General features: G+C 48.4%; 8 protein-coding genes and 1 long non-coding RNA gene across 17 annotated transcripts in view; 3 read left to right on the top strand and 6 right to left on the bottom strand.

Annotated features, from left to right (window-relative positions):
* The window catches only part of nherf4a (NHERF family PDZ scaffold protein 4a), a 6,290-nt gene extending 1,792 nt beyond the window's left edge, over positions 1-4,498 (bottom strand). For both annotated transcript variants that reach the window (XM_067246544.1, XM_067246545.1), the window contains exons 1-8: positions 4,466-4,498; positions 3,051-3,078; positions 2,819-2,880; positions 2,329-2,540; positions 2,045-2,249; positions 1,376-1,512; positions 806-1,010; positions 202-398 (exon numbers count right to left, since the gene is read on the bottom strand). In XM_067246544.1, the coding sequence (XP_067102645.1) occupies positions 202-398; positions 806-1,010; positions 1,376-1,512; positions 2,045-2,249; positions 2,329-2,540; positions 2,819-2,880; positions 3,051-3,078; positions 4,466-4,481 (1,062 nt within the window). In that variant the 5' untranslated portion in view covers positions 4,482-4,498. The remainder of the gene's footprint in view (positions 1-201; positions 399-805; positions 1,011-1,375; positions 1,513-2,044; positions 2,250-2,328; positions 2,541-2,818; positions 2,881-3,050; positions 3,079-4,465) is intronic.
* Positions 4,499-5,064: 566 nt separating this feature from the next.
* Positions 5,065-13,371, bottom strand: nlrx1 (NLR family member X1). 4 transcript variants are annotated; one of them, XM_067246855.1, is made up of 11 exons: positions 13,244-13,371; positions 12,782-12,926; positions 12,299-12,420; positions 11,922-12,078; positions 10,251-10,867; positions 8,895-10,045; positions 8,311-8,607; positions 7,314-7,400; positions 6,485-6,736; positions 6,112-6,319; positions 5,065-5,989 (listed from the first exon to the last, which is right to left on the bottom strand). In XM_067246855.1, exons 4-11 carry the CDS (start codon positions 12,037-12,039, stop codon positions 5,855-5,857), a joined length of 2,865 nt encoding a protein of 954 aa, XP_067102956.1. In that variant the 5' UTR covers positions 12,040-12,078; positions 12,299-12,420; positions 12,782-12,926; positions 13,244-13,371; the 3' UTR covers positions 5,065-5,854. The 4 variants fall into 4 exon arrangements, with proteins under 4 accessions (XP_067102956.1, XP_067102955.1, XP_067102954.1 ...); XM_067246854.1 differs by having other exon boundaries at positions 12,782-12,922; positions 13,244-13,338; XM_067246853.1 differs by lacking the exon at positions 12,782-12,926 and having other exon boundaries at positions 13,244-13,347.
* A 686-nt stretch (positions 13,372-14,057) lies between these two features.
* On the bottom strand, positions 14,058-22,975 carry abcg4b (ATP-binding cassette, sub-family G (WHITE), member 4b). Its single transcript, XM_067246640.1, has 14 exons — positions 22,513-22,975; positions 20,441-20,558; positions 19,753-19,885; positions 19,456-19,506; positions 19,116-19,261; positions 18,334-18,457; positions 18,059-18,173; positions 17,655-17,800; positions 17,375-17,473; positions 17,077-17,245; positions 16,842-16,942; positions 16,445-16,603; positions 15,943-16,061; positions 14,058-15,758 (listed from the first exon to the last, which is right to left on the bottom strand). Exons 1-14 carry the CDS (start codon positions 22,973-22,975, stop codon positions 15,533-15,535), a joined length of 2,169 nt encoding a protein of 722 aa, XP_067102741.1. The 3' UTR covers positions 14,058-15,532.
* An 8,536-nt stretch (positions 22,976-31,511) lies between these two features.
* LOC136952203 (uncharacterized) lies at positions 31,512-33,266 on the top strand. Its single transcript, XR_010877819.1, has 3 exons — positions 31,512-32,550; positions 32,793-33,043; positions 33,151-33,266. It is a non-coding gene; the product is annotated as an uncharacterized lncRNA (long non-coding RNA).
* A 3,398-nt stretch (positions 33,267-36,664) lies between these two features.
* hmbsb (hydroxymethylbilane synthase, b) lies at positions 36,665-43,206 on the bottom strand. Of its 2 annotated transcripts, none has more exons than XM_067246774.1 (14): positions 43,022-43,206; positions 41,855-41,908; positions 41,530-41,602; positions 41,255-41,304; positions 40,959-41,014; positions 39,625-39,702; positions 39,226-39,303; positions 39,059-39,134; positions 38,827-38,940; positions 38,643-38,681; positions 38,429-38,548; positions 38,206-38,259; positions 37,944-38,030; positions 36,665-37,375 (listed from the first exon to the last, which is right to left on the bottom strand). In XM_067246774.1, exons 1-14 carry the CDS (start codon positions 43,043-43,045, stop codon positions 37,202-37,204), a joined length of 1,077 nt encoding a protein of 358 aa, XP_067102875.1. In that variant the 5' UTR covers positions 43,046-43,206; the 3' UTR covers positions 36,665-37,201. The 2 variants fall into 2 exon arrangements, with proteins under 2 accessions (XP_067102875.1, XP_067102874.1); XM_067246773.1 differs by lacking the exon at positions 43,022-43,206 and adding an exon at positions 42,176-42,334.
* Positions 43,207-43,379: 173 nt separating this feature from the next.
* On the top strand, positions 43,380-49,498 carry LOC136952154 (coatomer subunit delta-like). The gene is made up of 10 exons (XM_067246859.1): positions 43,380-43,664; positions 44,591-44,854; positions 45,174-45,353; positions 45,816-46,021; positions 46,126-46,287; positions 46,469-46,634; positions 47,124-47,271; positions 47,426-47,534; positions 48,042-48,246; positions 48,483-49,498. Exons 1-10 carry the CDS (start codon positions 43,662-43,664, stop codon positions 48,570-48,572), a joined length of 1,533 nt encoding a protein of 510 aa, XP_067102960.1. The 5' UTR covers positions 43,380-43,661; the 3' UTR covers positions 48,573-49,498.
* Positions 49,499-60,618: 11,120 nt separating this feature from the next.
* On the top strand, positions 60,619-104,730 carry phldb1b (pleckstrin homology-like domain, family B, member 1b). Of its 3 annotated transcripts, XM_067246084.1 has the most exons (24): positions 60,619-60,859; positions 61,913-62,017; positions 64,266-64,389; positions 65,951-66,121; positions 75,087-75,212; positions 78,944-80,484; positions 89,392-89,727; positions 90,248-90,403; positions 90,738-90,875; positions 92,446-92,574; positions 94,079-94,234; positions 94,346-94,456; positions 94,627-94,716; positions 95,757-95,888; positions 96,276-96,437; positions 97,188-97,334; positions 97,945-98,064; positions 98,207-98,309; positions 98,534-98,819; positions 99,401-99,491; positions 99,603-99,749; positions 99,973-100,192; positions 101,058-101,143; positions 102,507-104,730. In XM_067246084.1, the coding sequence occupies exons 1-24, from the start codon at positions 60,824-60,826 to the stop codon at positions 102,645-102,647; spliced, it is 4,854 nt and encodes a 1,617-aa protein (XP_067102185.1). In that variant the 5' UTR covers positions 60,619-60,823; the 3' UTR covers positions 102,648-104,730. The 3 variants fall into 3 exon arrangements, with proteins under 3 accessions (XP_067102185.1, XP_067102186.1, XP_067102187.1); XM_067246085.1 differs by lacking the exon at positions 97,188-97,334; XM_067246086.1 differs by lacking the exons at positions 95,757-95,888; positions 96,276-96,437; positions 97,188-97,334.
* Positions 104,731-104,751: 21 nt separating this feature from the next.
* On the bottom strand, positions 104,752-116,343 carry LOC136951591 (alpha-2-macroglobulin-like). The gene is made up of 36 exons (XM_067246087.1): positions 116,255-116,343; positions 115,770-115,953; positions 115,296-115,452; positions 115,163-115,215; positions 114,843-114,863; positions 114,519-114,687; positions 114,259-114,343; positions 114,032-114,158; positions 113,710-113,824; positions 113,338-113,447; positions 112,989-113,153; positions 112,593-112,829; positions 112,381-112,444; positions 112,129-112,274; positions 111,867-112,016; positions 111,534-111,737; positions 111,159-111,261; positions 110,770-110,857; positions 110,345-110,570; positions 110,057-110,183; positions 109,598-109,719; positions 109,418-109,469; positions 109,237-109,320; positions 108,649-108,825; positions 108,412-108,493; positions 108,098-108,254; positions 107,886-107,960; positions 107,506-107,671; positions 107,165-107,361; positions 106,828-107,043; positions 106,583-106,701; positions 106,363-106,453; positions 106,182-106,250; positions 105,888-105,993; positions 105,730-105,771; positions 104,752-105,188 (listed from the first exon to the last, which is right to left on the bottom strand). Exons 1-36 carry the CDS (start codon positions 116,341-116,343, stop codon positions 105,166-105,168), a joined length of 4,398 nt encoding a protein of 1,465 aa, XP_067102188.1. The 3' UTR covers positions 104,752-105,165.
* A 752-nt stretch (positions 116,344-117,095) lies between these two features.
* On the bottom strand, positions 117,096-134,634 carry LOC136951592 (alpha-2-macroglobulin-like). Of its 2 annotated transcripts, XM_067246089.1 has the most exons (36): positions 134,488-134,634; positions 133,709-133,892; positions 132,317-132,473; positions 132,159-132,211; positions 131,786-131,806; positions 129,256-129,424; positions 129,022-129,106; positions 128,795-128,921; positions 128,555-128,669; positions 128,183-128,292; positions 127,831-127,995; positions 127,439-127,675; positions 127,200-127,263; positions 126,948-127,093; positions 126,686-126,835; positions 126,347-126,562; positions 126,036-126,135; positions 125,727-125,811; positions 125,302-125,527; positions 125,014-125,140; positions 124,456-124,577; positions 124,276-124,327; positions 124,095-124,178; positions 123,507-123,683; positions 123,270-123,351; positions 122,956-123,112; positions 122,744-122,818; positions 122,364-122,529; positions 122,023-122,219; positions 121,690-121,905; positions 121,316-121,434; positions 118,856-118,946; positions 118,689-118,757; positions 118,395-118,500; positions 118,237-118,278; positions 117,096-117,840 (listed from the first exon to the last, which is right to left on the bottom strand). In XM_067246089.1, exons 1-36 carry the CDS (start codon positions 134,574-134,576, stop codon positions 117,818-117,820), a joined length of 4,404 nt encoding a protein of 1,467 aa, XP_067102190.1. In that variant the 5' UTR covers positions 134,577-134,634; the 3' UTR covers positions 117,096-117,817. The 2 variants fall into 2 exon arrangements, with proteins under 2 accessions (XP_067102190.1, XP_067102189.1); XM_067246088.1 differs by lacking the exons at positions 132,317-132,473; positions 133,709-133,892; positions 134,488-134,634 and having other exon boundaries at positions 125,727-125,853; positions 132,159-132,206.
* Positions 134,635-138,909: the final 4,275 nt, after the last annotated feature.

Raw genomic sequence — 138,909 nt, 5'->3', positions numbered from 1 at the left:
GTGTGAAGGCACTACTGTACATGTAACTAACATGAACTTTTACTGTTCTGAACAGTCCTTGATTCTGCACTAATATTTGTATGTCGCTTTGGGTAGAAAGCCTCTGCTAAATGCCCCCCCCCCCCCCCCCCCCCCCCTCAGACACCAGAGTGTGAAGGTCTCTCCAGCCCTCACTTGATTGGAAGTATATTCAGCTCTCACCTGAGTGTAGAACTGTCGACCCTTCAGTGATATGGAGGTGAGGCTGACCCTCGGGCTACTCTTCCTGACCCTGCGGACGATGTCCTCGTGCTCCAGGCACTCTGATGGCGTTCCGTTGACCGCCAGCAGCAGCTCGCCGTCCTGCATTCCTGCCTCTTCTGCCGGGCTCCCTGCATCCACCTCACGCAGGAAATGGACTGTGGCCGGTTGACAACACACAGCCAACAGTTAGTTGTGTTTGTGTGTCTGAGTGTGCGTGTGTGAGTGAGCAACATAAATTATTTCTCATGGTATTACCACAATAAAAAAAGGTCACTTAGCATACCAGAGTTAATAGTAAACATTCTAGGTAAGACCGAGTGAAAGTCCATTGTAATCATTCACTCAGAGTGTGGGTTCTGGGAACCAAGATCAGGCTGTATGAGTGTGTGTGTGTGTGTGTGTGTGTGTGTATATGAGGAAGAGAGTGACTGTGTGTGAGAGAGAATGAGAATGAGAGTGGGTGTGAAGTGTGGAGTGTGTGGGCCTGCTTGTGTGTGTGCGGGCCAGTGTGTGTGTGGGCCAGTGTGTGTGTGTGAGCATATGTGTGTGTACAGACTCTCACCGATGCGTCCTGAAGGCAGCCTCTCCTGGCGCAGCAGGAAGCCGTAGCCGTCGGCCCCCATGGTCAGGTGGATGGTCCTGGGCCTGTGAGGCAGGTGGTGGGGCTCCGCCAGACAGGGCTGGACGGCCAGCTTCCGTCTGGCGTAGCTGGACTCACTCTCAGCATCAATCACCAGCAAGGTCACAGAGTCACTGCCTCTCTTCACCTGAAGGAGGAAAACATGGGGAAGAAGGAAATATGGGTGAACTCATCTGCAAGCATCAATAGTTTTACCCGCTTTACTGGTTAACCACTTGCGGAATAGACTGTTTTGTCATTTGTTGAATAGTAAAAGCATAATATACGTACAACAGGTTCTAAACACTATACCAGTCCTAAATCAGAAAGGTGTAAAACACGTACCAGTAGTTTAAATAGTAATGAGTAATCTAACATGGTGGGCATCATGACATAGCTGTGTCTGAACCCTTTCGTTTATTTATCCACCAATTCCTACTCTTGACACACTTAAGGTTGGAGGGACCAAATGCAAATAGCTCATGTATGATAGGTGAAGTCTGAGGCTCGTACCATTCTGTTGAGGGCGGAGTGTGTGAGGGTGGACACCATGGCGCCGTTGATCCACACCAGCCTGTCTCCGCTGCGGACACCCGCCCTCTCCGACGGTCCATCGTTCGTTGGGCTCAGCATATACCTGCCTCTCTGGCCTGCGACACACACAGGGTCAAGGGTCATACTGGGCCAGCCAGAACATCAGTGGTCTCCCACCCAGGGGGCTCATTTATAAAACTTTTGCGAAATACAGAAAGTGCGTCCGCACATAAATATTCTAATTTATAAAACAGTGTGCGGTTTCCCCTTTTCAAGTTTTGTGCATACGCATGGGTCAAAGTGTGTGTGGAGAATCGCATATTCTCAAATAATGTTTTCTTTTTTCGGAATCCCAAAGTTTGTGTTGGACATGGCGTGCACATTCTTTTGTGCGTTTATAAATGAGGACTCTGGTCCTCAGGGCCCACTGTCCTGAATATTGTGGATGTTTTCCTGCTCCAACACACCTGATTCAAATGAACTGTCGTTATCTGGCTTCTGCAGGATATGATAACTTGATCATATCTTAGCTTGATAACTACCCATTCGTTTGAATCAGGTGTGTGGGAGCAGGGAAACATCGAAAACATACAGGACAGTGGGACACTAGGATTTCTGTCAGAGTTCAAATGGAGAACCAGCTGTTACCTTCTATAGGGATGAGGCTGATGCCCAGGCCCAGGACAGGGTCTCTGGTGACGTGGCAGAGTCTGGGTCTGGAACAACCCCCCCCTCGGTGCTCCCTGGCCAGAGCCTGCAGGTCCAGCCCCCTGGACACAGCCTCTTCGTACTCCTCTTCCTTCAGAACAAGCAGGACCAGCTGCAAACCGCAAAACTCGACCTTCTGAATCACCTGGCAACCCAAACCAGAGGAGTGAGATCCAATCCGATTGTCACCTGTGGGAAGAACCACTTCTCATTCACATCCTCACCTTGAAGAACTCCATGTTTTCTACAAACTCCTCGTTGACCTCAAGTAGTCTGTCTCCATCCCTGAGGCCACTCATCCCTGCGGGGCTCCAGGGCCCCACCTGCCGGACTACATACCCCCTCCGGTCCCTCTCCACCCTCAGGCAGAAGCCAAAACTCTGGCCCTCCTGACGGCTCAGCTGGCATAACCGAGGCACCGGGGTCCGGTCCGGCTCTGAGGAGGAAGGAAAACATGGTCCGATACATTGGACTGGACCACTGGACAGGACTAGAGTAGACTAGACCGGACTGAACGGAAATGGACTAGACTAGACTTGACTAGACTACACTGAACAATTCTAGACTAGACTGTACTATTCTGGACTGAACTATTCTAGACTGGACTGGACTATTGTAGAATAGACTAGACTGGCTTGGTGGTGGAGACGCTATCAAAGACAAGCAGTCTATCCGTGGTCATCCTTGAGTCCTCGTCAGCCCAGTTCAGCATACCTGGATCATCAGATATGACCAGCGCTGGGTTGTCTATGCCCTCCTTAGGGTTAAAGGTGAATCTACACAGAGGAAAAGGTAAAACAGGAATTAGTTAGGCTTAGTTTCATGAATGACAACATTATGTTTGGCTTCACCTGAATAGATTAGATAGATCATGTTTGTTGTTATGTAAATAGTTTCTAGACCTCAGGGCCCATGGAAACAAGATGAGGATGTTGACAGAGCTTACCGTGGAAACTCCATGTCATTGTCCACACCTGTAAGGATGACAGATACAGTCAGACTTATATACTGGGCTTATAACCACATTCACCTTCCTCCCTCCGATTGTCTCTCCGAACTGGACGTGACCATCGCTTCCTGTTTTTCCCTCCTCCTCCTTCCCCTCCTCCTTCCCCTCCTCCTCCTTCTTTTTTTCCATAACCTCATCAGCAGGCTGACCTGGTCAGTCTGATCAATCATCTCTCTTTTTAGCAACCCTGTCAGGCTGCAAGGACGTCACAGGAGACCCTGCCGAGGGACCCGTTAGCCCCTCCTCCCCTCACCCTTCACCTTGCCCTGGTGTGCTAAGGTCAGTCTTGTATTTCCTGCTCCGCTCACTGTTGTGCACCGACGCACGGAATAGAACGCTGGCAGAGCACAGAACACCAATACAACTAGACTCCGAAGTAAAACACGAAACACTACCTGCAAAGATCCACGCTGCTACTGTTCCATGTGTTCCACATGTCACCCTCTGGTTGAGACACCGGGCTTCATGTGTTCTGTTGTAATATCCCATCAAACTAGGCTAAACTTTAGCTTGTAGCAGTGAAGGGACTCACAGCATGCCTGGAAGCTTCCAGGCATTTCTCATTTGTGTATAGAATTCCTCCCCTCCTTCCCAGCTCAACTGTTACACACACACACGCACACACCACACACAGACACAAATAACACCACACACACACACACCCTACAGGGCAGGAACAGGTCCGTAGAGAAGGCGAGGCTGTCATTCTGTAAAAGTAAATATCTTCCAGCTCATGTTTCCTGGTATCTGCTGACTGACGCTTTTCTGCAGGAACAGAAGCTTCTATCTCAGGTTCTAGATAGGTGGAGAAATCCACCCTGCTCAGCACTGATGGTACTGTGAGATTCGGAGACAGCGCGGGGATGGGTCCTGAGAGCTAAGTGGCACGAACGAGTCCAGAACTAGATCGTTCCAGTGAACATTTCATCACATCCACCTCTCATTATCAGCCTTTACCTCAGAGCAGCAGAGCCAGTGTTGACTCTTGATCTCCTGACCCCAGCCTCATGACGATGGCCACAGATGAAGGCTAAACTACATATTAGTCGTACCCTGATATTCAAACCCAACAACATGCTGTTTCCGACCATCCTCTGTCTAAAGTGTGAAACAACTCCCTTCTGAACCGAGATAACTCAGTCGTCTGTAGAAACAAATCAAATACTTGTCCTGCCTTTTTATGTCTTCAACCATTGCTGTTAACAGTGAGTATGTGGTCTCATTAAAAACACATGCACACCGTGAACACACACACATACCGTGAATACACACATACCGTGAACACACACACATACCGTGAACACACACACATACCGTGAACACACACACACTGGAGACATTGGGACCCTTACCTCCAATGTACTTCATGGTGCTGGTGCCCTGTCTGGCTGTCTGTCTGGTAATGGTTAGAAGAATGTTGTGTTGGGTTGTGCGAGGTGCAAGGTGCACAGGAGAGAAGGGGCATAAAGACTGTTAAGCAATGACCTGAGATGGTAGTAACTCTCTCTCTCTCTCTTTACTACCCTCCTAGTGGACTGGGCCTGGGTTTAATGTTTAATCTGGCCTAGCTGAGTGACGAAGACTAACTGAGACTAGGAGTGGGCGTGTGTTTGTGCTTGTTGCATGTGTGCTTACGTGTGTGTGTGTGGGCAGGTGTTTAGAATCCATCCCAACAATCCAGAGGCCGTCTTACGTAACTGTATGATCACAGCCAAGTTTTATGATGCTGGACAGCTGATGGGAGCTGGAACAGCAGCCCTCAGAGCTAGGCCATGTCTGTCCCTGTTATCAGCTGTTCATGCAGTTCATGAATGTTATACTGGAGGACAGACAATAGTTAGGACCTTATTAATACAGTCCTGTACATACACATCAGTCAGACCATCTGATTGGTTAGGTAGACAGAAGTAGGAAACGAATGAGGAGGAAGACGAGGGGAATCGATTTGGAAACTGGCTTTTAATTATTCATAGGTTCTTATGAAGAATCAATATATTCATTTCTCAGAACCTACACAAAGCCAGCATTTTGCTTGGGATGCTCATTAAACATCTACAGTACTAGTTAGTCAGGGGAAATACAGTTATGGCTTGATCTGGGCTGAGTTAAGCCTGAGCTGCCCTCCAGGAAGTAAAGGACTCCACATAGGAAGTATATTCTGAAGAACAACACAAAAGCATGATGAGGCAGTTTGATCCAATACCTTAATGTAATCTCTTCAATAAGTCTACCGAGAAAAATATAGTTTTTTGTTAAGTCCCTTATCAATATTAACATTTAATAAATGTTCAATTCACATAAAATCTGAGAAATCACATGTAAAAACATGCAAAGTTCATACATGACACTAACAATGTCTGCATATAATATCAACGTGCGTATTCACACATACAGAGACAGGACAAGGACTAAAAGGAGAGTAGGCACTTGCATTCTCAAACAATAACCTCTGCTACATTTGCATTGACATGGAAGCTTTCCTTGTTAGTCTGAATCCTATCACTACCTCATGCTTATGTCTGAACACTGGAAGACTAGGACCAAAAAGTTACTCACGAAACACTATAACATCTTTTCTTTTTAAGAGTCTGCAAAAAAAAACTCCATATTCTTAGCCTGGCTCTTTCCACACATATCAAAGTAACACATACACTGCTTTGTTGTGGTCTTTATAGTCAGCATACACTCTAAGAAACACAGGATTAGTCTGTTCCTTAGAAACACACACTTGTTCTTTTGCACTACTTGGCAGGGGGCATGTCCTTGTCCAGCATGCGCAGGGTCTGTCTAATGCCTCTCTCGACACGCAGGAAGTGCAGTCTCTTCAGGAAGCTGCTCTGCTGTCTTCGCCCCCATTCCAGATCCTTCAGGAACACCTGGGAGGAGCAAAGCATCGGCACGGCGTCACGTTTCGAACGTGGAGCCGTTAAGCAACCGTTACAGATATTACGACCCTGATTCGAGTCAAAATCTTATCTTGAAATCTAAGTGACATCACCTGCAGCTGATCCCGCACGCGGCCCCGATCCCACGACGACGCGTTCTCACGGATGACGGCCAGGATGGGGTGCCAGTCCTCAGAGAGGTCCGCTCCCTCTGTCACCGAGGCGAGGACCTTGACGTGGCGGGCGACGGCCCCGGCTGCGTCTCCGCCCCGGACGTACAGAGACTGCTTCCCTCCGTCACTCAGAGGGTTCAGGTACAGGCTGGGGGTGGAGGAGAGAGGCGGTACACACACTAAGGTTGAATCTCTCTCTCCCCCACACACACACTCAGCTGACTGTCTTTCACATACACAGCTGGCATCTCTCACACACACACACACACAAACTTACTGTACCGTGTGTAAGATGGGGTATGTCTATCCTTACTGTACTGTGTGAATGCTGGGGTGTTCTCTGCAGGCGTCCACCAGGGTGAGAGCAGCGTTGTCCCCTATGTTGTTGTAGGCCACGTTGAGCTCCTGCAGTCGGGTGTGTTTGGGCAGCATCCCAGCCAGCTCCAGAGCCCCCCGGTCCCCCAGGCCCGTGTGCATCAGGGACAGCTTCTGGAGGGAGCGGTTCCCCGACAGGGCCTCCAGGAGGCAGGAGGCCCCAGACTCCAGCAGCGGGTTATCACACAGCCTGGGAAGGAGAGCACGGGGCTGAGTCAACATCCAGACTGGAGGGAGGGAGGGAGAGAGGCACTGTCTCTCGGCTAGGCCCCTGTTCTACTTGGGTCTACTCTGGAAGATACTATTCTTGAGATGGGACTGTGTTGGCATGACCCTTCAACATTCAGTTGGATCCGTTGTGCTTCTGTCTTTTTCAGCAAGTTATCAATGATTAGTGCAGTTGAACTCAGCAAAATTAAAAGCATTGCTTTAATCTAAAATAAATTAGGGCCGTTTGATTGACAGCTCACTACTTACATGTCTGTGGGTTCAAATCATATCCTCTGACCAGTACTACAGTACCTCTTGGATGAAGACCAGTAGAGTAGAGGAGAACTTAGACCTGTAGGCCTACAGTACATGAGCCCTGTCCTACATCAGAGCAGGATCTATAGTAGGTCTACAATAGAAGCCTTACGCTGTATCAGAGAATCCCAAGAGTAGGCTTACATAGGAGGCCTGTCCTACATCTCACCACCACATCTGAACCTACCTGGGCCCTGTCGGTCAGGCAGGGGAGCAGAGGGGTTAGAGGAACAGAGTCTTACTGTAGTGATCTAACACAGCTGTCAGGGTCTAGTAGCAGATCCCTCAGTAGCACGCAGGAGTCAGGACCCAGGCTGTTAAACTGGAGACTGGGAGAAAGGCAAACACAGCTATCACACACACACTCATGCGTTATCTAGTCACGCATGGAACTCACAAACACAAATCGAAACACAACAAACAAAACATGATTAAAAACGGGGCTGTGTAAATGGGGAAGTCCATCTGGGCTGTCCCATCATGCTCATTCTCCACGGTGATGAGGGGGGGGTCGGTCAGGGTGACCTGACCAGAACCACAGAGGTTCCATAACAGAGCTCTGTGATCCTGAACCTGTTGTGTGTATGAAGTGGTACCGTTAGACCTCCCAACCACCACATCAATGTACTGGAAGGCAAATCAAATGCAGAGTTGTATGGTTGTCTTTAGTCTCTCAGACTTCAAGCTAGGACAGGTTTATACTGACAACAAACCTACTGTACCTGAGGGGAAAATGGAAGTCACCGGATGGATCAAGTTGAAAGATGGATCGAGTTAGGACTTGACACGATGGCTTGCAATTAATGGTTTTAGCACTCACTTGTTGGCTCGCAAACATTTATTAGCAACGCTGGCAAAGATGGCCGACGTCGCTGCATGTTTGGACCCCCCATTGGTCACATGGAGGGTCGGGTTTGGAAGGTTCTAGATGAGGGTTAGTTGTGTTACATTACCAGCTGTCTCCAAGAGATGATAAAGGTAAACACAAGCATACAGGATCCACACAAGACCCCTTCAAAAATGTGACGCTTAAACTGTGCCGTTTAGACTAATGACGGCTAACATGAGAAGGGAATGATGGTTGATGGTCAATTCATAAATATATAAGAACCAATCAAATGTTATGTAACTCCATTCCTAGAAAAGATGGAAATACTCCTCAAAGATTTACACGGATGAACAGTTAGCACCTCCACCAGCATCAATCCCAAAAACCATGTGTGTGTGGGTGTGTCTCACTTGAGGTGTTGAGTGTGTTTGAAGGCTGGCCAGAGCATCTTCAGCAGGTTGTGGGTCAGGTGACAGGAAGACAAGTCCAGGGTGTCCAGCAGGAAGCTGGGTGGGGCGCAGTCGAGCACAGAGTTCAGTACAAAGCACTTGAGGGGTGTCATGCGCACGTTGGACAGCCGGACGGTCCGTACGGAGGAGATGACCTCGGCCGTGAGCCGGGGGTTCTGGAACTCATACAGCAGCACCAGCAGGTCCATCAGCTCCTCGGGGGGCTGCTGTTTGGAGATCTCCCGGACCAGGTACTTCCTGAGATGAGATCACATTACATTAGATTAGACTAGACTACACCACATTAGATTAGACTCGATTCCATTAGATCGCATTAGATTCCATTAGATTAAATCACATTATACTAGATTAAATCTAAACACATTTAATTTGAATCATATTAGATTACTAAACATTGCCTATTTTAAAGCATACAGTAATTCGTATGAACCCGATAATAACCTATGGAGCTCAGTGCAACCCATGATGAGGTCATCTGAGGATGTGATCATCATGATGACCAGAGTGAGGGTTAGGGTTGTCACCTGAGTGTGTGCGTGATCTGTGACACTGTGGTGCTCTTGATGTTGCAACCCAGCTGCTGCAGCAGCACACGGTTTCCATAATGCAACAGCCCGCCCATGAAGATGGGGTAGAGCTCCAAGGCCTTCCTGTCGTCCCGGTGACGAGGCTGGGGGCCATGGACTCCCAGCAGGCTCTGCTCCACCTGGTCCAGCACGTCTTCGTTGAAGCTGTCCTCGGTACGGAACATCTCTTCGGCCAGCGTCCGAGCGATGTGGCCCTTGCTGAGGTTACTGACGCGCTCAAACAGCCGGGGGAAGAGCTTGAGCAGGTTGACGATGGCAAAGATGCGGAGCGGGATGAACTTGGACAGGATGTTGAACAGAGCGTTGACGTCCTCGCCGGCCTGGCTTATGGCCTCCGACACCTGCTTGGTCACCTTCTCCAGGGCGGTCTTGTTCTCCCCCAGGACCACATACAGAGCTGCCAGGTACTCCTGCATGGCCGGTACCGCAAACACGTAGCGTTTCTCCTCGCCCGGGTCCGCCGCGCCCGACGCCATGCAGGGAACGAGGAAGAAGTCCAGGACGTCGGTGCGGAACACGGCCAGCTGCTGCAGCTCCTCGTCCGTCTTGGTCTTGCCGCCCACCCACTGCTCCAGCTCCCCCTCCGAGAAGGACGTGCGTTTCTTGGACACGCCGTCGAACGCCATCTTGCCCACGGTGCGGACCACGTACAGCATCAAGGAGTCCTGCTGCTCCTGGGAGGACTCGCTCCCGCGGCCCACGTGCAGCACCTCCCCGCCGAAGTTCAGCCTGAGGAAGCTGGTGTAGATGCCGGTGAGCGTGCGGATGGGCGCACTGGCGTCCGTGAAGTGCAGGAAGTGGAGCGTGGCGCAGGTGAGCCAGCAGTAGGAGGGCAGGAAGCAGGCGGCTGCTAGCTGGCTCTCTCTCTGCAGGTTGAGGTACAGAAGCTGGATGAGGGCCTGTGCCTCCCTGTCCGGCCCTGGCCCATCGCCCTGGTTCGCCTCTTGGCTCTGCTGCAGCAGCCGGCTGGTGAAGTAGGCCCGCTGGCGCTCGGGGTCCCTGAAGCCGCAGATCTGGGCGTAGCGACTCACGTACTTCTTGGGGATGCGGTCCAGAGCAGACAGGCGGGTGGTCACCAAGACGCTGGCCTGAGAAGACAGAGAAGTGTGTTAAAAACACAGGAAGTATTGCAAAGTACACTCACTAGCACAGGACTCCTCACAACACCATCACTCTGCCATATCACCAGAGATACACCCACTGCCCCTCACCAGACCCTGACCCCTCCTCCCATGTACATACAGGGAGCATTACCCTCACAATAACCACTAGGGGGTGCTACTGGGCCCTCACCTCAGGCAGCAGGTACTTGCGCAGCAGGTTGACCACCACAGCCCCTGACGGCTGCGGCTCATTGGGGTCGCTGCACAGCTCGTTGGAACCGATCCGGAAGTCCAGCTTCATTTTCTCCATGCCGTTGAACAGGAAGAGGACATCTCGGGCCTGGCTCCCCTCTCCGCTCAGCAGGGGGGTCTTCTTCAGGTGCAGGTACTTCCTGCCCACCAGGTCCCTCAGAGAACATGCCCGGCCCACCTGAGACAGGTCCTCGCAGGAGAACGGCACCACCAGCCTGAATTGGGTCAGGCTGGTACCGGCGCACCAGTCCAGAACCAGCTTGCGGACCACGGTGCTCTTCCCGGTCCCCACCGCCCCATAGAGAAGCACGTTCAGCCCCCGTTCCTGGTCCCCTACCCCCTCGAACAGCTGCTCCACGGTGACAGAGGGGCTGGGGGGGGCCGCGGCCGGGCCGGGGAAGCTGAGGGGGGGTCGACGCTCCTCTGGGAGTCTCTCCAGGATCAGGGGGTCAACGTGCATGGTCTCTGGGGTGAAATAGCCCCCAAACTGCTTCTCCTCCTGGGGAAGGTGGCTGAACCATAACACCAGCTTCCTCTTATGGGTCTCTATGGGGTCTGGGGGAAGGATATAAGCATATTACTGAAGATGTACTGATATAACCTTACATATTATCTTGTGTTTATAACAGGTACATGGTTCACTGTAATAAAAACTTAAAGATCCTGTAAAGCAAATTCCATGATTTGCTTCTCAGTACATTAGATACGTGTGAAATGAGTTCCTGAAAGCATGTGCAAAGCACTAAAACTTTTTTTCGTACTGAAATATGGAGTTAGACCATTGAACAGTTTCTTTTCCATTTTCAGCTCAGGTTTTGTATAGGCGGAGCCAAACCTCAACCGATCTACATCACAGCGACCGATTTAAGTCAGATCACAGACGGTTGCATTCTGTTACACAGCTGGTACGATGCAAAGACAAAGTAATTAACACATAAAACACTCAGAGACTGCAGGTATGGCTGTTCTGATATCTGCAATTGATTTAGATAGTGTTGCTGTTGTTGCTAAATTCAATAAATTCGAGGCGGCGGAGCTTCAGCTCCTTCAGGCAACACACCCCCACAGTCTCAGGCAACACGCCCCCACAGTCTCAGGCAACACGCCCCCACAGTCTCAGGCAACACGCCCCCACAGTCTCAGGCAACACGCCCCCACAGTCTCAGGCAACACGCCCCCACAGTCTCAGGCAACACACCCCCACAGTCTCAGGCAACACGCCCCCACAGTCTCAGGCAACACGCCCCCACAGTCTCAGGCAACACGCCCCCACAGTCTCAGGCAACACGCCCCCCCAGTCTCAAGCAGAGAAGACTGCTAATTTTCTCATGATTTCAATTCCTAATTTTACATACTTGTCTGTTTTTTTCTCATTCGAATTTGGATGGGTAGTAAACAACACATTCTTCTGTAGTGTAATGAACTTAAAACTCATTTTCAATTCCACTTTACAGGATCTTTAAAGACAGTTCTCTAATGACGGCATGCAGCAGACTTTAAAATGTTGGCCCTGACCCGCGTGACTAAATGAGACAGCTCTTTGGTGAGACATCCCTTCCCCCCATCCAAAACATTACTTGCCATGATGAATTTGTCATGGCTCAGTTACCTGTCTCTGAGCTGCTGGAACAGAAGCACCTGGCGTGCTGGTTGGTCGGCTCTCTGACAGCTCTTAAGAGTCTCCATTGGGCCCTAAGCACACCTGAACCCCTCAGGTATAGCTCCATTGTCCTGGGTGGATAGGTGGGTGGGTGGAGGCTATCCTTCTACAATGGAAGATGGGGGTCAGAGGTATATAAAGAGGCGGTACCTGTGCTATTTCTTATTCTAGGGATTTCATAGTCTGAGAAACACTTGTCTATTCACTGTGTATGAACATCCAACAAGAGAACAAGCTGGAACTGGTTCACCAATAAGGGCGAAGGAGAATCGTTTATAAAACTTGGCATGCAAAAAAGCTGTCCTTTAACGGATAATATGACTTACCTTTACCCAGCTACCCACACATCCCTCAGAAACCTGTAAATCCTGTTGCTGTTGATCTTGGTCTGCTCGTGTCCTGCTCTTAGGGTGTCCACCCTACTGCAACACCATCTCCCTGCCACAGCCTGTAACATTATACAGTTAGTTACAGAAGTTAGAGCCTGCTCTGGATGGTATCACTGACTGAAAAAAAAAACAGGAAGCGTTTTAGGGGAGTCAGGTGGCTGAGCGGTTAGGGAATCGGGCTAGTAATCCGAAGGTTGCCAGTTCGATTCCCTGCCGTGCCAAATGACGTTGTGTCCTTGGGCAAGGCACTTCACCCTACTTGGCTCGGGGAGAATGTCCCTGTACTTACTGTAAGTCGCTCTGGATAAGAGCGTCTGCTAAATGACTAAATGTAATGTAAATGTTTTGCACCCAGAGAGCTACCCTAGAAAACCACAGACGGATGCAACTCAACAGATGTACAAAGATATGTTTACTCACATAGCACAGCAGAAGAAAACCAAATACACCAAAGTGGTTCACATCATTGTTTCCTCTCTTTCTTCCTCTCCTGTCTCTTATCTCATTTAATTGTTCTCTCGAGGGTGTGTCCAGACTTATCAGGTCTCCTGTGTTCAGCCACTGGCTAGCCACAGAACGGTCAATCAGATGGGCTGAGTCATCATTTACATGAGATCAGGTGACACCCAAAACACTGTTCAACACCTCCCTTTTCTCAGTCTACCTCTTCTTCACTCCACTTCAGGGAATCTTGCCATCCCATATTTGGCTTGTATTCCACAATAAGGCAAGCTGACTCAACAAGTGTGGCTAATTGCAGTGACAGCTTTAGAACCGTCACGATTGTTAACTATCCAGTGGCTTTGCTCAACGACATGAAATAGACAGACCAGTGTTTAACAACAGTAGACGAGTTCCACAACATTACAAGAACAAACTTACCCTGTTCACAGAACAATGTAGACGTGTACGGTATGCATTTCAATCCTTTCGAGATGATAGTTTGATGATTGTTTCAAAACATCTGCTTGCTTTCATAACTGGTCCTGTGCAGGTAAATTGCATGCGAGTACATGCCCACGACAAGCCACGGAGGACAAAGGAGCGTGGGACTAAAACGTGTAGAAAGTAACTGGAGGATATCTAGGCTACACGAGACGACATTTGTGTGTCTGGTGAACAGTTCAGCTGTATAGGCATGCTGTCCCGACTTCCGGGAGTCACGTCAAGAACATAACGTAACCTTTACAGTTAGACGCTCAATGTGACCTTTTCATTGCAGATATCCGTCCAGATTTGCGTAAGTAATTATAATACAAGTATGAGGAAGACAGATCCGGTAGTCTGTCATTTAACTAGTAACGTTATAGGTTTCAATGCAGCCGGTCTCACGACAGCCTGTATTGGTTTGTCTACCGTGCGTGCGTGCCTACGTCGCTGCGCACACTCACAATATTATGTAACACATCGTAGAAAAAAAGCCCTATAAGCGCAAATTTGCATTACAGTATGCTAAACTTTCTCGAAATGTTGGTGGACCGACCGGCAGAAAGAATCACAGAGCTGCAGTTGCTTGTAGCTATAAACTGGACATTCAGGTTGAAAAAATGTTGCTAGCTTGCTGAGGACAGAAAATAGCCTATAGATGACAAAACATGACACATGGTGTAGGTCTAAGTTATTGCTGCCAAATCTCTAGAATTGATGACGTTTTTACACATTACAACATTGTCCTAAGTTAGGTAAGTGACAAGGCTTTATTTTAACGGCATACATTTGCTTTGTACAGTTTAACTGAAAGATAATTTGTTTTTTCATAATTTAAACATCATAAGACTTGGCCACCAGTAGACCATTCAGGATTGTAACAATTAAGATGAAACAAGATGGTGAAAAAATCGCTATATTGTTTCTTCTTGATCCTCTTTGGTTATCTTCCCCCAACTGATCCCTTGTTTTCACAGTGCAAACACAGCTACCTGGCGGATGACCAACAAACCCAGACAGCTACTCAAGCCATCAATAAGATCAAGGTCAAACTGATATGGGCAGGGGTGTAGCTTTCATTACACACTTTGAAATCGGCAAATCGGTCACCCTCACTTTTATCAAGAACATTAGTTAATGGCTGCATCCTCAGTTATAACAAAAAGCTGTTCCACCCACATTTGGGTTGTTTGAGAAAGTCTGACCCGAATATCGGCAATAGAAGGCCACAGATATCAGGACTGTTTTGAGGGTTAAGGCTACACGTCAACTGCCTCTTTGAAATTAAACTAAACTCAACAATGTATTTTACACATACAGTACATATAATATGTAGCACAATATAAAAACATGTGGGATTAAAAATACGAATTTAAACTACGTTAATATCTTTATAGGTATAATAGCAACTGATCACAGTATGAGAAATTATTAATCGACACGAGAAAGACTACATCTCACAATATAAAAAAACATAAAAGATTTGACTTTCATGAGCAGAAAACAAAGATTGCTGTCGTGTCTTAGCTAGGCGACTGTCTTGTCAGTAACCAAACCTTAATGGACCTGAGAGGCAGGGTGAAAAGAGGCCTGAATAATGGTCACTTGATCGCTTCTGAATCACTCATTCAAACAGACACTCAATCACTGCAGTGCCACTCCAGAATGTCCATCGGGTCGGCTTAGATACAAACGACATGTAAACATTCTCTGTTTTTGGTTCTGTCTGCAGGCAGGGGTCCTTAGACCAGTCTGTGTGTGGTGCCCTCCACAGTACCTGAGGTCCAATGTGTCCACAGTAGTGAGGTTTTAAGTCCAGTCAATGTACAGTAGTTGAGGTATAAAACGTGAATGTGTGTTTGTGACAAGCCGTTGTCTTCTCTCTGCTACCACCATGTATAAGCACCAAACCATCATCTTACAGAAGGATCTTCTTCTGAGCAGCATTTTGTGGTTCTGAGATTTGAAGCCAAAACAGGAGTCCCTGGAAGTACAGAAAGTGGATCCCAGAAGGGACCGGAGTAGTTTGTGGGAAGGACAGAAAGTGGATCGCAAAAGATGTGCAGAATAGTTGCTGTGCACAGACCGACTAGACCAGACCAAACCCAATCAGACCGGAACAGACCCAATCAGACCGGATCAGACCGGACTAGACCCAATCAGACCGGAACAGACCCAATCAGACCGGACCAGACCCGATCAGACCGGACCAGACCAAGTAGCGAGGAAGGCCCGATCCAAGGTCTATCGCTCACACTTGATCTTGTATCGCAGGACCAGATACGTGGCCAGTCTGAAGACGATGAAGAAGATGCCCAGCACGATGAAGTCCATGTAGAGCTTGGCGTCCTCCACGTCCAGCAGCTGCAGCACCTCTTCTGGCCGCTGGAACTTGCACACCTTCCCCGGACACTCCAACTCCGAGCGGTTCATCCCATATATGGACAAGATCACACCCTCAAAGCCGTACCTGAGAGGGAGAGTTGGGGGGCACAGAACACAGGCTGTTACCCCAAGGATTCTAGAACCTAACAAACCGATTCCATGACTCGATTCATTCCAACTGTGGTCAACGTTCTGCAATATCTATACATTTTGTCTGTCATGCTTAAAAAAGCAGTTTGATGTGAGTGAGGACGTGGTGTGGAACAGACCGGACGTAGGACACATAGGAGCTCCACTGCAGGTAGCTGGGGATGGTGTCGAAGTTGACGAAGAAGCCGGAGAACAGCAGGACGGGGATGGCGGTGACGGGGCCCACGAACGTGGCCACCTGGGGAGGCAGACGTACCGTGGAGGAGGTGAGGTCAATCCCACGTCCTGAAGCAAACGCTGAGCCCAGGGTTCCATTCACTCTTTGTGTGAGTCATTTACTCCTGTTCCAGTCATTAACGCCACTCATTCATTCCCTCCTCATGTGATTCATTCGCTTATTCACCTCCATCCATTCACTCCTCATGTGATTGATTGTTTCAGTCATTAACTCCATTCATTTATTCCCTCCTCATGTGATTCATTCGCTTATTCACCTCCATCCATTCACTCCTCATGGGATTGATTCACTCATTAACTCCTCCATTCATCCATTCCCTCCTCGTGTGATTGTTCACTCTCCCCATGGGTCCTGTCCATCCCTCCTGGTCCCAGTAGGCCTACCTGTAGGGAGGGGCAGGCGGCCCCTACCAGCAGCCCCAGGGACTGGGCCACCAGGGCTGTGCAGGTGGACAGAGCCACGAAGAGCAGGTAGCGACAGGCCTCCGGAGGCTGCTCTGTCATCCAGTACACGATGCTGCAGTACATGATAGGGCACAGCACCTGGAGAGAGGCGCAGTACCTGGGATCAACACTGGGTGGCACTGTTGTTTCACCTACAAAACAGCACTGTTGGATATACTGTAGTAGGTGGATAGACAGACACACACACACCGTCCAACCAATGTATCTCTCTTTCTTAGTGTCTATGTGTGTCTCTCTCATACACATGCAAAGCAAAGAAACATACTAACTTGGCGAAGGACTCGACTTTTTGTCATACACACACACACACTCTCACCTGGAAGGGTATGTCTGCCATGGTCTTGGCCAGGTAGTAAGCCTTCAGACTGTACCAGTAGTTGAGATGCTCCCTCAGGAACACTGACATCTCCAGGGGAACTGCATCCATGCACAGAGGAGAGGTGGGGGTCAACTCAGTTGCCTAGCAGTCTCAGACTGATAACTGAAAATTATGGTTAACATGGAGTTTTCCTGAGTTTCGTAGATTCTGAGTTGAGTTGAGTCTGACTCACAGGTCAGCACGGTGGGCATGAGGGCTCCGAACATGATGAAGAGCATGGAGAAGAACAGGAAGCCCGTGTTGTTGAACACCTTGCTGGCGTCGTTACCAATGTTCAGGTAGAGCAGACCAATCAGAACGCCGATGGAGATGTGGGACATCAGTCTGAGGTGAGTCAGAACCTGACAGACACACACACACACAAACAGAAACACATGTTACACATCTCGGGGGTTCATATATAGGTCTGTTAGCACCATAACCCTGAGTGTGCCTGTAGCATGAAGAAGCATCTACAGCCGATCCCCTACCTGGTCTCTGCAGATGGTGATGAGCGCCCTCTTGAAGAGGATACAGAACTGTGTCAGGGTGCTGGTGGCAAACGTGTGGCTCTCTATGTGTCCTGAATCCTGGAGAAGAGGAGAACAACATCAGGGTCAAGGCTGGTCTACCAGACACTCTCTGATCTGTAGCAGCTAGGTATGCAGTGCCCCCTAGCAATGGCAGTACCACAACCTGTAGTTACAACCCCAGTGCCTCTGACCAAAGCACCCCCCCCCCCCCCAGCCTAGCGAGAGCCCCAGCACTCACATTGGGGCACTTTGTGGGGCAGACGGCTGCAGGGTCTTTCTTGTCTGACAGGGTCTTCTTCTCCTCTAAGGCACACATCCCCCCCTGAACAGCCTCGAACAGCACCGGGTTCAAGTCCCCGTACTCCCCTGACGCCACCTCGATGACTGAGGACACACCACATCACAGGACGGCATGAACGGGGGAAGGGATTCAACATGGATTGATGGATGGCTGAATGAATACATGAATGAGTCAATGTCTGAATGAATAAATAAAGTGATTACGTGAGTGAGAGAAAAATGGCGGTGATTGAGTGAATGAATGTCGGAATGCATGTGTGAGTGAGCAAACGAATGAATGAGCGAATGAGTAGATTCTAGTACTCTACTAGGTGTACTAGGTGCTCCTCTGTGTGAACTCACTGAAGTCGGCAGGGTTGTGGTAGGTGGGGCAGTGCAGGCCCAGGGTCTTCAGGTAGGGGATGAGGTGAGGGACACTCCCCTTGTAGATGCACTGTCCCTGGCTCAGGATATAAAGCTGGAGAAACCCAGAGACACACATCAGCTCTGCCACTGTCACAACACCGCACTGCAGAAACACCCTCTATGAGCCTTCTGTGTCTGTGGTTCTGATTGGAGGAGAGCTGGGGAGGGCCGCAGGCTCTGATAGGAGGAGAGCTGGCGAGAGTAGTGCTCACCTTGTCAAACATCTCAAAGAGCTTGGCACTGGGCTGGTGGATAGTGCATATGATGGTTCTTCCCCCCAGGGCCAGAGAACGCATCAGGGAGACCACCTGGTAGCATGAGGCACTGTCTAGACCGCTGGGGGGGGGGGGGGGGGGGTCAATTACACAAACACTGTCAGAGTTCAATTACACAAACACTGTCAAATAGCACAGGGTTATAGCAGTGTGCATGGTAGTTAAGTCATTGAGATGTTATTGTTGAACTGATCCTTGACTCTGACCATTGAAATACTGTTAGAACTATAACACTTCTGATCATAGATCTCCTGCAGTATTTTCTGCATGCAATATGTGTACGTCGTTTGGATAAAAGTGTCTGCTAAGTGAATAAAATGTCAAATGTATTGGAATGCGGTTGGGTTGGACAGTGAGGTGTGTGTGTGAGTCAGTTAGGTTGGACAGTGAGGTGTGTGTGAGGCAGTTAGGTTGGACAGTGAGGTGTGTGTGTGAGTCAGTTAGGTTGGACAGTGAGGTGTGTGTGAGGCAGTTAGGTTGGACAGTGAGGTGTGTGTGAGGCAGTTAGGTTGGACAGTGAGGTGTGTGTGAGGGAGTTAGGTTGGACAGTGAGGTGTGTGTGAGGCAGTTAGGTTGGACAGTGAGGTGTGTGTGAGGCAGTTAGGTTGGACAGTGAGGTGTGTGTGAGGCAGTTAGGTTGGACAGTGAGGTGTGTGTGAGGCAGTGGTAGTGTGACGGGGCCACGTATCTGCTGGAACGGCGAGGTGTGTGTGTCTCACCTGGTGGGCTCATCAAAGAACATGACAGGGGGGTTGTTGACCAGCTCTAGAGCGATGGCCAGCCGTTTGCACTGCCCCCCCGACAGGGAGCTGGTTCGGGTATGGGCACACTCCTGCAGACCCAGCGCGGTCAGGATCTCATTCACCTGGGTGGAGAAGCACACGGCATCTTTTGACTGTGCTGGGCAGGGCAGTACAGGGCAGTTACAGGGCAGAGAGCTGCAGGACTCACATCCTCCACACACAGAAGGGGAAGCACACACGCACAAGCATGCCACCACACACATACACACACAACACACACACACAAACCACATCTTCACTTTCCCATGTGACTCACCAGCTTCTTTTTCACTTCCATATTCTCACTCAGCTTCAAGTTGGCAGAGACCTGAAATGACACACCGTTCAAACAACTAGGAGCATATTTTGACAACTCTTATGAGAACTCCCACAATCCACCCTGGTCTACTTCTACAGAAAGTACATTTCTGCATGTGTGATTGGGTGTGTACCTACTTTGTGAGTGTGTATGTGTGTTTTGAATTGGGTGTGTGAGAGTGCGTTCGTGTGTGCATTGTTGTGTGTGTGTATGTGGGTGTATATATATCTTTGTGTTGTGTGTGTGTGTCGTCACCATCATGGCCTCCCTGGTGGTGAGGTGGGGCAGCAGCATGTCGTCCTGCATGATGTAGCAGGACATCTTCCTGAAGGTCCTCAACTCTCTGGGCTTCCCATTCACCAGGATCTGGCCCTTCATCCCTGTTTCCCTGGAGAACACACACACATATACATGCAGGTGCATACACACACATACATACACACTCACACATACACGTACATGCACACACATACATACATATACACAGTCAAAAACACACACACACACACATGCAGGCACCAGACATACACACTGCTGTCAGTGACAATTTTGTTATCAGCAGTAACTATAAGATAGTAATTAAGGAGTTGGGTCTAAACAGTGATACTGGCATCCAGGTGACTGGTCTCACCTGTACCCAGGCGACTGGTCTCACCTATACACAGGTGACTGGTCTCACCTGTACACAGGTGACTGGTCTCACCTATACACAGGTGACTGGTCTCACCTGTACTCAGGTGACTGGTCCCACCTATACACAGGTGACTGGTCTCACCTATACACAGGTGACTGGTCTCACCTGTACACAGGTGACTGGTCTCACCTGTACACAGGTGACTGGTCTCACCTATACACAGGTGACTGGTCTCACCTATACACAGGTGACTGGTCTCACCTGTACTCAGGTGACTGGTCTCACCTGTACTCAGGTGACTGGTCTCACCTGTACCCAGCCAGGATGTTCATCAGGGTGGACTTTCCAGCCCCCGAGGGCCCCATGATGCCGATGAGCTCCCTGCTGCAGAACCTTCCGGACAGGCACTTCAGCAAAGCTTTAAACCCTATAGAGACACAAGCACTTTGTTAAAGGACCACCTTGAATCCCTGTAAAGACACCTTCAAAAGAATCAGGTGTCTGACTCAGGTGTCTGATTTGCGTCTACACTGGCCTCCAGTCACAGACACACCCTACAGAGTCCCTTGTGCCTCTGGGTGTCACTGTGAGAGCACTGAATACAACCAGCCCTGTAGAATCAATCCTGTTTACTGTTGATGGTCCTGAAAACAGCTATCGATGAACAGGGTTAGAGAGAAAAAGATAGAGAGGAGGAGGGAGGGAGGGAGTCCACCTTGTGTGATGGATGGTCGATAGCAGCCTACGTGTGATGGATGACAGTCTGAAACACACACTTTAGGCTACAAAGCTTCAGAGATGCAACCCAAGCTTTAGATGGAAACTCGATAAAAACACACCCTGTAGTGATCTGACGCGTCACTGCTTTTTCCCCTGTGGAAACTCCAGTAGAAATCCTATAAATAACTAATGGGTTAATACGCTCATAGACAAACCGTTTACCAACACAGGGCCCAGGGGACCTCACAGGACTATTTGTTATTCTGTGGACTCCCTGCCGCTGGAGGGACCTTGTCAGGTATGTCAGTTGTGTCAGTCAGGCAGCCAGCCAGCCATGCAGCCAGTCAGTCAGTCAGTCAGGCAGGCAGGCAGGCAGGCAGGCAGGCAGGCAGGCAGGCAGGCAGGCAGGCAGGCAGGCAGTGAGTAATCCATCAGACAATCAGTCATGTTTGTCATGTAGGCATCTGAGAATAATTCAGACAGACAGCCAGTCTACCAGCCAGTCAGGTTACCAGTATTCGGGGAGTCAGGTGGCTGAGCGGTGAGGGAATCGGGCTAGTAATCCGAAGGTTGCCAGTTCGATTCCCGGTCAAGCCAACTGACGTTGTGTCCTTGGGCAAGGCACTTCACCCTACTTGCCTCGGGGGAATGTCCCTGTACTTACTGTAAGTCGCTCTGGATAAGAGCGTCTGCTAAATGTAAATGTAAATGTATTCGTATGCTGATGGTGTGGTATCCATTAAGTAGCAGAAATCCCCTGCCAGGCATGAAACCAGTCATGTGAGCACTAACCCCAACAACAAGCTTCTGTTTCCATGTCAAGTGTGCGTAACAGTGTGTGGAGACAGAAAATGTAAACGAGTGTGTATTGATCTGCCCTGTCCCATCACCCTGCCATGTGACTGCACCCTTCGGTCACCCTGCTGATGGACTGAAGTGAACGGAGCCGTTCAGATCCACGTTTGGATCTCCCCCCTCCCACACAAGCCAGCGGCCAGGCGAGCCTCTGACCACAGCAACAACACGTCCATCTGAGAAGGTTTCTGTTTCACAAGGAAGTTATCCAAACTGCGACGTTCTTACAGGAAGAACAGATCACTTTGATCTGTATTGATTGTCAACTAGCTGTGGATGGTTGTATTCACTCTCTTGGCCAGGGGAGCACTATAGCCTGACTCTGAATGGATCTGCCGTTTCCAGGCATCATTGACTGATCCCAAGGTCATCAGGTTATCAGGTCAGGGCAGGACACCTTTGTTTGTCTCCAAATAAATGCAAAATCTGGTCAAAACTAAAAAAGTTGAATACAAAACTATTCTCATCAAATTTAAAACAACAAATATGAAATATTTTTTGTTTGTGTATGTCCGATCCCTTGTTGTATCTACCACTGACCATACTAGACCGATGGGTCGGGTAGAGAATGATTTACTGACATGAACAGACAAAATAACATGGTTATTGTACACAGAGAAGAGCTGACTGATGTTCCTGTCCCCTTTCTGAAACATAATTTCTCTTCCTGCCCACTCTGTCACCAGGCTCATCATAGAAACTCAGACTTTGGCCTGTGGGGCTGTCTGCTTGTGTGTCAATGGGTTGTGTGTTTGTGTGTGAGAGTGTGTCTTCTGTGTGTATCTCCCTGTGTGTGTGTGTCTCACCCCTCCTCCTCCAGCAGGGCCCTTCCCGGATGGTGTAGGAGAGGTTGGTGAACTCCAGGTCCACGGTGGAGCGTTTGGGCAGGTGGGAGAAGCGCTGGGCTTCGGTGATCTGGTTCTCCACATTCTTCAGGTGCGTCAGCATGGAGGCGTCCTGAGGACCTCCGCTCCCGTTACACAGCCCCTCCCCGTTACACAGCCCCTCCCCGTTACACAGCCCCTCCCCGTTACACAGCCCCTCCCCGTTACACAGCCCCTCCCCGTTACACAGCCCCTCCCCGTTACACAGCCCCTCCCCGTTACACAGCCCCTCCCCGTTACACAGCCCCTCCCCGTTACACAGCGCTTTACCGTTGCACAGAGCGTCCCCATTGCTCAACGCTTGGCTGTTGTGCAGCCTCTCCTCCATGGGGATGCTCACGGACTCACCCAGCTCCCCAGGCCTCTCTGCTGTCTGATCCGCCATACCTACACTCTGGAGAGAGGAGAGAGAGAGAGATGGGAGAGAGAGATGGGAGAGAGAGAGAGAGAGAGGGAGATGGGAGAGAGAGAGAGATGGGAGAGAGAGAGAGATGGGAGAGAAGGGGGGGAGGAAGAAAAGGAGGGAGGGCAGAAAGGGCACAGCAAGAGAGAGAGAAGGAACCAAATGAGGGGGCACAAGAGAGGAACAGACAGGGAGAGAGAGAAAGACAGAAAGAGAGGGAAAGGAAGAAAGAGACAAAGACAGAGAGACCGGGTTGATCATGGGCTGGGTCAGGCACAGGGGCGAGGGGATTCGGGAGGGCGACACTACACACATGACTCTGTTCCGGCTCAGCTCCAGTTCAACATCAAAGGTCGACGTTGTGGTGTGGTCCAACAGGAAGGAGAGCTTACTGAATAACAAGCTTGTTACCTACAGTGCGTTAGACAGTATATACCTTAGCAGACAGAACAGACACAGGACACACTGTACCTGAGGCAGAGACAGAACAGGCTGTGGCAGTTCCAGGGTGCTCCGTGTCCTTATCTGTCCATACAGCATGAGCTACATTCTAGATAAAAACACTCCAGGGGATGACACATTGAAGGACGGTGTGCCTGGGAGCACAACAGGGACAAGACTGAGACAGAGACTGGGACTGGGTGTTTAAGGCTTTGATCAGGGCGATAGTCAACCTGGCCCTGGGACTAGGACTATGTTGGAGGGGTCCAGGCTAGAATGATCCTGGGACTGGGATGGAGGGTGTAGGGTCAGGGCTAGAGTGAGTTTTGAGGTGGAGGGTCTAGGGTCAAGGCTAGATTGAGCCTGGGGACTGAGATTTGGGGTGGGGGGGGGTCACATGTCTGGGGGGAGAGGTGCTGTAGTCTGGGAAGGTCGCCCTCATCCAGCCAACATGTCAGACACATCCAGCAGCAGTGTCTGCAATGATGCTAAGCGCCTGAAATATGCAGCCTTTTCTCTGATCATCAGGTGATTAATCCCTTATTATGATGATCATCAAAATAGAGATCTGTAATCTGGACTTTGTTCTCTGAAAACTTGGTGCTGGGTTCCCAGTGCTGTCCTGGTACTGTACTGTATTCCCTTGGAGACGGAAGTCACATTTAATCACTCATGGGGTACTAATCCCTCCAGGGGGATTAAAATCGACTTCTTTACGTCTCCTTGATGTGGAAGGGCTGGGGGAGCAGGCGGGGGCGGGGGGGCTAGTGGAGGTTTGGGGGTTCTCAGAGACTTCTGAAGAGCTGGGAGAGAGGGGTAATGGTGGGGAGAGCGGGTAGGGAGGAAGGGGGGGCAGTGGTGAGAGAGACGTGGGGCAGAAGTGAGAGCTGGTGGGGGCTCTCAGGGTTTGGGGAGGACCTGGGAGAGTTGGGGGTAGCTGGAGGGGGGGGGGGGGGGGGGGGGGGGCTTGGGAAAAAGCAGTCATCAGGTACAGCACAGTAGGCACATCACTGACCCAACCTGAGGTATGAGACTGGTCTGGCCCTCCGCTCACCCCCTTGTACAAGGCCTCGCACGTACACCTCACTTTGACAGAGGGGGGAGAGGTGGATACAGGAAAATGGGAGGAGGAAGGAGAGGGGGAAATAGGAGAGTGGAAGAAAAGTGGGAGTAGAGAAGAGGGGGAGCGTGGGGGGGGGGACCTTTGGGTGTCAAGGGCTGAAGTAGAATCAAAACCACGTGTGTGGTACATGCCAACATGTCACATCAGACAATACTGTACTTTTCTCTCTCTCTCTCTCTCTCTTTCTCTCCCCTCATTCCCACGCAGGTCAGACCCTCTCCTGGATGGGAGGAGGGGGAGAGGAGAGGACTCGCTGACCCCCAGCACTCCACTGGAGGTCCCTGTGTTTCTACAGCAAGATCTACTGTATCCCTCCAAGTCCTGCCACTACACATCTGCTACACGGCCAACAGACCAAAACCTGGTACCCGGTACACACCTGGTACACCACCCCCAGACCAGCACACCTGGTCCTGTTACTAGACACCTGGTACATCACCACCAGACGAACAGTCTTGGTCCTGCTTCCAAACAGCTGGAACAGAATCGAACATTCTGGTCCGAGTTATCAGTATTGTTACAGAGGTGCTGCCCCCAGTGAGAGCGGACTAATGAGCTCAACTAACTAGGTCAGGGAGCTGCTCACTCATGACTTGGAGTATAAGGTCGCCAATTCATAGAAGAGGCTTTGGAAGACTAAAGGCTTGCATTCTTGTTGAGGACCTACTACACTGTGTTCCTAGAGTCAGAACCTGCATATCCCTATCCTAACCCAGCCTTGGTACTGTACCCTGTCACGTGAATGAAGCGGAGGGGAAGAGCCCATGAGAAACGCAGAGGTAGAGCTAACTCCTTGACCTGGGCCTTTGGCGGTAGACACATTGACTAGTGACGCTGGCAAGACGTTTACTTTTGAAAATGATCAACTAGTCCATATTTAATTTGGCCTAACTGACAAATAATGGCAAGATAGAATGTAATAAATTAGAACGAGACAGAATAATGATTTGATAATCATAAAATAATAACTCACCTTTGCTCCACTCATAAGGTTTTCTTCGATTCCTTGTTCGGTAAAATCGAATCACAAGGATCACACTGATGTAAAAATGTAGCCTATTAAAGAAAATGTTTGTATAATATTATGGATAATGGTCTTCGTTGTATATAAAATATGTTAAGTATAAAGTTATAAATTGATGGGTGGGTACTGTCATTCAAAGCCATTCAGCATAAAAATTAATAAATGTTGCATTTATAACGGGACTACGGACGATCTGTTACCGAGTATCTAGCTAAATGCAGAAGTATCCTACAACAACAGATATTACAGTAGCCCATTCTGACACAAAACATGCAGAGAGAAAAACACTTATCTTAAATTACATGAGCCGCTGGCTGCTTTCTCTGTGACAAATAGGCTAAGTGACAAATAGACCTAATCAACAACACGTAGATTTGTTGACCTGATAACAAATTTGCCGACCTGATAATATTCCTTGGAATGTGCGTTATCCTTGTATTCAGTCAATCATCCCCCCAAGACTGACAGTTGTTTCCACTGGTACAGTCAGCTGTAGCCTACAGTGTCTGACGCTGCACGAGGGCAGTCTCAGGTAGGGCGTAACTGGAGGGCTAGAGCTCTTACCGCGCAACCGAGCAGGCAGCGTTAAAGAGCCAAGTATCGCTTTTTTCACATGGGAAGACTTCTATGTACACTTAGTTCATAAAAACACACCCGAAGTTAATCCTGATCAAACTTGACAAATGTTGGCTATTGCTAGAATGCAGTTTTTATGTAACTACATCGGAATTGGATGGCTGATGTTCACGATCACACAGTAGGCCACATGCGCTGCTGTGAAGCCAAGACTTACTTGGAAGTAGGCTATTTTACTCATCGGCCAGAAACCCGCTCCCTTGCTCAGAAAACTGAGTTGTCAGGAATGAGTGCTGGGTCTAGTTATCTCTATGTTTTTTTTTTTTTTTTACCACAATGCGCGTGTGTAAGCGTGTATCCATGTCAAAATGATGTCTCTTGTTTTCTGTCAATGATCATAATAGGCAGTGTTGTGCCTGAACGCGTTCATTGAACGAAAGTTCATGAACTCGTTCATAATTTTGGTGAACGTTAACTGAACGTACTGTATTACTGCCTGATGAACGATACTGTGAACGCGTTCATTCTGGTGTCTGTGAACGGCACGTTCACTCTTTTTAATTTTGTTCAATAAGGTGCCAGATTTCTAGAGACTTCCAAGCGAAAAACACACCGTTGACAGTACTGTATCCAGGGTTGCCCAATCAGTCAATCGCTGCGTGTGCTTTCTTCTACTGTCTATGCCTGGCAAGTGTGAGAGCGCCGAAGTTGCGTAGAGGCCGAGAGCGGTATTGCAGACATATAGAGATTTAAATCTGGCAACGGCAGCCACCAGTGTCGCACCGCCGCACCGTCTGTGGTTCAATATGGCCTGTGGAAATAATTTAGAAAAATTATAGCCCGCAACATATTGAAAAAAAGAACTGAACTAGTTATTTTTTTGGAGCTGTGAACTTAGTTCAATATTTTGAATTATGAACTATGAACTGAACCAGTTCATTTTAAAATGTGTGAACTATGAACTGAACCAGTTCATTTTAAAATGTGTGAACTATGAACTGAAATAGTTCATGTAGAAAGTGAACTTTCCCAACACTGATAATAGGTGCCTTCAGGTGTTTGACGAAGTACTAGATTCCTGGCGATCTTCGGGGATGAGAAGAGCTTGGCTGCGTGCTGGGGCTTGTCGCCAAAGGGGTTGCTTTACTCTGAGACGGAACTGACTTCCAAACACAGCCTGTCAAGCTCATACTTGAAACGCGAACATTGAATAAACAGCCACAATGCAAGTGACTCATTCAGGCCTATAAACCACCATAGGGCACACATTCTTTCTTTATTTTATTTAGCAAAGAAGCATGGTTGGAGGTAGGAGTATAACAGCACAGTTAAAGAACAAGAAGACTTCAACTGTCAAAAGATCTGTTTACGGCAAGTCTTACATTCTAAGATGATTTCTCCAAGATGCCTCTTTCCAAGTTCCAAATGACTGAAGACCAATTAGACACAAGGGAGTGAACAGACCTCAACTGCCATTGTGCTCCTAAAGCAAGGCACTGTAACCCAGTCTGACCTGGTGGGTTGCTCCGGGATCATTTCAAACAGGTGTTAGGCCCTAGTCATGCTGGTTGTTGATGTTATCTGGAATGTTACCTCGTGTTCAATTTCAAATTGATAACTTTAAGAAGGAGTTGTGTTCTGATCAGAATGTGTCCATCATGCCATGTTCTGAAAAACTCTGTCTTGTCTCAGACTTGTCTCAATCAGACAGTGTGGATTGGCTCTTAGGCCAATCCACACTGCCAGACTAGAGGTCCAGTGTCGACCCCAGGTGGACAGGAGTTGTAATGACACGTGTCAGTTATTGGACAACAACAATTACAGGAGTTATGTGTTTGTTTTTGTGATCATTATAAAGTACCTACATTGCACAGGATACCAGTCCTTATAATCCTTAAATGCATTTGAAATGGGAGTTTGTCTGTGTCAGCGATCATAGAAAAAGTTTATTTGATAGATGTACTGATACAGGATGGTATTAGGATGGACTGAGACCCTGTGAAGTGGGATCTCCTCCAGACTCTGTTTCAGCTCTGCACTGTGTCAGCTGCTGGAATTTAATATTTTTTGTATTTGAAGATGATTTCCTGGTTGGCTTCTGGGATGTAGCAGCCAATACCTGCAGAGGAGATCCAGAAAGAACTCTGTGTTAGTAGGTGCTCAGTACACAATCTAGCATATCGTATTGTACGATATGAACAGTCAAGGAAGTTGAAAGATAACAGTTGAGGACAAAAATAGCAACAAATACACAGACAGAAAGAGAATAAGAAGAGAGAGAGGAGAGTCCTACTCACCAACATCAGGTCTGATTACAGTCCCGTTCACCAACTTCACCAGCAGCTCCCAGTACGTCTGTTTGGCGTCTACTCCAGCGACCCCGTTGATGCTCTCCAGGTAGGGTCCATAATCATCGGTGTCGTAGTAGGAAAAGCTGACAGAGCACAACCACAAGCATGACTCAACTATATAACTGGACACATAGGTCAAATCACTCACCACACTCAGCCCAGCCCTCACCCATGGGGGTGTACGCAAATCCCATCCTCAGCACAACACAGTTGACTATGCATTTCCAATCGACAAATAAAACAACGATAAAGTTAAAAGAGTCGGAAGTGTGTAGGAATGTGTGTGGTTGCGTGTACTGACTTGAAGCCGGAGCTGGAGTCCTTCAGCCTCCTCATGGCCCCCAGCAGGATGCCTCCATACACCACCGAGGAGATGTAGGTCAGGTTGGAGCTGTTGGTCAGGCTGTTGTACACTAGCAGCTTTACAGCATAGTTCCCATAGCAGCCTGGAAGAATGGAAAAGTAACCACAGTTTAGATGAGTCATGTAGTAACAAAAGCTAACACGGCGAGGACACAAGCCAAAGATTGTAACCCTATCCCTTAGGGGTTAACTACATTGGACACAATGTGTGTGCGCATGTGTGTGTATGTGATAGGAGGTATGTGTGCATGTGTGTGTATGTGTGTGGGTGAGTGTGTAAGTGAGACAGAGATAATGTGTCTGTGTGTGTGAGAGAGAGAGATTGTATGTGTGTGTGTCATAGGAGATACGTGTGTTTGGGTAATGTGCGTGTAAGTGAGACTGAGAGATTGTGTGTGTGTGTGTGTGTGTGTTACCTTTCCCTGCCAGGAATCTTGGAACCAGCAGAGTAGCAATGAGAAAAACTGAAATTTTCTTATCCATCCTGTTTGCCTGTCCACCTTGTCTGTCAGCCAAGCTAACCTGCTGTTAGTTTAGAGTGGTCTCATGATCTCCCTCTGTCTCTTTTATACCTCCCCTCACCACCACACATGACCGAGCTATCACTGGGACACAGGGTTTGTTGTGAGAGAAAAAGAAAAGTCCCACTCGCCAACATCAGGTCTGATAATGGTCTTCAAAACAACATCATTTTGTGCGTACATTTTGAAATGACTAATAAGACAGTGATAAGGTTTGGGAATATGACTGTTCAGAAACGTGTAGTTCTGTATCCTGACTGACTGTGTTGGAATCCTGCGGTCTCCTAGACCACGGCCGAGGTCTGGATGGAGCTGTTCATCAGGGTGTCAGACACTGTCACATCAGTGTCACACAGCTGTCATCAGTTGTGAGGACCTCTCTCAAGCCAGAAGGTTATAACAGCCGTGATCTACTTTGTTTCAGTGATGTTGTAAATTGATGATGTAAACCATATTTTGTGCCATCAAATTTTCCCATAAGCCCTCAATTGGCCTCATAGTCTGTCATCAGGCAGATACTGTAGTTTTTATTAGAAATCTTTGGTAAGAGACTGCTCATGGTATTTCTCTGAAAGGCTGTAAATACTGTGTTTCCCAGTACCATTAGCGATGATCACACGGTTACTGGATTCCGGAAGGTATTTGGTGTTCAAACAATGACTAAATAACAGGTGTGTCCAGTCCTGAAGGTAGTACAAGCGGTCTATTGTAGACTCACGGAAGTTGGCTCAAAATGGATCCAAAATATATCTGATACACACAATAAATACTGCCATTGTGTTCCAGTGTTAACTTAGTGAGCTCAGATATGAGAGAAAGTGCCAAGCGAGGTATAAAACAGAGAGAGGAGGAGAGCTCTCCACAGAAGAAAGCAGCAGGTATACTGGCTGACCGAACACGCTGAACAAGCTGTGATGGATATGAAGATGGCCGCTCTTCTCTTCGCTGCTCTGCTGGTTCCAGGGCTTCTGGCCAAGGAAGGTAACACACACACACACACACACACACAGCTGAACTGACACAGGACATGAATATGAACTATTAGTAACTTCTCATTTGCTGGTCTACATAGCTGCATGTCTTATCTGGACTGTGTGGTTGTCTGTCTGTATATCCCGCAGACTTACAGGGCCGCTACCCCATAGGACTACAAGTGTATGACAGCCTGAACAACAGGTCCAACCTGACCTACACCACTAACATGGCCCCCAGGGGCATCCTTCTGGGGGGCATGAAGAATCTGCAGAAGACCAACTCAAACTTCAAGTCAGTTTCATAGAATTACAGAGCACGTATGGTTGTGGTTGTTCCCAGGTATTGCTGCCTGTGGGCAGAGGTTGGACTGGGTATGGTCTGGGCACATGTCTAGATGTTTGTGTTGTGTCAGGTTCACCTACCACGAGACCGATGATTATGGACCCTACCTGGAGAGCATCAACGGTGTCGCTGGAGTAGACGCCAAACAGACGTACTGGGAGCTGCTGGTGATGTTGGTGAATGGGACTGTAATCAGACCTGATGTTGGTGAGTGTGGCAGGACTCCTCTCTCTGTCTCGTGTTTTTGATCCTGATTTCTTTGATATTGATAATAATGATACATTTAGCAGCCTGCTACCACTGAGCTAGACCCACCCCTCCGCTTTACCAACTTATACCTTCTACCCTACTTGACTGTTTGTCATCTACTCGTATCTTACACACACACACACACACACACACACACACACACACACACACACACACACACACACACACACACACACACACACACACACACACACACACACACACACACACACTCTCCCTCTCTCTCTCCATTTTGTGTACTGAGCACATACTAACAGGATCTCTGGATCTCCTCTGCAGGTATTGGCTGCTACATCCCAGAAGCCAACCAAATGGTCATCTTCAAATACACCACATGGTCAAAGACCAGCGTGTAGGTTTGACACAGAGTCTGGAGGAGATCCCACATCACAGGCCCCCAGTCCATCTGATGCCATCCTGGATAAGCACAGCTATTAATCAAATAAAACACTGAATTGAAAAACTAAAGGATTTAAGGTCTTTCATTTAAAGTTTATTTCAAAAAAGTTTCTCAAAGATCAGTGACACAGAAAAACTCTACCTTCCCATATTGTATGAATGATAAATATAAAGTTGATTAAAATGGAATCCATGTGCTGACAGCAAATAATTATGATTATTCAAATATGAATACCGATATAATATCACAACAATTTCAAAAACATGGAGGAGAAAATAAGTGTTGGTAATGACTAAATGCATTGTGTTTGACCTGGAGTATTAGGACAGAAGTGGATGTAAGCATTCTGGAAGAGTTCTTATTGTGCTACAATACCACAGGCACACCCCTTCTTGTCCATACGTCCTTCAAGGGTATGATACCCAAAATGATGAAAGCATTGTTTTAGTATTAACCAGTATGAATCACTGCAATCTGTTATGTACTTTTCTATGTCTCTTTGGATAAAAGCTCCTTCTGAATGACTGAATGTAAATATAAAGGAAACTTAAATGCGACACAATAATGTCCAACCATCTTGTTTGGCAATCTGTATAGGCTTGAAAAGGTCATTGTGTTCTAGTTATGACCCTGAAAGGCCTGTTTATCTGACAATACACTGGTAGGGTATAAATAGAGAGACAAAAGAGAGAACTTCAAACTAGCATCTGGTAACCAGACAGGTGTACGGACCAACAAGCAGACATGATGTACATGAAGATTGCTTTTCTCTTAACTAATCTGCTGGTTGCAGGGCTCATGGCTGGGGATGGTAAGACACACACACACACACACACACTCTCTCACACAGTAACACACACACACACACTCTCTCACACACAATCTGTAGGTTTTTTCCTCTCTGTGTTAGCCTATGTTACTACATGGCTCATCTTGATTGTGGTTGTCTGTTGTTATGTCTCCAGGCTGCTATGGGAACTCTCCTGTAAAGCTGCTAGTGTACAACAGCCTGACCAACAGCCCCAACCTGACCTACATCTCCTCGGTGGTGTACAGGGGTTCCGTGTTTGGGGCCATGAAGAGGCTGCAGAACACCAGCCCTGACTTCAAGTCAGTACACGCAACCACACACACTCCTACACACTTCATCGTTGTCCTGTTTGTCATGTATGTTTGTATTATTATTATTTATTTTTTTATATTGTAATTTACGGCAACTTATATTTTATTTTATTGTATATTTAATTATATTCTAATCCCACTTAGTACTGCTAGTTTATGTACCCTTAGTATAGATAGTCCACATATTTAATTTTTAGGTATATGTTTATTGTATGCACCTTCCTGCCAAAGCAAATTCCTTGTCTGTGCAAACTTTCATGGCGAATAAATCCCATTCTGATTCTGATGTAGACAATCATAGGCAATCGTATTGTGTTGTGTGTGATTTTGATTGAGTGAGGGTTGGTGTAAAGTGATTTGGCCCGTGTGTCTAGTTTAATCATGCATGTGGTTGTACTGTTTCAGTTTCACCTACACAGTGAACTTTGACTACGGACCCTACCTGGAAAGCATCAACGGAGTTTCTGGGGACCAAATCAATCACACGTACTGGGAGCTGCTGGTGAAAATGGTCAATGGCACTATTTTCACCGCTAATGTTGGTGAGCAGGACTTTTCCTTTCTGTCAATTATCTCTCTCTCTCTAAATGTGCTGGGTTGTGTACTGAGCACCTACTACCACAGAGTTCTTTCTGGATCTCCTCTGCAGGTATTGGCTGCTACATCCCAGAAACCAACCAGGAAATCATCTTCAAATACAAAAAATATTAAACTCCAGCAGCTGACACAGTGCAGAGCGGAAACAGAGTCTGGAGGAGATCCCACGTCACAGGGTCTCAGTTCATCCTAACATTATCCTGTATCAGTACATCTATTAATCAAATAAAACCCTTTATTGAAAGATCCTTTCTTGACACTTTCTCTATCATCCGTGACACATACAAACTCCTCCTTCCCAGATTGAATAAATGTAATTTGCAGAATACAGATAAATATTTACATTTACATTTTACATTTAGTCATTTAGCAGACGCTCTTATCCAGAGCGACTTACAGTAAGTACAGGGACATTCTCCCCGAGGCAAGTAGGGTGAAGTGCCTTGCCCAAGGACACAACGTCATTGGCAGAGCCGGGGATCGAACCAGCAACCTTCTGATTACTAGCCTGATTCTTTAACCGCTCAGACACCTGACTCCACTAAACATGAATACAGAGGTATTTCACAACCATTTCAAAAACATTGAGGGAAAATAAGGATTGATCTTATGGGCCATCTACATAGATAATACTGATTAAAAAGAAAAACATAGGAACATTAATAAGGAAAAAGAAAAGAAAAAATAATTTGTTTGAAGCATTGCATGAGAATAGAAATCTATGAAAATCTTAAAGGATAAGCAGTGATATGACCCTTGTTGAGGCCTGAAGTTTATCTGAAGTATGACCTATACATAATAACGTAAACTAATCTTTACCAATGTAACCATCATCGACACACAAACATGACACAGTAATACAAAACCACCTGGTCATGAATCAGATGATCATAAGTAGTGCACCTCCAAACAGCATCACACAAGTTCTGATGCCCTGGACATCTTCAGCTTCGATATTTAAAGGAGTGCCCTGGAATTGTTAAGCATCTGGTCTTTAAACAACAATCAATCAATATCAACATCAGTCACATTCTCCGACACAATGGATGTCTTATCAGGAAAAAGTTATACAGTATCTACTCATTCCAAAAACGTGTTAACCCTTATGTCACCCAGAGTTCATGTGTCCAGATGAGCCCTGGTCAAACTAATCTCCATTGTATGAAGAATCTGAGATAGAAGGCCGTATAAGATGCTCAACCCATCCCCCAGGGTAAACTGTCACACAGAGTGGTCAGACTTTGGTCAAACAGATTCCTTCACCTTCTCTTGACCTAACAATGAACAAATGAGCTTACAGTTAAACCACTATTAAAAAACATTCATTGTCCATACATCTTAAAATTCTATTACACAAGCAATGTCACAGAGGGCTTCACATATGCCAATAGAACTGCATCTAAACCAACCTAAACCCTCAAAGAAGACAAGGAAAACCGTCATGGAAAACCCATGGAGAACCTTGAGAGGAGCAATTCAGTGAGGGATCTCCTCCTCCAGAGACAGTCAGTGACACAGAGAGGTGCAGACCAGAGGCTAAACATAGTCATGCTTAGTATTAACCAGTATGAATCACTGCAATCTGTTATGTACTTTTGTATGTCTCTTTGGTTAAAAGCTCCTGCTGAACTAATGAATGTAAATATAAAGGAAACTTAAATGCGACACAAGAATGTCCAACCATCTTGTTTGGCAATCTGTATGGGCTTGAAAAGGTCATTGTGTTCTAGTTATGACCCTGAAAGGCCTGTTTATCTGACAATACACTGGTAGGGTATAAATAGAGAGACAAAAGAGAGAACTTCAAACTAGCATCTGGTAACCAGACAGGTGTACGGACCAACAAGCAGACATGATGTACATGAAGATTGCTTTTCTCTTAACTAATCTGCTGGTTCCTGGGCTCATGGCTGAGGATGGTAAGACACACACACACACACACACTCTCTCACACAATCTGTAGTTTTTTTCCTCTCTGTGCTAGCCTATGTGACTACATGGCTCATCTTGATTGTGGTTGTCAGTCCATATGTCTCCAGGCTGCTATGGGAACTCTCCTGTAAAGCTGCTAGTGTACAACAGCCTGACCAACAGCCCCAACCTGACCTACATCTCCTCAGTGGTGTACAGGGGTTCCGTGTTTGGGGCCATGAAGAGGCTGCAGAACACCAGCGCTGGCTTCAAGTCAGTACACGCAACCACACACACTCCTACACACTTCATCGTTGTCCTGTTTGTCATGTAGACAATCATAGGCAATCGTGTTATGTTGTGTGTGATTTTGATTGAGTGAGGGTTGGTGTAAAGTGATTTGGCCCTTGTGTCTAGTTTAATCATGCATGTGGTTGTACTGTTTCAGTTTCACCTACACAGTGAACTTTGACTACGGACCCTACCTGGAAAGCATCAACGGAGTTTCTGGGGACCAAATCAAACAGACGTACTGGGAGCTGCTGGTGAAAATGGTCAATGGCACTATTTTCACTGCTAATTTTGGTGAGCAGGACTTTTCCTTTCTGTCAATTATCTCTCTCTCTCTAAATGTGCTGGGTTGTGTACTGAGCACCTACTAACACAGAGTTCTTTCTGGATCTCCTCTGCAGGCATTGGTTGCGAGATCCCAGAACCCAACCAGGAAATCATCTTCAAATACAAAAACTATTAAATTCCAGCAGCTGACACAGTGCAGAGCTGAAACAGAGTCTGGAGGAGATCCCACTTCACAGGGTCTCAGTTCATCCTAATACCATCCTGAAATCAGTACATCTATTAATCAAATAAAACCCTTTATTGAAAGATCCTTTCTCAACACTTTCTCTATGATCCGTGACACAGACAAACTCCTCCTTCCCAGATTGCATAAATGTAATTAGCAGAATACAGATAAATATTTAAACATGAATACAGAGGTATTTCACAACCATTTCAAAAACATCGAGGGGAAATAAGGATTGGTATTATGGGCCATCTACATAGATAATACTGATGAGAAAAACATAGGACCATTGATATGGAAAAAGAAAATTATTTGTTTGAGGCATTGCATTAGAATAATAGAAATCTATGAAAACCTTAAACCTTGTGCTGCCTTCGGGTCATTGTGACCCACCGTGTGATAAACAGTGATATGACCCTTGTTGAGGCCTGTTCTGAAGGCCATCTTCTTGCTCTGGGTACCTGGGGGTGAGAGGCCACTTGGGCAAGCCCTGGCTTTGGCGTTTTTTAAACTCGAAAAAGGCACAACATTACTGTGATCTACTGTACAGGTGTTGGGTAGGTTGGAAAATGACAAAATATATGTAAAAGGTACATTCTGTTCAATCTGTTGAACTCAACCCTTACTAGCCATATTATACAGAACATTAAAGGTTAGCTGGAGGCTGATTACCTATGGGGGAGTCCAAGCTTCATTGAAGATGGCTGGTAGAAAAAGGCTTAAGATGTAATTAGATATCACTCTAATTTTAAATTTGTCAAAGGTTGAGACATCTTTACAGTTCTGATCGAAGGTCTACCATCTGCACTGTCTTGTGTTACACGGAAGTCCTGACCCAGTCACACATAACATATCTTACCTCACACACACACACACACCCACACACCCACACACCCACACACCCACACACCCACACAACCCCATCCAAGTACCTCCAAGCTGGGTTAGGGTAACTCTACCACATCTACAACAACACAGTGCACAAGGCCACAAAGTGAGAACACCCTGGTCATTTTTGAACAAACTGTCTATAAAGATAAGCCGGCGCTAATGGATACTGCAGCCTCCTGGGTTGTGTAGTTGATATCAGGTCTATTTTTAGCTTTGCTTTAGATCCCTCGTGTTTAGGGGTCCGGTGTTCAGTGCTGAACAGGAGCTGAACATTCTCCCAGCATGTTTCCTGTGTTTGGTAAACAGGCTTTTCTCTTGTCAACTACACGTCCTTCAACTGAGAAGGCGTTTACATAATAGGTGTGGCCTGTGCAGCATAGTACTAAATGAAAGCAATAATATGACTAAGTGTAATAAAGAGTTAGAGTTACACTAGCACCTCTAACCACCCCCCCCCCCCCCCCCAAACACCCCACAGCTCTGCATCTCGGAGCTACTATGAGGCATCGTTGAGCTGCCTGGCTACAGTCAGGATCTCCTTGGCTCCCTTGCTCAGCAGTAGATTAGCCAGGTCTAGCCCCAGCTTCTCCGCTGCGTCCTGGGCGGAGGCCGAAATCTTGGTGGCCGTCACTCCCACGTGCTGCATGCGCTCGTCCACCTCCTCCAGCTCCTAGGAGACAAAGGGGGTGGGGGGGGCAGACAGTCAGAATGCTGACATACCATCTCACATCAGGACCACATCGCAAAGTAACCACATCTCAGCTACCAGGTGTAGTGGACAAAACTATTTACAGTCGCTAGCTGACATGTATGGGGAACGATAATAATATCATAGTGATCCAGGAGTTAGATACACTGTGATGAAAGCCTTGCAGGAGGTCATTTTTTATCCACTTTGATAAGTGTCAGTACAACATGGGCTGTGAAGACATAGTTGGACTGTGAGGTTCTGGTCTCTATGACCTTATGGGAGTCAGGTGGCTGAGCGGTGAGGAAGTCGGGCTTGTAATCAGAAGGTCGCTGGTTCGATTCACGGCCGTGTCAAATGACGTTGTGTCCTTGGGCAAGGCACTTCACCCTACTTGCTTCGGGGAGAATGTCCCTGTACTTACTGTAAGTCGCTCTGGATAAGAGCGTCTGCTAAATGACTAAATGTAAATGTATGACGACAGGATGGATGGGACTGTGCGGTTCTGGTCTCTATGACGACAGGATGGATGGGACTGAGAGGTTCTGACCTGCTTGTCGTCAGCCAGGCTGGTCTGCATGGTCTCCTTCAGACTGTCACTCCCATCCAGGCTGTACACTGCCCCCGTCAGGTATAGCTGGGGATTGCAGCACAACAGCAGGGTTACACAGGTTGCACGTACACACACACACACACACACACACACATACATACTGCAAACACACCAGCGGGCAGGTCAGGACACATGCACACACACTGCACACAAACAGCTATTGAGACAGAGGAGGAAGATGAATTTCAGGAAGTCTTACCTGAGAGTCCTTGACCTCGGTGTTGACAGCCACAGGAACACTGCAGCCTCCCTCCTACAAACAAGTCAACATCAGCTCCATCAGTTGTGTGTGTGATGGTATGTGTATTGTGTATTTATGTGTGTGTATTGTATAAGCGTGTTGTGTGGTGTGTTTGTGTGTGTGTGTGCAGTGTGTGTGTGCAGTGTGTGTGTGTGCAGTGTGTGTGTGTGCAGTGTCTCACCAGCTGTCTGAGGAAGGCCCTCTCAGCGATGCAGCGCAGCACGGTTTCAGAGTGGTGCAGCACAGACACCATCTCCAGGATGTCTGTGTCTCTGGCTCTCACCTCCACCGCCAGAGCACCCTGGCAGGACACACAGCAGGCAGGTCAGAACACACACACACACACACACAGGGAGCACATCAAGATACACACACAAAAACACACTACACCTTACCTGTCCAATGGCATACATGCAGTCTTCAGGACTCAATGTCTGCAAACAGAAACAAATAATCTGATATTAATCAGCAGATAATCATCTAAAATGATCTATACCCAGCCTGCCATATATGTTTGTATTATACTTATCAGTCAGTCTTCCATATACTGTGTGTATGTACATGTACGTGTTGGTCTACCTGGCTGATCCTGCTGTCCCAGCCCATACGGCGCAGTCCTGCTGCAGCCAGGATGATGGCAGCAAAGTCCTCCTTCTCATCCAGCTTCTTCAGACGAGTGTTCAGGTTCCCTCTCTGGAGGGACGGTTTAAGGACCAAATCAAATGCACTCTCAAGGGTCTTCTTCTAGAAGTAGATCTGTTCAGACGATCCTGTGTAGAGACCAGTCTTGTGTCTCTTCAGAAAAGGATACGATGTCTTTGAACTCCAGGTGGGGGAACCTTTTCTTCAGCTGGGCAGCCCTGCGTAGGGAACTGGTGCCGATCACACTGTGAAAGCAAACCACCCAGCAGCTTCAGCATAAGGAAACACAAACTTAGCTGCACATTGTGAACGGGCCGAGGTGAACTTGTCTCGTACCTCTTATTAGGAAGGGCATCCAGGGACTTGCCAGCGTTTTTGGGGTGCATCACTACTGCATCATGGGGGTCCTCCCGCCTTAAAAGAGCAGGAAGAGAAATCAAGCACACCACTGATAGGTTGTAAGACTAGTCTAACATGTATAAATCCCTAGACTGTATCATTTTTCCAACACGAAATGCTAGTTAAACCTGGTTAAACGAGAGGCTCGGTGACCAGTCTGCAGCAAAAGGTGCTTTGATAGTATAACCCACCAGAAAGGATGAGGTGAGGAAGAGGAATAGTAGGAGAAGGCAGAGGAGGGGGAGGAAGAGGAAAAGAGGAACTCTTTGAAGGTCCGTCAGATCAGGAGGGCAGCTGAGTGAGATAGAGTCAGGGAGGCAGCACGGCGGGCCTCACCTCAGCACAGCTCCGATGGTGAAGCCTGGAGGCAGGGTGGTGGGCAGGTCCTTCAGAGAGTGGACCACCAGGTCGACCCTGAGGGGCGCAGACACAGTCACTAGTGGCCTCCATATGCATCTACACAAGACGTTACACGTGCATTTGTACACACTGTGACTTCGTCCTTATTGCTACGTGCTACGTCCTTATTTTTAAAGATGCACTAGGAAGCAAAGGAAACATTCTGGCAATAACAGACCATGAAGATATCTAATGTAATCTATAGGTACACGGAGCAGCGGAGCTGGTTTCCTGTGTGAACACACAGCAGTGGTATGTCCTGTGTGGGTGAACTTCAGAGGCAGGGCCTCTACAGAGGCAGGGCCTCTACAGAGGCAGGGCCTCTACAAAGAGCCAGACAGGACAGAAGCACCTGCAGACATGAAAGCCTGGGAGCCATCTGAAGCAGGCAGACACACGCTAACAAAGACTGTACTTCAGCAGGGGGAGGCCTCCGTGTGAACTGGGGCCAGCACACTACAGCTAGTACTGGGGCTGGGACTAGGACACTGTAGAGAGATAGTACTGGGGCTGGGACTAGGACACTGTAGAGAGATAGTACTGGGGCTGGGACTAGGACACTGTAGAGAGATAGTACTGGGGCTGGGACTAGGACACTGTAGAGAGATAGTACTGGGTCTGGGACTAGGACACTGTAGAGAGATAGTACTGGGGCTGGGACTAGGACACTGTAGAGAGATAGTACTGGGGCTGGGACTAGGACACTGTAGAGAGATAGTACTGGGGCTGGGACTAGGACACTGTAGAGAGATAGTACTGGGTCTGGGACTAGGACACTGTAGAGAGATGGTACTGGGTCTGGGACTAGGACACTGTAGAGAGATAGTACTGGGTCTGGGACTAGGACACTGTAGAGAGATAGTACTGGGTCTGGGACTAGGACACTGTAGAGAGATGGTACTGGGTCTGGGACTAGGACACTGTAGAGAGATAGTACTGGGTCTGGGACTAGGACACTGTAGAGAGATGGTACTGGGTCTGGGACTAGGACACTGTAGAGAGATAGTACTGGGTCTGGGACTAGGACACTGTAGAGAGATGGTACTGGGTCTGGGACTAGGACACTGTAGAGAGATAGTACTGGGTCTGGGACTAGGACACTGTAGAGAGATAGTACTGGGTCTGGGACTAGGACTCTTTAGGGAGAAAGTACTGGTCCTGATAACATGATAGCTATGAGCTAAGAGGCAGTTAGCTTAGCTCCTCAGTGACCAAGGAGACCAGGAGTGACGTTTGTCAGCCCTAAGAAGTCAGATGCAGATGGAACTCACTCATTCTTCTCCAGAGCATTCTCCAGTTCTTTGGTGAAAAGACTCTTCTCTCCAATCTGCATTCAGAAAATGACATGGTTACCAACGCACTACAAACATGGTTATCAAACAACCATGACAGTGAACAGAGTTTACTTTAAAAGGAGACAAAATACTGTACCTACCTAGACATACAGTCTATAGTATTCTATACACTTTATACTGTAAGTAGGATGTCACCAGTGTAGTAGCTAGGGACTGGTAGTAACTTAACACATTTCCTATGACATTTCATGCTAATATGTAAGGGGATTCACCTTTGATAGTGCAGTATCTAGGATTTTGTCTCCAATAGTGGACATTCCAACTGAAACAAAGAGATTGCATGGTAAAAATCTATTACGTCTACCTCACATCTGACAGCATGTGATTCAATGTAATTATTACATAACACATTATAACACATGTAATAACAGGATGTCACTTGTCACAAAAGCACAAATGAACACATCATTTGAATGACAAATGATGATAATACGATGTCTGTTATCACGGGGACAGAATGTCATACAGAGCAACCCAGCCATCTCACCTATCTCCAAATGAACTTCTGGAAACAGCTCTTTCAGCTTCTCTGCAACGCTGTCTGTCTGGATACGAGCCAACTAGGGCGCAAAAACATACACAACTAAGCTCAAGATTACTCTATACCTGAAGACTAAATGAGTTGTAGATGTCACTTTGTTCTCCCTTGCTTTGTCTCTCCCTCTACCTCTACCCTCCTTCTAAAAAGACACCTTTTAAAGTCTTAACGCCCAATACACCAAATCAAGCAGACATCCAGAACACCACAGAGACAGCAGTGAAGGTCAACATCTCTTATGGGTTAACACATTCACCCTCAAGGTGTGTCTCACCTGGCTCTTCCTGGTCCCGATCCGTATGACCCGGCTGACCCTCCCGTTCCCATCCTGTCAGGGAGACAAACGCAAAAAGAAACAGCCGGTTATCTCACATAATACAGTATTATATATTGATGCTGATGCAGCCTTAACCCCAAACATATAGTTAGTCCACTCACTCACTCTCTCACTCACTCTCTCACTCTCTCACACTCTCTCTCTCTCACACTTTCTCTCTCTCACTCTCTCTCAGCATCTAACAACACCACATCTTATCATATCAAATTCTTTCAAACACATATAAACGCTGCGGTTGGTACAGTCTTGTTCTCTTACCATAACGTACTTGTAAGGTCCTTCCTCCATTCTCTCTGAGAGACTGTTCCCTGTCTACTCTTATTAACGGCTCTGACCACAGAAATACTGTTAGAACGATGCACTTCTCCTTAATCTTCTGCTGTACTTTATAATGTACGTTTCTGAAATGTCGCATGTAGTAGCAGCTGTGTGTGTTGTGCTCGCAGAGCGATGAATGGCTTTAAGTAAGAGAGGAGGGTGGAGGTCACTAGCTCCTAGTCTCCAGCCGGCCCTAACTCTGTACTCCTCCACCCCTATCATCTCTCTGGCCTAGTCTGATAACGGTGACAGTTACTAACAGAAGGGCGGGGTGACGAATTAAACTAAGGATTTGTCAGGATTCTCGAAAGCGCTTAAGACGGTGGTTGACTTGTGCGCCAGCTAACCTGAGTGTCTGTGACGAGGCACGATGAGTCAGGGAATTACATGTTTTTTCGGATAAATATATTTAATAGTAAGAAGTCACTCGTGGATGATAGGTGTGTGACATCGAAATGAAATCATGCCATTACTTCTACAGCTCAATAGCTAAAACTTTCTATGTGGTTTGGGGTTTAATGAACACTGATCAGCTCACTATGAGTGCAGGTTGAAAAACAAGCTGGTGAAGTGATTGTTTTATTGGACTTAACTTACTATCATGCCATTTTTACAGCGTTTGACAGTTCAGAATCACTATCCAATAACAACGTTAGAAGGCAAATGGAAATTCGTCGATAAGCCAATCAATGAGCTTAGTGGGTTGGCTGGGAAAATGGCGCATGCCTCTGAGCAAGGAATGTGCTCAAATTATCAATGATGTCCACGAGATCACGAGTTTCTTACCTGAGAACTGGCTTCTCCAGACATTTTTTAAAATCCGATGAATGCATCTGAAGGTTATCCGTGTCAGGAACAAACGTTGCCCAAGATGGACGCCATCAACATAACGTTAATTGTTAAATAAACTGCAAATTGTAGATTGCTCCGGTGACTGAAACGGCAGATGAACTTCCCCTGTACGCCCCCTGTTGACACTGCTCGTCATCGCATCTCGCTAGGTCACTTCCTCGTTTTATTGTGCTGCGTTCAAGAGCGTCTGAACACATATGTGTCCCTGCATCTCTTTCTACGTTATGATCAAAGTGATATGTGGCACACAGAAATTTCGCTGCGTACATTTATATTTGCCACTAAATAGTATACACTTTAAACTGGTATAGAATTTTAGATGCTGTCTGGAGCCATGCTTATTCCAGCTGTCAAGGAAACACCGTGCAACTCTTAAGTTTCTGAATATCCTAACTGCAATTCTTCCGGTTGGAGACGTGGCTCTGCCCCGTTGCCATATTGGAGCTACTAGCTAGTAGCGCTCATATCTGCTAGCCATCTACACATTCTTTATAAAGACAAAATAAAGGACAGCAATTCGAGTGAGCAAATAATATCGGGGACTGAAGATCGTTGACCAGAAGACAGACCCAAAATGGTAAACACAAATAGATAAACCCTGTTGCATTGCCCTCTTTTCCGCTTTTTCCGATGACAACATTAGCCGTCTGGCTAGTTAGCGTAGCTAAAGTTAGCATCTTTTGGTTGTGGTACTTAGGCTATCTAACTAGACTTTGTCTATCGAAATTAAAATAAAATTGAACTTTACCAACCCAACCGGAGGTTGGTTAGTTGGGTATAACCACAGTTTTACTTTGATCTCGCTAGCTTGGCTAAATATTCGAAAGTGTTGGTGCTTGTGACTCGGTCTAGGCTATATCTAGTGTTATTATGACACTAGTTTTACGAAGTTCACCCACTCTCATCTAATGCTAAAGTTAGCCAGTTATGACTTGGATAGTTATGACTGCCTAGGCAAAAACAATTGATTCGTTTCAGCCGTCAGTGTCAGTCAGACGGGGTCTTTGAGGACAACTACTGAACTGAAGATCTGTCTAATCAAAGTACTGTTAGACGTGCCCGCTGCAAAGGTTTCACATCTACATTAAACGTCAGCCTTCCTTGTCAATGTGGTATTTATTTCAGCCACATCAATACCTTAAAGCCTTAGCTGTATTCCAACTACCAGTTTTAAAGTCTTTACGACCACAGTGCAGTTGCATATGGAATTGCTCAATGCTCCGACTTCCCCATACCACTCCTAATCTGCGCCCGTTCTTTATCATTCCAACAATTGCCAAACGATGCAAAACCGTATCTAATGACACCACCTGTTTGCTTGACTGATCTTAATGGCGATGGTGTTCACCTACAGTATCTAAACGTGTCGGTGTCTATACAAACCACCCCCATTCTATCTGATCCTTGATCTTCTGATATACTTTCTACATGCACTGTTTATACACCGCCTTGGCTAAAAGCGTCTGCAAAGCGATTGAAATATCAAACGTAAATGTATCTCAGGTGCTGTTGGCCGCGGCGGTGTGCACCAAGGGGGGGAAGGCCATCGTGTCTCGTCAGTTTGTGGAGATGACGAGGACACGCATCGAGGGCCTGCTGGCGGCCTTCCCCAAGCTGATGAACACGGGCAAGCAGCACACCTTCGTGGAGACGGAGAGCGTGCGCTACGTGTACCAGCCCCTGGAGAAGCTATACATGGTCCTCATCACCACCAAGAACAGCAACATCCTGGAGGACCTGGAGACTCTCAGGCTCTTCTCCAGAGTGGTAGGGCACTGTCCAAAAACAAAACTCATATAACTTACTTCAGACTGACAGTACATTCAGGTTTCCAGTTTTTGACCTAGATATCAAGTACGGACATTAGAATTATTGTTCCTGATCCTTATCGCTGTTTCTTAGAGGTCCAGCCCCAATACAAAACTGGCTTTAATTAATCAACACACCTGTTCTCAGACTGCGTAGTGTCTTGTTTGTGTACGGATTAAAGTCGGTGTTGTTTTACGCTCAGACAAACACCTGTTGTGGATCGGTGTGAAGTGTGTGTGAGTGGGTAAATCCTGACATGACCCGTCCTGTCCATCAGATCCCAGAGTACTGTCGCGTCTTGGAGGAGAGCGAGATCTCCGACCACTGTTTCGACCTCATCTTTGCCTTCGATGAGATCGTGGCCCTGGGGTACAGAGAGAACGTCAACCTGGCCCAGATCAGGACCTTCACTGAGATGGACTCCCACGAGGAGAAGGTGTTCAGGGCCGTCAGAGAGGTATGGGGGAGGGGGACTTGGAGTTGATTAAATAAAAAGTGCTTGCTGTGATTTCTTTTTTTTTTTAAAGACCTTTTTTATGAGTCGTGCCTAATTCCCGCTATGATCCTACTGTTCTCAAAGGTATCATGTTATCCATAACAAATTAATTCGACACTGTTGAATGAACAAAAAGGCTTTCTGTAACGTATGGGAGGTTATGAGGGTGTGTTGCACCGTAGTATCATCATTGTTCACCATGCCTGGTAGCTGAGATGTGGTTACTGTGCGATGGGGCTTGTAAATACAGACCGCTCCTCGAACTCTGACTGCTGAAATACTGTCAGAACTATAACACTTCTGATCTTCGAGCTCCAGCTGTACTTTCTATATGCACTATTTCTACGCCGCTCTGGATAAAAAGCGTCCGCTGAAAGAATCAAATGCAAGCGTGTGAGTGACCCCTGTGCTGTGTGTCTTCAGACCCAGGAGCGTGAGGCGAAGGCCGAGATGAGGAGGAAGGCCAAGGAGCTGCAGCAGGCGCGACGGGACGCCGAGCGCTCCGGGAAGAAGATTCCGGCGTTCGGCGGGTTCGGCAGCGCCGGCATGACCAGCGTCAGCTCCGGGTCCATGATCAAAGACACCCTCGTAGACACAGAGAAACCCAAGATGGCCCCCGCACCTATCAGGTACTGTCTTCAGTCTCTGTTTCTGTCAGTTGCCGCTTCCTAGGTTCAGGTTGTGCGTGTTTGGGCCCAGGATAAGCTCTGATTGGATTGTGTTCTGCTACCAGGCCCAGCGGGCCCAGCAAGGCGCTGAAGCTGGGAGCCAGGGGGAAGGAGGTGGACAACTTCGTAGACAAGCTCAAGTTGGAGGGGGAGACCATCATGCCCACCATGGGGAAGAGACCTTCAGATGCCTCAAAAGCCCTACCTCCTCCCGTCAACGTAGAGAGGTGCAGACCTGCAACGGTTCAAGATTTGCAATATACGATTATATTCTCTATGCCGTTTATTTAATTATGTGTAATTTATAATGGAGTCAGTATACCCTTAAGTCTTTCAGACCCTCTGTAAAAATGTGTGGATTGTGTACGCCTGATCTAAAGTCCAAACCCTCCACCCCCCCTCCCCCAGTGTCCACCTGCGTGTGGAGGAGAAGATGTCCCTGACGTGTGGGCGTGACGGTGGGCTGCAGAGCATGGAGGTGCTGGGCATGATCACCCTGAGGGTCTCGGACGACAAGTACGGACGCATCCGCCTCATGGTCAGCAACAACGACAGCCGGGGGGTCCAGCTGCAGGTACAGCACACAGTGTGGACACAGTGTGGACTACGGACCTGAAACGATCATCTGCCTTCATCTCCTCTGCTCTCCTTCTCTCTCCTCTCCTATCCGCTCTCTTCCCTCCCCTCCTCTCTCCCCTCTTCCTCCTCCGCTCCCCTCTTCCTCCTCCTCGCTCCTTTCCTCCCCTCTTCCTCCTCTGTCCTCTCCCCTCTCCCTCCTCCTCTCCCCCTTCCTTCCTCCTCCCTCCTCCTCTCCCCTCTTCCTCCTCCCTCCTCCTCTCCCCTCTTCTTCCTCCCTCCTCCTCTCCCCTCTTCCTCCTCTCCCCTCTTCCTCCTCTTCCCTCCTCCTCCTCTCCCCTCTTCCTCCTCCCTCCTCCTCTCCCCTCTTCCTCCTCCCTCCTCCTCTCCCCTCTTCCTCCTCCCTCCTCCTCTCCCCTCTTCCTCCTCCTCTCCTCTCCCCTCTCCTCTCCTCTGCTGACTGCACCTTGTCTTCCTCTCCTCACAGACACATCCCAACGTGGATAAGAAGCTGTTCACGTGTGACTCAGTGATCGGCCTGAAGAACCCAGAGAAGTCCTTCCCTCTCAACAACGATGTGGGCGTTCTGAAGTGGAGGCTGCAGTCCACAGACGAGGCCCTCATACCTCTGACCAGTGAGATACCCTGTCTCTCTCTCTCTCCCTCTGTCTCTGTCTCTCTCTGGTTCTCTCTCTCTCCCTCTGTCTCTCTGTCTCTCTCCCCTTCTCTCTCTCTATCTGGCTCTCTCTGATGATGATGATGATGATGATGATGATGTTGTTGTTGTAGTTAACTGCTGGCCCTCTGAGAGTGGCTCTGGCTGTGACGTGAACATCGAGTACGAGCTGCAGGAGGAGAGTCTGGAGCTCAACGACGTGCTCATCTCCATCCCTGTACCGTGAGTACCTTCTGCTCACCTGTACTGTACCTTCTGCTCACCTGTACTGTACCTTCTGCTCACCTGTACTGGCCCTGGAAGACAAGCCATCTGTGCTCAGTGACAGCCTTCAACAAAAGGGGAGTCAGATGTCTGAGCGGTTAGGGTATCGGGCCAGTTCGATTCCTGGCCGTGCAAAATAACGTTGTGTCCTTGGGCAAGGCTCTTCACCCTACTTGCCTCGGGCTGAATGTCCCTGTGCTTACTGTAAGTCGCTTACAGTAAGCACAGGGACACAAAAAAACTAACTCATTAGTCAAACTAATTTGACTAATGAGTCAAATTAGTTTGGGTCTGACTCGAAGCTTATTGTTGAGTAAATGTATCTGTGGGAATTTGTAAATGTGTGTGGTCACACATGGCTTCTCTCCGCTGGGCTCTCCTGTGTGAGACCTATCCGGGCCACCTGTTGATGTGTGTGTGTGTGTGTGTGTGTGTGTGTGTGTATGTGTGTCTCTCCGTCTCCAGGTCTGGCGTGGGCACTCCCGTCATCGGCGACCTGGACGGGGAGTACAAGCACGACAGCAGACGGAACGTTCTGGAATGGTGCCTGCCCGTCATTGACGCCAACAACAAGACGGGCAGCCTGGAGTTCAGCGTGGCGGGCCAGCCCAACGACTTCTTCCCCGTCACCGTGTCCTTCGTCTCCAAACGCACCTACTCCGACATCCAGGTAACAGGAAGGGGGGGGGGGGTGGAAGTGTGGGTATGGCTCAGTGGTTAGAGACTGCAGATTGTGGGGCCGCAGGTTCGACTCCCCCCCACCCCCCCGTGTGTATGTTGCTTTGGATAAAAGCATCATAGTGGTTGGATGAGTGGTGGTTGTCTTTTCTCTTGCTATGCAGAACCCTCCATTCACCACCCCTGTCTACCTCACCTCCTCTCTGCCCCCCCCCCCCCGTCTCCCAGGTTACCAAAGTGGCTCATGTACAAGGCGACGCCCCTGTCAGATACTCCTCAGAAACGTCCTTCATGGTCGACAAATACGAGATCCTGTAGAGGAGGAGAGCAGAGAGGAGGCCATGCTCGGAGAGAGAGGAGAAGACCTGGCCGCCTGTCTGGGGCGGTCTCCGAGACTGTCTCAACACCTACAGGAAGTAGCCCCCTTACAACGCCTCCCTCTCTCTCTCTCTCTCTCTCTCTCTCTCTCGCACTCTCTCTCTCTCGCACTCTCTCTCTCTCGCAGTATCAATGTATTTATATGTTTGTGCGAGAGATGGAGAGTACCTAATATAGAGTTAATCCAACAGGAAGTGAAACGTGCTGCTGTTTCTTCTCAGGAGTGACAGCACACCAGACAGGAGGAGGAGGAGGGGGGAGGGGTGAGAGGGGGGCACTGTCACAACTGAGTATAGGCTCCTCCTTCCCCCAGAACCCCCACCCTTCTGGTCTTGGGTCTTGTGCACATCCAACATTAAGATCCAGTCTGGTCTCAGAGGACTGATATTTGCTATATTGTCATGTTGTAATTCATATGTCAATCATTCTGTCACCTTTTTCCATGCTTTACCATGATACTACCCCCCTTCCCCCTCCCACACCCAGGCGCTCTGGTGGAATATCACTATAGCAACCACTTGTTAGGGTGGTGTAGGTCTGTCGTCATCTTCTGCCCCCCCCCCCCCCCTTCCCTGTCATGTCACAACGGCAGGCAGTCACATGCTGCATCCGTGGCGATGTCACTCAGATATATGTTGTCATGACAACATCATAACGCTCTGGCGTCTTGTCATCTTTTTTTTTCTGTTTGTCATTATCTTTTGTTTTTGTTGTTTAATTTGCTACTTCCATTTCGATAATACAGTCATGGAGTTTGGGGAAACAGAACATTTTTAAAACTGTAAAATAAAATTACAAAAGGGGGAATCTTAACATTCCAGTGTAAAATTCAGAAGAAAAACAAACTTTAATTGAATAAAGTGTATTATTAAAGTTTGGTGTGGTGTCCTTCTGTGCTGCTCGCCTCACATGGGACATGGTGCTGCTGAGAGGAGACATGACCTGAGGAGAGAAGTAGAGGACGGGAGAGGACAGGAGAGGTAGAATACTGGGACATGGAGGAAGAAAGAGAAATGACAAATGGAAGAGATGGTGGAAAAAGTGACGGTGTGGATGGTAATAGAGAGTGTGGAAAGAGAGAGTTGGGGATGACATTTAGAAACAAAGGGATATTCGATTTGAAATAGAAAATGGAAACTGCCAGACTGGCACTGATACAGTTTCAGCCTTTGTGTTCAAACAGATGGGAGATGGGTATATAAGTAGCCGGGGGTGGGGGGTGAGGAAGGGTGTGTGTGGGGGGGGGGGGGGGTGAGGAGGTCAGATGGTGTGGCGGACGCGGGGCAAACAATGCCCTTATATGGGGTTAGGGTTGGGGGGGAGAAGGAGGAGGGGGGGGTAGGGAGGGGATGGGTGCTAATAGCTCTTCCAGTCATAAAGGAGGGAGTGTCTGCTTCATGGATGAATGAGCAGGCTGATAAGGCCAGAGCCAGAGCTTTGTGAGGGTCTCAGAGGGGAGAGAGGCCAAGCGGAGCGCAGGGACAAGCACAATAGAGCGCCACAGGACTGCATTAACACTGGTATGTTACACTCTGCAGCCTGTCAACCAGACACACAGGCAGCCTGTCAACCAAACAAACAGCCAGTAAATCAGTCAGTCATCCCTTCAGTCAGCCAGTTGGTCAGTCACCAGCATAGTACAAGTGTTGGAGCCAGAAGGTTTCTGGTGGAGTTGGAGGAGTCCTCTCGGCAGCTGGCTGTTGGATGAGGAGCTGTCCACAAGATGATGCTGAAGAAGGTACGCTTCAAGGTACGGTTCTGCTTTCATTAAAGACTAGTCATGGTGGACTGTGCTGCTGATGTTTCCAAACAGCTTCACACTAGAGTACTACAGCACACACTAGTACTAGTATGTAGTATGACAGTACATACTGGTAATATGTATTTGTTTAGTACACACTAGTACTAGTTTACAATGTTGTACTACAGCACACTAGTACTGGAGTACTCCTAGAGGAGTGAGTGTTGTTGAAATATGGTCCCCAGGCTTCGTATTGTCAACACTTTGTATTGCAAAGTTCTGTTTTTTTAAGGACGCACCTGTACTGAGGATCAGTAAGGTAATCTGTGTTCTCTACTCAAACTAGAGAGTTTAAAAACAAGCATTCAGGTGGGCTCTAAATGCCCCTCTGCAGCCCTGTGCCTGGGTCTAGTACACCCCCTCTGCAGCCCTGTGCCTGGGTCTAGTATACCCCCCTCTGCAGCCCTGTGCCTGGGTCTAGTATACCCTCCTCTGCAGCCCTGTGCCTGGGTCTAGTATACCCCCCTCTGCAGCCCTGTGCCTGGGTCTAGTATACCCTCCTCTGCAGCCCTGTGCCTGGGTCTAGTATACCCCCCCTCTGCAGCCCTGTGCCTGGGTCTAGTATACCCTCCTCTGCAGCCCTGTGCCTGGGTCTAGTATACCCCCCTCTGCAGCCCTGTGCCCGGGTCTAGTATACCCCCCTCTGCAGCCCTGTGCCTGGGTCTAGTACACCCCCCTCTGCAGCCCTGTGCCTGGGTCTAGTATACCCTCCTCTGCAGCCCTGTGCCTGGGTCTAGTATACCCCCCTCTGCAGCCCTGTGCCTGGGTCTAGTATACCCTCCTCTGCAGCCCTGTGCCTGGGTCTAGTATACCCCCCTCTGCAGCCCTGTGCCTGGGTCTAGTATACCCTCCTCTGCAGCCCTGTGCCTGGGTCTAGTATACCCCCCTCTGCAGCCCTGTGCCCGGGTCTAGTATACCCCCCTCTGCAGCCCTGTGCCTGGGTCTAGTACACCCCCCTCTGCAGCCCTGTGCCTGGGTCTAGTATACCCCCCTCTGCAGCCCTGTGCCTGGGTCTAGTATACCCCCCCTCTGCAGCCCTGTGCCTGGGTCTAGTATACCCCCCTCTGCAGCCCTGTGCCTGGGTCTAGTATACCCCCCTCTGCAGCCCTGTGCCTGGGTCTAGTACACCCCCCTCTGCAGCCCTGTGCCTGGGTCTAGTACACCCCCCTCTGCAGCCCTGTGCCTGGGTCTAGTATACCCCCCTCTGCAGCCCTGTGCCTGGGTCTAGTACACCCCCCCTCTGCAGCCCTGTGCCTGGGTCTAGTACACCCCTCTCTGTGACCTGATGGCTCCACTCTACTTAGCCTGGCTGTGCTTAATGAACTCTGTCCAAGACAGCGCTAACATGCACCATGCTAACATGCACCACGCTTCATTCAACCCCTCTGAAATGTCCCTCTCAGAGGGAATGTGCTGTTTACTCTGCAGATTAGAGCAGTGACTCTCTGACTACAAGCACACACCCACACCCACACAATTACACTGGGCCTGGGGGTGTTTAGAACAACAGGGAAACAGAGATAACTTTAGCCCCGTCATGCTTGACTTCTTATCCCTCTTAACTTATCTGTCTTGTAAACCATATGTTTCCTGAACAAGTTAGCAGGCTAACGGTGCTGTGGAGCCAGGGCTCTGTGCTGGGGGAGAGGGGGGAGTCCTAGGATAGGGGCGGGGGGGTGGAAGAGGGGGGGAGAGGAGGGAGTCCTGGTATAGGGGGGGTGGAGGGGGGGGTGGAAGGAGAGGGGGTTGGAGGGGGGGGTGGAGGGGGCCAACACATCACTGTGACTCAGCTGCAGTTCAAAGAGTCCCTCTGCTTTGGTGTCCGTGGTGACACTGATGTGAGAATTATTACAGAAGGCCTCTCTTCCTGGGAACCAGGGGAGGAAAACACAACACAACCCCCGAAGGAGAGAGGGGGGGTGTGGTTGGCCTCAGGGGGTTGGAGGGGAGTGGGGGGGGGTTGGGGGCGGTGGGTTAGGTGGTCTGTGTGATGAGTAGCTCTGTCACTGGAATCTTCTGGACTGCTGGTACATCTGTAGATATTTGGTTTCTCACGTGGAAGGACTAATTGTCTGGCCCACCTGGCAGTGGAGACTGATGAGGGTGGAAAGAGATGGAACGTGTGTGTGTGTGTTCATGCATGTGTTTATGTGTGTGTGCTTGGCTTGTGTGAGTGTGTGTGTGTGAATGTCTGTGTGTAAGTGTTGTTTTTGTGTGTGTGTTTACGTGGTGTGTTTGTGTGGGTATGTGTGTGTGTGTGTGTATAAGGTATCCAGGACTAGCCAGGCTCTGACAGCTTCATCATGGCCGTCACTCAGAGACAGAGCCCCCTGCCTGGGCTCCTCTTACCCCTCACCTGTCAGCCTGCTGCTCCCTGACCTTTCTCTCCCCCCCCCCCCCACTTCCCTCCCCTCTGGCCCTTCCCTCCTGTCACATCTGACATTTTCCCGGACGGAGCGAGAAAGAGAGAGAGAGAAAGAGAGAGAGAGAAAGAGAGAGAGGAAATTGGATGCATTCTGTATGAGCATGTGGAATTTCCTTTCTGCGAGCCGACAAACAGCAGTTGGACTGTTGTGCGTGACAACCATGTACACAGGCACACACACACTTTATGTATTTACTATTAATATCCATGAAATTACACAAGTCACATGATTGATCATCTTTTCATGGAACGATGTATTCACAGGATTATTTGATATTCCTCCTCTCACTTCTTCCCTGCAAAAAAAAACTAAAACCAGACCCTCTCCACTAGATGGCGCTGGTGTGACACCAGCTCGTGGATTTAGCTGAGACTGCTGAAATAAGTCCCGATATGATCAGCCTCAAACCAAATACTTTCCCTCTCAGATAAATCCTGACCCAGTTTCCTGGGGATGGCTGGGCTCTGTTCAGTACAGGGCCCACAGTACCCCGCTGGGTCCGAGCCGGATGGCTGTCAGGCAGACCTGGAACGAGGGTGTATTGTTCCCTGGTAAAGGTGCTGAGATCAGCTGAGAGGATCAGCCGGAGCCCATCGGAGTCTTTGATGTTCATAATGCGCGTTCCCCCCTCAGGCCAGTTCCACACGCCTCGGCTGGATCGACAGGGAGAGGGGGGGCGGAGCAGCGAAACCCAAATATGCTTTTCATTAAGATGAAGGAGAAGCAGGAGCTGGTTTCTACTGTCACACAACGTGTGTGCTTGTGTGAGTCTGTGTGTGTGAAAGAGAGAGAGAGATCAATAGTATCAGCGGTAACGACCACCTGTGGTCATGCTGGATAGGCCTCTCCTTCTCCCCCTCCATCTCCTCCTCTACCTTCTCATCCCCCTCCATCTCCTCCTGTACCTTCTCATCCTCCCCTCCACCTCATCTTTTACCTTCTCATCTTCCTCCTCCAACTCCCCTACCCCCTCATCCAACTCCTCCTTGTCTTCCATCTTCTCCTCATCCACCTCCTTCTCTTCCATCTTCTCCTCATCCACCTCCTTCTCCTCCATCTCCTGCTCCTTCGCCAGCCTCCCTCTGCCCAGACCATCCTCTGCCAAGCATCCTGCCATGGCAGGATGCTTGTCCAATGGAATGCTTCCGCTTGAGCCCAGTGTGTAGGCCACTGTTGTTTCTCAGCATGAGGGCCAGCCCAGGTGAGGCAGAGAGGGCCTGGCCTGGAGAACAAGTCAGGATTCATACACTCACACACTGAAGAATGACTGCCTTGTGTCCCACTAGGAAGGACTGACAGAGCAGGAAAACTGAGAGAGGCTGGAAGGGGAGAAAGAGAGAGAGTGTGTGTGAGAAAGACAGTGGGGGAGAGAAGAAGAGAGGGGGGTGGTAAGAGAGAGAGAGAAAGAGTTGATAGAGAGGGGGGTTGAGAGAGAGAGATAGGGTGTGAGAGAGTAAGAAAGTGAGGGGGGTTGAGAGAGAAAGAGAAGGTGAAAGAGAGGGGGGTTTAAGAAAGGTGGGTAAAGGGGGAGGAGAGAGAGAGCAAAAAAAAGTGAAAAGGGAGGAGAGGTGGAACTAGAGGAACACTGTGTCAACACAGTATGTGACACATGCCATTGTCCCTGAGAGAGAGAGAGGGTCGGGGGAAAAGTAGGGTCAAACTAAATGAGAACAGAGAGAGAGAGAGAGAGAAAAACTAAGAGGAATAGAGTTAAAGGAAAAGAGAGAGTGCAGGAGAGAGGGAGAGAGATTCCCCGGCACGGCAGCCAGTGACCACGGAGCGTGCAGCCCCCCCACCCCCCCTCGCTCTCTGTTCGTCCTCCAGCAGTCCCCCTCTCCTCTCCTGTCTGGCAGCGGCGTGTGCTGAAGACTGGAGTAGCGTTTCTCTGAGTTCTCCCTTTCTCCAGGCGTGGAATGCAGATCTAGCCTCAGGGTACTGTAAACCTCCATCGGGCATTGTTACCTGGATTAGTATGGGATTAAGGACTCTGATTGAGTGGTTGGTTGGCGGGCTGCCTGGCTGATTGACTAGTAAAATACTGGGGTGTGAATGAGGCCAGGTGTCAGACAATGCTGGCTGTGTTTGCTGTGTGGAGGATGTGTATCTGTCATCAGGAGTGTGGGCTTTGTGATCTCCTCTGTCGGCATGTCAGGAGTTGTTGTTGACTAGTTCCTGTCTTGTGTGGCTTTGGTTCAGTAAACAGAGAGGTGAGGTGAATGGAAGGATCAGGTCAGATTGAGACGTGTTGGTACATGTACTGTATAAGATCTACACAAAACGTCAGCTGTCACTTAGACATTCCAAATCTTCACAATGAAGGTTTCAATGTTGGAGTTGTTTTTTGTTTCTTGCAACACTGTGCTTATTATTGGACGTGGTGTGTCCTTGGACAATCAGACACACACAGAAAATACCCACACGACTGAAGACACAACAAGTGCAACAGACAAAGCAGACACATTTGACATTGGAAGCATGACATAGTGGAGAGGGTGAGAGGGAGAGAAAAAGAGGGAGAAAGGAAAGGATGTAGAGAAAGGGAGAGGGGGAGACAGAGGAGAGGGAGAAAGGCAGCGAGAGAGGAGAGGTAGGGAGAGAGAGAGAGAGAGAGAGAGAGAGAGAGAGAGAGAGAGAGAGAGAGAGAGAGAGAGAGAGAGAGAGAGAGAGAGAGAGAGAGAGAGAGAGAGAGAGAGAGAGAGAGAGAGAGAGAGAGAGAGAGAGAGAGAGAGAGAGAGAGAGAGAGAGAGAGAAAGGGAGGGAGAGACCGTTTAAAACAGGGAGTGAGGGCAGGAACAGACCTGTTACTGAGGCAGCAGTCTCTTATTGCCACGTTAGTTCCTTCCTCAACACTGGAGGCTATTCACTGCGCGCGTGTGTGTGTGAGGGTGTGTGTGTCTGTACATGTGCATAAAGAGAAGAGAATTAACACAATGTTTCATACATGTATGAGATATGTCAAATTATTTTGTATATGTGAGAAAGTGCACATACAGTATATGTGTGATTATGTGTCTGTGTCTGAGGAAGAAAGCCAGAGAGAAAGTGGGAGAGACTGCCAGCAGTTTGAGCCATGTGATCAGCCATATTGAGATCCTGGCTGAGAGAAGGCAGCTCCCAGACTTGAACAGTGATAATAAGTCCTTTGTTATGTGAGCTCATTCTGTTCTCACAGTAATCAGGCCAGAGTAGTACTCCTGCTGCACTCTCTCGATCACTCTGTATCTCTCCCTGCTGACGTCTAATATGATGATGGAACACCAGGGTCTGCTGTCCTGTCAAACAGCTCCTCAGACTGCAGACCTTCAACAGCTGCAACATCTGCTGAGCATACTGTCCTTCTGCCTGCCCGCCCGCCCGCCTGGCTGCCTGTCCGCCTGCCTGTCTGTCGGTCTGTCTGTCTGCTGTGTCTGTCTGCTGTGTCTGTCTGTCTGTCTGCTGTGTCTGTCTGCTGTGTCTTTCTGTCTGCCTGTCTGTCTGTCTGTCTGTCTCTCTGTCTGTTGGTTTGTCTGCCTGTCGGTCTGCCGGTCTTTCCAACAGTCTGTCTGTCAATCTGGTAGATGGATGAATAGATGGAGTGTGGCAAAAGGGAAGTAGATGGAAAGAGAGGGAAGGAGAGAGGAGGGCATGAAAGAGTAGATCTGAAGGAGGAGGACCTCTTAAGGTCTCTGGCTGTTTATCAATGTTTTTTTCCGTTCTTGTGTTCTTGCAAACTCGTTTGACGTCATCTTTCATTGCCCAAGTACGGTTCCAATCCAAAGAACACAAGTCACCAAGAACGGAAAAAGTACCCAGAAATGTTCTTGATCCGCCCCTTCTATCGAGGATGCATCGGATGGTGACTTGGTCAGCGAGAACACATCTGATTTCCAAGAAGTCATTGCAAGAACACAAGCATCTCAAATTGTTCTCCGTCTTAACGGTCTTGAAAGACCGTTCTTGCAAGACGCTTGGCAACACCGTTCTTCTCAAGAACGCAAGTACATTCTTAGCGTTCTTCGGATTGATAAACAGCCTGTGTTTCTGTCCCCCTCATTTCCTCCTTCCATCCTTCCATCCTTTCATCCTTCCATCCTCTCATCCTTCCATCCTTTCATCCTTCCATCCTTTTATTCCCTCTTTCATCTCCCGCCTGAAGGCGGAAGAAGTTCGTCCCAGACAAAGACATAATCATTCTCAGACCCCTTTCTACTTCCTCTGCAATCTGTTTCTCACTCCTTCCATCACAATCTGTTTGCTGTCTGGCAATAGTTGATGATGATGTTGAAGATGTTACCCACCCATCTATTGTTGCCCCTGGCGATGGTGCCATGTCAGATTGAGGAGGACTGTTGTCCTGCCTCATGTCGTCATAGTAACGGGCGTGTTCGACGGGCTGTTGTTGTGTTGTTGTTGCATGTACTATTAAAGACCAGCATGTACCAGCATAGGCCAGTATATGGTCTATCAAGGACCAGTACCACATCAGTTTGGACCAAACCAGTATGGACCAGCAAAACCAGTATGGCCTAGTATGAAGCCAGTATGGCCCAGTGCGGACCAGTCCAGCCCCTCCTCTCAGAGGGATTACCAGGCTGAAAGAAGCTCTTTGTTCCGGCCGAGCTGGAACGCCTCCCTTCTCCCTGTGTCTGGAAACAAACACACAGAGTCAACGGAACGACTGAGTAAAGGCCGCTCCGAATACCGTAGCGTTCCCATGTAGCCCCCCCCTCCTTACCCCCTCCATGTTTCAAGGACCGCTGGGGTCATGGAGAGAGACTGAGTCACTCCAGACCAGCAGTCAACCAAGTCTTGAGAGTGCTCCAGCTCTGCTCTGTATCTGTGCCTGGGCTGGGTTAAGCATCAGTGTGTGTGTGTGTGTGTGTGTGTGTGTGTGTGTGTGTGTGTGTGTGTGTGTGTGTGTGTGTGTGTGTGTGTGTGTGTGTGTGTGTGTGTGTGTGTGTAAAGGAGTCAGAGAGAGCAGGTGGTGTGTTTAGTTGGCTGCTGAGAATGGCGTTTTTCCAGCAGTCCTTGCTGTCGGCCAACATGAGTGTGTTTGTGTACGCGTGTATGTGTATGTGTGTGTCTATCTGTGTGTGAGTGTGTATGTGAGCCAGAGGATTTCTACTGCTGGACCATGTGGCACTTCCACACTCCAGAGGTCATTGGAGTGTCAGAGACCCCCCGTCTGTGTCCAGGCAGAAGGACCACAGAAATCAGATCAGCCAGGACAGGGATTCTAACCTCTGCCTTTAGGGACATGTTAATATGTCAGAGGTGGCATCCTTTCAGTCTGAAATGCAGACCCTTGAGTGAGGAAGCAACTCCAGACTATTGAGACACGTCCAGATCTTGTTCTCTTCTCGGGGGGGAATCAGCCTCTGGCCTTGGCCTCAGCCCACAGGAAGTGCTCTGGCCTGACAGGAAGTCCAGTTATAGTGACACTCAGGAACGGTGGTGTCGGCGGTGTCCTGGCTCTGTGTTTGTCATCTTCTTCCTGTCTCTGTCACGCGCTGCTTCCTGCCTCCACTCCTCCTGAGATTCCTGTCTTATCTGCAGGACAACAAACACACAACCACACACCCACACACACACCCACACACACTCACTCACACAGGCGCACACGCACACACACATTCACGCACACACACATGCTGGGAGGCAGAAGTGTCTGTTCTCTGTGACTTGTAATCAGGGGTCAAAGGTCAACTCCTAAGAGACAGAAGAGGAACAGAGGGAGGATGAGAAGAAAGAGAAGAGGAGGAGTGAGAGAGGGACGGAGGTGAAAGAGAATCCTTTGAAGCCCCATACATTCCATAACCCTCATTATGACCTGCAGTAAAAAATATAATTTCCATGATTCTAAAACAGATGTTTTGAATGAATGAAGAGGCATGCATACGTCATGACAAAAGCCCCCTTAGCAGAATGAGACCAGCTTTAAGAAGAGTTGAACAGTTTCTAGACCACTAGAGCAGCACTAGACCAGACCTCAGAGCCATCTCCAGGGCCCCTCGCTACAGACCTCACAGCTATAGTGTCTGAAAATATAAACACATACGTTGGCGGTTTCAGAGGATAACTATTCCATGGATGGGTGTTGCCAACTCGTGTCCTTTATATAAGCTGCTTCGTATACCACACTGAAATTGGCTTGCCTCTCCCTCCCTTCCCTCCCATCCACTCCCAATCCCACTCCCACTCATAAATTTGGTTGTTGCTTTGAGCTAAATTAACTTCTGGCTGTGTACTGCATTCCATGAAACAAACAGTTTAGATTGGTGTGTCTCTGTGGAGGTTCAGATGTATGACAACAGCCTGTTTTGGTCGCTGATGTTGTGTTCCTTCCAGATATTTCCTATCATGATGATGCTGGTAGCCGAGCAGTGTTTAAGCGTTGCTACAATGCTCAGCTCATAAAACCATTTCACCAGCGGCTTTAACCCTCCAACATTATTGCAACACCACACAGAAGATGCGGGTCATTCTTCATTTAGGTTCGGCCGTTTGGTTCATTGTCTCTTGTTTGTTCGTTCTCTCGTATCCGGGGCCTGGCCGGTTCATGACTTACTCCCACTGTGTCATTCTGCACATTTCTGTGGTCTGCTTCTAAAACAGAAGGTGTCATTTGACCTGCCACAGCCACATCATTCTGCACATTTCTGTGGTCTGCTTCTAAAACAGAAGGTGTCATTTGACCTGCCACAGCCACATTCAAACACTGAGGGACACAGCAGAATGGAACTACTGTATAACCATAACCATACACCTTCAATGCCTGTGTGTGTGTGTGTGTGTGTCAGTGAGTGAGTGTGTGTGTGTCAGTGAGTGTGTGAGTGAGTGTCTGAGGGAGTGTTTGTGTGTTAGTGAGAATAGATGTGTGTGTGTGTGTGTGTGTGCTCCACTGGTGCTCAGTGTGAGTTCCCAGAGACTGAAGACACAGAGGGGGTCACAGACGTTTCTAATGAAGAGAAACTGTAGTCTGGAGGAGTCTCCCATGTTACCAGGGCTGTGAGGAGAGGAGCAGTGACATCAGCTAGATAGATGGTTGCTTCTCCAGCTCCTAGCTCAAGAATAAACAGACTCAGCCATGACCTCACCAGGAAGACCATCCAATGATCTCATCAGCTCATCTTATCTGCCCTTCTCTGCTCCTCTGGAGTCTTAGATTCTGCAGAAACACTATGGAAACACTGTTGTGTCTGTGTGTGTGTGAGTGGGGAAAAGAGAGACAGAGTGAGAGAGACAGAGGGAGGTAGAGAGAGAAGAGAGGGAGAAAGAAAGAAAGACAGAGTTCCAGGCCTGTCCAGCAACAAGGCCTGTTGTTTGGAGAATGCCATCGCCTCTCTCTCTCTCCTCCAACGTGTTCTCTCCGCACACTCTCCTTCTGACCCCCATCCATTCTGCTTCTTTATTCACCCCCTCCATCTCTCCCTCTCCCTCTACCTCTACCTCTACCTCTAGCTCTCCCTCTTTCTCCTTCCATCCCTCCTCCCTCCCTTCCTTCCTCTCCCTTTCATTGTCCCTATTGTCTTCTTCAAGCTTCTCTCTTTTCATCTCTCCATCTGTGTGTGTGTCTGCTGTCGGCTCCTGCGGCCGCCCATCAGGCTGGTATGTGTATCTTGGTTCACCTGGACATGCTCAGACAGGCTCCGCCGCTCAAACGGGAGCAGGGAGAGAGACCGTCGACCGGGGGGGGGGGGGGGAACTACAGCACGGAGAGAGAAGAAAGGAAGAGGAAAGGAAAGAGAGAAGAGGCCAGTGAGAGAGGACAGCAGGTCGAGAGACATCGTCTTAGCAGCAGACGGTACAGGCGAGAGAGGAGAAAGGATAGGAAAGGAAGGAGAGAGAGAAAGAGGGGGAAGAACAGAAGAGTGAGGAAAGAGAAACTGGCTGGTCAGCTCAGCTAGTGGAGAGAGTGAGTGCTGCTGTGAGTGCTGCTCTCTGTGTGTTGAGCTCGTCTGGGAGAAGCTGACAGTGACTCTACTATGGAGGCTCTTTACCTACTGGACAACTGGAGACAGGTAACCACACCTGTCAGGGACTGGAAAGCACAGTTCCTCCAGACCCAGCGTCCAGTAGGTCTAGTTGAAACTCTTGCATAGGTTTTTGTGTTTGTGTCTTTCGTTCTATGGGGATCGTGTGGATGTTTCCTGAGGACCAGCAGGCAGGAGGATCTGCAACGTGAAGGCGGTCAGGGTGAATGTGATGAGGCAGAGCTTTGGGAGAGCTCCCTAAATCTGTTTTTCAGAAGAAGGGAACATCAGAAACATATTTTCCAACCCCGAAGATGTTTAATTACCCTGGAAACACTCAGAGTTACGGCTGTGGTTGTGTGTTTTGTCAAGGTTTTTGTGCCCTAATGTGCCCACAAGCTTCTCCTATCTCACATAATGCCTGTTAAGTGTTTTCTCACATGTCGGCCGGTGATCTGGTCACACATGGTCAAATATAGACATTTAGTCATTTATTTTTTATTTTTTTAGACATGGAACATTATTCACCAGCATCAACTTGTTGGCTGACATGGAGAGGAAAAACACCAAATCACTGAATAAGTGAAAAGGAATGTGTTGGATGCTGTGTGAGTGTGTGTGTGTGGAGAGAGATAGAGACAGGCTGACAGCCAGACTGCCGTGCAATGAATGTGTCAGACCTCCAGGGAAATCCACCCTATAATGAGTGTGTGTGTGTGTTTGTACGTGTGTGTGTCTGCATGCATGCATGTGAGTGTATGCATGCGGTCACATGTCTGCATGCATGCATTTGAGTTTGTGAGTTTGTGTGTTTGTGTGGTGTGTTTGGCGCAAGCTGAGAGGAGATTATCGGCTGTGTGTTTACAAAGCCTGTCTCCAACGTGTGTGTTCAGTGTGGTGGTGGTGTGTGTGTGGTGGTCCCAGTCAGGACTGCCTACGTCTGCGTCATTGTGAAATGTGTGTGTGTAGGTGTGTGTGTGTTACCATAAGCCCTGCGCATTTACATGTTTGTTTGCCATGTGGCCAGTCAGCAGAAGCTTCCAATGTTCTCTAGGTTCTCAGGCCAGAGTACAGACTCACAGGTGTGTGTGTTGTCAACAGGATATCCATGTGTCAGAGGGAGTGATTGATAACCCAGTGGACATGGACAGCCTGAACCGGAACATTCCACCAGAGTGTGTTCGTCAGAGCCACCAGGTCCTACAGGTGAGATGGTGCACAACACTGCTACAATTCTTTCTTTCCTTCCTTCTTTCTTTTCTTTCTATCTTTTTCTTTCTTTCCTTCTACTTTTCTGGGAAAAGTAGTTCCTTTTGTCCTTCCTTTTGTTTTCCCAGGCTGAGTGACCAGGTTTGATAAGAGGACAGTTCAAGGCCCCCTAAGACTGGATAACCAAAACAATAGGCTTGTTAACAACAAGTTCCAACTGCTGCATGTAAATCCCTGCAGTAGAACTTGTGTTTTCCTTTCTGACCCCAGACACTACATCAGTCTATGAGACAGCTGAATCATCACCTGTGACACTCACATACGATAAACCTAACCATGACCATAAGCAGGTGGTGAAAAGTGTTTAAACAGACAGTGTCAGCAAATTACACACACACACACACACATTCATACAAACACTTACATCTCCTGCAATGCTACAAATGTAGAGCTGGAGAAATGGATAGAGAGAGTACGAGAAAGAGAGAGAGGGAGAGACAGAGGGAGAGAGCAACATTGAGAAACAGGAAACAAAGAGAGAGAGAGACAGAGCAAAAGAGAGATGGTGGGACAGAGGGAGAGAGAGAGAAAAAAAGAAGGCGAGAGAGAGAGATAGAATTGGGCAGTCATGTCCCTGACAGCCACAGGGGAGCAGCATTATCCTGCAGATTATCACAAACTCCCTCTTCACTCATCTCTACAGTCTCTCATCTCTACAGTCTCTCATCTTTACAGTCTCTCATCTCTACAGTCTCTCATCTCTACAGTCTCTCATCTTTACAGTCTCTCATCTCTAAAGTCTCTCATCTCTACAGTCTCTCATCTCTACAGTCTCTCATCTCTAAAGTCTCTCATCTCTACAGTCTCTCATCTTTACAGTCTCTCATCTCTACAGTCTCTCATCTCTACAGTCTCTCATCTTTACAATTTCTCATCTCTAAAGTCTCTCAGCTCTACAGTCTCTCATCTCTACAGTCTCTCATCTCTAAAGTCTCTCATCTCTACAGTCTCTCATCTCTAAAGTCTCTCATCTCTACAGTCTCTCATCTCTAAAGTCTCTCATCTCTACAGTCTCTCATCTCTACAGTCTCTCATCTGTACAGTCTCTTATCTCTACATTCTCTCATCTCTACAGTCAATCTCGCAGCCTCCCAGTCTATCAACCTCCCAGGCTTCCAGCCTCTCATTCCCTCAGCCTCCCAGCCTTTCTACCTCTCTGCCCCTCTGCCCCTCTGCCCCCCCCCCCACACACACAAGTATATGTCTGGTATAGACTCTGGTATAGACTTGATAACCCAGGCCAAGCCACCATGCTCTACCACCCAGAGAAGCTGCCTTAGAGACTTGTCTGCCAACAATAGAGCCGGCGTCTCTACTCCCATTTAGACCAGAGAAGAGGAAACTGTGGACACTTCGGAGGGTTCTCCATGACGCTACATGCTCATCTACAGAGCTGATCTACAGAGCGCATCTCAGCGTGGGCTCCAACATCTGCAGAGTCTCTTAATTGCAGCCCTCAGTTTGTCTTCCCTTTTTTTTCTGGCGGGTGCCGTTACCATGACAACCCTCCTCTCTCGCTGTGCCGGCGGACCGTTATGGCGTTTCGCTCCATGGGGGGGGGGCGGGGGGGGGGGGGGGGGGGGGGGCGACACACACTCTCTCACTGTGTAACCAGCCATATGTAAACAGCACACGGGGCCAGCTGGGGTAATAACTGGGTGTAGTGACACAGAGAATACATTCATGGACTCCTTCAGCCTGCCTGATAATTTAGAGAGGAGAGAATTTAAAGAGGAGATTAAAAAAACTGATAAACTCAGGTTAACTGCCATTTTGTTAACAGCGCAAAATCTTGGCTAACTGCTCCTGAATAGCAGGGTTGGACAAACAAAGTTTTGTTTCGCAGATGCAATGTTACAGGTGGTAGGACAGGAGGGAAGTCTGTTGTAGATCTGACAGAGGTCTTCCTGAACACATTGTCTGAACTAAGAGAGGTCAGAGTTCAATGCTTCTCTACTGTCATGCTGAACTCATTAATACACTCTATAAACTGATGCACCCAATGAAAAATACACTCCTGAAAGGCAATCTGTTCTATGTAATTCCTAACATTTATAATGGGACTAATTGACTGTCTGTCTCTCTGTCTGTCTCTCTGTCTGTCTGCCTGTCACTCAATCTTTCTGTCTGTCTGCCCTTCCATCTTTCTGTGTGTCTGCCTGTCTGTCTGCTGTTCCATCTCTAGAGTACTCCTCTGGACCTGATTGAGACTGGGAAGGGGTTGAAGTTCCAGGCGGAGCGCCCCCATCTGGTGAGCCTGGGTAGTGGTCGCCTCAGCACAGCCATCACCTTGCTGCCCCTCCCTGAAGGTGACCACACTCCACCTCCCTCTCCCAGTGTGTGTGTTTGGGTGTGTGTGGGTGTCTGTGGGTGTGTGTGTGTACATGTGTGTGTGTGTGTGTGGGTGTGTGTGTCTGTGGGTACCTGTGTGTGTCTGTGGGTGTGGGTGTGTGTGTCTGTGGGTGTGTGCATAGATGTGTATGTGTGTGTGATGAGAAGTTAAGGCTAACTATTATTTTAACGTGAAGTGATCAAATGTTCTCCATTTCACTCTGCTTTCCTTCAGTTTTCTGCATTGAGGCATAATGTATGTGTGCATGTATGTGTGTGTGTATGTGTGTGTGTCATGATGAGTGCCCACAAACTAATATGTGTGTGTGTGTGAGAGAGAGAGAGAGAGAGAGAGAGAGAGAGAGAGAGAGAGAGAGAGAGAGAGAGAGAGAGAGAGAGAGAGTATGAGCGTGTTTGTGTGCGATGAGTTCACACTATCTAACATGCTCATGTGAAGTGAGTGTGTGTGATGGGTTCACACGTGGTGCTGGATACTTCCTGTCCTCGTCAACAAGGACAGCCCTGTCTGCACTGCTGCTCTGCCTCAGTAAATTCCACACACCAGCCCTTGGGGAACGCAGACAAAGGGGCAAAAAGCTGGGACACAGGCACACACACTGGGACACAGGCACACACACTGGGACCCAGGCACACACACTGGGACCCAGGCACACACACTGGGACCCAGGCACACACACTGGGACCCAGGCACACATACTGGGACACAGGCACACACAGTACTCTCCATCAGAAGGTGTGATATGACATGACCCTGTTGCCACCTCTATGTCTGACCGTGTGCTGTCATTGTGTAACTCCTGTCCGTCTGCCCATTTGTTTGTCCATCTGTCCGCCTCTGTGTCTCCATCCCTGTCCGTCTTGCCGATGGCCCACAGTGAGATTCATGTTCAGGGTCCTGTGTGTGTGTGTGTGTGTGTCTGTGTCCAAGGTAGATGGGGGAGGATCACACTCTGCCGTGACATTCTGTTGGCTTTTCTCTCCTCGTCTGCTGACTCAGAGCCGACGAGGGCTGACTGGTCCCCGGTGTGTGGTGTGTGTGTGTGTTGGGATTTTGTCTATGGTAGTGTTTTTGTGTCTGCATACTTGTACAGTATGTGCATGTGTCAGTGTTTGTGTTATGTTCAGAGTATGTGTGTGTGCTCAGATGTGTCTGTGTGTTGTGTGTGTGCATGTGCAGGCTCGTGGGTGTGTGTCGGTACTGAGGTATGGTCCCAGAGAGGTTTACCTTGGTTGCCAGATTCAACATGTTACTGTGACACAGGGGCCCGGGTAGGGGCAAGGGGCCTGGGCTGGGGGCTGGGGGCTGGGCTACTGGGGTCTAGAGGGCTGGGGGCTGAGGGGTAAGGGGTATCCATCCTCACCTTTTACAACTAACTTTCTAACTGAACTATCCCTATAATAGTTACTGTATATACACACAAATATACAATGCATATCTTGTCATAGCAGCAGTGTAAATGTAAAAGATAAGATGTTGGTGTTCATGTATTAAGGTGTGTTTGTGTTTGTACCCCCCAGGAAGAACCACGCTGGGTCATGGCCCCATGGACATCAGCATCCAGGGGCCAGGGTTGGCAGCCCAGCACTGCTACATAGAGAACCGAGGAGGGCTCATCACCCTCCACCCCTGTGGAAACACCTGCGCCATCGATGGCCTCTCAGTCACCCAGCCCACACGCCTGTCTCAAGGTAGGACAACACTGTCTCTGTGTCTGTGTCCTCCCTCCTCCCTCCCCTCCCCTCCTCGCCTCTCCTTTCCAAATTCTTAGTGACTCATTCCCAAGTTAGACTGTTTTGATTGGTCGTGGCTCACAAACTCGGAGGCTAATGTTTCACCGGGTCACAAAGAACAACAACCAGCCTTGTCTGTTTGTCGTGACCATGAGTGTATCAGTGGGAGATCAATAGCTGTTAGTGGCTGTCTAAGCAGCTTCTCCAGCCCCCAGAGAGATGGGGGAGGGAGCCCCAGGAAGGAAGGGTGTGTGTGTAGGATATCTACCCAGAGCCTGGAGCTTCTTACCCCACCTAGACCTGGCTCAGCTATCTGTTCCTGGAGGGGGTGCTGGTCTAATTAACTGTTAATGTGTTACCTCCACAGTCAGCCTAACTCGACCCACACAGGCACACACACACACACGCATGCACACAAATACAAACACACACACACACACACACACAACAGAGTCTGTGACTTATTGATGATCCCTTTAAAGCCTTCTAGCTCCAGGCTGGTTCACTGTTTGTGACTGAATTAATTAATAGATGAATGAATAGTTGAAAGAATGGATGGATGAATATATGAATGTAAATGAATGGATGTACAAACAAACAAACAAATGAATGAATCTCTAATTGAGTCAGAAGAGTTGGATAGCAGATAGCGTTTGTTTGTGTTGAAGATAACAACCAGCCTGAACCCTGGCCCTGAGAACTATCTTGCTAAGAAAAGTTGACAGTGTGTGTGTGTGTTATGCAAGTGTTGCAGATGTGAGCATGGTCTTGTGTGAGAGCTGCTGGTGTGTGACTTGAGCGTGTGATGTATGTGTGTGCGTGTGTGTGATTAGAGCTTGACACTAGTCATGATTCGTCATAGCTCTCACAGGAAGCTGCTGCTGCTCAGCTCATCCCTGGAATCCTGGAGTTACCCTGAAGTTGGGGGTTCTGGTCTCTGTCAGCCCTCTATCTACATTCCTGTCTGTCTGTTCTTTTGTCTTTGTCTTTCTAAACTGTATGTCTGTCTATCTGTCTGTTTATCTGTCTGCCTGTCCATCTGTCATGTGTATGTCTGTCAGTGTATATCTTTCTGTACATGTATTTGCCTGCCTCTCCATCTGTCAATATATCTGTTCATCTGTTTATCTGTTAGTCTGTACACCTGCCTGCCTGTCCATCTGTCTGTGTATGTGTCTACCTATCTGTTTAACTGCCTGCCTTCCTGTCCATCTGTCTGTGTATGTGTCTACCTATCTGTTTATGTCTGCCTGTCTGTCTGCTGCTGGCCTCCAAACCTGCATTCTGTACTGAGAAACCTGAGCGTGCAAACTGCTATAAATACCCCCCTCTCTTACCCCGGGGCAGGTCTCTCTATACCCCTGTTTAAAGCCAGAGTAACGGCTGTGAGGAAGAAGAGGGGGATCTTCATCAGGGTAACAGGGAGAGCTGTGGTCCAGTCTGGGAGGACAGGGTGTGTCAGTGATGGGGGAAGATGTTGGTATTCGGTGATAAGGAGGACGGGATCTCTCACTCAGTGGGTCCTCCTGAGGTTTCTTCCATTTTTCTCTTTGACAATTTTTGGGGAGTTTGTCTTTTTCTTCTCTGGGGGTCGAGGTTGGTTGTAGACAGGGGGGGTCGAGGTTGGTTGAAGACAGGGGCATTGGGGGTTTTTCACACTTGAAATCGACAAATGTGTCCCCGTCACTTTTGACTAAGAATAGAAACGGCTGCATCCTCAGAAAAAAAAAGCTGTAAAAACGGTCTGTACATATAAATGTGCTTTGATTATTGCATCCTTTCTCTCTGTTTACGTTGGCCCAGCAGATTTGACAGGGAAATGGAAAGCTGTATGGTACAGAGGGGAGGGGGTGAATCAGAGTGTGAATTATACAATGACAATCGGGGGGGGTTACGATTACAGGTAAGAACGATATATAAATGTATCGACCCCCCCCCCCCCCAACCTGTTGTATTACCTCTTTTGGGGGGGTCCAAGTCTTAATTAAGGGGGTCAACCCCCCCCAAACCCCCCCCGTAATTCGAACCCTGAGGTGAATGTGTCTGAATCATCAGAAGCAGAGCATGACTCCATGTCCCCAGGTGAAGGCTGGTTTAGTCAGTCAGTGTTGCACAATAAGGAAATTAGTGGAGAACATGACCGTCTTTAGGGAGAGAGACAGCTACTCGGCTCCCTGTGAAAGCACTGACTCAAGGCTCCTGCACCCCACCCCCCTCCCCCTTCACTCCCTCCTGCCGGCTCAACCCCCTTTCTCTCTTACTCTCCGGGGTGAGAAATTAGTTTGAGCCGGTGTCAGAGACAGCTGTTCAACTACCTTCCCCGCTGCCACGAGCCGCAGCAAACAGGCATGCGTGTTGTGGAGTTTAGTGAAGCTTCCGTAGAGAAAGAAGGACAAGGACAATGAGCTGCGCGGCAGAACACAATGGACACAAAAGACTACGTTGAACTGTAAAACTAATACAGCACTGATTATGCGGTGGGGGCTTTTTCACGGAATCTTGGATCAACTAAAACGTTGCGGCTGCGGTGTTCTTTGCAAGCTAGCGGACAACTCCTTTCAGAACTCATAACGTGACGAAAACCAGGGTAATATTATCATAACAAAAGGGATCGCGTCAGTGAAGACCAGCATCACCACCCTCTTGTTCTTGCAACAATAATTTGCCGTATAGGAAAAACACGTGGCTTGTTTTAAAGGAGCGGTTGCGATGATACCAGCGGAGAGAGAGTGGAGATTCATTCATCAGATTTAAAGTAAGTGTTTTTTTTTTAAATCATGAAATAATAATAAGCGCGTTTGAGAGGTTGAAAGACGGTTTCTAAATCCCCGCGTATCTTTTTTCTATGAATACACTGTGCGTGTAGACACAGCCTTAGCAGAATAGTCGTATTCATCATAAAAAAGCTGAATGAAACGTAGGCCTATTTAATTATATCAAATTTGATCAGATGCTGTACACATCCACACCTGAAAGTTTGATTCAAGGTGCACAACCTAAAAGGCTGCTCTACAACATGCACCAAAATACAGTACCAATGCCTTTAAAGACATGGGCTCAGCTTAAACACGGGTTCAGACAGGCACAACCACATCTCTCAACCACTTGAAGACGGCTTACGTTCCGCCCCTGAACTAAACTAGAGGATACTTGTTCTGAGGTGTCTTTCTGCACATGCGACAGCTAATCCATCCCAACTTCCTCCTTCTTCACGTGAGGTCTGTTTATAACATTTACACTGGTCTAGAATGCCCTGGCAAAGACCTCGTGATGACAGAGCAGAGATAGCCCCTCGGTCTCTCCCTCTCTAGTCCTCTTTCTCTCTAGCTTCTGTTTCACAGCTATTCCTGGTGATCAGTGTGACCTAAGCATAGCTGGTAACCATGTCTGAGACTGGATATAGCCTTGTCCCCCACTCATACAGGCTATCTACCCACGCCCTGCTCTGTCCTCACTCTGTCAGGGGTGTAGGTTTGACTTGAAAGGTGTGCATGTGTTTGAGTGTGAATGTGTGTGTGTGGTGGCAAATCTTTCCCCGATCACATACTGTGATTTAAAAAGTGAGTCAATAGTCAGACCAAAATATGAAAATACATTGGGGGCAGGGGCATAGCCAGGACATTATTTCTGGGGGGGCCAGCTCTGGCCAGTCTTTTATTTGGGGTGGCACTTGATTGTCAAAAACTGCTATTTTAAAACTCACACACTGCATCACTCAAAACAGCAGTTTTTTAAGTGGTTAGCTGCTAGTCTCCATTGAAGCGCTGTCAGAATGCAGGTACGTTGGTTTGTGTCTTGCGCTGTTGATGGCGGCGTGGCCCAACATGTTGCGAATATGGGGCTTGTAGCGTAAGTGACAAATGACAATATAAGACAACTTCAGAAAAAAAATACTAATGCATTTATTTCAGCTTTATACCGTTTCTGTTCAGGAGGGTTTAAAAAATATATATTAATTTTTTGTGAAGTTGGGGGGGGCTGGCAGGGTGGCCATTCTCTGACCAATGGTGGCCGTGGCCCCCCCCTGGCCACCACGTGACTACGCCCCTGATTGGGGGGACCCCCCCCCCCCCCCCCATTGGGTCGGTCAGCCAGGACACGTGGTATCGACCATATGTGTGTGTGTGTATGTGTAGGTTGGAGTGTGCTGGCATTTGTGTGTGTGTAGCACACCATACCACAGCATACTCTGGGGTCAGTTCAATAGGTCAGACTTAACAGAGGAGGGTTATGCAGGAGCAGTCTCTTTAGGGTGGGGTGAGGGGGTCCGTATTGTGCAGGCTCATTCATCTTGTGAGGTCAGAGATTGCATTGATAAACATAACCCACACGGCCATCTGCTGCTGGGCTGTACCCCCAGCAGGAGGGTCTGCTTGTAGTCGTTTTGACAATAGGAACAGAAGAGAGGAAGAGGAGAGGAGCAATGGAGGAGGAGAGGGGAAACATCTGTTGCCTCTAGCCAACCACCTACAAAACGGACATCTGACTTCACTGCTGCTCACTAAGACAGATGACCAGGGCAAGACAGTACATCTGGCGAGGGGAGGGAGGTGTGTGTGTGTGTTCAGGGATTGGAACAGCTTGTATATTGGTCATGGAGAGGAGGATGACATCACCCTCCAGCATGCTGACGATTCCTGACGTCCTCAGCTTGGACTTTCTGGCGGAAATAGACCACAGGGGGCTGCTAGGTTGTGTACTGAACCGCCCTCCTGCGTGCCTGTGAACCCCCTATCTCCTTCTGGTATGCAAGTCTGGCCAGGCTCGTCCCTGGCCCAGGCAGCAGTGATTGAGACTCCCCTCTCTGGCCTTTCCCTCGGTCGTAAAACACCGCCACGCCATGGAAACTGGCCCGCGGCGATCCGGGCATCCCTTTGTCCGGTGGCCCTCGTCAGCCCGCTGACGTACGACTGGCTGCTCTTACCGTCAGCCTTTTGTGTCTCCTCACGGAGAGAGTCAGGACTCTGGAACGGCCGGACCCTGGGAGCACGCATGGTAGTTAGCTAATGGTTAACCAGCAGTTAATGAATGGATTGACTGAGGGCTGATAGTGAGAGTTTTAGTGTGGGTTTTCTTCAGCAGACCAAAGTGTTGGGATGGATTCATCGTGACAGTTTGGAGTAATGGACCTCTTTATTCAACCAATGTAGTGAGGTTTTTACTGTAGGATAAGCTTGTTGTTTCTCACAAACAGAGGTTGGGATAGAAAACAGATGGTTTAGAGAGCAGAAAGGCGGGTTTTGTTGAAGCCAGCAGGGTCAGCTGATGTCTGTATTCTCCTGTGCGGCATGAGGATTCCAAGTATTCCCTCTCCTTCCCAGCCTCTCGACCTCCAATCCTCAGCCTCTCTTCCTCCTAGGCTCTCTGCCTCCTATCCTTAACCTCTTGGCCTCCAATACTCAGCTTCTTGGCCTCAAATCTTCAGCCCCCCTCCCTCCTCCTCTGTCCCCCCCCAGCATCTCTCCTTTCGCAGTGCCCGTTGGCTGGGAACGCTTGTATATTTATTTCTCGCGTAATTGGCTGAGGCTGATCATGGTAATAAATGGGATTGGCTGAGGCTGAGCGTGGTAATAAAGTCAGGGTTTAGCTACAGGTCTGTCCTGGCTGGAGACCAGCACTGATTACCTTGAGTGTCAGTTGGGGCTTTCAGGTGATTGTGTGGCGTCACCTAGGCTGGTGGTCACTGTGTCAGGGTGCCCTTGCAGTACAACAGCCTACTATATCCATCACAGACAAGCTTGCTCAGAAAGCTGCTGTTAAAATATGTATGTTTTGTACTGATTAAAATCTACAGGAACCTATTGTGTTAACTCTTTCCTGTTCCTCTCTTTGTGATGTTCTCCACGGTCTCTTGAAGGGTAGGCCTGGGGACTGACGCAGTCCTAAGTAGATGAAAGATTGAGTTCCTGGAGGGACGCCCACAATGCACTCTGTGTGATGAGGGCCACCGTGAGGTGGGCTGTGATTGGGTCGTTGGAGGAGAACGTGTCCCCTCTCTCTGAGTGCTACAGGAATCAATCTGTATGATTCAGTGGGAGGGTCCTGGACTACCCATCTGCACAAACATACACACATACATCTACACACACCCACACACACGGAGACACACACACACGTAAGGGCATACACAACAAACACAAGAAAACACTCACATAGCCTCGCACGCAGACATGGACGTACACACACACACATACACACAGGGAGTTTTGTTTTACTATTCTGGTGGGGACCAACAATTGACTCCTATTCAAAATTGCGTTATCCTTAACCCTTAATGTAATTCTAACCCTGAACTCCCTAACCTCCCCTAAAATTTGTGGGGCCCGATAAAATATATAATAAATAAAAATGTTCTTAGTTTACCTTGTTATACAAGAATACACACACAGCCCTGATGATTTATCTTGCTTTTATATACCATCGAAACCTGTTCTCATGAATTGTAATTACTGAAATGGGACATGCCATTTTTACTGTATTGCCGGTCCGGTCTGTAATGCTTAACAATCTTCTGTCTGGGGTTGTGAGTTATGAGACTTGGTTCTGGGATGTGGTTCTAGGACGTGGTTCTAAGCAGTTGATCTGAGGCCTGGTTCTCCGACATGGTTCCTCTCAAGTATGGTTCTGGAACCTTGGTTGGTTGATGAGCTAGATCAGGTGTGCTTATGTGGTAAAGGTCTTAGGGGGGTCAGTTTGCCCACCCAGAGTTCCAGAGAAACATGATCACTTTAGGTTAACCATGTCACCCTGGGTTCGTTCACCCCTGTGTGTGTGTGTGTGTGTGAGAGAGAGAGAGTGTGTGTGTGTGTGTGTGTGTGAGTGTGTGTGAGAGAGAGAGAGAGACCTCTGGGAGTGCTTCAGTAGAAGTGAATCAGTGGTTTCCAGTAGAAGGCCACAGGCGTGGTGGAGCTTGGCTAGATTAGACTTGTGTAGATGGATGGATGAGGTGTCTGAGTGGTCTGGTCTAGCTTGTCAGGACCTCAGTAGTTTTCTGTCTATGAGAGTCTAAGATAGCAGTCTATGTGTCTGGCCTGGTCTAACCTGGTCTATCCTCTGGGGGCTGATTAGATGGGAGATCCCCAGAAGCCTGGAGGAGACATGAGGGCCAGTACCACACTACCCCAGCACCTGAGAGACCAGACACAGAGAAGATATGGGAGTCTTAGGATATGAGTCACTCACAGAACATTCCTAGACTGGGGTATCAGAGGGGAGAGGTTAAGCTAGTATGATCTTGTTATCTGAAGGTTTTCATGACTGTGGGTTTTGAGGAGGGATTTATACACAAAGCCTCCAGTCTGATAAAAATTGACAACGCTAATGCCTCAACCAATGTCTGTACGGTATGTTGTTGACGTTGTTGTTGTCAGTGTTGACACACATTACAGGGCTCTCATTTGATCTATCATATCAGGAAGCTTGTCTCAACAGCCAGGTCTCTGTTGAGTTTGATTCCAAAGACGCAGCCCAGACATTCAGTTCTGACTGTTGATTCAGTGAATTAACACGGAAACACACATCTCAAGTCTCAGCGCGTTACCCTATGTGTCCTCTTCTCTGATTGGACCAGCGGTCGGGGCTGTATCAAGATCATAGGTATGGAATCTATGACTTCGGGCTAAGGATTTATGAAGCTTCAAAAGGAGCTCCTCCTTTCCCCTGAAGGGGCACCTACCACCTCTCTGTAGGCCCCTCCCTCATATACATAGGCCCCTCCCACCACTTCATAGGCCCCTCCCACCACCTCATAGGCTCCTCCCACCACTTCATAGGCTCCTGTCTTTTCTTCAGGAGCTGAGAGGAAACTTCCACCTGCCAGCCAAGATGGAGGAAAGGTAAACCTGGTAGAGAGCGAGAGGGAGCAAGACCAGAAAGACAGGGAGAGCGTAAGAAAGAAATGGAGAAAGAGCGAGCAAGAGAAAGACTAGAGAAAGCAAGACAGAGAAAAGAGAGGGAGAGATAAATTGCTTCTTTCTTTGCTGTTTGCTGACTTAACGTGAGGGTCTGGTCCCTTGCTGCTCAGCTGAGTGCTGCTGTATAGGAGGTAAACAGGCCTGTCTGACAGCTTGTTAGCTAGCTGCTGTCACACACACACACACACACACACTGAGTCCAGACAGTCCTTTTTCTAACTCCCTGGCTGTCTTTACCAACATGTTTCACTTCCAGTGAAACGTGAGAACAGCAACGATTAGCTCGTCTCTCATTGATCAGACAACCCTCAGTCTGCTGTGACGCATCCCTCCTCCCCCCGCACCCCCCCCCTTCCCCCCCACCTTCCAAGCTGCTGTGGAACACTCACGTCAACCTCCTTCCCCCCAGCAACCTGTTGTGATAACTGTGGTAACCACAGCGACCGTGGGCTTTTTGTGGGGTTCTAATCTCCGTCCGTCTGTCTGTTATGTGCCCCTGTGATGTCATCGGATGTTCTTACCGCGAACAGTGCTGCACGAGAGTGCATCTGGCCGGCCCTGTACACAACGTGCTGTTTCCACTGTTCCAATGGGAAAGTTTCCATGATGATGATAATGCGTAGAAAGAGCTCTCTGGATCTCTGGCTCCTGCTGTTGACATATATCAGTTAATCTGTGCTGTGGGCGGAGTACCTTCACTGTTCAACCTCAGGATGAGTGTGTGTTACCAGGCCTTATCTGCTCTTAATCACAGGCTCGCTTATCAGTGAGCCTGTGTCCAGTTAGCATAAGGCAGGGCTGAATCACAGAGTTGTATCACCTGGCTGTGAAAGCGCCCAGCAAGCTTGGGTTTGAGAAGAGTTCCTGAGACACACAGCTTCTCTCATAGTGAGCCTCCACATACACCTCTCACCTGGGTTCCTCGTGGTTTTAACCATGTGTGTTTATTCTGAGCTTTGGTATATTGTGTGTTTCTTAACTCTTCCTTTCTCTCTCTCTGCTGGATTCAGGTTGTATGCTGTGTTTCGGCCAGTCGGCCTTCTTCCGTTTCAACCACCCAGAGGAGGCGTACAGGATGAAGAGCATGATGCCTGAAGGAGGGAGGGGCTCCACAGGAGGCTACAGGCTCCTCACAGGTAGGGAGATTTGTCAATCATACTCTCAACCAACAGGTACTTATCAACTGCACACTCATAACCTGGTTGGTTTGTACTAGTAACTAGTAATCCTACAGTAAACATGCTACAGTAAAACACATTCCCAGAGGGGCTGGGGGGAGGGGTCTTGTTTGAGATAGGAGGAAGGAGATGGTCCCCCACCCCCACACTTGAAGCCTGCAGGAGACTGGGTGCAACACAACCCAGACAGAAGCCGCTAGCCGGCAGCTCCTGCTGCTTCCTGCGTTCACACTATGCATGGTTTATTATGCTCTCATTCCACTGGGTCTCTGGGCAAAGTATTCAGCTGAGTGCTGTGTGTGTGTGTATATGTGTAGGCTATGTGTGTGTGTGTGTGTGTGTGTGTGAATGTTTATGATGTTGATGAGGCGCACACACAAACGCACATCCACACAACTGAATACTGGCCAGATCTCAGTGCAGGCATCTTGTTATTTCCTGTTCCTCCCTGTTGACTTCTGCCCCTGAAGGATAAGTATATAGTATCGGGCACCCAGCAAACTAGTTGTTGTATAGTTGCCGTGGTAATGATTGCCTTCCGTTGTTCTGAAGCCTGTCCTCTCCGCATGCCTACATTCCTGGGTTCAGCCACGCCCATCACAAATCACATGTTATCATCCCCTCACATCTGGTTGGACAGATTTCAGCCTGATAGATACTGAAAAGCTCCTAGAGAAGTGCATGAGGACAGTGTATTTTTACCAGATTAATAGCAACGGGTTAACGATAATAATGATAATTGAGCTGCATCATCGCATCATGTGTCACAGGGCTTAATGGAGAATATTAGTTCTTTCCACAGGATAATATAAGGCTCTCCTCTGCTTAACTTCAGTATTTTCCATTCCTCTCCTATATTCTCCTTTTCTCTCCTTTCCACTTCTCTCATCCTCCCTCTCCTCTCTTCATTGCCAGACAGCTTTGTTGGCTGGGCGCAGGTTATTTTAACTACCGTGGTATCTTTTACAGTGTCTATGTTTAACTCTACCCCCCAGTCTACTGTCCTGCTGCTGCTCCCACTTCCTCTGCTCTCCCTCCTCCTTCCCACCCGACTGGGTCTGAGGTGAACAGGGTAACACTCTTTATCTGGGAGGGTCTTGATGGATCGGACAGGACTAGGCTACACCATTCACACTGGACTAATATGGAACTCTTAGACTGGATTATTTGTCCACACCATAGGCCTAATGACACCATACGGATAGTGGTCCCCTGTTTTTAAAGGTCGGGTGCACATTCAACAGTCGTCCCACCTCATAGGATTGAAATGTATTATATTGTTGCCAAACTATTAGGACCTTAAATTAACTGACTGAAATACGAGTTACTACACAATACATGAATGGTAATAATAGTACATGCGGTACTATAGCGAATACGAATTCACATACTAATAAAAAATACTAAACTGTTATAAGAAGAGGCTGTAACTAGACACTAAACATGTCGTGGCTCTTTAAGAGGCGAACCAGACCCTACTTCCCGCCCCCGTAAATCTCGCAGTCCGTCACATCAGCACCGTGGACAGGGAGGGGGAGCGATCCGGAGACAGTAGCGGCGCCTGGCAAATCAAACTAGGCTGGAACAGCACGTCGGCAGCCGCTCTCAACCTCCACGGGTGACGAGAGCCGGGCTCGGCAGGCTTCGGTGCAACGCTGCTTGTTGAGGCTGGAATGTTGGAGTTTCGGTTTATCATACAGCAGGTGTATAAGCCACTGAAATTGATTTAGTGGTAAGATAATCCTTTCATGTAAGTAGCCTATGCTGTATTATTCAAATCTTCGTGAAACGCGAGTCAATCCATATGGCGACAGTGTTACCGATTGTTGCCGAGTCTCTCAACCGTCCTCATGTCCCTTCGTTTTGACGTTTCTACCAAAACCGGGCGGTGAATGTCGGATTTCTAGACGTTGGAATAGCTCAATTCTGGCCACATCTGATCTCACTGCCATGTTGCCCGGCGTAATAAGTATGTAACAGGTATAATTGTACACCGAAATGATCGAAATTTTGTACAATTATAGTCTTATTTCCACCAAAATGTGGTCTGACTAGCCCACTGAATGGTCATAGGCTACTGTCATTCCGAACGTCATGTTGGTGTGAGGTTTGTGAGAGGGGAGGCAGCCGGCGTGTTTGAGTCTAAAGAATAAGGCAGATACATCTTAGCCGACTCCGCATCAGTTCACTACAACAACCCGACCTCATGCATTATTACTGAACCCTCGACATGTCGTGCAGTTTGTAATTGGGACACGTGTGAGGTCATCTTCATGAATAGATTGTAACCTGCGCTTGGGGTCTTGCTTTGGCTGTCTGTTCAGGGTTGTGGCAGGTAGGCTACCATAAACGTATGTCTCTGAGATTTCATCCTCACATTGTGACAGAGGGCAGTGTGTCAATAGTGTTGCACTCTAATAGCTGGCAGACATGTAGGTGAAAGTGTGTCAGGATCACATTTACTTTTCACCACTATGAAGTGTATTTAATCTGAATGTTTGCTCTCCCTATTGATTAAACATCTTGGGGAATCCTGTCATTGTAGAAACCTGGACGCGCTGTGCTCTCCTGTCCCTCTGTCTAGTCCAGCATGTTGACATAACTGAGCGCTCCAATCCTCAGATTGAGATTAGATTACCAGTCTACATGGTTGCTGAGCTGCTCTCAGACCCCTGTAATTGGGTTAGACTGGCACATTCTCCCTGATCTCCTATCTCACTCCACAGCACGCTTCCTCCCTCGATCTCTCCCTCTCTCTCTCTCTCTCTCTCTCTCTCTCTCTCTCTCTCTCTCTCTCTCTCTCTCTCTCTCTCTCTCTCTCTCTCTCTCTCTCTCTCTCTCTCTCTCTCTCTCTCTCTCTCTCTCTCTCTCTCTCTCGCTTGCTTCCTCCCTCCTCCCCGGCCTCCTCCCTCACTCCTCCTTTTCTACTCCCCCCTTCACTAGCTCCCTTCTCTCCTCTCTTCCTCCCACCCCACCCCCCTCTTACCATTGCGTCTCCCCACCTACTCCCTCAATCAACCCCCTCCTCCTACTCCCTCATTCCTCCTACCTTCCGCCCCATTTTCGCTCCCTCCTACCCATCCTCCTTCTCTTCATTTCCGCGTGAGAGATAGTGGAGTGATTGTGTTGGAGGCGGAGCAGGTTTAGATGTCCGCATGCTCTCAGGTAGGGCTGAGCTGGAGTGGGGCTCAGAGAGAAAGCTAACTAGCCTCTTCAGCCTAATTAGCGAGCAGAGGCTGCTCTGGGTCAGCCATTCATCCTTACACCTGCTGCTTTAATGGAGAGCTGACGGGCCAACCACCAGTCACGTTCACTTAACCCTGTTCTATTCTACTCTATGATCATCCAATTCATTCTATTCTACAATACCCTACTCTTTTCTACAATACTCTTATTCTGTTTTATTCGGGTCTACTCAACTTTAGTTGACTCTACTCTGTTCTAACCCTATTCTATAATACTCCATTCTATTGTACATTACTGTGTTGGATTTCATTCTGTTCTTTGTACAATATTCTCTTTTACTTTAATCTACTAGGGTCTTTTCAACTCTGTTTTCTGTCCCATTTGATTCTATTCTATCTTATCTATTGGCTTATATTCCTATCTGCATATCTGACCCCAGTGTCCAGTAGAGCTGTTTAACGTCCACTGTCCTGACTGACAGTAGCTTCTGTTCCTTCCTCCAGACTCTGAGAGCCTGGCCAATGGGAACCACCAGCCTGGCCTGGCCCAGTCTCAGCCCCAGCCCACCCCTGGAGTCCGGACAGAGCACAGCGCCATTGTCAGCTCCATTGAGAAGGACCTCCAGGATATTATGGACTCTCTAATCATGGACGACCCTCAGCCATCTTCCTCCGACTCCAAGAAGCCCCCTGGTGGCCATCCCATCCCCCACTCCCCCCTCTCCCCTCTCTCCCCCATGGTTAACGGAGGGGGCAGGTACCTTTTGTCTCCCCCAACCAGCCCAGGAGCCATGTCTGTAGGCTCTAGTTATGAGAACACCTCCCCTCCCTTCTCCCCCCTCTCCTCCCCTTCGGCAGCCAGTAGCGGCAGTTACACCCCCTCCCCTGGGGGGGCCCCCCTGGATCCTTCTCTGCCCCCCATCCCTGTCCGCTCCTCCAGCTACAACTACTCCACCCAGCCCCCCATCCCCCAGCCACGGACCACTCTGTCCAGCTACAGTGGCAGCAGCGGGGGCCAGAAGGTTCAGGAAAGTCCCAGGCTTCAAAGGAAGGCCCTGCTGGAGGCCCCGCCAAGCCCTAAGCCAGGCCGCAGGAGTCTTGGCCATGACGGGTCAGAGAGCCCCAGACAGACCCACCTGCTGGCCTCCACCTCCTCCCTGTCTGAGGCTGGGTCTCACAGCAGGAGCAGTGTACCCAGCAGCCCCCGACTCACTCCCAAGTTCCCCCATTCCCCCTCTGCCTCCCCATCCAGCCCCAGGTCCAGGTCGGGCACTGTCCTCCAGGAAAGGCCCGCCAGCCCCTTCAGGGAGCAGGCCAGCCTGGCTGAGCGGTCCCTTTCCGCCAGCCCCTCCCGCCAGTTCGCCCAGCCCCCCCGGCCCTTCCAGCCCCCCCTGGACCCCATCGTCCACATCATCCAAGGAGCCCCTCCCCTTCAGCAGCACCCACGCTCCCTCAACCCCCCCGAGAGCCCCCGGCTGGTCCGCAGGAACCTGGAGCTCAGTTCAGGGGGGGGCAACAGCATGAGAGAGCTGCCTCCCCTCAGCCCCTCCATGACCCGCAGGGGGATGGGGGTGCCTGTGCTTCCCGGGGCTCTCCCAGGGACCATCCCAACCCTCCGGACCCCAGACAGCCCCTCTGGGCTGGGCAGGCTGGTGCCGGAGAGCCCCAGGCTTCGCCGCAAGGCTTCCTCTCCTCCGGAGGAGCAGTTTGGCAGGGGAGGTGTACGAGCCCGCTCCCCCTCTCCCACGTCAGGTCTGATTCTGGAGGGCGGAGGCGGTGGCGGAGGAACGGGGAGGAAGGCCAGCTTTGGGAACGCCCTCTCCCCCGCCTACAGCCTGGGGTCCCTGCCCGGTTCCTCCCCCCTGTCCAGCCCGCGGGGGCACCGGAAGATGTCGGCGGGCGCCAGGGAGCTGCGGGGGATGCACGCGGGCATGCGGGAGAGGAAGAACAGCATCTCGGAGATCAGCGACAACGAGGACGAGCTGCTGGAGTACCACCGGCGTCAGAGGGACGAGAGGCTGCGAGAGCAGGAGATGGAGAGGCTGGTGAGCGGGGTTGCCACGGGCACGCGTCTCTATGGAGACGGGAGGGGAGGAGTGGACGGGGGGCTGCTTTTATGAATTCCTGGATTAAAGGAAGTTGATTAGTTCTGGTGGAGGCTAGTTCACTGGTTCATCTCAACACAAGGAAGTTGGTGCTTAGTTGACTGAAAATAAAAGACAAATTAAAAGCGAATCAAATATATTACACAAATACACGTATATGATATGTGACATATATTAAACACTCTTCAGCTCAGTAGCTGGGGCTGAAATGTGTGTTGGCTTCATGGTCTTCTGCACGGCTGGTCCTGGGGTTGTCAGCCCAAACGGCAGTGTTCACGTGTGCAGTACAGCAGGTCTGTTTTAACCCACTGGTCTATGACCTGATATAATAGTGTGTTTATGTACAGTAGAAGGGAGAGTGAAACTCCCAGTATTTGTGAGGAGGAAGGAGAAGGGTGGGCAGTAACCCCATAGTCTGTCTGACACACCGTCTGGCGACGTGCTCTCACCGGTGGTCTCCATGGCAACCCTATTGTTTGTTGTGCCTGGGACTGGGGGGAGGGGCACCGGCAGACATGTTGGATCTGTCTGGGGGTTGAATGAAGCTGAGACGAAGCTTTTATAGATGTGTGTGTGTGTGTGTGTCAGTTTGTGTGTCTACATTTTGTAGATTCTTGTCAGTCTTTCCAGTTCAGCACTAAACAGTGGCAGTTGTTTAATGTTAAAGCAGTTCTGTTGGTGTGTATGTGTCTCTGTGTGTGTGTGTGTGTGTGTGTGTGTGCTGTTCTCTGCCATGCTCTGATTCTCTCAGTGGGAGGACAGAACCAGGTTTGTGCCAGAATGCTCTCATACACACCCCCTGTCTCAGCCAGGGACAGAATAGCAGACATGGGTGATACCAGAAGAGAGAGACCAGGGGGGAGGACTAGGAAGGCAACCAGGTGGGAGACCAGAGGGGAGACCAGGGGTGACAGAGCGACCTTTGTTCCTGGTGTAGTTTGACATAGCAGGTGATGTTGACACAGCAGCCAAGGTAAACAGCGGATGTCCATACAAAGGCCTGACCTGCTAACCCAGCCTACCTACCTAGGCCTGGCCCAGCCCAGATCTGCTCCAACACCCAGCCTACCTACCTAGGCCTGGCCCAGCCCAGATCTGCTCCAACACCCAGCCTACCTACCTAGGCCTGGCCCAGCCCAGATCTGCTCCAACACCCAGCCTACCTACCTAGGCCTGGCCCAGCCCAGATCTGCTCCAACACCCAGCCTACCTACCTACGCCTGGCCCAGCCCAGATCTCCATGCAGGTCTATCAGCCCCTCCAATAACGTGTCAAGATCTACAGCAGGCCTGTGAATGGTGAAAAAGAAGAGGGGGTCTGGGGGTGATGAGTTCTGACTGAATGGCGTGGTTCATTCAGGCTCACTCGTTGAAAGGATCTTTTTATAGAATCACTGCGACTTGTTTATGCTTTTTTACTTAGAAGCCACTTATGACTCCACTGGAAAATAACCTGCAGTTTAGAGCAACAGGGAGCAAGGGAGACATAGTTGGAGAGAGAGGGACAGAGAGAGAGAGACATACACAGTGAGTGAGAGACACAGAGAGACACAGAGAGAGAGACAGGTAGGGGAGAGACAGATAGGAGTCTGGATGTGACCGTGTTCTTGGTTGTGAGCCCAGGTGCATCCTCTGCTTAGTCCAGCATGAGCGATGGATGATCCCATGGTGATTACCAGGAGGGGGGGGATATCCACAGCTATCTGCGTTTTAATCCCGCCCAAGCATCTGTGACAGCCCCTGGCCAATCACGGCTATCTTTGTCACGGCAGCGTCCATGGCGACAGCCTGCCTGTCACGTGACCCACCTCTGGTGTGTAGAACGTGACATGACGTCAGGCCTTTTTCTGCCTGAAGAGTGGCTGAACATGCAGGACTGGCTCTGACATGACTGTTTGCATGTCTGAGGCCGGGGAATGCTGGGTTAGAAGTGCAGACCAACCCTGGCAGGGTGGTAGCCCAGACAACCCACCATTTAGTAAACACCAAAAACTGTACAGAAACATTTCCTTCACACTCCTACTTCTCTTCAACCAAGTGTGAGGAGGTAAGGTCCTCTCCAGACAGACCTTCTGCAAAGCCTCATGGTCCCTCTCCTGGCAATTAAAAGGCATAGTGGGTTCCCATGGTGACCAGGCTGTCCAGTCTGCTGGGTCCGCGGTTGGCACGGCGACAGGCTGGTTAGGAGATACAGCCTTGGCAGGGTAGACGCTCCTCACTGGCACGATGCCTCCCCCACCTGCGCTGCCAAACACACCGCTGGAGAAGTTCCAGGCAGTCCATTAGAGATGACATCATCTCGGCGGTTCGTCCAATGAAGATTACCTCACTGTTGTTGTTCCAGAGGAGTCTCGCAGCGACGTCACCCGTTTCCATTAGGCCGGCGTGTTTGGCTAAAGTCATGACCACAGATGGGTGGAAAGACTTAGCAGAACCACCATCATTCAGCCTGACACGCTGAGAATGTGCACACTAAGCAATGTGACAGTAGCAGTGGAGGCTTTTACTGTTTCTCTCTCTTTCTCTTTCTCCTCACAGACACATTCCTCTGTGAGGAATGTGTAGCGACAGGAGAATGACTCTGCATGTTGAGGCAAAAAAAAGGTCTGTAGAAAGAGAGGAACAGAAGGATGGAGAGGAAGAGAGAGGGAGAGAGGACTGAAGGAGGGAGGTGGAGAAGAAGAGAGAGGGAGAGAGGACTGAAGAAGAGAGAGGGAGAGAGGACTGAAGGAGAAACACAAGAAGAGAGACAGATGGGCAGTGTGTGCCTGTGCTGCATGACTGGCATCTTTGTGGTCAGTGTGGACATTAGCACACCAAATCCTCTACCACACACACACACACACACCAAATATACCTCTACCACACACATCATACCTTTACCATACACACACACACACACACCAAAAATACTTGTCTACCATGCACACACACCAAATATACCTCTACCACACACACACCCCGTTACCACACACACAACTAGCATACCTCTCAACCTCCAAGCTTCTCCATGCTTGATTGAGGAAGAGGGAGAGAGAGGGATGATGGAAGAAATGAGACAGGGTGTGTCAGGTGGCTGAGCGGTGAGGGAGTCGGACTAGTAATCCGAAGGTTGCCAGTTCGATTCCCGGTCATGCCAACTGACGTTGAGTCCTTGGGCAAGGCACTTCACCCTACTTGCCTCGGGGGAATGTCCCTGTACTTACTGTAAGTCGCTCTGGATAAGAGCGTCTGCTAAATGACTAAATGTAAATGTAAATGTAGACAGTAGACTCATTTTTTAAAATCTGATCTTGTGTGTCAGTGTAAACACATATGCTGTGAGTCTGTTTTCGGCTTGTCTGACATTCCTAACTCACGCAATGCTTTCCCAAACAGCACATTGACACACCAGCCCTGAGCCGTCGTGCTTGTAGTCCTACCGACTGTAGCCATGTTTGTAGTCCTACAGCGTGCAGCTGTCAGACATCAGAGCTGCTGTGGCGTGAACCTCCTGTCGTGCTTCTAACCTCCAGTAGAGGGCGTACTAGCACTGCTGTATGGAGCAGTGAGCGCGGTCAGGACCAGACTTGTAAAATAACACCCGGACTTCTCAACTCGCTCACAAACGCTAGGACAATGTTGCTGAGACTTTTTAAGTGTATTTGTATTGTTTTACAATCACTTAGTTAGTTAGTTAGTTAGTAAGTCAGTCAGTCAGTTTATTGGTCAGTTAGTAAGCTAGCTGTTGTTGTGAACAGCCACTTCCCCCTAACCTAATATAGTCAGGCCCCCTTCAGGCCCCGCCCCCTGCCCTAGGCCTGGGGGCTGAGGGGGATTGGCTCTCCATCCTGCCTGGCTCTGGTGACTGACTGAGGGGGCGATTTTCAACTCACACAGGCTCAGGGAAGGAGGCACAGCTAAGTCTACTGGACCTAGACAGTGAAATAGTCTTACAGAAGATCACATAGGGAAGTCAAGATCTGTAGTGAAGCAGTCTAGATCTGAGGGGAAGTTGATATTTAGTGAACTAGATCTGTTGAGAGCTATGGACCGGGGGAGGGAGGTTCTGAGTGGTTCTGGGATGGTTCCAGGGTCGGTTCCGGTGCAAGCAGGACAGACGAGAGAGCAGGCCCTGGTTTGCCTTCTGAGCCTGGCTCAGGAGAACCCTGGATTCCTCACCAACGTGGCAGTTCTCATTAAGGTAACCGTGACAACGGCTCTGATAGGAACCACCACCCTGCTTTAGCTGGTGTAGCAGGTAACCATGACATCGCCTGTAACAAGAAATACTGTAGCTGGTGTAGCAGGTAACCATGACAACAGCTATGATAAGAGCTGGTGTAGCATGTAACCATGACAATGGCTTTGATAGGAACTACTGTAAGGAGTAACCATGACAACAGCTCTGATAGGAACTACTGTAGTTGGTGTAGCAGGTGCTGTTGTGTTGTGTCTAAATTTAAATGTGTTGAACTGTGGTATGTGTTTCGGTCCGGGGGGGGGGGGGGAGGTGTTCTGTGTGTGTTGTGAGTGTATTGTGAGTGTGTGTTGTGAGTGTATTGTGAGTGTAACATACCCACGTGTCTTTGGACCCTGTGTAAATTGCCTAGGTCAGAGGCTGTGTTCACAATGCAGCTTTCAGATTAGCAGTGGTTGACTTTCACTGTGTGTGTGTGTGTGTGTTACCTAATGTTCACTGTGTGTGTGTTAGATTAGGTTCACAGTTTGTGTATTCCTTGGGTTCACAGAGCTTTTAGTCTTCAGGGATTTTCCTGGTTGGATCACCAGACCTCTATGCAACATGTGATTACATGCCGTTCTGGAGTCAGAGGCTGGAGTACAGGTGCTCATGCAACCTGTGTGAGCTGGGGGTCAGGGGGCAGAGGTCATAGGTCACTTATGAAGGTTGTGAGGGCAGAGTTTATGAGCTGCCGTCCCGGCCGTGCTTGTGGTCTCTGTCATGGATCCCTGAGGGGAGGCTGGGTTCCAGAATGTAGAGAGAGTGTGGGAACGAGCCAGGAGATGTGGGAAAAGGGAGAGAGGGGAGAGGAGGGTTGGGACGTGTTTATGTGTGTGTGTGTGTGTGTGTGAGAGAGAGGGAGAGAGGGGGAGAAAGGGACAATTGAGGAAAAAGGGAGAGCACGGTGGGAAGGAGAGCAGAGAGCGAGTGGGGCGGCGGGAGAGAAGAGCGTGAGAGGCAAGAGACAGAGAACGAGCGAAGGATTGATGGAACACACTGAGCGAGAACGGGAGAGATAAGCAGAAAGAGTGAGGCAGAGTGAGAGACAGAGAGAGAGAGAGAGAGAGAGAGAGAGAGAGAGAGAGAGAGAGAGAGAGTCAGAGGTGTAAGCTGTGCTCTCCAGGCTGCCAGCTGGGACTGTGTTTACTGGCTGCTGTTTACACTGGCTGGTGTGTCTAGCATATCACTGCTGCTCAAACTGACACATCAGAGACAGCTGTTTCTCTCACACACATACACCTGAAACACACACACACACACTGGAGCTCGCACTGCAGCATCACTTTTATGCTTTTCAAAAGTAGAAGAGGAAACCTTCCTGCCAGTAAATTCCTTGTTTGTGCAAACTTACTTGGCGAATAAATCTGATTCTGAAAGATATTTCTCACGGACACACACACACACATGGAAATAGGAGTCTGGGATAAATAATATGTAAATTGGACAACTACAGTTCTTCCTCCAGGGACCGGGTTTACACACACACACGCATGCCCACACACACACACACACACACACACACACACACACACACACACACACACACACACACACACACACACAAATAGGCACATAAATATGTTGGCCCTCGAGGGCCAGGCCTCTGTGTGTCTTTGAAGCAGTGTGCTCCAGTTGTGCTCCAGAGCATCAGAGGAACTGTCTGGAACACACCACCTCTGAGACAGAGCTTTGTGTGTGAGTGTGTATGTGTGTGTTGGGGAGGTTTGCTCATGAATGGGCCTGTTTACCCTGCTCTCCCTGACAAGAGAGACATGAAAAGCAGTAGTGTGAAGGAGAGTAGCTCCTTGGCCCTAGAAGAGTGGTATGTGTGTAAACAGGCGTGTGGGTGTGCGTGTGTATGTGTGTTCGTGTGTATGCATGTGTGTGTGTGTGCATACGGGTCTGTGTGTGTAAACGGTTCTGTGTGTGCGTGTGCGCAAGACGACATCCTCCGAGACAATTCCTGCTCACTCTGTGGATGACCTCCCTCCCTGTGGCCTGCTAAGGATTAGAAGCGACGCTAGTGAATGGAGAGACGCGTACACACACTCAAGCCAGAGGGGACAGGAGGAGGGAGCAGTCTGTAGATGAAAAGGAAAGAGTGAGTGTGAAGAAAGATGGAGCGACTGACTGGAATGAGATACAGGGGACGAGAAATCATGTTTTCCGGATGTTAGCAGAGGAGGGAATGCGAGGAGGGAGATAAGAGAAGAGGGGCTGGCAGGGATAGGAATTAGCAGTCTTAGAACAGGTTAGTCTTAGAGCTGGTATTGGGTTGAGTGAATGACACATGAATGAGAACCATGTGTGAGAGAGGTTAGGTCTGTCTAATTTGCTGGGAGCAGATTCTTTGACAGCTTGGTTAGAGAGCCAGGTGAAGGAGTCACATCGGAATAGCGTGTCAAACTTGGAGCCAGCAGTGGAGAGGAGGCCACACAGCTCCCGTTAAGTCAAGACCCCTACAGCTGCCGGTGAATGTACAAACAAGGGTGTGTGTGTGTGTGCGCGCGCATGTGTGTGTGTGTGGTGTGTGTCCTTGTGGTTGTGTGTTGTTGAGACTTGTGACTGGGCTTACCCTGCTACTCCCACCACTGTGGCAGATAAGGAGAGGGGGGGGGGGGTGGAGCCTGGTGGTGTCAGCTGCTTGGAAGACTGGAGAAGTATGGCAGCTTTAGCACTTCTAAGACTGCTAAGACCCCCAGAGCTAAAGGCAGTGGGTTGGAGAGCAGGGATGGGTGTGTGTGTCAGGAGTGGGGACTTGTGTAATACAGGTGTGGGGTGTGGCTTCTCTAGAAAGTCAGTATTTGTCCACCTGTCGAAGTGTGTTTCAGCCAAGCTTTAAAGTGGGAGTGTTTGTTTCAGCCAGTCCCCAGGGGAATCCTTATAGTGGCCAAGCTCCAGTTAACCCCCAGGATGAGGATAAGCGATGCAATCTGTTATGTAAGCCTGGTCCAGTATCAGATACCAGTTGAACGTTGCTGCACTGGAAGGATTTCATTGTGATCTGACAGGCCTGTGATTAATGCTGGTACCATTAATCCCAAACCTTGGAAACACAGCTCTGTTGTTGTGTCTGTTACTGTATCATCAGATTATCTAGTTAGTACATTGGTAGTCTGTTTCCCACTGTATGCCAGGGTATTGCTAGCTGCTGTGTGTGTTTGTGTTGAATGCATGCGTGTGCATATGTGCCTGACCTTTGACCCAGCGAGCAGGGCAGAGATCGGGGATGTAGGAGGCCGGTCCTGGTGCCGTCTGAGCCAGCTGGAGGTGTTTACTGTGTGTTTGAATGGTTCAGACCAGAACCTGTGTAGGTGCCCTCCTGCTGCCCCACAGCCAGCTGTCTCTCCTGGGGGGGTCCACTAATGACATCCGCAGAGGGTGGTACGGGGAACTATAAACATAGAGACTTAACCTTTCTGGCTTAGCAGGGGCTCGCTAGCTTGCTGGGTTCTCTGTAGCGAGCTGGGTTCTCTGTAGCTAGCTGGGTTAGCTAGAGGTTATGTAGCTAGCTGGGTTAGCCTGAGACTGTGTAGCTAGCTGGGTTAGCTTGAGACTCATCTGCTATCTGGGCTCTGGGAGGCCTGTAAACCACAGCTACTGGAGCATTTATGTTAGCAGAGACCTGTCTGCTAGCCAGGGAATGTCACAGAACCCCATAATGAACAGGTAGGCTGGTTGTCTTGTTATAATTTGACAGTCTGTCAACTGTGATTAATGTTGAGGAACACCCAGATTCTACTGCAGAAGAAATCCTGTCCTTTCAGCCAGGTAGTCGACATAGGTGAGGTTGGTGGGACATAGGGGCGTGGTGGTCGTGTCCGTAGACCTGCTACAGAGAGGGTGGATTGCGTGGTTAGACTGCTGTTAAAACCACACACCATCAGTTGTAGCCACACCCACACGCTGAAGCCACATCCCCTTTTTAAACCCCTGATTACAGGTTGGAGATAATGGAGGGTTTGGAGGAACAAACTGCACACAGACACATCACACACTACACACTCTCCAGGGATCTTCCTCTGTAACTGCAGTAGTTACGCTCTGAGGTATAATTAGTGTTAAAAGGAAGCTTACAGGACAGCAAAGCTGAATACTTGCACCCCTCAAGGTGAATACACAGACACCCCAGCTCAGTGAATACATATCTGGAAAGTAAATTCAACAGTGCCAGGTATGTATGGCATCAATGGCATGTTAGACTATCCTGTCTTCGTGGCAGCTGCTCTGTTGGGGTGAGGTGTGTGTGTGGGGGTCATCCTACAAGGTGGGGGGCAGCAGATGGCATGAGGTCAGAGGTTATCTGGGGGTGCTAGTGTTGTTTCAGGACATGACGTCCAGCCAAGGAGTCTGCTGACCACATGACATTGCTTTGAAGTAACACACAAACACACGTACACACACACACATACACACACATCGTTCATATCCTGGCTGGCATCGGTGCCCGTCTCAATCCAGAGAACTGGACACAAACAGGAAATGAGATCGAACAAACAGGAAATGAGATAACCGGTGGATATATTGACTTCTCGAACGGGGAACTAATGTGATCCCTTCTTCCCCCTGTATCTCTCCCTCTCGTCCTACCTCTCCCTCTCTCTCGTTCTCTCCTTTTTCCTCCAGGAGAGACAACGTCTGGAGACCATCCTGAACCTGTGTGCGGAGTACAACAAGGTCGACAGCCCCAGTCCTGGTTCTGGTCCTGTTCCGGGGCTGGGTCTGGGGAGTGAGGGGGGCAGGATGGGCTTCCCCGTGGGGCTGGGCGAGGCGTCCGTCCGACGGGGCTCCCTGGAGAACCTCCTGGCTTCGTCTCAGCTGCGCCTGGCCCAGAGGCAGAGGGAGAGCGACGAGGACAACCAGAAGGAGGAGGAGTGCAGCAGCACGGAGAGCACCCACCAGGAGGTGAGGACCCCCCCTCCTCGCTCCCCAGGGAGGGGCCTCAGCAACGGAGACAGACAGGTCAGACGCAGACCGGGCTCTGCATGTCTAGCACTCTGAGCAGGGATGTACACACACACACACACACACACACACACACACACACACACACCTCAGACTCACACACGAATCTCGCTGAGATACACATCATGCAGCCCTAGTGCATAGTTATGTGTGCTGACTGCAACTAGAGTAGACGCATGGCTTCAAAGGAACTGAGGATTCTTCTATATGTCACTTACTCAGAACACAGAGCATGCAGCTGCTGTGTCTCTCTCTCTCACACACACACACACATACACACACTTCTAACCTGACATAACATGTCAATCACGCACTCCTAACCTTACAAAAGCATGACACTATAACACATGCTGGGTCTGTCACACAGCTGTAACGCTGGCTAAGAATCATGCATGCCTTCACGTCTTCTGCACTTCCTTTTGTAAACAGTGAATGTTATACATCCTTCCCTCTTTTTTCTTTCTATCTCTCTTTCTCTACCTCTCTCGACCCTGCCCTCCTCCCTGGCTCCCTGCAGCAGGAGGACTCAGGGTCTGGGTGTGGGTCGGGCAGTGGGGGTCGACTGGAGCTTGGGTACCTGGAGGAGGAGCGAGTTCGGGTTCTGGCCCGCGTGGACGAGCTGAAGACCCGGCTGACTGAGCTGGAGCAGCAGCTACAGGAGTCCAAACAGGAGGTAGAGTCCTCCCACCTCCTCTCACCTCCTCTCTCTTCTCCTCTCCTCTCTTCTCCTCTTACCTCCTCCCACCTCTCTCTTCTCCGCTCCTCTCTTCTCCTCCCACCTCCTCTCTCTTGTCCTCTCCTCTCACCTCCTCTACAGTCCTCTCCTATCACCTCTCCTCACTTCCTCTTCAGTCCTCCCCCCTCCCACCCACTCCCCTCTCCTCCGCTGAACTCTCCTCTCCTCACCCCCATATCTCACTCTCCTCGATAGAATGGTCATGTGTGTTGGGTGAGTTCATTTCCTGTGGCTGGGAGCTGGTGTGTGACGTGATGTCACTTCCTCCCAGGCGGAGATGGAGCGTGCGCTGCTGCAGGGTGAGCGGCGGGCCGAGCAGGAGCAGATAGAGGCGGAGTCAGAGATCATCGCTCAGCTGCAGCACAAACTCAGCGATCTGGAGAACACCATCCAGCGAGCGAAGCACAAGGTAGGAGCTGAGGACGCAAACACACACACGCACTTGTACACACGTATACACAGATGGATGCACACACACAGACACACACACACACACAAACAGACATGTACACATACAGTCACAAACACGTACACACACACCTCATCATGATCATCAGTCATCGGCCAGCTAGAGAGGGGAGATACCACCTCGACCAGCATCTCTACCTCCCCGCTGGTCTCTCTCCTGGTCTATCAGCTGAAGGTCTCTCTGCTGTGTCTCCTATTACTCTATACAGCTGTGTTGACTACTCTGGTCCCTGGCACGTCCCCTCAAAACACTACATTACCCATGATACACCCCTGCACCAAGACCCAGTCTAGTCAGATGGTGTGGATGGGCAGGTCTCTCTGGGTTTCTACTCTCCTCCTCTCATCCTCTCCTGTGTTACGGCTTGGCTCTACCAATTAACCACCTTCAATTAACCCCTAATCCTCTCTCTGCTTCTTCATGCGCACATACACCAAACACACACACTCTCACATGCTGCTGTAGACTGGGCTTTTAGGTTGTTCTTCGCCGTCCAGACATGATGGTGGATGGCACCTTTTCATGTCATGCATTCGAGAGAGAGAGAGACACAGAAAGAGAGACAAAGACAGACAGAGAGTAAAAGAGAGAGGGAGATAAGTGGTGAATGTGTAGAGAGAGAGGACCCCAGCGTGTGTTGTGGGCTCCCTGGCTCAACCTCTGCAGGACATCTGGGTTCTGGCTGTTCTGAGGTGGAGGGAGAGGTGTAGAGAGAGAGAGAGGGGGGGGGGGGTAGAGATTCATTTGAAGAAAGAAATGGGGAGAGAGGTATTTCCAGAGAAAGAGAGAGGGAGACGGATGTATCTGTCTCAAGCTTGCACTGCCACATCACAGTTGCTGCTTTTCATACAGAAAGTGGGGCTGTAGCAGGCTGCCATGCTGACTGGAAAGGCGAGGTGTCACTCAAACTGTTAACCCCTCTCTACACCTCCCTCTCAGTGGGTGCTACGGTGTTACTATGGCAACCCAAATGGTCATGAATGTGAGTTCTGTACATTCATGGTCTGGTGTTGGTTTGGCAGTGTTAGTATGACCGGGTGTGTGTGTGTTCACTGCTGTCTGAGTCTGGGTACTGTAGTCCAGCTGGGGACTGAAGAGGATGATGAGGATGATAATGATGATGGTGTCACGGGGTTGTAGAACCTCCATGTTCTAGAACCTACTGAGTGTTCTATAGCCTTTCTCTCTGGCCCCGCCCCCCCGGTCGGAATCTGTCTCTAACATCGGGCGCTTCTGCATGGCGTGGATTTTGAGCCTTGTGTTTTTGTCTCTCTTGTCCTCTCTTCCTCCTGTCTCTCCTCCTGGCTGGTATGTGTGTGTATGTCTCGCGTGCCTACCTGTGTGTGTGTGTGTGTGTGCCTGTGTGCGCGTATGTGAACCTCCCTGTGTGTGTGTGTGCCTGTGTGCGCGTATGTGAACCTCCCTGTGTGTGTGTGTGTGTGCCTGTGTGCGCGTATGTGAACCTCCCTGTGTGTGTGTGCCCTGTGCACGTGCGCGTGTGTCTTTCTAGGAGAGGGCTAACGTAGACGCGGAGCGGCGAGCATTGGAGAGCCAGCAGGAGAGCTTGGCCGAGCTGCAGAACCAGCTCCATAACTGTCCTGAGTCCCTCAGGGAGCAGCTGCAGGAGCAGCTCAAGAGGGTGGGTCTCCTCCACCTCCACCCCAACACCTCTGCCCGCCCCCCCAGACCCTCCACGCGACACCTCCTCTACCCCCTCCAACCCCGGCAACCGTACCCCAGGACAACCTCCTCCACCCAACACCACCCCCCATACCCAACTCCCACACACTTCGCCCCTACACCTCCACCCCCCCTCACCTAGACACTTGTCCCGACCCATTCACCCCCACACCATTTCATCCGTCCCGCCCCCGTCCCCCTCTCACTCTGGATGGGATCAAAGGTCAGACTAAGGGTATTAACAACATAACAGGCCCATGGCAAACCCTCACACACGCTGTACCTTACGCATACTGCACTTCACACACACAGACACATACTTCCTGGGGCCTCTCAGAGGGCTGACACTAAGCTTCTGGAATCTCCCTCCCTCCCTCTCTCCTGCCTCCCTCTCCGCCACCCACCCACCCACCCACCTCCCTCCCACCCTCCTGCCTCCCTCCTCTCTCCTCCCCTCCCACTCTCCTGCCTCCCTCCTCCACTCCCACTCTCCTGCCTCCCTCCTCTCTCCTCCCCTCCCACTCTCCTGCCTCCCTCCTCTCTCCTCCCCTCCCACTCTCCTGCCTCCCTCCCCCCTCCTCCCCTCCCCTCCCACTCTCCTGTCTCCCTCCTCTCTCCTCCCCCCTCCTTCCCTCCCTCTCTCCCCCTCCCTCCCTCTGGTTCTACCTGGTTCCGGGGGGCTCAGCATCGTGGTGATTTCTGTAGTTCTTGAGTCATGATTCACACGAGAGTATGTTGCATGAGTGTGCGTTTCTGTGTGTGTTTGTATTTGTGTGGTTACACGTTGTCTCCTGGGTTGAATAAAGGGACGTTTATTATGACTTTGGAACGACTTACTTTTCTATTAACAGCTTACTACTAATCTTTTAACATAGACAATAACTAACCTCACTCTCTCCTCTCCTGCTTTCTGTTACTCTCTCTCATCTACTCTGGGAATGTTTTTATTTGATTTTTTTGCCTTGTGTAACCGGTATCTTAAATGCTTGTAGCTGTGTTAGGGGGTGAGAATGAATACATTGCCCTCTGCCATGCAATGCCCATAGTAGCCATCTATAGTGCATTTTGAACTTCTGTCAGTCCTTTCTGCTGTGTCGGTCCCAGCTACTGGGCAGAAACACATACCAGACTGCCTCCCTCACAGTTCGAGGGACACACACACACACACACACGCACGCTGACTGAGGGTTGACTGATGTGTGGTATAAGGCCTGCAACCTCGTCAGTGTCTCAGCTCTTGGATGAAGTGACAGCAGAGGACACAGAGATGGGTCCTCGCTCGCCCTGTTCTGCTGGCCGGCTTAACGGCCGACCGACTGGCTGGCTGGCTGACTGGCTGACTGGCTGGTGTTTGAGCCTGCTGGACTGAGGGGGTTGATGGACTGGGCTGAACCGCAGAGTTTGGAATGAGCCGGTGGGTTTTAACGTGTTCATGTGCGTGTGGATGGCTGCGTGCGTGTCAGGAGGGAGAGGCGCTGGAGTCAGGCACCAAGCAGTTTGAGGACCTGGAGTTCCAGCAGCTGGAGAGAGAGAGCAGCCTGGAGGAGGAGAGAGAGACCATCAGCCAGCAGCTGCTGCAGGAGAGAGCAGAGTACCACAGCAGCGTGGCCGACAGGAAGGTACGGCCCCTGGACGTGTCCCGTTATGATGGCGACGTCATCTGTGCTCAGGCGTTACTAGGCCTGACCCCCCTGACCCTGTCTGTGTCCCCCCCCCCCCCCCCCCCCCAGGAGAAAGTGTCGGCCCTGGAGAGTCAGGCTAACCAGCTGGGGCTGCAGGCTGCTCAGGAGTGTGACAGGCTGGCCAAGGACCGCAGCCTCGTTCTGCAGATGCTGCACAAGGTACACACACTCACACACACACACACACGCACGCACACAAACACATGGGTGCACTCGCAGACACATAATCACAATCTGGAAGCACACACTCAAAAACCCACATACGCACACACAGACACACACATAATCACACAGACAGCTTCATGTGTAGTGGTCTCTCTTTGTCTTAGGAGAAGGAGAGACTATCGTCCCTTGAGAAGAGATACCTGAGTCTGACCGGAGGGAAGAGCTTCCCAAAGTCCTCCAGCACCATGAAGGAGGTGAGGAGAGAACAGGGAGACCTCGCTCAGGGATGAGGAGCGCGTATCCAGTCTATTTACATAGCCTGTTCCAGGAGTTAGACTGTTCCAGGAGTTAGACTGTTCCAGGAGTTAGACTGTTCCAGGATATAGACTATTCCAGGAGATAGATTGTTCCAGGATATTTTTTGTAATCAGAAACAGAGGATACAAGAGTTTCTAGGACATGTGAAGTGTAGGACTGCTGACCTAAAAAGTGTGTTTTGTGGTGAAACCAGGGCTCGCAAGGTTAAAATCATTTTGTTATGTGTGAGACCTTGTGGTATGTGTGTATGTGTACGCTAACTCTATCTAACTATAACAGCAACTGTTGGAATCCGTTGGTTGATGTGTTTTTTAACTGCATTGAGTGTTTGACTATGTGGTTACCATGGTAACCATGACCTCATCCCACCTGAGAGAAAGGGCTCTGCTAAAACAGGAAACGCACCTCGTTCACTGACCTTTTAACACAGGACGTAAACGCCATGTCCCTGCCTGTTAAACAGGAAGTGCTTCATATCAGCGAGACTGACCTGTTAGAGGACGCCCACTCCTCCCAGAATTCCCTCTGCCGACCCGCCACTTCCTACTTAGGCCCCTCCCCTTCCTGTCAGTTGTACCCCAGCAGCCCAACGGAGGTAACCCGACTAACGGCCGCAGCATGAAGCCCCGTCCCCTCCCATACCCCTTGTTGTGTTGTCGTGTCGATGTCGTTGACACCCGCAACCCTGCGTGCTTCAGTATGTGCTCCCCAACCCCACTCCAACCACCCTGGTAGTCCTCAACTCTAAGCCCTGACCAGAGAGCCATCTGTGGGCAGCTGGTCAGTGTTGAACCAGGCTCCTCTGGTGTCTGGGAGCACCCAAACCCTGGAGCTGGCCCTGTGTTTCTGTACATCTGGCTTTGTTGCTACTGAACTAGTGCTCTAATTCAGATGAGTGGGTTTGTGTTGTATATTCATATGCGTGTGTGAGTGTGAGACTCACGGCTTCTCGTTCTGTGTGGTGGCGTTGCGCCAGCTTGCTGGCTGTCAGGAGTACTTGAAGCTGTCCGACGTCTATAAGATGTATGGCAGCGGTAACCGCAGCAACCTCCCGCTCGCCGATCCCGCCCCGCACGACCCCTTGCTTTCGCTAGATGCCCCCAAAGAGGTACCATCTCTCTCTATCACTCCTCTTTCTCTCTTCTTCTCTCTCTTTCTCCCTCTCTTCCTAATTCCTCCATTCTCCCCATCCTCTTGCTCCCCCTGTTGGATTGATGCTTGTAGCAGTGCTGTCCATTGAACTTGAAGTAAATACGATGACCTTTATTCCACCAAGAGATCCTTACCTGATTTCTTTCAATCTGCTACGTTCTTCCAGTTGATGTGCCTGTCTCTTTCCTTTCCTTGATCCGCCTCCCTCTCTCCCTCCCTCCTCTCTCCTCCCCCTTTATCCCTTCTGTCCCTCCTCTATCTCTCCCTCCCTCCCTCCCACCTTCTGTCCCTCCTCTCCTCCATCCCTCTCCTCCCCCCTCCCTCCGCCCCTCTGCTGTGGTAGGAGTATGTGACTGTGAACCAGTTGAGTCAGATGTACGGGATGCCCAAGGTGGAGTCGTCCCCCACCTCCCCTCTCCGCCAACCCCTGCACCCCGGACTGGTAGACCCCGCCTTCTCCTACCTCCCCTCTCCACATGGCTCCTCCCTCTCTCTCTCTGTGGAGGTGTGTCTTGGTCCCCTCGCTGCCCTCCCCCTCCCTTCATCTCCTTTCATCCTCCCCCCATTACCCTCTCTAATTCCCTGGCTACACCGTCTCTCTCTCTCTCTTCCCTCTACACCTTCCTCTCTTTCCCTATCCTTCCTTCTCTGCCTCCTCTACAAACTGGCTCTTCTCCTCTCCATCCCTTTCAACATCCCGCCTCTGTTCTCTACTTCCCCCCCACACCCTCCCTCTCTTTCCTTCTCCATTCCTCACTGCATTCCTCTCCATCTTTCTCTCCCCCCCCCTTACACCTAATCTCTCCCTCTCCATTCCTCTCTACCTCCCTTCCACTCCCCCCCCCCCCTCTCTCCCCCATTACCCACCATCAGTGTCCAGATCAGTACCCGGCCACTCCCGCTGTATTGACTGCTGTAACCTCATCAGTTTAGTGAGGAATGCATGGCACTAGGCTCCAGTAACCACTGTGTGGCTGTCCCGTTTGGAGCCGCGGCTTCACACCCGGCCATTTATGAATGCATCCATTGTTGCGAGCTCACGCTAATGTATTTACGTGTTTAATCATTCCGTTTAACCCTCAATGATAATGAACCGGGGCCATGTGTGGAGAACAACTCTACTTTTAGCCTATCTCTATCCTTCCATCTTGCCTTTTATTTACTTCTCCTCTTTTTCTCTTCCTCCTTCCTTTCCCCCCCCACTTTCCTCCTTCCATCCCCTCTCCTCTCGCTCTGTTCTTGCCCTGCGGCCCAGCACTACCAGTCTGAGGGCAGTAGGCCTCAGATCCCCGGGCTAGATTTAGAACAGTGGTACCAGGAGGTGATGTCTGCTGGGCAGGACGGCCAGCTCTGCCCTCCGCCTCTGCCAACTAAGTCTCTCTCAGGCCGCAGGCCGCTGCAGGTAACACCCGGGTTCCTCTGCTCTCCTCGTTTCCTCCTCGTATCTCACTGCTCCTTTCCTTTCATGTTGGCTTCTTTTCAAAGACAGGTGTGTAAACATTGTCACGGGTTTTGAGGGGCAGGTGTGTGAGTGGGGGTTTGGGTATGTTGGGATGGGCGGGGTTGTAGGAATTGGTGGGTGGGAGGTTTCGGGGAGGGATGGGGGGATGTGTGTGTGGGGGGGGGGGCTGTGTGTTGTAGTTATTGGGGGAGGGGGTTTGGGTGGGAGGTTTGTGGGAGAGGTGGGTGGCAGGTGGCAGCAGTATCAAAGCCTCTGTAATTATCGTTCCGATCAAAGAGCGTCTAATGACAGAGCAGGCAGCAGACGGCAGGATTAGAGGGGCTGACAGCAGCCAGGCTGAAACAGAAGAATGGCTTCCCATTGTTCCTCTCTCTGATAGAGACAACCCCACCCCTGAGTGTGCAGTCTGGAGTGGGCAGCGCTGGCCCAAAACGAGTGCACTACACCCTCCTTGTATTTGGGTTCATATCCTAGCTATGAGATAAGCTCTGGTTAGAACCGTATGGCGGTTCTACTCCACAGCTGAGCAATGAGGGTCTGTCCCATCCAGGTGTTCCGCTCCAAGCTGGACAGTGAGGCGGGCCAGACTGTGCTGAGATCCAAGCCGGGTTCTGGATCTGGTTCTCCGCTGCAGTACGGCGCAGCTACTCTGGGACGCAACACCTCCAGGGTACGTGTGATAACTTCCTGCCTCCCTCTGACAGCTTCCTGTTGCCCTGTCATAGAAAACCAATGTGTGACGTCTTCTTCCTTTCTTGAAATGACAGGAGTAAGTGTAAACTCTCTCCCCTCTACCCCTCTCGTACCCCTAGAGCCCCCTGCTGGTGGCCAGCAGTACAGGCAGCCTCCCCAGGAACCTGGCTACCACTCTGCAGGACATAGAGACCAAGAGACAGCTGGCTCTGCAGCAGAAAGGTAGCTGGCCTCCCTCAGCCCTCCCCAGACCCCCCCCCCCCCCCCCCCCCCCCCATCCCCCCACTCATGAAGACCTCAAGCGTGGCATGTTCATGGGTCAGGCAAGGGGAATCATTAAGTAACCCTTTTTACTTAATGTCTTTCTTCCACTCTCTTTCTTCCTCTCTCTCTTTCATTCTCTTCCTCTCTCTCTCTCACCACCCCCCCCCCCCCCCCCCCCCCAGGTCAGCAGGTGATCGAGGAGCAGAGGCGGCGTCTGGCTGAGCTGAAGCAGAGGGCCGCGGTGGAGGCCCAGTGCCAGTGGGATGCGCTCCACGGCTCCCAGCCCCTCCTCTACGCCCCCGCCGCCCCTCCCATGGTGCACCACTCCATCCTGCACCACCAGCCTGCCGCGGGGGTGCCCGGGGGGGAGCGGCCGTACGACACGCTCAGCCTGGAGAGTTCCGACAGCATGGACACCAGCATCTCCACCGGGAACAACTCGGCCTGCTCCCCTGACAACATGTCCAGGTTAGAGACAGAGCGCGGAACACACACACACACCTTCACACACACACACTTCTGTTCCAGCACAGGAGGTACTGAACTTCGGTTTATAATGGTCCAACTCTTGCAGTGATCATACAGCGACCCACAAACAGCATAGGGAACTCGCTGTAAACAGTTGTGCTATATTATTTGTAGCTAATAGCCAGAACACAGATGTTCTCTGTTATTACAGTTAATGTTCAGTAAAAAGTCTGTTGACATGATGCAGTGATGGCAGACGGATCACCTCCAGAGCTGGATGGTGTACATTGGAGTTCACATAGAGCTCAGAAGGATGGAACCCAGGGCCACGTTCTAGAGTTCAGAAGGATGAAACCCAGGGCCACGTTCTAGAGTTCAGAAGGATGGAACCCAGGGCCACGTTCTAGAGTTCAGAAGGATGGAACCCAGGGCCACGTTCTAGAGTTCAGAAGGATGGAACCCAGGGCCACGTTCTAGAGTTCAGAAGAATGGAACCCAGGGCCACGTTCTAGAGTTCAGAAAGATGGAAGAGTATTATTTTTGTAAATTACCATGTCTTTCTTTGTCTCTCTCTCTCACAGTGCCAGTGGGATGGATGCGTTGAAGATCGAAGAGATGGAGAAGATGTTGAAAGATGCCCACCTGGAAAAAGCCCGACTCATCGAGTCACGGGTGAGAAACCAGCCCGTCGAATCACACGATACTGCAACCTTCCGATCCCAGGAAACCATACAGAAACCAGCAAACGGGCAGATTCTTATTGGACGCTTATGTGTGTTTCAGGAGCGAGAGACCCTCGCTCGGCGTCACATGCTGGAGGAGGAGAGGAGGAGGAGGGAGGATGTGGAGAGGAGGCTGCAGGATGAGACTTCACACCGGCTGCAGCTGGTGGAGAAGGAGGTCAAGATGAGGGCCAAGAACTTCTCACAGGTAATACCTAGTTTAGAACTTCTCACAGGTCCAACCTGGTTCAGAACCTAGCACAGGTCAAACTGGGTTTAGAAATGTTCTCAGATCACACAGGTCACATTGGGCATAGAACTTAAAATCGTTGGACTATCCACAAAACATTATTTTAGGGACATATTTAACACTGAGTGAAGCAGGACCTAGTTTGACTCCTCCCTTGATCCTCTCCTCCTTCCCTCTTCAGGCTCGTCCAATGACACGCTACCTGCCCATCAGGAAGGAGGAGTTTGACCTGCGCTGTCACGTGGAGTCGTCTGGCCACAGCGTGGACACCTGCTACCACGTCATCCTGAGTGACAAGATGTGCAAAGGCTACCTGGTCAAGATGGGGGGAAAGATCAAGTCCTGGAAGAAGCGCTGGTTCGTCTTCGACCGCCTCAAACGCACCTTCTCCTACTATGTCGGTGAGTTCACCACAAGAAGCTTTAGCTCAGCTGGCTTTTAACTAATAGTATACCATAGAGACTGAGGTTTGAACCCCTGCCTTGCCAGTTGAGCTGGCTTCGGAGTTTTATATACGAGTGTGTGCGTGCATTATGCAGTAGCGATGGCTTTAATTAGATTTTTTTTTAAGACTTCAGAGACTCAGGCATTCTGCTAATATGCAAATGAGGGGCTATTTGAATGATAAAACAAGTCGTTAGAAGATAATTACTCCGAATTAAAATGTAACAGTTATTCCTAGAAATGTTCTCCTCTATATGAGCTGCTGGTGTAGCGTAGTACTGGTTGGTGTGTTTATGCCTGGGGGGGAGTTTGGGTGTGTGAGCCCCCCCCCCCCCCCCCCCCCTCCACTTCAGTTGTCAGAGGCTGATGAAACACACTGCAACCCTGTACCACAACCGTGCAACACTGCTACAACCACCCTGCCCTGACAGAGTTGAACAGATACTGTTGTTGCTCCTACCATCAGTATAGATGGGATACTAAAAGAAACACAGAAGAAGGATTTATATGCAGATTAGAGTCATTGGCAGGTGGCTTGTCAGGGTTGTGGATGACCACTGACCATCCAAGTTTGGTTTAGTTTACTGTGACAGTGGATATCCCAACCCTTTTGTCAATCTTATTGTTACTGTTTCCCAATTTCTCCATACTGTATGAATTACTATTGTACCGGCTTTCCTCAAACAATAAACTAGGCTTGACTTGAAAAAGCTGGCATTGGAAGCTCCCTGGGCTTCATTTTGGTGCTGCTGACACCATGACCGACTATAAAAGGTTTCCCTTCCACTCTCTTCCCACATCCTGTCTCTCTCTCCTCTCCAGATAAACACGAGAGCAAGCTGAAGGGTGTTATCTACTTCCAGGCCATCGAAGAAGTCTACTACGACCACCTACGCAGCGCCACCAAGGTACTTCCTGTCCGTCTCTACTTCCTGTCACTTTACAGCACCTACTTCCTGTCTGTGCTGTGCTCTCTGTATACAACATGAAATATCTTTACTCAGTTCTGTTAGTTTGTTATTTTACCATCACCTTGTCACTCACACTTTTTTATGATCAGGGGCTTGTTTCTCAAATTTTCTGTTGCGACACAGTGTACTTTTCGATACATGTTTTTGTTTGCATATCCTATTCTTTCTTTTCTCCCCACACTGTTTTGCTTTGCCGGCTGGTTTCACCTGGTTTCAGAAGGGATTTTTCAACCTGAATTTGACCAGTGTATGTATCACTCTTGCTGTCCCAATTAACCCCAACCCCATCTCCCCCACACTGAAGAAATAGCCCTCCACCCTGCCTGCCCCTCCTCCCCTCCTTACTTCAGTGCAACCTGTGGGCTCACTAAAGCTGAGTCTTCACTGCATCTGGTTTTAAACTTTCAAGTGTGCTTGATATAACTCGGCAGGCATGCTGAGCAAACAAGACGTTCATGGTTTGCCTTTACAACAGAGTTCCAACCACACAGGGAAGCTAAATCAAGCACACTGTAGCATGGCACAGATCAGAGTAGACCCCCATGTTGGTGGAGGGTTTTTACCTGGCATGGTCCTGTGTATGGTTTCTACAGCAGCTGTGTGTGTCTCCAGAACTTCTCCTCTCTGCCCTCTCAGATCTGTGTAGTTGTGTGTGCCAAAAACGTGTACATGTTCAGAGCTTATGAAGTGCATGTGTGTGTTTGTGTATTTAAGCGAGTGTGACATGGTGTCATAGAACCTCAGCACTTCCTGTAGTACTTCCTGTAGTACTTCCTGTAGTACTTCCTACAGTACTTCCTGTAGTACTTCCTGTTGTACTTCATGTAGTTCTTCCTGTAGTACTTGCTGTTTTGACTCGTCCTGTGACCCCTCTGTGATTTGTCCCTCTCCAGCACATATTTGAGCTCCTGCCCCTTCAGTTTCAGAGAGGTCTGAGTGTGTCTGTGCATGTGTTTGTAACTGTTTGTGTGTCTGCGAGGCTATGTGTGTAAGAGTGTGTGTGGATGTGTGTGAGGTAAGTATGTGTGTAGCACGCTGACTAATAGTGTGATGTGGAATAACATGTCCCTGAACTCAGGGTGGGGGTCAGAGGTCAGCTCTAGTGTCCGAGGGGCTGTTCCTCCTGTACCTGCCTCTGGTTCGACTTACCCTCTGCCTAGCCACACGCTTACTTTGGACCGTTTGTGTTTTGTGGAGGGTAATGTTATGATACTGATCCTCTGTATTATCCTCCTTCTCTCCTCCTATCTCTCCATCTCTTTACTTTTCTCTCTATCTTCCTTCCCCCTCTTACTTTCAGAGCCCCAACCCATCTCTGACCTTCTGTGTGAAGACCCATGACAGGCTGTACTACATGGTGGCTCCTTCGCCTGAGGCCATGAGGATTTGGATGGACGTCATTGTCACTGGGGCAGAGGGATACACGCAGTTCCTCAACTGAGGTCAAGCAGAAGGGATACACACCTGAACTACAGACAAAGGCCCTTCTAAGGCCTCGTTCTCTGTCTCCCAGCACTGGGGAAAAGCCTTTTGATTTTCTATGATTTTGTTACTTTTGATCAAATATTTTTAATCCGCATCTTCACTTTACATTATAGACATTTTCAACATCATTTTTTTCTACTATATTGCCTTGTTTGGGATTGAAAAAGGGAGCCCAGTAGGATAATGACACACACACAAGTATATACAGTAAACCAAAATGTAGTAATGACAAAGCCTTTCTATATTGCCAAATGGGGATCTTGTTTTAGTTACAGTTTTACGAAACAATTCTGTTATTTTGTGCAGAATTTTGAAAGTTTAATTTTTTTTACACATTATATTGTTATATTGCCAAATGATATTATGCCAATGTTTTCTCTATAATGGTCCATCAATGGAATGCAATGAAATGTTCCAGAGTAAATTGTGTTTATCCAGAAACTCCATCTGCAATGGAGAGGTATAATGATCTAAGAGATATATTTTGAGACCTTATTTTATATGTCGTCTATCAATGCTTATAGAGATCAGTGAGGCTGGGACTACAATTACCAGTGTCCGTAGACAGCAGCTCAGGAGTCTATGTTTGTAGTTCTCACAATCCAAGTCCACTGTTGAAACTACACTGTGTCCATCTTATTTTGTCATGTGGCCAACCAATTACCCTTAAAGTGCGAAAACACATGTACACAAACACACACCTAAATAGAGGAAGGCCCAGTCTGTTTGCCAAGTCGTGCTAACTTGACCCCTAACAGGAAGCAGCCATCCACCACTGCCAGCCTACAACAGCGAGAGGCACACAGGAGCAAACACCACCCAACACTCTGTGCCTTGATCTCCCCAGTCATAAACCTAGTCTGAGACTGTCAATCTAGCTACATCCTGCTGCTGAACTAGCCACAATCGAAGCTAATGTAATACTGTGTTTTTATACATGTTAAACAATGGTGATGTTTTGACAGACTTGCATGAATGATCTGTCTGTAGGGAAAGCAGGGTCTATCCCTTGCCCTAGTTGTAGTAACCGCAATACTGGAGGGTTATAAAAAGAATTGGGCAACTAGACATGTATACATTTGGTTTGAACATGGGTGGGGTCAAACATTTCTATCAACCCATATGCCAACACTACCCTGCTCTGTCACTAATTATGTGTGGGGATGTTTCAATGGTCTATTGACATTAGTAGGCTCATGTCCCTACTGTCCACCTTGAAACCTATGACCAGATCCACCTAGAACAGACAAGGTCCAGTCCAAACTTGACCCTACAGCTTTAAGAATCTGGACTGACCTGGTGTCATTGTGATGTCGATGATTGCGACATTGTGAAGGATTGATCAGGCCGTGATCAATCGTTACCTTTTTTAATGTTTTTTTTTTTCTTTTTTAAGAGGCGTATGTGCGTTCGGTGTGTTTATTGTTTGGTGGCTACAGTGACTCTGATCATGAGACTGCATGCAGGGGTCCACATCATGACCCTGAGGTAGGGATCTTCTGTGTTCTTTATGTATTTATCTTTTAAATGATGCCTGAGATAGCATATGTCAGTCTAGAAAGAAAAGTGATAAAAGACCTTAATATATATTCTCCTTCCTGCCTTTTCTCCCCCTTGCCCCTTCTGGGCTCATCCAAACTGTTCTACAATTGTCAGGAGGAATCAGATTACTGTTAATGATAATTGATATTATCCTTGTTAGAAAATAAACGGACTTTTATACTGTATAGATGAATGCCTGTATGAAAATGTTGTTTTTTCATCATTGACTCTCATTGAAGAACTTTAATGGTCACAGTACATATCAGTGGATAAAGTGTTGTATCAATGCACTGTGTTTGTTCATTCAGCTGAACACACACTCAGAAGAATACAGACACACACACACAGTCAGTAGATTATCACACTGAGTATAACATCTGACTGGCTCCTGTCAGCCTGCCACCAGGTTTTGTTGACAGTATTGGTATCCTCTGTTTAATAAGGTACTTCAACGTATGGAATTTGTACGATCTAGTAAACAGATGTTGCAGAACCAATGTGTTTCCTTGTCTTGCTTCAACACAGTAATAAAGCATGTATTCCCAGTACAATGTCGATAGTTGGCCCCAAGGGGGATTCAGCAACACTAACATGGTATTGGTGTAAATCGACTATGAACTGTGAAATGAACATTGTTCTGATTAGGTGGATGGGGTCATTACTGGTAAAAACAAACAAACACTAAATCAAATCTAAAAACAAGGTAAAATTGTTGCTACAGTTAAAAACGAAAAACTCTTTAGCCAATTCAATGACACGTTTACAGCAGGCCTTAGCAGTTCCACCATTTGTTGGGGTGTTTTCAGGAACTACGCAAAAGCATAATAAAAAAATCACATACATGTAGGGCTTGGCACAAATCAATGATTCCACAAAGGAAGCAAATGGTTGATCTCTGCTCCATTCAGCAAGAAGAATATTCTCCAGGTATTCTACAGCTCATTGATGTCATCACCTGTGTAAATACAATTACAAACAGCAACAGGGTTTCACCAAGAACATTGTCAAGATGTGGTTGGTGTGACTGGCTACTAATAGCCTGAAGGGGTGGTCACAGTCAGGCCAAACTAATTGCACCTCATTCATTCCTTAATCCCTTGACCACACAAGATTCCATCTTGCCATGCTCCAAGTTATTATTTTGTGCCCTAATCACAGTGGTTCGGACCAGTGACAGTGTCCTATGAGGAACTACTGGCAGCTATGGCTGGGGATGAAGTTAGTTGGCTATAGACAGATAGTTCCACCATCAAAAATGGTGGAACTAAAAAATAAGGTTATGAACCCCTACCCTAGCGCAAAAACCTTCTGGTCCCCGTTTATTTCGCCACAGCACTCTAATACATTATTCACCGTGAATTTAGGTGTAACTGCCCCTTAACAGACAGTCAATCAACCTTGGGTCCAATATGTTACATTACTGGAAAAAGAGCTATTCAAATGTGTATTGATGTGATTTGAAGCAGCATGTTGAAGGAGCGATGTTAGGAACTTACCCTCAGCGCACGGAGAGCTGTAGTCGCTAACCGCCACATCACCTGAGGAGACACTCAAATTTAGACTTCATTTATACACTCAAAACCATAATAACGAGCATGCCTGAAACCCTGTTCTGTTTCCATCTCTCTTTTTCCTTTTCTATACGAGTTCATACTTGTCTGGTAGTAGTCGTAGACCTTGACCACAGCAGGTTTGAGGTTCCTAACTGGAAGGTCCTCCTGGATGACCAGGATGTAAGACTGGGTTTCCTGCTGCTTAAGCTTGAAAACACAGTTAAACATTAGAGACTGTTGATTTGGTTTTCAGTATTGGGTGGATTTGCAGTTATGGCAGTAAACAAGTCCTTTTTGACACTTTGACTGTTCTGAAATATTCTAAAACATTAACAACCATGCATATTAGTCCAATCGAAGTGCTATGAAAGATTTGTGAAACTCTTGAAACCTACCCCGTCGACATAGATGATAACATGTCCGTCCTCCTCATCGACACGCTTCACTGTGCTGGACTTTTGCAGCTGACAGAACAGAAGAGAACAAGTTAGTAAAAATTTAGAAGAGGATTTAACAGAAGCAGTATTTATGTATGCTCTTGGTACTAGTTAACTGTATTTCTACATTTGAACTCACAGGTCTGAGGGAGCTCTTGTCTAGGATGAAGCCAGAGAGAAGCTTGACGTTGATAATGACCATGTTGGTCTCCTTCCGGCGACCGTTGTACCTAAAACACACAAACGTTTTAAACAAACTTCATCAACTTCTTTCTTCTTGGGTAGTTAGACCCCTTTCAAGTTTGTACAGCTTTATGGGCTATGTTAGATGTAGTTGTCCATGGCTTGGGACCCATTACCTGACATTCACAGTCACAATGAGAGAGGGTTTGGTGACGTTGCACAACCCAACCACCTCAGTCGTCACGTTGAAGGCTGAGAAGTCCGGAGGAGGAGGGATGTTGTAACGCAGAGCCATCTGAAATAGGAACAGTGGATTACAGTTCAGTCAGTTATGCTGTATGTTGACATCACACACACCCACAGTATTTGTAAAACTATCAACATGATGCAGATAAGAGGCATCACAAGGCATATGTCTCACCTGGAGGAAGACACAGCTCTTCCCTTCAGCCCTGATCTTGTAGTCCCCGGGCACCTCCCCTAGTGGAGACTCCTGGTATAGCAGGCGGTTGTGCTGGTCCACCTTGAACTCTTGCCTCGATCCCCCGGTTGAGGTCACCACCACTGTACTGGCTCCCTCCGGACTGTAGGTGGCAGCACCGTACCTGGCCAGGGCCTGTAGCGCCACAACTGTATCCTGGTGAAAGGCAGACAGGTTGGTATTGATAACCGTAATACCAAGATAGGTTTAAAGGTTTGGATGAATAGAGGTACAGTAGGTAGGTGTACAGTTAAAGTGTGTGTGTGGGTGTGTCTACCTGTGTGGAAGAGAACCCTCCATAAGGGTTCTGTTGCTGGGCCAACCAGCGGACGATGCTGGATGAATAGCCCAGGCCGAAGCCCTCCATGGATGGTCCAGAGAGCAGCGCCAGCAGCACGTATGATGTCATCTCCACCTCAATGGAGTCCAGGCCCTTCCCAGAAGCCTCAGCTCTCTCCCAGTGGCGAGTGCCGTCTGCGAAGGGAACTAAGGTTCAAGGCTAAAAATTCACCACCAGACCCAACGATATGTATCAACGCTAGCCAAGCAACCACCTAGCATGCAAGACAACAAGACAGCCATCAAACCAACCATCTCAAGAGCCAGCCGGCCAGGTACCTGTGGTTTTGGCCTTCAGGTGCAGGTGTGTGATGAGTTTGCTGCGCGTGTCCTGGTCCCCGGCCAGTGAGAAGGTGTAGGAGAGCAGGGCTGTGGTGTACAGGTTCTCCAGTGGGGCAGCCACTGCCGTCTTTAGGCAGGCCAGACACCGGTCCACCATGGGGTCCTGGTGACACAGCAGCATAGAAGCACTCAGCTCCACTCTGCCTGTCTAACACATACCTTTACAGCACAGGACTGTATTCTAGCACGCTATGCTAAATGGAACAGTGTGCTGTATCTCTATTAGCATAATGACCAGAACTGCAAGGGTTTTGGATCATTTTAAAGTTGAGGAGAGTGGTGATCTGTAAATGGGGGTTAACTGGGTTTACACTCACAGTGGTGTTGAGTCCCAGCTCCAGCAGAGCAGCAGTGATGTAGGCAGTCAGGGACACGTCATCACTCACACCTCCCTGAAAACAGGAAAAACACAGTTAGCCACTCTCAGAAGAATAAGCAACACTATCAGCCAATCACAAGAGAACAGGGAACAGTCAGGCAATAACAGTCTCGCTTGAAAGATTGAATTTGCCTGCACCCTCCCCTTCACCTTCATGCCATTGTGGAAGAGTTTCCCCACAGAAGCAATGCAGCCATCAGGCTGCTGAAGACCAGCCAACCAGGACTTTGCCTTGGTGATGTGGGCGGGGTCAACAAAGATGAAGGGCCGTGCTCCTCCGAAAGACTTCATCACAAAGGATGTCAGCCTGAGGTCACACAGAAAACACCTTAACTTGAACTGTGCACTTCATTAACTTTGTCTGGGATGTAGTCACCATTGACTCGTACAATCCAATCTACAAACGACTCCAGTATCCAAAGATTTGTTTTGTGTGTTGGGTGTGAGAGGGAGTTCAGACTCACCAGGTGTTGCCAGACTCATCACTCTTGCCGAAAGCGCTGTATGAGCCATCATCATGCTTGTAGTTGAGCTCCCTTTGGTAGCCTGCAAGAACATGGTGGTTTACTGCAGTTTGCAAGCCATCCATCTATAAAACCATCCTTCCAGCTCCTTCATCCAACCATCCGTCCTCTTGGCCCATCAATCCATCTACTGTATTTCTCCACCAAACCACCCAAACTTCTCAGAGTGTGACTCACCACTCTCCAGGAAGTGTGTGGCCTTGTCTTGGACCTCAGGGGTCAGTTGCCTGGTGCTCTGCAGGTACGTCAGGATGTAGATGTTTGGTGCAAACAGAACCATGTTCTGCTCGCCACATCCATAGGGCATGGCCAGAAGACTGTCCAGGTTCTTCATGGCTCGACCCATCAGGTCACCTGGGAGGGGAGAACCGGTCAGAGACCGGACAGTGAGTAACGTTGTAGAGAGGAATCAACTGATGACTGAACAGCTCAAGTTAACATGATGCTGTAACCCTGTCTATATTTACAGGGTGTCATTTAGCAGACGCTCTTATCCAGAGCGACTTACAGTAAGTACAGGGACATTCCCCCCAAGGCAAGTAGGGTGAAATGCCTTGCCCAAGGACACAACGTAATTTTTGCACAGCCGGATTAGAACCGACAACCTTCTGATTAATAGCCGATTCCCTAACCGCTCAGCCATCTGACCCCCCTATATGACAAACATGCAGATATTCCAGAGGCAGGAACTGCAGGAATATGTAAAACACCAGATGGTTCATATGGGTTAGAAATTAGGTATATGACAAGAACATTATGTTTTACCTAGGACAGAGATGGAGGCCTTGGGTGATCCTTCCACAAACACTTCTGGCAGCTTCAGAGAGATGTCCCTCTCTACTGGACCCTCTGGAAACAGCAGACACACACATCAACAACAACCTTTTGAAAAACATCTGCAAAATGTCAGATGCTGCGGTGACACCACCAGTTTCACAACACCTACCTGCAGGGCAGAGCAGAGCGTTGTGGCTCAATGTCTGCTGGGTTCCCTCGGCCTGGAAAAAATGAAGGATGAGAAAAGGAGTAAAGATACAGTAAACTAACTCAGTGACATTAATATAAGACTGAGAAAGTAAAGGACAAAACAAACTTGAACGCACTACCTTGAGGTTGTAGTACTCACCTCCACCAACAGGGGTCGGATCACCGTGTCAATGCGGCCCTTCTCAGGCAGCGTGGCAACCTCATTGCCACAAAGATCCTCCGTCTTCAAAGCCTCTGCACTCACCTTCACACTCACCTCCCCTACACACACACACACACACACACACACACATATTAACATGTATGTCTAGTTACGGAGACACCAAATCTCTTGGTACACAGGAAGAGACATCAGTATGCAGCTCGAGCCTCAAGTACCTCACCTTCACAGGGGGTGTCACTCTTATGTACTATGGATTGACAGCACCCCTTCTCTCTTACCTCCCTCTGCCTACTCTCTATCACCCCTTCTTGCATACAGTTGTACCCCACTCACCTCCCTCCTTTTAACCCTCCCCCACCCCTTCCTACTATGACAGTTATACACCACTCCTATCCTGGGTGTTTAGCGGGTTCCTGGAAGCTGCGAGTGGCTCACCGAGGGCAGTGGGGGTGATGATCCAACGGAATGTTCTGCTCTCGTCGGCACACAGACACACCTGGTACTGGCAGCCATCACAGGTCTTGGCGCTAAACTGGTCAGATTCCGGCAGAGTCACTTTCACCTGGGAGGGGTCAGATCACAATAAGGATAAATACACGGCATTGCCAATGGAGGAAAAGTAAATTGCTCATGCACACAGACATGGGACCTTTGGCTACCAATGCATTGTGGTGGATGGCGAAATTTGTGTCAAATAACCCCACGTCAGACGTCATACTGTACCATGATGCACTTGGAGAGGTAGTTGAAGACGGTGGCACGGAGGATGAACACCTCGCCACGGATGACGGAGTAGGGCAGGGTGAGGCTGAGGAAGAAAGGCTGGAAGGCAGTGAGGGCAGTGTCAGGGGCCAGACCCAGGCCCACAGAGGACGTACAGAAGGCCCCAGCAGCCCACTTAGTGATGGTGTCAGGAACCGTCTTCTCTAGCGTCACAGAGCCCGAGTCTCTGCAGCACAGACAGGCCCAGCCAGGTTAGTCTATGAGCTGGTCTCTAGGGTTAATAGAGACTAGTGGCTTGAACATGCTGAATCATACGTGCTTTGTGTATGTGATTCTTATTTTGAGAGTTTTAAAGTTACATTGAACATAATACATTCTTCTTTTTTATCATCACCAGTATTAGGACGTAATCTGAGTGAGCCTACCCAACAGGCACCAGATCCCAGATCCAGGTCTCAGGGAAGTAGGTTCGCACAGTTTCCAGCGATCCTTCTGCTCTTCCTCCACCACCATCTGCATAGTATCACATTTTAATGACACACTTTATATAAAAAATGTCACTCAAGAAGTTTGCCATGGTTAAACCAAAGAGCTGCTAGATATATACTTGTTTTAGGTTAAAGACTCGTTTTAACTTACAATTGGGAAACTAAGATTATAAAGTTTAATCAATACAGAAATATTATCTCAAGTGTGGATGTAAACACTGTTATAATGATTATTCCTGATTTAATATTTCATCCACAACACTGTATCATTCAGTAACAACTGAGGAAGAAGCTAACCACCAAACAATCATGTTGTGATTACTTACCAGACTCAACCATGTCGTCATACATATAGTTTCTTCCATAAAAAGTATCACAGTCAAAAGGTCTCTTCACATCAGAGTTGGTGAGGATCTTAATTCCGACATCCTGGAAGAGGAAATCAAAGAGGACCTACATCAGGAACTAGACATGTCTATCTGGTGAGTTTGTTTACCTTCATGACAAAAACACAGTACTCAACAACAATGGAATAGCACTGTTGTATCAGAATTATGATTTTTAACATGTTGGATGAACTTGGTTTACAACTCAACAATAAAAACGTGCTCCATAATGTAATAAATGAGTGCTATACATAAATACAAGTCCTTCTCATAACACATAGAATGCCAACTCTCATTTTAAAGATGCACTCTCACTTTAAATATGCTGTAGACATCGTTCATCTCCTCATTAGGTTCATAGAAGGAACGTTTCTTGCGGCTGGGTGAGTCATCAGCTGGTTCTTCATCTACTTGGGGCACTAAAGACAATTCTATCATTTGCCGGCAGGGGTATGGTTCATGGTCGTCTATGGAGTAATGGTAGCCTGTCAGCTTATCTACTGGTAACAGCTTGTACACCTGCACAGATAGAATGATTCATAGGAAACATGTTAGTTTGTGGTCAGTGTGTTAGGTTGGTGTGTGAGGTCAGAACAGTTGGCTACGTGTGGTCTCGCTGTGTGGTTACACTGTGCAGTCAGAACATACAGATTCAACACTGAGCTCCTTTTCAGGCTTCAGCAGCAGGACAGACTGGTCGATGGCCCTGATGGAGCAGAGAGAGCCAGGCGCAGCCTGCAGGCTCAGGGACGTCTTCTCCCCAGGGAGCTCCTGAGGCAACGAGAAGCTCAGAGAAACCTGCACACAAACACACATCATTATGTACAGAGTATGCACCTGCACACAGTGGATGTGGAGAAGATGACATACTGTATGGATGGACTGACTAGTACTGTAACCCGGAGCCTACCTTGTTCTTCAGGCAGAGCCTTATGGGGAAGTCCTGGCTGTCTGCCACAGCCTCTCCGCTGGGCATGACTGTGTACACAACCACCTGGGCGAAGGGTGCAAGGTCTACCATCTTCTGAAGGGGTACACTCAACTCCCCTCTATTTACTGGAGACAGAGGAACACACAAGAAGCAAATGGAAATGACTTCTCGCTCTAGGTCCCAGTACAACGTCAGACTGTCTGGTTATTTAGTGACAGATATTGACTGTACCTGTCTGCTCCGTCACAGTCACAGGTATGCGTCCATGATGCACAACGCTGCCTCTTGACATCACCTGCAACCACAACACAACCGACTGTAGTACCACAAGAGATTGCAATTTGGGAACCCCCCCGCATTTTGGTTGAAGGTCCTCCCCCACATTGGGACCCTGGGTAGTCAGTCCCATACACACTTTGACGCCCATGTCTGTACTATCTCACCATGTAGAAGAAGTCCAGAGTCTTCTGGCCCTCCTTAAGCTCCTCCCCACTGATGATGTAGGTGGCGCCCACTGTGGCGTCTGTCTCACAGGACAAGGTCTGGCTGGCCTGCTGGATCCTCACAAAGCTCTTGCTCTTGGAGTAGAAGGTCTTGAGACTGTGGTGGGCTGAGCCGTACTCTGGAAGGCGTTGGTCTCTAACATACGGATGCCTGTCCTCTTTAAACCTGGTGCGAGCCTATAGGGAGAGAAACGTGGAGAGGAGAGACAGCTGGGTTGAGGGGACTTTGAACGCCAGGAAAGAAATAGAAAAAGAGAGAGGAAGAAAGGTGGTGGGTTAAAGAAAGAAAGAGAAATAAAGTAAAAAGGCGATACAGTAGGCAGAGAGAGAGCAGACCTGTAGTGATACATGTTCACTCCAAAGGGAGGTGTCCAGAGAGAAGGGGACCATGCCCTTGCTGTCTGTGGTCAGGGTCCAGTTATTCACAGGGGCACGAGTCTGCAGGAACAGGTAGACCAGCTCGTTGGCTGCAGGAGAGGAGTCTGGGCCCACCACCTTGATCTGGAAACCCACAGGACATACTGGGATGACTGGACTACAGATGAACACCAGGGCAGGTGGGATCAGTGACCTCTGGATCCATAGAAGCTATCTTTAACACCCGCAGATGTAATCAGCACTGTCACTGATAACAGAAAGTGGATAATGTGGTCAATGAGATCTGTCGTTGCTTCTCATTGGTCACCTTGCCCTGGTAGGGGATGCCTGGCTTGTAGGCTGAAGGGGCGTCCTCAAACGTGACCTTTCTGATCACGCTGGAGAATGTTGCGCTGCTGCTGCCCTTCAGGACCACCTCTGGAGGAAGAACATGGAACGGGGGGTCAAGGGTCACAAGGAAAACAATGCTTTTATCCTGCTCCTCTTTCTGATCCCTCCTTCCCCTCCTCTACTGCTCCTTCTCTCTCCACCTCCTCCTTCACCCCTTCCCCTCTCGTACCTGTCGCATACTTCACCCTGCCCTCTCCAACCACCTCCCTCCCGCATGCTCTCATTAGCTCTCTTAGCTCGTACTTGTCCAGTACTCCTCCATCTCCTCCTTTTTCTCCTCCTAACTTACCTGTCCCATACTCCTCCATCTCTGCCTGCACCTGGAAGCTGTCCCGGAAGCCTGACATGTTCAGGTTGAACTGCGTCACATCCACCACTTGTGTTGCACAGCCGCTTTTGTCCGTCTTCACAATCAACCAAACAAAAGAGGAACAGTGTGCTAATATTACAAGAGATACAATCCTTTAATTAATCCTATGAATTCCTCATGAGGTAATTAGATGAAATGAATATGCATTAAAGTTCTACAGAGGGACCCAGGCAGGGAACATTTCCTCACAGACCCCACAGTCATCCATGGAATGAGATAACCTGAGTCAAGCCTAACATACACTCATTTCATATTTCCTGCAGATGTCTAAGTGGTTTTCCTCGTCCAATAGCCAGCGGTATTTGTATCCCTTCTTCCTGCAGACCTCAGCCTTCACAGAGCCCAGGACAGGCTTGCCATACGTGTACCTGAAGAGAAGCAACACACCTGTCAAACTGCCTGGCTTGATGGCCATTGACTGCGTCCTGGTTGACTTATGATGGCATCACCATCTCCATGAGAACTTACTTTCCACAGACCCTGAGAGTGGCCTCTGTGTCCAGGATGGTGATGACGCTGGGTAGCTGGACCTTCACCTCGTACTTAGGAAGGACTGAGAGGAGGGCAGGGAATAAGCACAGAACTATATCCAGACACATACATTGTTACAGACTCTGATAGAGAGTGATAGAGAGTGATAGAGAGTGATACAGGCAATAACACAGACACAAAAAGGGATATACACATAACAACACCATCACAGACACAGGCATAGCTAGAAGGCTGACCATATTCCTTGATGTCGAAGAACTGTTTAATCTGTTTGCCCTTCTCGGTCCAGGCGGTGATGGTGTAGGCACCCTGGGTGGCCTCTGGTGTTGTGGGGTGGGACAAGTCCAGGATGCCGCTCACTGTTGATTGGTTTAGCCACTGAGCGATGCGGTTGGAGTTGGGGTCCTTTGCACCAATCAGAGAAGGAGAAATTGAGAGTTCTGATGGTGAGTCTGTTCTTGTGAAGGTGAGTCTATTTTTATGAAAATGCATGAGTCTTAAGGTGATTATCATTTGTATTATATTTTCTAGGTTTGTACTTCAATATTAACTGATATTACCTGAAGCTCCACAGTTTGAAACTGTAAAAGAGAGAGATGCAGTGTTAGACATTGTCAGATGGTATATTATGTGTGTGTGTGTGGGCGAGTCAGAGCCCTCTGTACTCTTCTACACTCACGCTTTGACTAAATCAACTGTACTCAAGGTCATTGAACCGTCCCAACCTCCCTCCCCACCTCCCAGCACCCTCCTGGATTACAGCACAGCTCCTACTCTCATCCTGTCAGCCTTCTTCCCGTAGCTCCATAGAGGTCATAGCTCTATTAAACTAATCACAGACTTGTCAACCCAGAAACACCAGACACACAAAGCAGCTCACCATCTGATTGTGCGGCACAAAACTGGAATCCAGCGAGACGATTCGAAACTGAACTGAAAGGGTAAAATAACAGACATTTAAAGATATGTTACTACAGATTACACTGTGTGTAGTCCTAGAGCTAGTCTCCTACCCTTCTGGCCAGGTTTGTAGATGGGCTTGTCTGTCTGGACGAGGGTGATGAAGGTGGAGGGTCTGATGAGGATCTTGGCCTTCTTGCTCATGGAGTCCTTCTCTCCGGTCACTGAGACATGGAGGGTGGCCACAGTCTCACGGACCACAGGGGGGACCTGCAAGACACGCATGCACACTTCAGATCTAAGACTCTGGGGTTGTGACACTTATGGTACCAGTACAACAGAGACATGGTAGATTGGTGGGTTAGTATGATGAGGCTGGTATGGTGACACCAGAGACCCATAGACTTGGGATATCTTCTCAACACAAAGCTGTATAATTACTCAGGTCAGATTACAGGTAGAGGCAGGTATAACTGATCTCAGGTCAGATCAAGGGAAGATGAAGGTATAACTGATGTCAGGTCAGATCATGGGAAGAATCAGGTATAACCGATCTCAGGTCAGATCATGGGTAGATGAAGGTATACTTGGAAGGACAGGCAGCGGTAGAAGTCCTGGGAGACCCCAGTCTCCTCCAGCAGGGTGGCGTTGGCCCGCTTCAGCCGCAGGATCACCCTGAGGGAGAGGGGCTCTGTGGGGCCATGAACGTGGGCACACACAGTCTCCATCCCGCCTCCCACCACCTGGGAGCTCATGGTCACCATGTAGATACTGCAGAGAGGGGGGAGGTGAGGATCATTACGTTATCTGCTTATTTTATAAGTTGACAAAATAAAACATTTTAGACTTTACATTTTATGTCAACAAACCTGTCGCGTCGCAGTGCATGCATGGTGCACTAAGATGTGAATGATTTCAACTACAATCTAGGCGTGCATGCGCATTAAATCCCCCCCACCCTCATTTAATGTGCGCAAAGAAAATAAATGAACGATTTAACGCAATATTAAACAGAGTTGTATTTTTTAAGCATACTTTAATGTTTGGTGCACTTTTTTGTTTTTTTACTTACGATTCATTTAAGTTACGCGATGTTGCAGTTTGCAAAAGGGCAGATGCGATCACAAGAAGGACGCTGAGCACTTTCACTTTCGGAAGCATCGCTGTTGTCACGTTTCTGGCCGCTGCAGATACGCTCCTCATGGGCACTTTCCAAAATGTGTTGGCAACTGACAGTCCCTCACCAATGTCAGAAAACGGTTCTTTTCATACTTAACTAGTCTACACTCCCCCCTGTCGCTCCCGAAACGGTTGGCTCCCAGAAGTCTCCTCCCTCCCTTCTTATCATCCCTTAAAAGTGTTTGTGAGAATTTGTGTGCATATTGACTAATATTGAATTGCGAAACGTGTCCCTGAACCCAGGGTGGGGGGTCAGAGGTCAGCTGTGGTGCCCAGTGGGCTGTTTTCCTACCTATCCTCTGCTTAGCCGCATGCTTGCCTTGGATCATTTATGTTCAGTGCAAGGTAGGTAGGTGATCAGGACAGAACATTGTGATCAGTCTTGGCCCATAGGGGTAGATGTGTGTTCATATGTGGGGTTTATTTTTGGCGGACGACTGGTCACAACATGCTGTGTGCAGAGGTTCATATCCTGACCCTGAGGTGGTGATATGCTGTTTTCTTTATGTCAATTCTTATTGAAAGGATGCCCCGAGTCAGGCATCATTCAAATATATCAGATGTCATTATAGGAAGTGACAAAATACCTAAACATACTCTCCTTACTGCCTTTTCTCTCCCTTCATCCAAACGGTTCTATGACCATCGGTTGAGAACAATTATTTTCATTTTTTCCACTTTATACTGTATCAATTAATGACATTTTATTTATGAATCATTGAAGACAACAGCAGTTTTGAAAATGAACTTTTTGTCTTTGAAGAATTTTATTGGTCACAGTACACATCAGTGGGTGTTGAATCAATGCCCTGTGTTCATACATCTGAACACACTCAAAGAATACACGCACACAGTAGATTGGCACACTGAGTATAACATGTTGTGACAGGCTCCTGTCGCTCTGCCACTTAGTCAAGCAACCCAGACCAGGTCATGTTGACGTTATTGGCATCATCTTAATTTCACATGGTACTCTAATCTATGGAGTTTGTACAATAAGATCTAGTAAACGGATGCTCCAGAATAGATGTTTCCTTGTCTTGCTTCAACACAGTAATAAAGCATGTATTCCCAGTACAGTGTCACTAGTTGGCCCCAGGGAGAACTTCAGCAACACTAACATGGTATTGGTGTAAATTGACTATGAACTGTGAAATGAACATTGTTCTGATTAGGTGGATGGGGTCATTTCTGGTAAAAAACAACAACTATAAATCAAATCTAAAACAAGGTAAAATTGTAGCTACAGTTAAAAACTAAAAACTCTTTAGCCGATTCACTGACACTTTTACAGTGGGCCTTTGCATTTCCACTATTTGTTGGGATGTTTTCAGGAACTACGCAAAAGCATGAATAATCACATACATGTAGGCCTTGGCAGAAATCAATGATTCTACAAAGGAAGCAAATGGTTGATCTCTGCTCCAATCAGCAAGAAGAATATTCTCCAGGTATTCTAGAGCTCATTGATGTCATCACCTGTGTAAATACAATTACAAACAACAACAACAGGGTTTCACCAAGAACATTCTCAATATGTGGTTGGCTACTAATAGCCTTAAGGGGTGGTCACATTCAGGCCCCAAAAAATTGCACCTCATTCATTCCTTAATCCTAGAGATCACGACCACACAAGATTCCATCTTGCCATGGTCCAAGTTATCATTTTGTGCCCTAATCACATTGGTTCGGACCAGTGACAGTGTCCTATGAGGACCTACTGGCAGCTATGGCTGGGGATGAAGTTAGTCGGTGATAGACAGTTCCACCATCAAAAATGGTGAAAGTGCATGCCTATTTCCAAACAGTTTCCAAAGACGACTTCCCAGATGTGATTTGAAGCAGCATGTTGAAGGAGCGATGTTAGGAACTTACCCTCAGCGCACGGAGAGCTGTAGTCGCTAACCGCCACGTCACCTGAGGAGACACTCAAATTTAGACTTCATTTATACACTCAAAACCATAATAACGAGCATGCCTGAAACCCTGTTCGGTTTCCATCTCTCCTTTTCCTTTTCTATATGAGTTCATACTTGTCTGGTAGTAGTCGTAGACCTTGACCACAGCAGGTTTGAGGTTCCTAACTGGAAGGTCCTCCTGGATGACCAGGATGTAAGACTGGGTTTCCTGTTGCTTAAGCTTGAAAACACAGTTAAACATTAGAGACTGTTGATTTGATTTTCAGTATTGGGTGGATTTGCAGTTATGGCAGTAAACAAGTCCTTTTTGACACTTTGACTGTTCTGAAATATTCTAAAACATTAACAACCATGCATATTAGTCCAATCGAAGTGCTATGAAAGATTTGTGAAACTCTTGAAACCTACCCCGTCGACATAGATGATAACATGTCCGTCCTCCTCATCGACACGCTTCACTGTGCTGGACTTTTGCAGCTGACAGAACAGAAGAGAACAAGTTTGTAAAAATATAGAACAGAATTTAACAGAAGCAGTATTTCTGCATGCTCTTGGTAATAGTTAACTGAACTCACAGGTCTGAGGGAGCTCTTGTCTAGGATGAAGCCAGAGAGAAGCTTGACGTTGATAATGACCATGTTGGTCTCCTTCCGGCGACCGTTGTACCTAAAACACACAAACGTTTTAAACAAACTTCATCAACTTCTTTCTTCTTGGGTAGTTCTTCAAAGGAGTCATTAACTGCAAAACCGAGTTTACCGTGTCATAGTTGGATAACAACAGGTCGGTGGGTAAAATGGACATACAGTGAACCTCAAGTCCCATTGACACCTCTTTCCTATAAAAATCTCACAATTAAAAAATGTAGCTGTAAAACGTTCGGTTAAAAAATAATTCACAGAGTTCACGTCGACTCGGTGCCTCCACCCTATTTTGCTCTGGTCTGTACCTTTGTCATGCCCCCAAATTTTTATCTCAGACACCAGTTTAGCTGCGCGCTGCTTTGTGTACTTCCACGGGAATTACAAAGAAAGTTTGGAAGTTTAAAATGATTTAAACACAATCGAAGGATTTGCTAAGCCGCTGTTGCTGAAAAGAGGTGCTGTTCCAACCGTATGCTCATCACAAACGCAAGCTGTAAGTATTGATTGACAGGAGAGTGATTCGTTCATTTTCTCGTGGCCGAGAAAAAATAAAAAGTAAAAACAACAAAACCTGTAATTATCACTTGTGAACAAATCTCATTCATGTCTTACTATACTAAACCAGAGCCCGTCTACGGAGAGCCTGTCCACTGCCTATTAAAGGCCATATGGCAGGTTAAACACCACTTTTGATTAATGGGTACATAAAGCACTCATGATATGTATATCATTTAAAATATCTCCAAATGGTGTCTCCAAATGGTGTTAAAGACAAGTTTTTGTCGTTTTTGGGGTTGGCATTAGCATATTAGCGCAAATCGGCGATGACGTCACATTGGGGAGTCGTGGAGGAGAGAAGCCTCAGCCTAGTACTAGAACTATGGCGACTGACTGGGATGAAGAAGAGGTGGCAAAAACTACTAATGTGTATGATGGTCCGCAGCCGTATAATTTCGAACCAAGTAGACATGAGAGGGCAAATGAGGAATTGCCGAGACCTGATGGCCGTCAAAGCCAATTAAATGGATGGTCCGAGGAGAGTTGGTGAAGTGTCCTGGTGAGTTGCTATCATTTAGCAACGCAGCAATGATCTTTGGAGCTAGTCTACGAACAGCAGTGCACATATAATTTTTTTTTTACTGTCAGTGAATAGCACCGAGTGAAAGTCAACGTTTTCTTTATGTCTAGTGACAATGATCATTCAGGGCCTGACATTACATTTTTGAGAAACTTGTCCTTTGGACAAATAGACCTACATTTACGTTTCACTTTTCCATGCACAAAAGTCACGTCCGGGTAAAGATTTTGCCTTTGACCAACGAAGATGAGCTGTAATATTATACAAATGATAACAATTGAGGTGTTATAAAAAATGTTATTTGTTACATTAAACATTTACACAATTTCAGCAGAATGAAACACTTTCTGTTATGTACTGTATTACAGCTTAGTCCCAATATCTCTACAGACCGTGCAGCTAATTTAATGCTCAACACTTGAACGGGGGCTTATTACTTGAAAGAGGAATTACTGCGTCTTCTCAGTTACACTATCAGGGCTTGGAAATACTGTGACTTGCAAAAGTAGGCAAATGGCTAGTAGAACATAACATTTCATAATCATTTCAGTCAATCAAACAGCTGACGTTCACAGTATCGTTCATCAGGCAGTAATACAGTACGTTCTGTTCACGTTCGCCAAAATTATCAACGTGTTCATGAACTTTCGTTCAATGAACGCGTTCAGGCGCAACAATGGATTTAACCCCTACTGGAGAGAGTTGTGGGAAACGACGATGATTGGTCAAAGTTGCGGGAAAATTGCCGCGATTGGTTAAAATTGCAACGTCGCGCTGAATTCGCGGGGAATCATTCCTTAATTGGTGCGATCGCAAATGTAGCGAACTACCAAGCTTGTCTAAAGACACGTTAGCATGCTAGCGCAGCTAGCCTAGAATACCGTATTTCTTATATTAAACGCCGCCCTCAATTAAAATAAATGTTATTTTCCTGACTGTGTTTCGTTCGATTAAATAACCAGTGTTGTCATGTAAATCTACAATTCACGATGCATGTTTGGCTATGTAGCGTCTTTGCTCCGCAGCTTCGCTTGTTGTAAACCAACGAATCAGTGCACAGGTCATCTATATATTCATGAGCATACCATGAAAGGGAGAAAACCTCTCGTTTTATTCCAGGGCTATTTCAGAGGGTGCATCAGGGCGCATAGAACAGCACCCGGGCCATTTTCAGCAAAACCAATGTTACCCTATTCGGTGACCTTAAGGAACAGTGTGAAATACCCTATAAAATCAGTAAATGACCCCTTTCAAGTTTGTACAGCTTTATGGGCTATGTTAGATTTAGTTGTCCATGGCTGGGGACCCAGTACCTGACATTCACAGTCACAATGAGAGAAGGTTTGGTGATGTTGCACAACCCAAACACCTCAGTCATCACGTTGAAGGCTGAGAAGTCCGGAGGAGGAGGGATGTTGTAACGCAGAGCCATCTGAAATAGGAACAGTGGGTTACAGTTCAGTCAGTAGCTACACAGTCATTTCATGTAATATCAGTGTCAGATTGCAGGATTCAAATCACCTTACATTAACATTACTCACACGTTGCATACATGAAAGTGTAGTCATGAATTATAAAATATAGTTATGAAGTTATGCTGTATGTTGACATCAAATATCAGCCCCACAGTATTTGTAAAACTATCAAGATAACGCAGATAAGAGGCATCACAAGGCATATGTCTCACCTGGAGGAAGACACAGCTCTTCCCTTCAGCCCTGATCTTGTAGTCTCCGGGCACCTCCCCTAGTGGAGACTCCTGGTATAGCAGGCGGTTGTGCTGGTCCACCTTGAACTCTTGCCTCGAGCCCCCAGTTGAGGTCACCACCACTGTACTGGCTCCCTCCGGACTGTAGGTGGCAGCACCGTACCTGGCCAGGGCCTGTAGCGCCACAACTGTATCCTGGTGAAAGGCAGGCAGGTTGGTATTGATAACCGTAATACCAAGATAGGTTTAAAGGTTTGGATGAATAGAGGTACAGTAGGTGTACAGTTAAAGTGTGTGTGTGGGTGTGTCTACCTGTGTGGAAGAGAACCCTCCATAAGGGTTCTGTTGCTGGGCCAACCAGCGGACAATGCTGGATGAGTAGTCCAGGCCGAAGCCCTCCATGGACGGTCCAGAGAGCAGCGCCAGCAGCACGTATGATGTCATCTCCACCTCAATGGAGTCCAGGCCCTTCCCAGAAGCCTCAGCTCTCTCCCAGTGGCGAGTGCCGTCTGCGAAGGGAACTAAGGTTCAAGGCTAAAAATTCACCACCTGACCCAACGATATGTATCAACGCTAGCCAAGCAACCACCTAGCATGCAAGACAACAAGACAGCCATCAAACCAACCATCTCAAGAGCCAGCCGGCCAGGTACCTGTGGTTTTGGCCTTCAGGTGCAGGTGTATGATGAGTTTGCTGCGCGTGTCCTGGTCCCCGGCCAGTGAGAAGGTGTAGGAGAGCAGGGCTGTGGTGTACAGGTTCTCCAGTGGGGCAGCCACTGCCGTCTTTAGGCAGGCCAGACACCGGTCCACCATGGGGTCCTGGTGACACAGCAGCATAGAAGCACTCAGCTCCACTCTGCCTGTCTAACACATACCTTTACAGCACAGGACTGTTTTCTAGCACGCTATGCTAAATGGAACAGTGTGCTGTATCTCTATTAGCATAATGACCAGAACTGCAAGGGTTTTGGATCATTGTAAAGTTGAGGAGAGTGGTGATCTGTAAATGGGGGTTAACTGGGTTTACACTCACAGTGGTGTTGAGTCCCAGCTCCAGCAGAGCAGCAGTGATGTAGGCAGTCAGGGACACGTCATCACTCACACCTCCCTGAAAACAGGAAAAACACAGTTAGCCACTCTCAGAAGAATAAGCAACACTATCAGCCAATCACAAGAGAACAGGGAACGGTCAGGCAATAACAGTCTCGCTTGAAAGATTGAATTTGCCTGCACCCTCCCCTTCACCTTCATGCCATTGTGGAAGAGTTTCCCCACAGAAGCAATGCAGCCATCAGGCTGCTGAAGACCAGCCAACCAGGACTTTGCCTTGGTGATGTGGGCGGGGTCAACAAAGATGAAGGGCCGTGCTCCTCCGAAAGACTTCATCACAAAGGATGTCAGCCTGAGGTCACACAGAAAACACCTTAACTTGAACTGTGCACTTCATTAACTTTGTCTGGGATGTAGTCACCATTGACTCGTACAATCCAATCTACAAACGACTCCAGTATCCAAAGATTTGTTTTGTGTGTTGGGTGTGAGAGGGAGTTCAGACTCACCAGGTGTTGCCAGACTCATCACTCTTGCCGAAAGCGCTGTATGAGCCATCATCATGCTTGTAGTTGAGCTCCCTTTGGTAGCCTGCAAGAACATGGTGGTTTACTGCAGTTTGCAAGCCATCCATCTATAAAACCATCCTTCCAGCTCCTTCATCCAACCATCCGTCCTCTTGGCCCATCAATCCATCTACTGTATTTCTCCACCAAACCACCCAAACTTCTCAGAGTGTGACTCACCACTCTCCAGGAAGTGTGTGGCCTTGTCTTGGACCTCAGGGGTCAGTTGCCTGGTGCTCTGCAGGTACATCAGGATGTAGATGTTTGGTGCAAACAGAACCATGTTCTGCTCGCCACATCCATAGGGCATGGCCAGAAGACTGTCCAGGTTCTTCATGGCTCGACCCATCAGGTCACCTGGGAGGGGAGAACCGGTCAGAGACCGGACAGTGAGTAACGTTGTAGAGAGGAATCAACTGATGACTGAACAGCTCAAGTTAACATGATGCTGTAACCCTGTCTATATTTACAGGGTGTCATTTAGCAGACACTCTTATCCAGAGCGACTTACAGTAAGTACAGGGACATTCCCCCCAAGGCAAGTAGGGTGAAATGCCTTGCCCAAGGACACAACGTAATTTTTGCACAGCCGGATTAGAACCGACAACCTTCTGATTAATAGCCGATTCCCTAACCGCTCAGCCATCTGACCCCCCTATATGACAAACATGCAGATATTCCAGAGGCAGGAACTGCAGGAATATGTAAAACACCAGATGGTTCATATGGGTTAGAGATTAGGTATATGACAAGAACATTATGTTTTACCTAGGACAGAGATGGAGGCCTTGGGTGATCCTTCCACAAACACTTCTGGCAGCTTCAGAGAGATGTCCCTCTCTACTGGACCCTCTGGAAACAGCAGACACACACATCAACAACAACCTTTTGAAAAACATCTGCAAAATGTCAGATGCTGCGGTGACACCACCAGTTTCACAACACCTACCTGCAGGGCAGAGCAGAGCGTTGTGGCTCAATGTCTGCTGGGTTCCCTCGGCCTGGAAAAAATTAAGGATGAGAAAAGGAGTAAAGATACAGTAAACTAACTCAGTGACATTAATATAAGACTGAGAAAGTAAAGGACAAAACAAACTTGAACGCACTACCTTGAGTTTGTAGTACTCACCTCCACCAACAGGGGTCGGATCACCGTGTCAATGCGGCCCTTCTCAGGCAGCGTGGCAACCTCATTGCCACAAAGATCCTCCGTCTTTAAAGCCTCTGCACTCACCTTCACACTCACCTCCCCTACACACACACACACACACACACACACACACACACACACACACACACACACACACACACACACACACACACACACACACACACACACACACACACACACACACACACACACACACACACACACACACACACACACACATTAACATGTATGTCTAGTTACGGAGACACCAAATCTCTTGGTACACAGGAAGAGACATCAGTATGCAACTCGAGCCTCAAGTACCTCACCTTCACAGGGGGTGTCACTCTTATGTACTATGGATTGACAGCACCCCTTCTCTCTTACCTCCCTCTGCCTACTCTCTATCACCCCTTCTTGCATACAGTTGTACCCCACTCACCTCCCTCCTTTTAACCCTCCCCCACCCCTTCCTACTATGACAGTTGTACACCACTCCTATCCTGGGTGTTTAGCGGGTTCCTAGGAGTGGCTCACCAAGGGCAGTGGGGGTGATGATCCAACGGAATGTTCTGCTCTCGTCGGCACACAGACACACCTGGTACTGGCAGCCATCACAGGTCTTGGCGCTAAACTGGTCAGATTCCGGCAGAGTCACTTTCACCTGGGAGGGGTCAGATCACAATAAGGATAAATACACGGCATTGCCAATGGAGGAAAAGTAAATTGCTCATGCACACAGACATGGGACCTTTGGCTACCAATGCATTGTGGTGGATGGCGAAATTTGTGTCAAATAACCCCACGTCAGATGTCATACTGTACCATGATGCACTTGGAGAGGTAGTTGAAGACGGTGGCACGGAGGATGAACACCTCGCCACGGATGACGGAGTAGGGCAGGGTGAGGCTGAGGAAGAAAGGCTGGAAGGCAGTGAGGGCAGTGTCAGGGGCCAGACCCAGGCCCACAGAGGACGTACAGAAGGCCCCAGCAGCCCACTTAGTGATGGTGTCAGGAACCGTCTTCTCTAGCGTCACAGAGCCCGAGTCTCTGCAGCACAGACAGGCCCAGCCAGGTTAGTCTATGAGCTGGTCTCTAGGGTTAATAGAGACTAGTGGCTTGAACATGCTGAATCATACGTGCTTTGTGTGAGTGATTCTTCTTTTGAGAGTTTTAAAGTTACATTGAACATAATACATTCTTCTTTTTTATCATCACCAGTATTAGGACGTAATCTGAGTGAGCCTACCCAACAGGCACCAGATCCCAGATCCAGGTCTCAGGGAAGTAGGTTCGCACGGTCTCCAGCGATTCTTCTGCTCTTCCTCTACCACCTTTTGGAACCATTTCGGCCATTGGCATAAAATCTGCATCGTCTAACATTTTAATCATGTTCTAAATTCAAATGATCTGCCTGTAGGTTCGCCACAATACATTTTTTACATCATTTCCAATGGATTCTTTTCACACACAACATGGCATTCGTTGAGAACAGAGGAAGGAACCGCCCAACCAAACAATCACAGTGAAGTTTGTTAGTAGTGCATAGATAACTTACCACCATCGGCCTCGCTATTATATGACATTTGAACTGCATAACCAATACAGTCATAAGGTCTTTTCACCTCGGAGTTGGTGATTATCTTAATTCCCACATCCTGGAAGAAAGAAAACAGAGGAGGAGCTACATCAGGAACTATACAGGTCTATCTGGTGACAGAGTTGGTTAACTTTGATGAGAGAAACCCAGTGCAACAATGTAACACACAATGGGCTCCATCATGTAAAAAACTGCAGAAATTCTCAAAAGACAAATCCTTCTCATAGGCCATAGAAGTTCAACACTCATTTTACAATATGCCCTCTCACTTTAAAGATGCTGTAGACGTCGTTCATGTCTTGAACAGGTTCATAGAAGGAACGTTTCTTGCGGCTGGATGGGTCTTCAGCTGGTATGATAGTAGGCTCTACTTCTGGTTCTGGCATGAAAGGCAATCGTGGCATTGGCAGGCAGGGGTATGGTTCATTGTCGTCTAAGGAGTAGTGGTAGCCCGTCAGCTTATCGACTGGTAAAAGCTTGTACACCTGCACATAGGAAACATGAATTCAGTGGTTAGATTGTGGTCAGAGTGTGAGGTCAGAACAGTTGTCTGTATGTGGTCAGAGTGTGGTCTCGCTGTGTGGTTACACTGTGCAGTCAGAACATACAGATTCAACACTGAGCTCCTTTTCAGGCTTCAGCAGCAGGACAGACTGGTCGATGGCCCTGATGGAGCAGAGAGAGCCAGGCGCAGCCTGCAGGCTCAGGGACGTCTTCTCCCCAGGGAGCTCCTGAGGCAACGAGAAGCTCAGAGAAACCTGCACACAAACACACATCATTATGTACAGAGTATGCACCTGCACACAGTGGATGTGGAGAAGATGACATACTGTATGGATGGACTGACTATTACTGTAACCCGGAGCCTACCTTGTTCTTCAGGCAGAGCCTTATGGGGAAGTCCTGGCTGTCTGCCACAGCCTCTCCGCTGGGCATGACTGTGTACACAACCACCTGGGCGAAGGGTGCAAGGTCTACCATCTTCTGAAGGGGTACACTCAACTCCCCTCTATTTACTGGAGACAGAGGAACACACAAAAAGCAAATGGAAATGACTTCTCGCTCTAGGTCCCAGTACAACGTCAGACTGTCTGGTTATTTAGTGACAGATATTGACTGTACCTGTCTGCTCCGACACAGTCACAGGTATGCGTCCATGATGCACAACGCTGCCTCTTGACATCACCTGCAACCACAACACAACCGATTGTAGTACCACAAGAGATTGCAATTTGGGAACCCCCCCGCATTTTGGTTATGTCTGTTATTTATTCAAAACTTTTTGAAGGTCCTCCCCCACATTGGGACCCTGGGTAGTCAGTCCCATACACACTTTGACGCCCATGTCTGTACTATCTCACCATGTAGAAGAAGTCCAGAGTCTTCTGGCCCTCCTTAAGCTCCTCCCCACTGATGATGTAGGTGGCGCCCACTGTGGCGTCTGTCTCACAGGACAAGGTCTGGCTGGCCTGCTGGATCCTCACAAAGCTCTTGCTCTTGGAGTAGAAGGCATTGAGACTGTGGTGGGCTGAGCCGTACTCTGGAAGGCGTTGGTCTCTAACATACGGATGCCTGTCCTCTTTAAACCTGGTGCGAGCCTATAGGGAGAGAAACGTGGAGAGGAGAGACAGCTGGGTTGAGGGGACTTTGAACTCCATGATAGAAATAGAAAAAGAGAGAGGAAGAAAGGTGGTGGGTTAAAGAAAGAGAAATAAAGTAAAAAGGCGATACAGTAGGGAGAGAGAGAGCAGACCTGTAGGGATACATGTTCACTCCAAAGGGAGGTGTCCAGAGAGAAGGGGACCATGCCCTTGCTGTCTGTGGTCAGGGTCCAGTTATTCACAGGGGCACCAGTCTGCAGGAACAGGTAGACCAGCTCGTTGGCTGCAGGAGAGGAGTCTGGGCCCACCACCTTGATCTGGAAACCCACAGGACATACTGGGATGACTGAACTACAGATGAACACCAGGGCAGGTGGGATCAGTGACCTCTGGATCCAAAGAAGCTATCTTTAACACGCGCAGATGTAATCAGCACTGTCACTGATAACAGAAAGTGGATAATGTGGTCAATGAGATCTGCGGTCGTTGCTTCTCATTGGTCACCTTGCCCTGGTAGGGGATGCCTGGCTTGTAGGCTGAAGGGGCGTCCTCAAACGTGACCTTTCTGATCACGCTGGAAAATGTTGCGCTGCTGCTGCCCTTCAGGACCACCTCTGGAGGAAGAACATGGAACGGGGGGTCAAGGGTCACAAGGAAAACAATGCTTTTATCCTGCTCCTCTTTCTGATCCCTCCTTCCCCTCCTCTACTGCTCCTTCTCTCTCCACCTCCTCCTTCACCCCTTCCCCTCTCGTACCTGTCGCATACTTCACCCTGCCCTCTCCAACCACCTCCCTCCCCCATGCTCTCATTAGCTCTCTTAGCTCGTACTTGTCCAGTACTCCTCCATCTCCTCCTTTTTCTCCTCCTAACTTACCTGTCCCATACTCCTCCATCTCTGCCTGCACCTGGAAGCTGTCCCGGAAGCCTGACATGTTCAGGTTGAACTGCGTCACATCCACCACTTGTGTTGCACAGCCGCTTTTGTCCGTCTTCACAATCAACCAAACAAAAGAGGAAGAGTGTGCTAATATTACTAGAGAGACCCAGGCAGGGAACAGTTCCTCACAGACCCCACAGGGTGGCCCAGGGCTGCGGTCAGGTCTAACTTACTCACAGTCATCTCATACTTTATGCATATGTCAGAGGTGATTTCCCTGTCCAATAGCCAGTAGTATCTGTATCCCTTCTTCCTGCAGACCTCAGCCTTCACAGAGCCCAGGACAGGCTTTCCATACGTGTACCTGAAGAGAAGCAACACACCTGTCAAACTGCCTGGCTTGATGGCCATTGACTGTGTCCTGGTTGACTTATGATGGCATCACCATCTCCATGAGAACTTACTTTCCACAGACCCTGAGAGTGGCCTCTGTGTCCAGGATGGTGATGACGCTGGGTAGCTGGACCTTCACCTCGTACTTAGGAAGGACTGAGAGGAGGGCAGGGAATAAGCACAGAACTATATCCAGACACATACATTGTTACAGACTCTGATAGAGAATGATACAGGCAATAACACAGACACAAACAGGGATATACACATTAAAACACCATTACAGACACAGCTAGAAGGCTGACCATATTCCTTGATGTCGAAGAAATGGTTGGTCTGTTTGCCCTTGTCAGTCCAGGCGGTGATGGTGTAGGCACCCTGGGTGGCCTCTGGTGTTGTGGGGTGGGACAAGTCCAGGATGCCGCTCACTGTTGATTGGTTCAACCACTGAGCGATGCGGTTGGAGTTGGGGTCCTTTGCACCAATCAGAAATGTTGAAAGTCCGTTTGGTGTCAAGAGAGAGAATGTGTAAACCTCAACTGCACACTTAAGGTGAATCTAAACCTCTTGGATGGGGGCCAAAATGTAAATTTACAATTCATATTTCATGCTCAAATTAAATGTACATCATTACTAATGGTTGATACTGTTTGAAAGAAAGAATTATGAAGTTTGTGACAATGGTCAATAAAAGTAGTGAACTAAATATCTGACAAAAAGTATGGTCATGCTACATGTTATTACTGGAACCATGGGTTAATATGGCAAACAAGGTTTCTAATGGTGAGTACTTATTATTTGGACTTCCGTACGAGAAACGTCTGCACGAGAAACTGTATAGCCTACGTCCACAAATATGACTGTGTTGCATATGCTTCTTAGTGCACTTGTGCCCCTCACAATATAACCAATGCATTTTCTAAGGGAAAGAGAATAAGCTTTCTGCACATATACAATGTGTCTATATCACTGTTGTTTTTCACATTGTTGGGTCATAGGATGGGTATAGCTCAGTGGTTAGAGCATTTGACTGCAGAGGATGTAAGTTCAATACCCCCCTGTACTGACACTTTGGATGAAAGCGCCTGCTAAATGAATACATACATTTGTCACAAGGTGACAAATGTATTTTTTCAAATTCGTCAATATAATGTGAGGTGTCCACCTTCCAAGAGGTTAAGAGGAAGTCTATTCTTCTAAAGGTAAATCTATTCTTATAAACATGACTAGATCGTTTTATAGACTATCTATAGATGCATCTCATTGTTTGGGCTTGTATTTCAAAATGAACTAGAGAGGGTACAATTTCTGGGGAAATTGTAGGGTGTGCTTGCTTGCGTCGGTTGCACAGGGTGGTCTGTTTTATGACATTTTTACAACTGATATTTCTGTATATTTTATATAAAAATGCATACTTATTATTTATAAAGATTATAGATTTAAAAGCATATATTTTTTTGCTGCTCATTTACAACTCAAAATACGAGTGAAGTGTAGAATGAAATAGATGTCTTCTCATTTCCCCTGAAAGAGGCAGCCTCATAGTTGAATCAAAACGAATACATTTGGCAGACCGGTGTAAAAATGGACCTACTCTCTATGACTTAAACGTCCTTTTAAGTTTTTCCCTTCTCGTGATATTTTCAGGCATTTAGCCTACTCATATTGCATTCATTCATTAATAAATAACCCCCTTTGAAGATTATTCTACGACGTTACCGACAGTAAAAGATGGAATCGCGATTCAAACAGTACCATCTGCTAACTGAAAATATGCCCCCAAAAATGTAAATAAGCTTGACATTTATTTAGTGGAAAATCGCTTTCATAAAAAGTTCACTGGTAGCGATCATTGTCAGTAACAACGCAAAGTGCGCTATCCCTGTGTGGAGAAGCTGCCCCGGTAAATTGTACTACTACAGTACAGTAGACTACTGCTGTGTTTGTCTTGGTAACGATTGCGTTGGTTGAATTGGATTTAACGTTCCGTTGTACAGTTTAGGCTGAAATTAATTATTTTCATGAACAGATTGACAGAGTTTAGGCTGTGGCAATGAAGTTAAGGTTAATAGTTAGATAGACTTTTGATTTAAGTAAGGGGAGTGCCGAACATGTTCTGTCGCCGTTTGACTTCCTACAGCTGTGTAGATGTTTTTGTAGTGTCTCGCGTAGGCTACAGCGTTACAGTGAGCAACACTGGTTTGAAACCACAGGTAATGATAATTTCATAGACCACTGTAGTATGAGTTGCCCGGGCAACAGAGGCTAATGTCATGATGCTAATGCTTCAGTGAAATAGTAGACTACCGTTTCCGAAAGTAGATGTGGGCCTACTTCCTTAATAATATCAGCTAATATTGTACATTACATTTCACAATTGTGTTTCAGATCACAAAGTAAAATGAGTAAATAGTTATCACCCTGGCCTCTTTGCTTGTGGCGTTTCTGCAGCTGCCTTGCAGTAAAGCTATAGTTAGCCTAGCTATCCCCCAAGTTAACAGATGCGAAACGAATGTTCTGCTACAGGTAGTCACGCGTGTTTTCGTGACGCAGTGACGTTAGTAACGTCAGTGACTGTGGCTAGCAAATTAGCCACCGTTAGCTTCACTTTTCGCCACAAAAACTTAACTTGAGCCTAAACCATGCGACGGAACGTAAATAAAAATACAAGCAACTCAATCGCTACCAAGACGAAACTTTTGACACCTAGGTTGTCTATGTAGGCCAAATATTGACGAAGATTTAGGGGGGCAAAAATAAATAAAAATAATAATATATGTGAGAGAACAAAGGTTGTGCCCTTGCCGAAGGCAAAGCACACCCAACTAGTCTTACCTGAAGCTCCACAGTTTGAAACTGTAAAAAAGAGAGAGGCAGTGTTATGCATTGTCAGATTATACTGTATGTGTGGGCGAGTCAGAGACTCTGCCTTCACCCACGCTCTGTTCGAGTTCTGTCAGACTAAATCAACAAAACTTGAGGTCACTGCACCCCCCTAAACCCAGCACACCTCTACCACACAGTGCACATCTGAACTTTGATCCACAACTGTGATCCCGAATCAGGACCTTCCTAGATAACAGCAATGCTCCTTCTGCAAGAACTGTCATCCTGTCAGCCTTCTTCCACCAACTCCAGAGGTCATAAGTATATTAAACAAATCACAGACTTGTCAACCCAGAAACACCAGACACAAGAAGCAGCTCACCATCTGATTGTACGGCACAAAACTGGAATCCAGCGAGACGATTCGAAACTGGACTGAAAGGGTCAGAAAACAGATGCTCAAAAAACAGGAACTACAAATTACACTATGTATTGTCCTACATTGAATATTTAAGGTTACACCAGCTGATGGTCTCCTACCCTTCTGGCCAGGTTTGTAGATGGGCTTGTCTGTCTGGACGAGGGTGATGAAGGTGGAGGGTCTGATGAGGATCTTGGCCTTCTTGCTCATGGAGTCCTTCTCTCCGGTCACTGAGACATGGAGGGTGGCCACAGTCTCACGGACCACAGGGGGGACCTGCAAGACACGCATGCACACTTCAGATCTAAGACTCTGGGGTTGTGACACTTATGGTACCAGTACAACCGAAACATGGTAGATTGGTGAGTTAGTAAGATGAAGGACAATAAAGCTGGAGAACCAAAGACTTGCTATATCTCCTCAACACAAAGCTGTCTAAAGTAAACATGATTTCAGGGTCTTTCTCAAGATCTACAGCTCTTACGAATCTTGAACTGATCAAAATGTGCATTCCAATGGTTGGTGAAACAACACAGATCTATTTGTCGGTCGGACTAAATCAATGAGTCCTCTATCAGAGTGCTCTGGTGTCAACCTGCCTGCATGCCTTTCTGATCTTAGGCAGTGAAAAGTACTCTGCAGCAGTGGCCTCCAAACCAAAAGAATACCTGTGGTGGGTTCTGGGTTCTCACTAGCTCCTGCTGATCCCTTACATAAGAGTCACAGTAACAGAGAACCCGAGGGTGGGGGTTGGGACTGGAAACTGGGTGGAGAGGGGTGGGGGTGGAAATATAAAAGGGTTGGAAAAGAGGGGGGTGAGGAGAGGAGATGAGTGGGTTGTGAGGAGGGGGATAGGAGTGGAGATAAGGAGGTTGGGAGGAGGGGTGGAGGTTAACATTTTCAATGGAATGCAGGGTCTGCTCCAGTTAAAAGAGATCTTTGTTTAGACCGAGTATCACAATCAATCAGATCCCAGCACCAATGCTGATGCTCTGATACACCCGTAGAACCTCTCTGTGACCTGAAAACAACGGCTGAAGTAAGATCAATCCGTGGCTGATTACATAACTCAGGCAGAGGAGGGGGAGAGGCAGAGGAGGGAGAGGGGAAAAGATAGAGAGAGAGAGAGAGAGAGAGAGAGAGAGAGAGAGAGAGAGAGAGAGAGAGAGAGAGAGAGAGAGAGAGAGAGAGAGAGAGAGAGAAAGAGAAAGAGAAAGAGAGAGAGAGTGACTCAACGGCTGCAGCTGCTGGGTCGGGTCCTGTTGTTGGGCCTTTTGGGTAAATTATCATACGTCATACTTTACAAAAACTAAATGTTCAAACTCTGCTCTGTCTTCCAGGTCAGATCATGGGTAGATTAAGGTATACCTGATCTCAGGTCAGATCATGGGAAGAGGCAGGTCTCAGGTCAGATCATGGGAAGAGGCAGGTATAACCGATCTCAGGTCAGATCATGGGAAGAATCAGGTATAACCGATCTCAGGTCAGATCATGGGTAGATGAAGGGATACCTGGTAGGACACGCAGCGGTAGAAGTCCTGGGAGACCCCAGTCTCCTCCAGCAGGGTGGCGTTGGCCTGCTCCAGCTTCAGGATCACCCTCAGGGAGAGGGGCTCTGTGGGGCCATGAACGTGGGCACACACAGTCTCCATCCCGCCTCCCACCACCTGGGAGCTCATGGTCACCATGTAGATACTGCAGAGGAGAGGGGAGGAGAGACGGAAATAATTATATGTCAAGATGTTGTCATGTACCACAGTCAGAAGGACCATCTATAAACATTCATTGAAGTAATATTTCAGCTTAGTCAGTGTTGTTGACGTCAGACAGGCTGGGCTGGTATGTTGGGAACAATGATGAGTTACATTTACATTTAGTCATTTAGAAGACGCTCTTATCCAGAGCGACTTACAGTAACAGCATTTTGGACATCTGTATATTTAGACTTTTCCTCATTCCACCAATTAGTATGATCTATACAGAACTTAGGCAGGGAGGTAAGACGTTGATTAGTCGTGGGGAGGGTGCACTGTTGAATAATAGTGATTGTGTCTTAAGGCCATTCCTCATCATTGTCAGTTAATCCAATGACGATAAGAACTACACGCAGTGACAAGTTGGTTTTGTTGCTCTAAAAAGGCCAGAACAAAAATTCCCCGTTACATTTCCTTCAACACACCTGTGACTCCGCACGTATGGTACACTAAGATTATTTCGTCAGCAAGAGAAAATAACAAATTGTTTGCTATTTTTTAAAAAAGTCGTATTTTCTAAGAAGCCTCATACTTACGATTCATTGAAGTTGCGCGATGTCGCAGTTTGTATCAGCGCAGATGCGATCACAAGAAGGACGCAGATCATTTTGGGTGCAGGACACATCGCTGCGGTCACTGTGCGTTTCTGTCCGCTGCAGAAGCTCTTCCTGCGCACTTTTAAAAATGTGTTGGCCACCCGCGGTTACTCACGAGGGTCAGAAAACTTTCGGAAACAGTGGTGTTTATACCTCGCGTCCCCCCGTCACTCCCTTCCAAAACGGTTGGTTTTCAGCAGTCTCCTCCCTCTTCTCTTCTCTCTCCTGCTCTCTCCTGCTCTCTCTGTAAAAAAAAAAAAACATTTCCCAAAAGCTCCAGCCCTGCGAATAGTTGGACTCACAAAGAATGACTGGTTTGTGCATGCATGTCTGTGTGCGGGGAAGGTCAAGCATTTTTCAGACACTGAAAAAGTAATGTGGTGAAAAGGAATGTAGGCTACCAGTAATGTTCCAGCGGATATCAAAACCTCAGATGGATATGCTATCTCACTATGTGATCATATGGGATCAAAGGCAGGTTTTTAATAAAGCGAAATGCCACAAGACACAGTAATGTGTTCCCAATATCGTTCTGTTATGTATTTTTCATTTCTGACTTGTTTCCAATATATCTTCCTACCTCAGCTATGTTTTCAATAGCTCTCGGCTATTGGAAACATGATGCTGTTTGTCAGAAAGAAGGACAGTAAATTCTTAGAATCATTGGTTGGCTACAACGTTCATTTCAGGGGACGAGTAACACAATGTTTTTATTTTCTGTTCTAAGAACGAAACAACAACAACAACATTATCTCTTAAATGTAACATTGTAAAATATCGCAAAATATCTTTACAGTCCAGTCTACCCTCAAAGCCATGGTTTTCTTTTCTATTTGAATGCACCCCCCACAACGCACACACAGCATGACATACAGTCTTGGCACATAGGTTTGGGTTTTAGTTTCTAATGAGGACACAAACAGAAGCACCAACACACATGCACATAGCTATTCTAGTGACAGGACCTCCAGGCCCCATTCAGCAGGCAGAGACACACTGAAGCAGCCCATATCAGAGCAGCTGCCAGGACTCCAAGTCGACTCCTCTCATGTTTGGGACTCGTAATATGTCCTGGAGGGAGAAAAAAACATGTCTGTCTGTCTGTGTTATCCTATCCTATCTATCCTGTAACAGGTGTGTTATCTCCTAGTCTTTCACAAAACCCCTACCTACAGTCCACCTGACTGTTTCTCTCTGGGACAGCAGGAGGCAGCAGAGTCAAGCTCAGTAGGAAGCAGAACCTATGATTTTAAATCTCCATTCTCGGGATGGGCTCATTTGACATTGATTGTCCTGCCATGATATGCTGAAAGGCCTCTTAAATTGAGAAGATAGCTTCCAATATTGATACGGAAAATGTAATGAATCGGCTTTCTTGTATTTTATGTCTCCTTAATAGTAAGCGTAAATGTGTGGCCATGTGAATGGGGCTGATGTACCTGGATATGTGGGGCAGGTGTCATATAACAGTGCAGTTCCGTGAGGAAATTGTCTGGTTCCCTCTCATCGAGAACCAGATCGAGCTATCTTCTATATTTTTAATTAGACTGCTGAAACGCTGCAATTTTTCTTTGGGATATATACAGTATCTGCATACCCACATACGCATGTGTGTCTGTACTATACCTGGATGTGTGGGGCTGATATCACAAGTAGCTGTGCTGCTCACAGTCTGGTTCCCTCTGGGGTTGTAGACTGAGCAGGTGACCCAGTTACTGCTCCGTTCTCCAGGTTCCTCGAGATCTCCAGGGAACCAGACGGCGCTAATCTGGAGGCTGAATCTGCCCCGGCTGTCCCGGGACAGGTTCCGAACCTCGCTGCTGTTGACAACCATCTGGTTGTGGAGGACCCAGCTCATCTCAGCTTCAGGGTAACCCCCGGTGCTCTGGCACCGCATGAGCGTGCCGTCACGTCGATGAGCTTCCCTGGGCCGGGGCTCACACGCTATGGTAGGCTGGGAGTATGGGGCTGGGGGACGCAGGAAGAACACATTGTTTGAACTGCTATGATAACACAATCTCACACCCCTCCAGCTCCACCATCAGAGACTTGGAATTACTGCTACAGCTGTGTCTGCAGTCACGAAAACACAGGGGAACTAGAAGCAGGATGATAGATATCCTGTTCTCACTGTAAAGCACACTGTGAAGCTGTTGGGCGAGGTTGATCAAAACACATCATAACATTGAATCGTATTTTCAATTCAAATGTTCATGTCATAGTGTGTCATATGTCACATATTGTTTCATATGTCACATATTGTGCCATAGCATGTAATATAGATCCTGGCATATCACAACTCATTTGAACGTATGTAACCATATCTTAACATATCACTTCTTGTAGCACATTGCAACAGACTGGTTGGGTATTGTGTGCTATGTTATGATTTCACACTTGATTGCATTGCACACTGTATTGTACTTTTTTATGTTCTACTCTAGGGCATAGATTCATATTGCATTAATTGTGTCTCTGGATTGGTTTAGCAAGTCTCACCAGTGAGTTGGAGCTGAATGTTAACGTCAGCATAGTCTGAGCCTGAGAAGAGGAAGCACTCGTAGTCCCCTTCATCCCAGAGGGTGGCGTTGTCGAGCAGGAGGCTGGCATCGCCCTCTCCCAGCCTGCCCTGGTTCATCGACACCCGGCCGCGGTACCCCTGGTCCTGGGTCTTTAACAACGGCTGGCTTCCCTTCAAGTGGAAGACATTGTGCTGCACCTCGGGAGTCCGTCTTGTCCAGATGAGCTCGAGGGAAGGGTGGAGGGTGGGGGGAGAGAAGTGGCAGGGCAGGAGGACAGTCTCTCCTAAAACAGCCTCAGTCAACGTCTGGCTGGTTGTGATTTTCAGACAGCTTGAATCTGGATGTAGTTAGGGATATGTTTGACATGGGAAAGCGTGTGGTTCAGTGGTGGAGCATTTGACTGCAGGTTTAAATCCATGTCTGTACTAGGCTTTGGATAAAGGTGTCTGATAACTGAATACATTACTGTTACACTCAGCAGATGCTTTTATCCATAGCGTTTTTCACACCATTTTTTATGTAGCACGTAGTAAGTACAGAATATTAGCAAGGACAGTTCTAATACTATTTCAGTGGTTATGTCAATGAAGTCAGTTTTTTTTAAATACAGTACAAGTGTGTGTTTTTGTGTGTGAGTGTGTGTGTTTGTGTGTGTGGGGGGGGGGGGGGGGTGGGTCCAGTGAAGGTGTATTGAACAGTTGAATACCTCACTAACCAGGTTTGAAAAAAGTGGAAAAAGTCATACATGATACTGTTTGCGGTAGTATCAAAACCTTACCCACACACACCTCTAAAATACCCCAGAATGAGCAAGATGACGATGATTTGAAGGAAAATACAAAGCATTTCCTCACAATTCTTTCAAACAAAGGAAGATACTGTTGAAAGGGAAAAAAAGTACATTTAGAACAATCCATTTCCAACACACAAGTGAAATAAAACAAAACAAAGGCAATACCAATAAAACCAGTATTTCCAGAAAGCAGTCTACTGTTTCCAAAGCAATCTTTGTACACAGTTTAAAGTGTGTGGAGTACCTCTACTATAATCAGCTATTTGTATTCAGTTTCTCTTCCAAGTACTATCAACGTTTGTCCAATCCTAACACACCACACAACCTACCTTTGAGCAAACATGTAATCTATGAATCACCAAGCAGGTGTGTTGAGTTTAAGGGATCATTGTGTTTAAATTGATGCAACAGCAACTCACCGTAAAACAAGAGTGTTGTTGTTGATCGGATCACACGTCTTGATATTCCTCCGCTCTCTGTGAGAGTGAGGGAACCTGACTCTCTTCTCTACCCTTCCTCAGGGCTACTGAACACCTGGCTGGCAGAAAACAATGGGTGTTCTCTCACGCCCAGGCAAACATGTTAGGCTGTTGATAAGGGCTGCTGCCTCACAAAACACTTGTTGTTTTTTGACATGCAACATTAGGAGAACCTCTTTACATGGTGTATGTGTCTTCCATAAAGGCTCTGTAAACAGTGATAACAGGTGTGGGCGGACTGCGGAAAAGAACTAAGCCATTGTGTTTCGGTTAAAGTTAACCTTCAAGCCTCATCCCTGTCTTTCTCTCGCTCGCTCTCTTTCTTTCTCTCTCTCTCTCTCTCTCTCTCTCTCTCTCTCTCTGTCTCTCTATTTCTCTCTCTATGTCTCTCTCTATTTCTCTCTCTCTCTACTACATTTCCCATTCTCTTTCTCTGTCTTTGTGTTGCCAATCCATGTAAAAAGTTAATATAAGCAGAATTCACAGGGAGCTGGTGATGAAATGATGGTGTAACTCCTACCAACATGCCCCAGCGCAGGCCTGGTTCTCTCCTCCACACAGTAGCTGT

Source organism: Osmerus mordax, chromosome 11 (assembly GCF_038355195.1).
Source record: "Osmerus mordax isolate fOsmMor3 chromosome 11, fOsmMor3.pri, whole genome shotgun sequence".
In the NCBI taxonomy this organism is placed as follows: domain Eukaryota; kingdom Metazoa; phylum Chordata; class Actinopteri; order Osmeriformes; family Osmeridae; genus Osmerus; species Osmerus mordax.
The sequence above is the reverse complement of the archived record's forward strand: the minus strand, read 5'-3'. Positions and strand labels throughout refer to the sequence as shown.

What these genes read in the sequence shown, in the direction of transcription:
- abcg4b (XM_067246640.1), bottom strand. Translation starts at nt 22,975, where the DNA reads ATGGCGGATCAGACAGCAGAGAGGCCTGGGGAGCTGGGTGAGTCCGTG. An exon ending in CATGCCCACCGTGCTGACCT is followed by an intron (nt 16,943 to 17,076) that starts GTGAGTCAGACT and finishes GCATGGATGCAG; the next exon opens with TTCCCCTGGAGATGTCAGTG. An exon ending in TCCTATGTGTCCTACGTCCG is followed by an intron (nt 15,759 to 15,942) that starts GTCTGTTCCACA and finishes TCTCCCTCTCAG; the next exon opens with GTACGGCTTTGAGGGTGTGA.
- phldb1b (XM_067246084.1), top strand. Translation starts at nt 60,824, where the DNA reads ATGGAGGCTCTTTACCTACTGGACAACTGGAGACAG. An exon ending in AGGCTACAGGCTCCTCACAG is followed by an intron (nt 75,213 to 78,943) that starts GTAGGGAGATTT and finishes TCCTTCCTCCAG; the next exon opens with ACTCTGAGAGCCTGGCCAAT. An exon ending in CAGGCCGCAGGCCGCTGCAG is followed by an intron (nt 97,335 to 97,944) that starts GTAACACCCGGG and finishes TGTCCCATCCAG; the next exon opens with GTGTTCCGCTCCAAGCTGGA.
- LOC136952154 (XM_067246859.1), top strand. An exon ending in CCTCCCGTCAACGTAGAGAG is followed by an intron (nt 46,288 to 46,468) that starts GTGCAGACCTGC and finishes CCCCTCCCCCAG; the next exon opens with TGTCCACCTGCGTGTGGAGG. An exon ending in CTCATCTCCATCCCTGTACC is followed by an intron (nt 47,535 to 48,041) that starts GTGAGTACCTTC and finishes CTCCGTCTCCAG; the next exon opens with GTCTGGCGTGGGCACTCCCG.
- hmbsb (XM_067246773.1), bottom strand. Translation starts at nt 42,205, where the DNA reads ATGGAGGAAGGACCTTACAAGTACGTTATG. An exon ending in GACCTTACAAGTACGTTATG is followed by an intron (nt 41,909 to 42,175) that starts GTAAGAGAACAA and finishes TCTCCCTGACAG; the next exon opens with GATGGGAACGGGAGGGTCAG. An exon ending in GCCTGGCTGACGACAAGCAG is followed by an intron (nt 37,376 to 37,943) that starts GTCAGAACCTCT and finishes TTTGTCTCCTAG; the next exon opens with GAGCTGGAGGAGGTGGACGA.
- LOC136951591 (XM_067246087.1), bottom strand. Translation starts at nt 116,343, where the DNA reads ATGCTTCCGAAAGTGAAAGTGCTCAGCGTCCTTCTTGTGATCGCATCT. An exon ending in TCTTCCACAATGGCATGAAG is followed by an intron (nt 107,961 to 108,097) that starts GTGAAGGGGAGG and finishes TCCTGTTTTCAG; the next exon opens with GGAGGTGTGAGTGATGACGT. An exon ending in GAGGGTTCTCTTCCACACAG is followed by an intron (nt 107,044 to 107,164) that starts GTAGACACACCC and finishes GCCTTTCACCAG; the next exon opens with GATACAGTTGTGGCGCTACA.
- nlrx1 (XM_067246855.1), bottom strand. Translation starts at nt 12,039, where the DNA reads ATGGAGCTATACCTGAGGGGTTCAGGTGTGCTTAGGGCCCAATGGAGA. An exon ending in GCAAGTACCTGCTGCCTGAG is followed by an intron (nt 10,046 to 10,250) that starts GTGAGGGCCCAG and finishes CTGTCTTCTCAG; the next exon opens with GCCAGCGTCTTGGTGACCAC. An exon ending in AGCTGTGTTAGATCACTACA is followed by an intron (nt 6,737 to 7,313) that starts GTAAGACTCTGT and finishes TCTCCTTCCCAG; the next exon opens with GCTGTGTGATAACCCGCTGC.
- LOC136951592 (XM_067246089.1), bottom strand. Translation starts at nt 134,576, where the DNA reads ATGTGTCCTGCACCCAAAATGATCTGCGTCCTTCTTGTGATCGCATCT. An exon ending in CTACAAACCTGGCCAGAAGG is followed by an intron (nt 132,212 to 132,316) that starts GTAGGAGACCAT and finishes TGACCCTTTCAG; the next exon opens with TCCAGTTTCGAATCGTCTCG. An exon ending in ACTCTCAGGGTCTGTGGAAA is followed by an intron (nt 128,922 to 129,021) that starts GTAAGTTCTCAT and finishes GCTTCTCTTCAG; the next exon opens with GTACACGTATGGAAAGCCTG.